Here is a 144,179-nt window from a genome sequence, read left to right as displayed (position 1 = left end):
GTTAGTTAGTAGAGGTGAGGTTTCACCATGTTGGCCAGGCTGGTCTCCAACTCCTGACCTCAAGTGATCCACCTACCTTGGCCTCCAAAAGTGCTGGGATTACAGGTGTGAGCCACCACGCCTGGCCTCTCTTCTCTCTTAATTGCCTTCTCCTTTATGGATCATTCCTATCGACCTAAAAACAAGCCATGACCTCTCTCATCTCAGAACAAACTCTCCCTTGACCCTATGTTCCTTCTCTTTAGCTGCACTCCCATGTGTATGACCTCTTTTACAGCACAAGTCTCTGGGAGAGGGGCCCATGCCCCACCCATGCCCACTGGACCCACCGCAGTCCACTGGCCCTCGCCACTGAAACCCTCAGGTTAAGAGCATCAGTGACCTTGGTTCTTCCTAATTCCATTCTCAGCCCTCAGCTCACCTCTCAGCAGCATTTGAGAGTTGAACGTTCCTTCCTTCTTGCAACATTTCTTCTCTTAGTTTCTGTGACTCTGTCTCTTCTCTATCCATTGTCACTTCCCAGCTGTCTCACTGGCCCAGGGACTGTAAAGTCCACCCAATGCCAATCACTCCCACGTGTGTCTCTCTCATCCTCATCTCTCCCTGGGAACCAGCTTCTTGGATCTGGCCCCAGCTGGAGGTCTAATAGGCTGCTCAAACTTAACTTGAACTCTTGATTTTCATCCCACCTAACCTGCTTACCCCCACAGTGTGCCTGTCTGTGTAATGGCAGTTCTGGCTCCAAATCCTGAAGTTACCCTTGACTCCTCTCTGCCTTACACCCCACATCTGATTCTGCAGCAAATTCTCTGGGTCCAACTTTTAGAATCTGTGTGAACCTGACTGCTCTCACCACCTCCACCACAACCAGCCTACTCCACGCCCCCTTATCTTTGCCAGGAGTGGCATAAGTGGCATAGCCTCCTCCTTGGTCCTGCCACATTCTCTCTCTTTTGCATGCACCACATTCACCTGCTTAGAATAAAGTTCAAGTCCTGACACCACAAGCCTTGACGGGAGCAGTGGGGACCCTTCTCCCGCCTCATCTCCTTACACCTCCCTCTCACTCACTCTGCTCACCCACTCAGGCCTCCTTGCCTTTTTTATATTATTATTATTATTATTTTGGTACAGTCTCCATTCTAGCCTTGGAACTTGCTGTTTCAATGCCTGTAACTCCGACCCAGCCAACTGCACAGCCCCTCCCTCTTCCCTTCAAGTCTCTGCTCCTCAGAGAAGCCTCCCTGACCCTTCCACCTAAAGTAGCCCTGCCCTCTACCATTCACTATCCCCTCATCCTGTTTCATTTCTCTTCACAGCACCGATGCTTCCACTTCATTTCATTATTTCTTTACGTGTTTTTTATGCCATCTTCTCCCATCTGGAAGCTAAGTTGCACACGGGTGTGTTCTCACCCATCTTGTTCACCATGTCTCACCTGTGTCTGGAACAGTGCCAGGAAGACTAGGACCTCACACTCTTATTAAGTAGATGGATGGATGGATGAATAGATGCATAGATGGATGGATGGATGATGGATGGATGCATGGATGGATGGATGGATGGATGCATGAATGGATGGATGGATGCATGGATGGATAAGTGGATATATGGATGGATGGATGGATGCATGGATGGATAAGTGGATACATGGATGGATGGATGGATGCATAGATGGATGGATAGATGGATGGATGAGTGCATGCACAGATGAATGGATGGATGGATGATGCATGGATGCATGGATGAATGAATAGATGGATGCATGGATGTATAAATGGATTTATGGATAGATGAATACATGACTGGATGGATGGATGAATGATAGATGGATGAATGGATGGATGGATGATGCATGGATGAATGGATGGATGGGTGATGCTTGGATGCATGGATGAATAAATGGATGGATGCATGGATGGTTAAATGGATTCATGGATGGATGGATGGAGGGATGGATGGAGGGATGGATGGATGGTGCATGGATGGATGGGTGAATGGTTGGATGGCTAGATGGATGGATGGATGGATACATGGATGGATAAATGGATGCATGGATGAATGGATGGATGAATGGTTGGATGGATAGATATATGGATGTATGTATGATGGATGCATGGATGATTAAATGGATGAATGGTTGGATAGATAGATGGATGAATGGATGGATCTATGGATGGATGGATGCATGGATGGATGGATGGATGAATGGTTGGATGGATAGATGGATGGATGGATGGATCCATGAATGGATGCATGCATAAATGGATGGATGGATGATGGATGGATGATGGATAGATGAATGCATGGATGGATGGATGGATAAATAGATGCATGCATAAATGGATGCATGGGTGGATGGATATCCACAATCTCACAAGACAGTACCCATAGGGCAAACAGAACACACCAGAATCTCTTGCTTTTGAATAAAACATTGTTTTCCCTAAAGTACACTCATATCTGTACTTCCAAACACTTCTGAGGGGATAAGGGTGGACATTTCCACCTCTAATTTGCTGGCTCTGGGAGGAGACAGATGAGTAACACATTGACCTGAGGGCCCTTCTGGCTTCCATGGGTGCCATCTGCAGTTCACCCCTGCTCCTAAGATGTCTGAGGGAGAAGTCGCTTCAGCCCAAGGGTGCTGGAAGATTCCTTCTAGCCTTGACTGAGCTGAGGAGGCAGCGGCAAGATTGGTAGGGCTAACTCTAGCAGATGGGGAGGATTGTTTGCAGAGGCTGTAGTTCAGAGAACTCCCTCAGCAGGTGAAGTTTATAAAGGGGACAGGATGGAGGTGGTCTTGGCCTCCAGGGCCCACTGCCCTCCCCGCACTGCAGGGATGTGGCTGTTCAATCGATTGTGTATCTACCTTCCTCTCTGTCAATGTCCATTCTTGTAGGACACATTCTCTTTCTGATCTCAGAGCTCCCCAAATACTGGTTTTGAAGTTTTAAAGTGCAGTAGCATCTGCTGGGAGACATGTAGTAGCATCTGCTCTATTTTAGGGTTGTCCAGATCCATACTTCATTCATCCACCTTCCAACCTGGGGGCTTCTCAAGGCCAAGGTGAGTTCTGAGGCATACCCTGTGCCTGGCCCATTGGCTATGGCCAGATGCTGTGTGTGCTTTCTGAGGACAGCCAGACCATGGGGCAGGGGCAGCCTCTGAGGGTCAGCACCAGCTAGAGGCAGGTCCCCGGACTGATGTTCAGCAAGGATTTGTATTATCTGCGTGAACCCTCTCAACAACCCTGTGAGGGAGATACTCACACCATCCTCACTTCATAGGTGGAGAAACTGAGGCTCTGACCACACTGCTAGTATGTGGCAGAGCCTGGATTGATTCCAGGTCTGTCTGACTCCAAGAGCCAGAACTCTCACCACTAGAGCAGGCACCTATAATTCATCCAAACCCTTTTCTAGAACGGCGCAGGGGCCACTAATCGAATGAAATGAAAGATGAAGGAATTTGCAGGCATAGCCTACAGGTACTTGTTGGCATACTCCAAGTGTTTCAGCCCTACCCCAACCTACTCTAGAGGGTTAGGGGCAGGGAGGGTGGGGTTGGCTGCCCAGAACAGCCAGCTTGGGCTTCAGGGCCACTAGGGGAGAAAAATGAACCTTAAGATTTGCCTCATCGATTCAGAAGCACCCAGACCTTTGCTTCCTTCATGTTACTCTCCCCTCCCACGGCCCCCAGCTTTCCCCAGGTGGGTGCGCCAAGGTGTCCAGAGCCCCTCCATTTCAGCCGTGTTCCGGGGCTAACGTGCTGTCCCCAGGAGATGCCTGTGAAAAGCTGGTGCCAGTCAAGGGGTGGTATAGAGCCCTTTCCACCACTTCGAGTGGCGAACCCTAGGTGGACAGAAAGGGATGCTGGGGAAGGGCCGTGAGGGAGCCCGAGCTGCTGGGGAAGGGACACCCGAGGAGGAAGTGGGAAGCCGTTTTCAAGGGGTCAGAGCCAAGTGGGGGCTTGAGGGGGCAGGGGCTGCCTGATTCTGCCCCAGCAAAAATATCTACTCATCGGAGCTGTCAGAGCTACCCAGGTACTCTTGGACTTACCTGGGGAGGGGCTGTGATGGGTCAACCCCATAGGCAGAGGTCAGTATCAGCCAGACACACTAGGCTCTGCTGGGACCAAAGAGGGTATTCCTAGGCTGAGGACCCTGAAGCTCAGCCACCAGCTCCCCTTGCCAAGCTCAGATCCTGGTAAGAGTCCGGCGACGCCCTCTCTCCCATCTTCCTGCCCCAGACACCAGAGCTGGGGGCCCGTGGTGTGGTAGATAATGGCAGGCAGGAAGCCACTGAAGCTGGAGCTCATGGAGGACATGTAGGCACCCACGGAGGGGAAGACCAGATGCGGGAAGTCGAAACATTCCTTTTTAAAGTTTCCTTTCTTGTTAAAGCATAAGTATGCTAATAACTGTTTGTTAAGCCCTATCCTATGTAGCTGCTAAACATGCTTACAGGCATGTAGTACACTCTATGTCCTTGTATTTTAACCAAGATATCTGTACTGGACGTGCTCACAGGCATGTCCCAGCTCTCCATTGCTTTTACCTGTTTAGAAAAGTTTTCAGCGTTAGCCAGTTGGGTTTTAGTTTAGATTGTGAGGTCTGACTTCCAGCCAATAGAGATCAGACACAGCAGTAAGGGTGACCCCAAATGCATAAGGAATAAATTTGTATATATTCCCTTTATTCTTTGTACTCTCACGGCATGATGGCTAGTGAGAGTACCCTTCCTGCAGTCCAGGAAGTAAAAATTGCATTGCTAAAAGATCCTTTGTCTCATTGCTAATTTTTCTTTTTGGCACCAAGCATCTATCCAATACCAGACAGTCGCCTCTGTTCAGCTCAGGTGGCTGTACTTCTTTCAAGAAGAGCCTGTCAAAGGCATTGCAATGGGCCATAGAGGGTCAAGGAAAGAGGGGTGGCTCAGAGCAGAACTCCTGCGGAGCCCCACTCCCTGGGCACAAGTGGGGAAACAGCAGTGAGAATGCCATGATTCACCATAGTAACCAACTATCAAGTGGCTACTACATGCCAGGCCCAGCTCTTGGCATTTGGGATATGCACTGAACTAAGGAAAGACCCTGCCCTCATGGAGCTTATATTCTAGGACACAGTCCAGCCTGACCAGTTCACAAATGCAGACACACAAGGGATTTCTGTTTTCCCATCTATAAAATGGGAAGATTTTATTCAATAATCACTCAGAACACTAAGTCTCAAAGTTAGCTGCACACTGGAATCACCCAGGGAGTTTTAACAAAGGACCGATACAGAGTCTCAACCCCTGAGAAATTCTGACTTAAATGGTCTGGGGCATGGCCTGGGCATTGTGGGGGCTTTCAGAGCTTCCCAGGTGATTCCAGTGTGAAGCAGTTTGGGAATCTCTGCTTTCACAGTCTCCTGCATCTCCAACATTCAAGGATTCTGGAAACACAAACACATACATGGTGTGTACAGAGAGACGCATGTGGAAGCACCCACAGCCAAACAGGCACGTGCACAGCCTCACAGCTCCACCGACCTGTATACCCCGCTACTGCACAGGCATGAATCGACGACCCGCACATAGAGGAGCATGTGCGACCCGCTGTACCTACTCAGCAGGGACCATTGTGCCTGCACAGGCATGAATCATTAGTTGGGCATGGTGGTGGACACCTGTGCACCTCTGTGCATGTGAAATCCTTCTTCTCTCTACTTGGCAGCATAGATCATCTGAGAGCTTTTGCCTCTCCCTGACTCTCAGGACAGGGATCTCAGGGTCTGGGAGGTGCTGGGGCCACACAAGGGCCCCCTTACCTTCACCAGCAGGGGCACCCTGGAGACAGGCTCCCTGAGGATGACGTGGAAGGTGCCATAGTAGCCCACGCTGAGGTTGGGCTAACACCAGCTTCTGATGGCCCCCTGGGAGCAGAAAGAGGGCAGGACTGATACATGGCTGGCCAGGTCTCACCACTGACCCTTAACCCTCTGGTCCTTGAGAGAGGCCCAGAACCTCTGCCTAGCACTGGATAACTCCTGTTACCTGCTCCCTTGACAGAGCAGTAATAATAATAATAATACATGAGGAGCTCCAATGCAGGCATCCTTCAAAGCCCTCCACGTGAATGAAGGTATGTAATCCTCTGAAGTATTCTCTGAATGGGTACAATGATCCTGCTTTACAGTTTATCCCAAACCTACCCAGCCTGCTTACCCTGCCTTGCCCATTCCTTCCCTCAATGAGGGAAAACCCACAATGAGGCCAAGTGTAGTGGCTCATGCCTGTAATCCCAGCACTTTGGGAGGCCGAGGTGGGAGGATCGCCTGAGGTCAGGAGTTCGAGACCAGCCTGACCAACATGGTGAAACCCCATCTCTACTAAAAATACAGAAATTAGTCGGGCATGGTGGCGGGCACCTGTAATCTCAGCTACTCAGGAGGCTGAGGCAAGAAAATTGCTTGAAGCCAGGAGGTGGAGATTGCAGTGAGCCAAGATCACGCCACTGAACTCGGCCTGGGCGACAGAGTGAGACTTCATCTCAAAAAAACAAACGAAACCAAAACAAAAAACCCACAATGAAGCTCTGGCCCACACGTTCCCCTCTCCTCCTGCCTCCTGACGGACCTGGTGCTTCTCCACGTGGTCCTGCGTGGCATGCCATGCCTCCTGTGTCTAGGGAACTGTAAGTATAAACTTGTTCCTTCATGACAATCATTTCTGTGTCTGCATGTCTTACCATACTTGATTAAAGCAAGTCCTGAGTCCATTTTAAAACAGTGCCCAACTCTGTCAAGCAGAGTCCTGCCACGAGTCTCACCTCCCTCCATCTAAACGCTGTGCCTCTATTGATGTTGCTGAAGTGTGTGTTGGCTTTCTCCCTAGTTCCATCATACTCCAGAAGCATATTGAGCTCACGGTCCCTTAGGACCCCTAGATCCTTTGGACAGGACATACTACCAAGTCAGTTTCTTCACAACCACTCTTAGTCGGGCCTCAGAACATTGAACTCAACTTGGGATTTTACACTGATTTCTGTTAGCATTCAGAGCATTTTGGCTACCACTTAGATGCCCAGATCGTTCTGAATATTGAGTTTTCTCCCCCGCCGTCTTGCCCCACCAACTCCTCCCTGGCATTGGTCCTCCCTTCCCCTCCCCTCTCTCCCAGTGGCTGTCACTGAGCCTCTCTCCTGCATCCCAACCCAAGTCATCCCGAATCAGCGCTGGATAGAGTCAGTCATGTCAGCCCTGAGGCTGAGAGCTCAGCTCGGCTTGGCGTGTGGTAAAAACACAAGTTCGTCAGAGTTTGAGTCGGATGGCCCTGGGCCAGCTGTGCTGCTGAGTAGCTGTGCTGCCTTGGACAAGTCACATGCACTCTCTGAGCCTCAATATCTTCAGCTGCTAAATGCAGATGACCCCAAACCACTTCACAGGATTGCTGAGCAGAAATGCGATGAGATACATACTTCACACACAACTGATGCTTTATAATTGGCAGCTCTTGTGGTGGACATAAAAATAATGAGGCCTGGCGCAGTGGCTCACACCTGTAATTCCAGCACTTTGGGAGGCTGAGGTGGGTGGATTGCTTGAGGTCAGGAGTTCAAGACCAGCCTGGCCAACATGGTGAAACTCTGTCTCTACTAAAAATACAAAAATTAACCGGGTGTAGTGGTGCACACCTGTAGTTTCAGTTACTTGGGAGGCTGAGGCAGGAGAATTGCTTGAACCCAGGAGGCAGAGGCAGAGGCTGAGGTGAGCCGAGATTGTGCCACTGCACACCAGCCCGACAACAGAGTGAGACTCCGTTCCATTTCAAAAAAAAAAAAAAATTGGTCATATGATCACAACTTCTGAGGTTCCAGCAAGAGTCCTAGCATCTAGCAGCTCTACCACCAGGACAGGCCCCTAAAACTAATCCCAGCAAGCACCTGTAAAGTCTTCTCTTTCCCAGGTGAAATCTACCTTCCCAAATAGTCCAACAGCCAACTCACCAGTTCCCAGGGGCATTTGCATGACCTGTGGAAAACATCGGCTCCTTATACACCAGATGTTCTTGACCACTCATCCCATCGTCCCCCCGCCGCCCAAAAGCTGCTGTACCAGGGGACAACCTTGGCAACTACTGAGCTTCTTTTCGTTGTCAAGTAGATGTAATATCACTGCCAGCAAAACGGCGCAGAAAGTGTCTCTTCACAGTATCACTATCAACTGGGACCAAGCTAGGAAAATCAGCTTGCCTAGATGAGGACGCCTTCTCTTCTTGGGTCACCAGGATTTGAAGGAGATACTCTGATCTGTGCCACTGGTAAGTGACTCACACTTTTACACCCTTAACTGGTTCTGGAAACTGAGGTGTCTTCTTTGTAAGTGAAGAATATAGAACATAATTTTGAAGAACTGCACAGTGGTGTGGGCCATAAGCATACTTTAATGGACTGAAAGAAAAATTAGACCGGGCGCGGTGCTCACGCCTGTAATCCCCACACTTTGGGAGGCCAAGGTGGGCAGATCACTTGAGGTCACGAGTTGGAGAACAACCATGGCCAACATGGTGAAACCCTGTCTCTACTAAAATTATAAAATTAGCCGGGCATGGTGGTGTATGCCTGTAACCCCAGCTACTCGGGAGGCTGAGGCAGGAAAATCACTTGAATTTGGGAGATGGAAGTTGCAGTGAGCTGAGATCATCACTGACTCCAGTCTGGGCAACAGAGTAAGACTCTGTCTCAAAAAAAAAAAAAAGACAATCTTGGTGAAAGGATTGTTGTTCTTTTTTTTTTTTTTTTTGAGACACAGTCTCACTCTATTACCCAAGCTGGAGTGCAGTGGCACGATCTTGGCTCACTGCAACCTCTGCCTCCCAGCTTCAAGCGATTCTCTTGCCTCAGCCTCCTGAGTAGCTGGGACTACAGGTGCGTGCCACCATGCCCAGCTAATTTTTTATATTTTAGTAGAGACGGGGTTTCACCATGTTGCCCAGGGTGGTCTCGAACTCCTGAGCTCAGGGTATCCACCCACCACGGCGTCCCAAAGTGTTGGGATTACAGGCGTGAGCCACAGCACCTGGCCCAGGATTTTTCATTTCATATTTCTATTTGCTAGTGTTGGTCAGCGTTCTGCTGGCTTATATTATTACCTTTTCCTGGTTCCTTACTCTGTTTTATTCTGACGGGTCCAAGAAATCTCTCTCCTGACCCCTTGTCAGAATCAGAAAATGAGAGAGAAGAAAACATTCGCTACCTAAATCAGAATCTGGGGAACAGTGGGATTCCTTTGAAGAAGAGGACCCCATGGTACCCATCTTAACACCTCTTGAAAGTCTCGCCTGTCAGGTTAAGTGCCTTTTAAAATATTCTACAACTTGGAAACCCTTAAATCCTAATTCTTGGTTATCTCACGCTAAACTCTTGCATCTAAGCACACCAGTCCATATACTTTGCGAGATGGGGCTAAGATTTTCCCATTGTTCCCACTGTGTTCCCAAACTAGAACCAGTTCCCGAATGTCCCCTTCTGGCCTCTTGTGGATTCCCACCTTTTCCAAACCCCCTTGCAGGTCCCAGCCGGCCCTCTAGAGATCGTGCCACTGTAAATGGAGCACCGCAATTTGCCACCAAACAGCTAAGCCGAACTTTGAGTAGAGCCACCCCCATACCTGAATACTTAAAACAGATCCCGAATTCATGTGTTTCTGGGTGTTGCTGTGGCTGGCTGACTAAAACAGTTAAGGAAACAACTCGAACTGATCCCATCAACGCTACTTATTCTTACACTGACTTCCAAAAGGCAGTTCACAAACTGCTAACTGCATCACTATAAAGACCTACCATTTGCAGCCAGGCGTGGTGGCTCACACCTGCAATCCCAGCACTTTGGGAGTCTGAGGTGGGCAGATCACTTGAGGTCAGGAGTTCAAGACAAGCCTGGTCAACATGGCAAAACCCTCTACTAAAAATACAAAAAATTACCTAGGCGTGGTGGCACACGCCTGTAATCCCAGCTACTCCGGAGGCGGAGGCAGGAGAATCGCTTGAACCCAGGAGGCAGAGGTTGCAGCAAGTCGAGATCACGTCACTGCACTCCAGCCTGAGCAACAGGGGGTGTCTGCATCTCAAAAATAAAATAAAATAAAATAACAAAAAAATAAAGATCTACCATTTGCTCTGATATCTCTGATGTTGCTAATTGAGAAAGGGGTACAAAGTTAGTCATTACACAGCCCACTTATGCCTTCTTTTTTTTTTTTTTTTTTTTGAGACGGAGTTTCGCTCTTGTTACCCAGGCTGGAGTGCAATGGCGCGATCTCGGATCACCGCAACCTCCGCCTCCTGGGTTCAGGCAATTCTCCTGCCTCAGCCTCCTGAGTAGCTGAGATTACAGGCACGCACCACCATGCCCAGCTAATTTTTTGTATTTTTAGTAGAGACAGGGTTTCACCATGTTGACCAGGATGGTCTCGATCTATTGATCTCATGATCCACCCGCCTCGGCCTCCCAAAGTGCTGGGATTACAGGCGTGAGCCACCGCGCCCGGCCACTAATGCCTTCTTAACCAAATTGTCCTATGCCCTGGCAAACGAAAGTATGACCAAGTGCCGAATATACCCCCAAAGGTCCTAGAACTCAACTATCGGAAATGTGCCTTATGAGGATACCTTTTGACAAACCCTGTGGATAAAATGATGTCAATGAAGAATTAGTCGAGAGGACCATATTACAAAAGATAGTTGAATATTCTCCACACCCAGTTGTCACCCTCCTCACCCCAACTTTATCTGCCTGTCTGAATGGTTTTAATGAAATATCTGATTATTAATGGGGAAAAAAAGTAGACCACCACCTCTTTTTTTATCTGACCTTTAGAAGAGCCATTGTTAAAAGCAAGAAGTTGGCTACCCACAATAATACCCTTCTGAGCACACTCTGACATGCATTTCCGTGGAGGTACTTGAATTAAATTGAATAAATACACAAAGGAAAATGGCACAAATATGAATTTCTTTCCCAGTTTTTATGTAGATGTGCCTGCATATGACACTTTGTAGGGGCTCTTTTCTTTTTTTCTCTTTCTTCCTTTCCTTTCTTTCTCTTTCTTTCATCTTTATTTCTTTTTTTCTGAAGAAATGCAGTTTTAAACCTAGCCTACACTACTCCAAACATATTACGGTACCTACAATTACAGTGTGAATATTCTATATCAGAGTCTTACACCAGGCTGTCTCTAGCTAAATCAGCCTATAATATCATCCCTTGGGATTAAAAACACCTGTTCTGTAGGAAATATGTTTCCTGAATCTTGGCACTCAGACTTTTTTCAAGAGTAAATTAATACCTTTCTTTTCTTTTTTTTCTTTCCTTTCTTTCTCTTTCTTTCTTCTTTCTTCTTCCTTCCTTCCTTTCTTTTTCTTTTTTCTTTTTTTTGACGAAGTCTTGCTCTGTCACCTAGGCTGGAGTGCAGTGGTGAAATCTTGGCTCACAGCAACCTCTGCCTCCCAGGTTCAAGCAATTCTCCTGCCTCAGCCTCCTAAGTAGCTAGGATTACAGGCACGTGCCACCATACCCAGCTACTTTTTGTCTTTTTAGTAGAGACGGGGTTTCACCATCAAGTGATCTGCCTGCCTTGGCATTCCAGAGTGCTGGGATTGCAGGTGTGAGCCACCACACCTGGCAATAAAATACATTTCAAAAGATGAATGGAGAAGGATTAAGAGCTCATTTATGCTTTCAGTATTAACTGCTAATAGATTAAAATTTTCATCTGTATAACATTTCCTGGAGCAAAAGTTCATATACTTCCCACATCCGCTGCAAACTTTTCAGGAACTCTTCTAATTTTAAAGAACCTTCTCATTAGAAAATCTCAGCTTAATGCAATCTGAAGTTAAGAGTTTTAGCAGCATTGTTTTTCTAAGTAGATTTAGCTTTAGATTTTCTTCTCACCAAACAAGGAAGAGTATGTACCCTTGTAAATGACTTTTTCTTTGTTAATTTAAATAGGTCAAAACATAGAAATCAATATATGTGAAATAAATACATGAGACTATCAAATCTTTTCATATACTCTACAAAAAAAAACTCACGAAAGTACAGATGAATGAAATAGAAGAAATAAATAAAAGTTCAAGCCTGAGACTTTTTTTAGTAGATTCAGCAGACATGAATTGAATTACATAAAAAGAAACTCTCAATTCCTGTATGTATCTCCTTGAGGAGTACCAAACAGTTCACAGACTAGCAGTGTCCTGAATTATAGTGTCATTTTATTATTATTGTCACAATTTCCCTAAAATCCAAGGATTAGAAGAGGTCTTGTGTATAAGTTTTCTATTTTCCGTTGTAACAAATTACCACAAATTTAGTGGCTTAACACAACAGAAATTTATTATTTTGGGGGTTACAAGTGAGAAGACTGATGGGGTCACACGGGGCTAAAATCGAGGTGTTGGCAGAGCTGTGTTCCTTTCTGATATACCACATTTTCCTTATCCATTCATCTGTCAATAGATACTAGGTTGTTTCTGTAGTGTGGCTATTGTGAATAATGCTGCAATGAACGTGGGAATGTACAGATCTCTTCAAGACACTGATTTCATGTCCTTAAGACATACACAGTCCTGGAATATCTGGATCATACGGTAGGCCTATTTTAAATTTTTTGAGCCACTTCCACACTACTTTCCATCCTGGCTGCACCAATTTGCATTCCCATCAATGGTACACAAGGGTTCTCTCTTCTCCATCCTCACTGACACTTGTAATCTCTTGTCTTTTTGGTAATAGTCATCCTAACAGATGTGAGGGTATATCTTGATCACCTATTGGCTCTCTGTATGTCGTATTTGGAAAAATGTCTATTGAGGACATTTGCCAACTTTAAAATCAGATTTCTTTTTCTATTAAGTTTTTAATATATTTTGGATACTAACCCTTTATCAAATACGTGGTTTACGAAGACGTTCCCTCATCGCATGTGACCTTTTAATTTCCTTACATTGTTTCTCTGGCCACGCAGAAGGTTTTTGTTTGGTATAGTCCCACTCGTTTCTTTTCACTTTCGTTACTTGTACTTTTGGTGTCATATCCTAAAGATCGTTGCCAAGAGTAATGTCAAGGAAAGTTTTCCCTATGTTTTCTTCTACACGTTTCACAGTTGCAGCCTGACACTTAGGTCCTTAATCCATTCTGAGTCAATGTTTGTGAGTGGCATAAGATAGGGGTCCATTTTCATTCTTTTGCATGGGGATATCCAGTTTTCTCAACAGCATTTATTGAATAAACCATGCTTTCCCCTTTGTGTATTCTTGCCACACTTGTCAAATATTAGCTGACCATACACGCATGGGTTTCTTCTGCTTCAGATTCTGTTACGTTGGTCTATGTATCTATTTTTATGCCAGTACCATCCAGTATTTACTACCATAGCTTTGTAATATAGTTTGAAATCAGAAAGTGTAATGCCTCCAACTTTGTTCTTTCTCAAGATTGTTTTGGCGATTCAGAATCTTTTGTGGTTCTATATGAATTTTAGAATTTTTTTCTATTTCTGTGAAAAATGTCACTATGATTTTGGTTGAGATTGCACTGAATCTTTACATCCCTTTGGGTAGCATGGACATTTTACCAATATTAATTCTTCCAATCCATGAACACAGAATATCTTTCCATTTATTTGTGTCTTCTTTCATTTCTTTCCTCAATGTTTTAAAGTTTTCAGTGTACAGATCTTTCACCTCCGTGGTTAAAAATTTTGCACTTAAAATGGGCAAAACAGCCAGGTGCGGTGGCTCACTCCTGTAATCCCAGCACTTTGGGAGGCTGAGGCGGGTGGATTGCCTGATCTCAGGAGTTCAAGACCAGCCTGGGCAACACGGTGAAACCCCATCTCTACTAAAATACAAAACAAACAAACAAACAAAAAACAAAGAAAAAGGCAAAGCGAGTGTTCATTTAAAGAGACGCCACCATATCACTCACCTACAAAGTGGATCTATGTGGCTCAGCCCAGCCCTGAGTGAAGCACATGTCTGAACGTGAATTAAATCCAGAAATCTAGAAAGTTACTTTTCTTCTCTAAACCTCAGGATTCTCATCCATAGAAGGTATGAAACTAAGTACCTGCCAGGTAAATTCTTAAATACATAGACACTTAGATTGCCAGAACTTTTGAACCAAAGCATTTTAGACCTGAAAGGATGCCTGATATAACTTCCGTTTCCCACTGTAGAAATCCCCTTTTCAACTTCCCAAGCAGACAGCCATCCCAATGGCTCACTTGCACACCACCTGGAACAGGGAACTCACCCCATCTCCTGAGACAAGCAGCTCTGCTCTTAGACAGCTCTGACCGATGGCAAAGTCTTTCTTTAGGGGCGAACTTGGTATCTTTCTGACTGCCCCAGTTATGGGTCCTGTCCCTTTCCTTTCAGGCCCCACAGAACCCCTTCAGTGACCTGAGGATTATACCAATATGTTCTTGAGAATGTCCTTTTCTGGGTCAAAAACCCTCCCACTCTGATTTTTGTCTCGTCCAATCCCCTGGTTTTCCCAATGCAGAAGCAAAGACCCAGAGAGATTTCCTACGTGCAACACAGTGAGTTGGTGGCCTAGCCCACGTCCCTACCCAGAGCTCCCATGATAGACAGCAGAACATGGGTCTCCAGAGTCAGCCCCAGTTCTTCCCTGGGGCTCTGACTAATATCCATGTGTTGGCTCCTGGCTTGGGGATGAGTGCAGGATTTATCCAAGAGGCATCTCCCCAAGCACAGCACTAGCCCTGAGGACACCTCACCAGGCAGAGCCTCCACTTCCCTGAGCCTGCCTTGTAGGGCTGTGTCCTGAGGCATGGCTAGAATGAGTCACCAATAGCCAACAATTATTCCAGGTGCACAACACGATGTTCTCATACACATATATTGTGAAACGATTACCACTGTCAAGTTAGTTAACATATCCATCACCTCACATGCTTAGCTTTTGTTGTGCATGGTAAGAACGTTTCAGCTCTACTCTCTTAGCAAATTTCAAGTGTACAATACAGCGTTGTTAACCCTAGTTGCCGAGCTATACAGTAGCTCTTTATGGCTTATCCTGCATAGCTGAAAGAGTGTGCCCTTTGATCAACATCTCCCCATTTCCCCTACTCCCACCATTCTACTCTTGCTTCTATGAGTTCAACTTTGTTTAGATTCTACTTATATGATCATGCAAAATCTGTCTGTCAGAGAAAGAAAAATCTGAAAGAAAAAGTTCTGAAAGCTGCCCAAGGCAGTTGCAGGTTGAATATGTAAGTAATAGAAACTAGGTCTGTAAACTAAAACTGAAGTCTCGCCTGCAAGGCTGGCATCTGTCAATACTTCCCTGGCATTACTGGTTGTAACCTTGAAGCGCAGAAGCAGTATAGAATCAAATATCCTTCTCCAGACCTTAAGACAACTATGTAATGATTAACTTTTTACCCTATATACGTTAAGTGCACCTTTGCTTTATCTTATGTTTAATGTCACCAAACACCAATCATGATTCCAAGAACACCAACTTTGCTTCACCGCCCCTTCTCCCATTTTCTGTATAGCAAAACATAGAAATCCTGTGCCGCATGGAACCCACCGCAGGATGCATTCTCGGTTTTACTGCGTCTGTGTTCCTGGGCTATAGTCCTCAAACTTGTCTCAGAATAAAATTAACTTTGATTTAAGTTTATAGTGCCGGTTTTTTTTTTTTTTACCTTTCGGGACAACAGATAGCACAGATGGCAGAATTCCAGCAGGATCCACAGACACCCAGAACTGTTCTTGGCACTCGGTGTTTGGTATCTGCGCAAACTCATTGCATTCAAACAAACTCCAGAGGAGCCACTGGGTACATGGTGTGAGTTACCTGGAATCTGGAGCTCCCTCTCTTCGGTAGAGGTCCAGATCCACTTTATTCAGAGCTGTTTCCAGGACCATGAAAAGGAAAACTAATTTTTTTTTTTTTTTAAATAAAGTCTGACTCTCTTGCCCAAGCTGGAGTGCAGTGGCACAATCTCGGCTCACTGCAACCTCCACCTCCCGGGTTCAAGCGATTCTCCTACCTCAGCTTCCGGAGTAGCTGGAACTACAGGCATGCGCCACCATGCCTGGCTAATTTTTGTGTTTTTAGTGGAGACGGGGTTTCACTATGTTGGCCATGCTGTTCTTGAACTCCTGACCTCATGATCCGCCTGCCTCGGCCTCCCAAAGTGTTGGGATTACAGGCATGAGCCATTGCGCCCGGCCAGAAGAAGGAAATTCTGAGTTTACTAGATTCTTCCTATGGTTGTTATTGCTTGTTACTCTCAACTGGTAAGAAGAAAGGAAAAGGTCGACCAAGCATTGCCATGGTTAGAGCTGTGGTTTCTTTGATCAGCTAAGTGTTTCTCTTTTTAAAAGCTTTTTTGTCTGCAGCAACCCTTTACATTCTATATGAGGGCAATTGAGATGGATTTGCTCCCTCTAGCCCAAATCTCAAGTATTCTTGGGCGACTAAGAACCTTGGGGAGGTGTTGGAGGAGATCCCTCATGACTTACAGCAGTCCCAAAGGGCGTCACCATCAATAGAACACTCAAATTGCGATGGTTCCTCTGGGAACCTCTCGTAAATGTTAGTCACCTAGTGTTTGGAATACCACACTGCTTCAGCAGGAGACCTTCTCCAGAGACATGCAAGACAGCAGACCACCTGAGGGGTAACAGCCTGAGGAGTGCAGCTCATATGCAGCACCCTTTTATTTTTGAGACAGGGTCTCACTCTGTCACTCAGGCTGGAGTGCAGTGGTGGGATCATGGCTCACTCCAGCCTCAACCTCCTGGGCTCAAGTGATCCTTCCACCTCAGGCTCCTGAGTAGCTGGAACTGTAGGCACACACCATCATGCCTGGCTCATTTCTTTTTTCTTTTTTGTAGAGATGGGTCTTTTTGTATGTCTTCTTTCAGACTGGCCTTGAACTCCCAGGCTCAAGCAATTCTCTCGGCTCAAGCAATTCTCTTGACTCAGCCTCACGATGTGCTGGGATTACAGGCATGAACCACTGCATCCGAGCCTGCAGCACGCTTTTGACCCTGGATACACCCTTAGTTTAGTTCAGACAAGGGAGAAATGGGAAGAAACAAAGAAAACAAGACAGCTAAAGTTGAGGCTATTGACAGAGGGTCACCACCTTCCAAGACACCACCTGGATTTACATGACTAAAAGTTATGGTGCCTTATTTTGTAAATTTTTGACTCATTAGACAAACATCACTAAAAATGAAATTAGCTTAACTTGGCCGAGATGGGGTTCATTCAAGATTCTGAAATTGGTTTATTTATATGCACAGTTGGAAGGAGCCAGCTCAAAAATTGAACAGAAAGAATGAGCTATTTATTTCAAATGGGATTTAGATGCTTTTAAAAGAGGAAATGATCGCTTCTTGGCCTTTTGGCTAAGATCAAATGTAAAAGAAGAAATGATAAAATTGCTTCCTCCCAGGAGGTGAACCACAAGAGCTTGGAAACTTTCTTGACTGGAAACATCGTCTAAAGTCTCCACCGTCTCACCTCCACCCATCATTCCTTCTTCTCTACCCCAGAACCCTCATACCCTTTGCTTTCAGAACTGCCTTTCCCAGATCTTCCTTTACTCCCTTCTCCACCATACACAGAAGTTTTGACAGCATCTTTTTTTAAATAAAAAGTCTAACTAGAAATACCATTTGACTCAGCAATTCCATTACTGGGTATATGCCCAAAGGATTATAAATCACCCTACTATAAAGACACATGCACACGTATGTTTATTGCAGCACTGTTCACAATAGCAAAGACTTGGAACCAACCCAAATGCCCACCAATGATAAAATGGATAAAGAAAATATGGCACATATACACCACAGAATACTATGCAGCCACAAAAAAGGGTGAATTCATGTCCTTTGCAGGGACATGGATGAAGCTGGAAAACATCATTCTCAGCAAACTGACACAAGAAGAGAAACCAAACACCACATGTTCTCACTCATAGGTGGGAGTTGAACAATGAGAACTCATGGACACAGGGAGAGGAATATCACACACTGGGGCCCGTCAGGGGCAGGGGGAGGGACAGCATTAGGAGAAATACCTAATGTCGATGACGGGTTGATGGGTGCCGCAAACCACCATGGCACATGTATACCTGTGTAACAAGCCTGCACGTTCTGCACCTGTACCCCAGAACTTAAAGTATCATTTTAAAAAAATCATTATAAAGTCAAGAAAAAAAGCCTAACCCAAGGGGAGAACCTTTAGTAGCTTATACTCCTGGACCAAGGCAGAACTTACAGCTCTTACTAAGAAATTTCCAGATCCTACCAGGATCCTACAGGTGTTACTGAGGGGTTTCGCCTAATTGTAAGGACTCATGAACCTGGCTACTCGGATGTGTATCAGCTGGTTCATGTGTTAGTATCTGGAAAAACAAAAGTGAGGGAATCACTATCAAAGGATGACTGGAAAGCTTCATTAAGCAATTTTCATAAAGAAAAAGGGGAAGATCAAGAAAGAACTTGGGAACTAGCAAATGGTTTAGCACAAGTAATTTCCCAGGTATTTCCTAAGACCACTGACTCGTCTAAAGTCCAGCAACGTAAACAAAGAGCAAATTAGACTGTGCTGGACTACTTTGAAATATTGGAGATGGATTTTAAACAATATTTGGGAATGAATAAAGAAAGTCTAAGGAATCATCAGAATGATTCTTTATTAAATTCAATCTTCTTTCATGGACTGGATGAGCAATTGGCCGAAGTGGTCCAATTGCACCAAATAATTGGGATTCTGTGCACACTTCAGAACTAGTGAATCTTGCTGATAAATTGGCCAGAGTCATAGAGCAGAAGGAAGATTAAAAACCACTAAAATCATGAATTTACAACATCAGCAACTTACTGGTCAATTTATCTGATCTAAACAGAAGTCTCCCTTTCAAAAGGGGGTCCCAGAAACATCTAAAGATGTTTATTATTATTGCAAGAAAATAAGACATCTAAAGAAAAATTGCAGAAAGTTGAAATGGGTACAGAAACGAAAAGAAAAAGAGAAAAGGGAAGAGGAATGAGGGACTCTAAGGAGATGAAGAGGGCTTTCCCCTGTCTTTTAAGCAACGCTCTTGGGGAAGTGGAGCTATATATAAATGGAGGAAAAAAATGAAGGCATTAGTTGACACAGGATCTACCCTTTCTGTTCTCAACCCTTCCTTGTTAAAGAAGCTGCTTCCTTGGAGTAATCAAATAGTTCAAATGACAGGGGTATCTAGTCAACCAATGACTGTATCCAAAGAAACACTTCTGCCTTTCCAATTAGGACATTTAGATGGACATTCTTTCTTTTCTTTCTTTCTTCCTTTCTTTTTTTTTTTTTTGAGACAGAGTTTCACTCTGTCACTCAGGCTGGAGTGCAGTGGCACTATCTCGGCTCACTGCAACCTCTGCCTCCCAGGTTCAAGTGATTCTTCTGGCTCAGCCTCCTGAGTAGCAGAGACTACAGGCACACAACACCACACCTGGATAATTTTTGTACTTTTAGTAGAGACAGGTTTTCACCATATTGGCTAGGCTGGTCTCGAACTCCTGACCTCGTGATCCGCCTGCCTCCACCTCCCAAAGTGCTGGGATTACAGGCATGAGCCACCGTGCCTGGCTGGACATTCTTTTCTTTTGGTGCCTTTTGCACCAGTACACTTTATAGGAAGTGATTTTCTGGAGCTTTATAATGTTCATATTTTCTTCTCAAAAAGAGGAGAAATGTTTTTTGAAAATGACTGAAAGAGCGTTGACTGAAAATGATAAATCAGGAAGTTCAGATCAAATGATCATCAAAATTCAATAAAGTAGTAAGACAAAAAAGAACTTGATGCTGTATTACCCCAAATCCCTGACTGTTTATGGCTCCAATTGTCTACTGGCATAGGGAACATTTTAACAGCCACTCCGATACAGGTGGATCCAGATAAACCACTTTCCAGTATTAAATAATATTCATTAAAACAGGAAGCCATAATAGGAATAAAACCAATAATCAAAAATTTCATTGATTAAAAAATGATTATTCCTTGCACCTGTCCTTATAATACTTCCATCCTTCTAGTACCAAAACCTAATGGGAGAGGATGGAGATTCATACAAGATTTGAGAGCCATTAAAAATATTATCATTCCCTGTCACCCAGTAGTTCCAAACCCTCACACTAGTTTATCTAATATACATGTAAGCAGTAAATATTTAACTGCAATTGATTTATGCGGTGCTTTTTTTTTTTTGGAGACAGAGTTTGGCTCTGTTGCCCAGGATGGAGCACAGTGGCACAATCGTGGCTTACTGCAAACACCGCCTCTGGGGTTCAAGCAATTCTTCTGCCTTCTGAGTAGCTGGGATTACAGGCACGTGCCACCATGTCCAGTTAATTTTTGTATATGTAGTAGAGACGGGGTTTTACCATGTTGGTCAGGTTGGTTTCAAACTCCTGACCTCGTGATCCACCCGCCTTGGCCTCCCAAAGTGCTGGGATTACAGACGTGAGCCACCGCGCCCAGCTATGCAGTGCTTTTTTAAATATAAGTTGATCCTGACAGTCAATATTTGGTTGCCTTTACCTGGGACACCAGTACATCTAGACTGTTACTCCTCAAGGTGACACCGAAAGCCTAACTTATTTTCCACAAACGTTAAGTGCTGGCCTGGATGAGCTAAATTTTTAAGGAAATTCCACTCTACTTCAGTATATGGATAATCTCTTGTTATGCTCCTTTAGTCTGCATGATTGTAAAAATGACTCCCTTAGCTGGTACCATTCCTGTTGAAACTATTCCAAACAGTACAAAAAGAGGGAATCCTCCCTAACTCTTTCTATAACAATATCATCCTGATACCAAAATCTGGCAGAGACACAACTAAAAAAGAAAACTACAGGCCAATATCCATGATGAACATTGATGCAAAAATCTTCAATAAAATACTGGCAAACAGAATCCAACAGCACATCAAAAAGCTTATCCATCATGATCAAGTAGGCTTCAGCCCGGAGATGCAAGGCTGGTTCAATATACGCAAATCTATAAATGTAATTCACCACATAAACAGAACCAAAGACAAAAACCACATGATTATCTCAATAGATGCAGAGAAGGCCTTTGATAGAATTCAACATCTTTATGCTAAAAACTCTCAATAAACTAGGTATTGATGGAACGTATCTCAAAACAATAAAAGCTACTTACAACAAACCCATGGCCAATATCATACTGAATGAGCAAAAATTAGAAGTACTCCCTTTAAAAACTGGCACTAGACAAGGATGCCCTCTCTCACCACTCCTATTCCATATAGTATTGGAAGTTCTAGCAAGAGCAATTAGGCAAGAAAAAGGAATAAAGGGCACTCAATTAGGAAAAGAAGAAGTCAAATTGTCTCTATTTGCAGACGACATGATCATATATTTAGAAGACCATATTGTCTCAGCACAAAACCTCCTTAAGCTGATAAGCAACTTCAGCAAAGTCTCAGGATACAAAATCAATGTGCAGAAATCATAAGCATTCCTATACACCAATAACAGACAGAGAGCCAAATCATGCGCAAACTCCCATTTACCTTGCTACAAAAAGAATAAAATACCTAGGAATACAACTAACAAAGGAGGTAAAAGATCTCTTCAGGGAGAACTACAAACCACTGATCAAGGAAATAAGAGAGGACACAAACAGATGGAAAAACATTCCATGCTCATGGTTAGGAAGAATCAGTATTGTGGAAATGGCCATACTGCCCAAAGTAATTTATAGATTCAATGCTATCCCCATCAAGCTGCCATTGACCTTCTTCACAGAACCGGAAAAAAAAACCACCTTAAACTTCATTTGGAACCAAAAGAGAGCCCACATAGCCAAGACAATCCTAAGCAAAAAGAACAAAGCCGATGCATCACACTACCTGACTTCAAAGTATACTACAAGGCTACAGTAATCAAAACAGCATGGTACTAGTACCAATACAGAGATATAGACCAATGAAACAGAACAGAGGCCTCGGAAGCAACACCACACATCTACAGCCATCTGATCTTTGATTAACCAGACAAAAACAAGCAATGGGGAAAGGATTCCCTGTTTAATAAATGGCGTTGGGAAAACTGGCTAGCCATATGCAGCAAGCTGGAACTGGACCCCTTCCTTACACCTTATACAAAAATTAACTCCAGATGGATTAAAGATTCAAACATCAGAACTAACACCATAAAAACCCTAGAAGAAAACCTAGGAAAAACCATTCAGGACATAGGCATAGGCAAGGACTTAATGACTGAAACATCAAAAGCATTGGCAACAAAAGCCAAAATAGACTAATGGGACCTAATTAAACTTAAGAGCTTCTGCACAGCAAAAGAAACAATCATTAGAGTGAACTGACAACCAACAGAACGGGAAAAAATGTTCGCAATCTACCCATCAGACAAAGGGCTAATATCCAGAATCTACAAAGAACTAAAGCAGATTTACAAGAAAAAAACAAACCAATTCAAAAGTGGGCAAAGGATATGAACAGACACTTTTCAAAAGAAGACAAATATGTGGCCAACAAACGTATGAAAAAATGCTCATCATCACTGGTCATTAGAGAAATGCAAATCAAAACCACATTGAGATATCATCTCACACCAGTTAGAATGGCGATCATCAAAAAATCTGGAGACAACAGATGCTGGAGAGGATGTGGAGAAAAAGAAACACTTTTATACTGTTGGTGGGAGTGTAAATTAGTTCAACCATTATGGAAGACAGTGTGGTGATTCCTCAAGGATCTAGAAATAGAAATTCCATTTGACCCAGCAATCCCATTACTGGGTATATTCCCAGAGGATTATAAATCATTCTGTCATAAAGATACATGCACACGTATGTTCATTGTGGCACTGTTTACAATAGCTAAGACCTGGAACCAACCCAAATGCCCATCTATGATAGACTAGACAAAAAAAATGTGGCACATATACACCATGGACTACTATGCAGCCATAAAAAACGATGAGTTCATGTCCTTTGTAGAGACATGGATGAACCTAGAAACCATCATTCTCGGCAAACTGACACAAGAACAGAAAACCACACACTGCATGTTTTCACTCATAGGTGGGTGATGAACAATGAGAACACTTGGGCACAGGGAAGGGAACAACACTCACAGGGCTAGATGGTGGGGGTGGAGGGGATGGGAGGGGAGGGACAGCGGTTGGGGGGTGGGGAGGATGGGGAGAGATAACACCGGGAGAAATGCCTGACGTAGGTGACGGGGGTGGGGGGATGGAGACAGCAAACCACCATGGCATGTATGTACCTATGTAAAAATGCAGGACATGTACATGTACCCCAGAGCCCAAATAACAATTAAAAAGAAAAAAAAGACTCCCTTTACCTGCTGGGACAATTAGCAAACAGAGAACACAGGTGTGTGCAGAAAAAAACCAATTTTGCTTAATGGAAGTAAAATATTTGGGACATTTAATTTCTAAAGAGAGACAATATATAAATCTGGATTGAGTTACTGAAATTCTTGCATACCTCACTCCAAAAACTGAAAGGCAGCTCTGGAATTTTTTTGTCCAGGCTGCAGTGCAGTGACACAATCTTGGGTGACAGCGACCTCTGCCTCCCGGGTTCAAGCGATTCTCCTGCCTCAGCCTCCTGAGTAGCTGGGATTACAGGCATGCACCACCATGCCCAGCTAATTTTTGTATTTTTAGTAGAGACAGGGTTTCACCATGTTGATCAGGCTGGTCTTGAACTTTTGACCTCATGATCCGCACCCCCTCGGCCTTCCAAAGTGCTGTGATTATAGGCCTGAGTCACTGCACCTGGCCAGCTCTGGGATTCTTAAGCTTAACTGGCTACAGCTGTAGGTGGATTCCCAAATTTTCTCTCATGGTACAGCCTTTATATACATTATTAAGAGAAGACCAACTTGATTCTATACAGTGGACATCAGAAGGACAGATAGCAATTCAAGAAATAAAGGAAAATTTTACAAGAGCCCCTGCTTTGGGCCATCCAAATTATCAGCTGTCATTTTTCCTTTGTGTTTATAAAAAACATATTCTGACCCAAAAACACAAGAGACAAGATAGACCTATTGGCCATCATAGTCAGCAGTGACGCCCCATAGTGCATGTACCTCCCCCTTGTCTGAGACCTATTTCCACAGCTGCAAGCTCCTTACAGCCACTCAGGCAAGTGTAATGCAGGCTGCTTTGACTGTCTATGTACCTCATTCTGTAGAAGCTCTTCTAAATTCACAATGTATGCAACACTTTTCTGTTAACAGGTTGGCTTCTTTTTTTTTTTTTTTTTTGAGACGGAGTTTCGCTCTTGATACCCAGGCTGGAGTGCAATGGCGCGATCTCGGCTCACCGCAACCTCCGCCTCCTGGGTTCAGGCAATTCTCCTGCCTCAGCCTCCTGAGTAGCTGGGATTACAGGCACGCGCCACCGTGCCCAGCTAATTTTTTTTTGTATTAGTAGAGACGGGGTTTCACCATGTTGACCAGGATGGTCTCGATCTCTAGACCTCGTGATCCACCCGCCTCGGCCTCCCAAAGTGCTGGGATTACAGGCTTGAGCCACCGCGCCCGGCCGGTTGGCTTCTTATAAAATACTTTTACTCTCTGCTCCACATATTATCCTCCCTCACTGTAATACTCTTAATCCCACAACATTACTTCCTGAAACAACTGATGAGATGCCTCATGACTGTACTTCACTAACAGAACAGCTTTTGATGCCCAGACAGGATTTACAGGAGACACTGCTGTAAAATGCCGATGTTATCTGGTTCACAGATGGATTGTATCTAGAGGGTGAATTTGAAAAATGCTGAGCAGGCCGGGCTATTGTGTCTCTTGTGGACGTTATAGAGAGCAATCCCTTGCCTAAAGTAGAATTAGCACAGTGAGCTGAGTTAATAGTGCTAGCCAGAGCTTGTCAATTGGCCAAAATCAAATGGCTAATGTTTACATTGACAGCTATTCTGCTTTGGGGGTAGCTCATGATTTTGGAATGTTGTGGAAACAGCAAGGCTATTTCACCTCCTCCGGCATGTTATTAACATGGCTGTCAAGTTTCTGATCTTTTAGAAGCCATCCAATTAACAATGACAAAAATAATAATGGGCTATTAATAAGCCCATTAATAATAGTCCTGGAAATTTCCAACTTTGCTCTCTGGAGAGTAAAAGAAATCATTTTGCTAATAAAATAGAAAAAAAGTCTGCATTAACACTGATATCAAATAAAACTAGACAGGTGGCTATATTTGAAATGAGCTCCATTGAAAAGGAACTCCAAGGGGCTCAAGAAGAGGCTTCAGAGAGGGAAAAGCAGATATGGCTAACAAAAATGGAGGTGCTTTTTCTTCACTTGAAAATTATGGTGGCCAGGCATGGTGGCTCAAGCCTGTAATCCCAGCACTTTGGAGGCCAAGGCAGGAGGATCACCTGAGGTCAGAGTTCAAGACCAGCCTGACCAACATGGTGAAACCCCATTTTAAAAAAAAAAAGTAAGAAAATTATGGTATGGACCCAACGACAGACCAGTTCTGCCTTTGGAATTTCAACTTTCTATGTCACAACATGTCTATGAGCTCACTCACTGGGGATCTAAGAAAATGAATGCCTGAGGAAAACAATATTATTGGAAATTCTCACCCACAATTGCTCATAGACTTTATGCTAAATGTCCAATTTGTCCTAAACGTAATCCAGGAAAGTGTCTTCACAGATTTCAAAGGCATTTCCCTTTGCCTGCTGGACCTTTCAATAAATGGCAAGTGAATTTTATCCAACTACCTCCAGCCCAGGGTTATAAATATGTGCTGGTTACAATTTGTATGTTCACTCATCGGAGTGAAGCATTTCCTTGCAGAAGAGCCACGGCACGTGCAGTAGAAAAACATTTGTTGCAGTGGATCATTCCCTCTTGGGGAATTCCTTCCAAATTACATCACAATAGGGGAACTTATTTTCCTGGAGAGATAGTCCACTCAGTTAGTAAAATCTGGCCCATTTTCCAACATTTTCATCTTACATATCCTCCACAGTCTTCTGAATTGGTGGAATGAAGAAACGAAATAATAATAACCCAGCTGGCAAAATTAATGAAAGCTTTTTATATTATATGGCCCAAGGCCCTTCCGCTGGTGTCACTCAACCTAAGAGCAACTCCTTTCAGAAAACATCAGTTATCTCATGAAATAACTGCAGGGTGACCTATGAAATCGGATGTTGGTTTATATAAACCAACTATACTAAAGGGAGATGTACCCCATTATTGTCAAGACTTAACTAAACATCTTTTCCAAAAAAAATTGATTAAGACTTACTTTAACAGTGTGCTCCTAGGAGATGAAGATCTCAAATACCACAGTCTCCAGCCAGGTGACTCTGTTTATTGGAAACAGATATCTAAAGGCTCGCTTCAACCTCATTGGAAAGAGCTTATCAGGTATTGTTGACTAATCACCGTGAAGCTAAACTTGAAGGAGTTGACTCCTGGATTCACATTTCTCACTTAAGAAAACCTCCAATAGCCATCATTGATGGGCATTTGGGTTGGTTCCAAGTCTTTGCTATTGTGAACAGTGCTGCAATAAACAAACATGTGCATGTCTTTATAGTAGAGTGATTTATAATCCTTTGGGTATATACTCAGTAATGGGATTGCTGGATAAAGAAAATGTGGCACATATACACCATGGAATACTATGTAGCCATAAAAAAGGATGAGTTGATGTCTTTGCAGGGACGTGGATGAAGCTGGAAACCATCATTCTCAGCAAACAAACACAAGAACAGAAAACCAAACATTGCAGGTTCTCACTCATAGGTGGGAGTTGAACAGTGAGAACACATGGACACAGGAAGGGGAACATCACACAATGGGGCCTGTCGGGGCAGGAGAGGGAGGAGAGCTAGCATTAGGAGAAATACCTAATGTAGATGATGGGTTGATGGATGCAGCAACCACCATGGCACGTGTATACCTATGTAACAATCCTGCACATTCTGCACATGTACCCCGGAACTTAAAGTATAAACAAACAAACAAACATATCCTTTGCAACTATTAAAACTTATGAGGAAAAAAAAGAAAAGAAAAGAAAAGAAAAGCTCCAACACCTAAATTGACTTTTTTAATTTTTTTGAGACGGTGTCTCACTCTGTCACCAGGCCGGAGTGTAGTGGCGCGATCTCGGCTCACTGCAACCTCCGCTTCCCCAGTTCAAGTGATTCTCCTGCCTCAGCCTCCCGAGTAGCTGAGACTACAGGCATGCGCCACCACAACTGGCTAATTTTTGTATTTTAGTAGAGACGAGGTTTCACCATGTTGGCCAAGATGGTCTTGAGGCCATCTCCTGACCTCGTGCCCTGCCCACCTAGGCCTCCCAAAGTGCTGGGATTACAGGTGTGAGCCACTGCACCCAGCCACCTAAATGGACTTCTAAGTCCACCAGAGAACTGAAGATCTCTAAGATTTCCATCTCCTCCGAGGATGGGAAGGAGACGACATCTGAGTAGACAGCATTTCCCAAGATACCAGACCAGGTCTGTACTCACGTTGAATTTCTTCTGCATATACCTTTTGTTTTTGCATTTTTCCGTCATGATGATGAGTAGCTAGTAACATCTTCTCCTTTGTTTTGATCCCCATTCCTCTTATTGGGAAATCACTCGTCTAACTTATATGGAAGTAGAACAAACCTTTTTATTTTTTTCAATATCAGGAGGATATTGGAACCCTGATGTTGACTTCTTGGAAATAATTTGATGTTCCTATAGCCTATGGCACCTTCTTTTCATGCATAATATACTATTAGGAGCCCAATTTAAAGAAATACATACAGAAAATTCTTCTCAATTCCATGCCTGGTTGGACAGTTTTTAATACTTCACTAATAGCTCACTGTATGACTGTGAATCTAGATGATCAATTACTACCCGAAGTCCTTGAGATAACTGAAAACAGTCGCAGCTTGTGTGCCTTGCCACAGCATCTCTAGCCCTAGAGGTCAGGGGCTTTGTTTTTGTGGCTGTAGGTCTATGAAACATTCTAATGAAACTGGGAATCAGACAATGGGAATTACCGATATGGTTTTGCCCGTGTCCCCACCCAAGTCTCATCTTGAATTGTAATCCCCACCCGCGGAGGGAGGGACCTGATGGGAGGCGATTAGATCATGGGGGTGGTTTCCCCCATGCTGTTCTCGTGATAGTGAGGGAGTTCTCAAAAGAGCTAATGGTTTCAAGTGTGGCACTTCCTCACTCTTTCTCTCTCTCTCTTCTGCCACCATGTAAGATGTGCCTTTCTTCCCCTTCGCCTTCCATCATGATTGTAAGTTTCCTGAGGCCTCACCAGTCATGCAGAACCATGAGTCAATTAAACCTCTTTTCTTTATACATTACCCAGTCTCAGGTATTCTTTTTTTTTTGAGACAGAGTTTCGCTCTTGTTACCCAGGCTGGAGTGCAATGGTGCGATCTCGGCTCACCGCAACCTCCGCCTCCTGAGTTCAAGCAATTCTCCTGCCTCAGCCTCCCGAGTAGCTGGGACTATAGGCGCGCACCACCATGCCCAGCTAATTTTTTGTATTTTTAGTAGAGACGGGGTTTCACCATGTTGACCAGGATGGTCTCGATCTCTTGACCTCATGATCCACCCGCCTTGGCCTCCCAAAGTGCTGGGATTACAGGCGTGAGCCACCGCGCCCGGCCCCCCAGTCTCAGATATTCTTTATAGCAGTGTGAAAATGATATTCTCCAGGGTATTCTCATCCAGTTGGTGGATAAGAATACCACGGGAGGATAATTTGGAATTTCAACCAGGGAGAATGTGAAAAGCCCTATGATATATCCAAACTAAACTATATCTAGGGGTAACTACCACCTATCTCACCCTAACTTGGAACACCCAACATATTTGTGTTCATAACCTGTACCTAAATTGCACTTCTGTGCAATTGTTCAATGGCAACAACGTTTGATGGATAAAACAGCACTGGCCAACTAAGGTAAAAAGAAATTTAGATGCAATAGGGGAACGACTTGTGACATTAGGACAAGTTAAAAATGTATTTTATGAAAGAAGACATTCACAAGAAAAGTTGATACTTACCTATCAAAATAGATGAGAAGAAATACTCTTTCAGAAGGAAAGTGAGGATCAGGAAGCTGCATGGAAAATAGTGACACTATTGTTAAGTGGGTAAGTCAAACTGCTCGACCAATGAGGGACCACACCAAAACCTAGCAGTGTGAAAGAGCACGCGTCCAAACTCAACAAGGTTTATTGACCATGCTAATCCAAATGGAAACAAAAGCCTCTAAAACATGGCCAACCAGTTTGGATACAGAAGCACAGGGTATGCATTCATGGAAAAAAACAAACCCTCTTGTTCCTGGAAAATTACTACCAGGGTGTGTCGCCTAATTTGCTGCATTCTACAGCTCTAGCACCTGATAAGGTTTGGCTGTGTCCTCACCCAAACCTCATCTTGAATTTAGTTCCCATAATCCCCACAGGTTGTAAGAGGGAGCCAGTGGGAGGTAACTGAATCACAAGGGCAGGTTTCCCCAATACTGTTCTCGTGATAGTGAATAAGTCTCATGAGATCAGAATGGGAGTTCCTCTGCACAAGCCCTCTTGCCTGCCACCATGTAAGATGTCACTTTGCACTTCCTTCACCTTCCGCCATGATTGTGAGGTCTCCCCAGCCATGTGAAACTGTGTGTCCATTAAACCTCTTTTTCTTTATAAACTACCCAGTCTTGGGTATGTCTTTATTAGCAGTGTGAGAGAGAACAGACTAACACAGCACCCCATATATATAGTCACCAGACATATTACATAGTAAGCTAGTAGAAATAGGGATTATTATAACAATATGTACATTCTCCCAATGGGCAGTTGATGGATCATATTAAATAATAATACTTGGAATCCAATTTCAGTTCTAGATTGTAAACACATTCAGGGAGAATAGTACTGTCCCTGTTAGGTTTGGAATTCTGAAATCATGGAAGCATGACCTCTACGTTCTTGATCTGAACTAACAGCTGTAGCATGTATGTCAGAGTGGTCTTCTGATGACTGTTTTGTCCAACGTATTCTTCCCTGTTTCTGATCAACTGAGGAAGTGCTTTCTATTTAAATTTTTTGTTTTTTGTTTTTTTGTTTTTTGAGACAGTGTTGCCCAGGCTGGAGTGCAGTGGTGCTATTTCAGCTCACTGCAACTCTGTCTCCCAGGTTCAAGCAATTCTCCTGCCTCAGCCTCCTGAGTAGTTGGGATTACAGACACCTGCCACCATGCCCAGCTAATTTTTGTATTTTTAGTAGAGACAGGGTTTCACTATGTTGGCCAGGCTGGTCTCGAACTCCTGACCTCAGGAGATCTACCTGCCTTGGCTTCCCAAAGTGCTGGGATTACAGGTGTTAACCACTGCGCATAGCCTTACTTTAAATTGTTTCAATCCTAAAGTCCCAAGGTTTATAAAACACATCAAATTGTATATTCTTCTTCCCAACTCCTCAAGGCTCTTCAGCAATATGGTTGACCATCATCGCATCTGAGGAACAGCTCCTAAGGAAATGATTCTCATTGCAATGAGCACGCCTTTTCTCCATAACATGAGGAGATACTAGCATGACAGGAGAGCCTCTGGCATTCTGAAAGGAAATACAGGATTTTCACATCCTCGCTGACAAATCAAATGACAGAACTTCATATAGGAGTGAAAAATAGAAGAAAGGCATTTCAAAATCCCAATTAGATCCCCATATGCCCTGTAATTCCAAGCAAAGGGGACCTGTCCTCTTCAAATCCTTCAGATACATTATTTGGTTTTCAAAGTCCTTCGTTGGAGAATTTTGACCAAAAGGGAAAAATTGTCAGATTAAAAAAAAATCTGAAAGAAAAAGCTTTAAAACACAGCCCACAGCCCAAGATGGCTGCAGATTGGACAAATGGGTCCTGCTATAAGGCCTATGAACTAAAGCCGAAGTCTCGCCTGCTAGGGTGGAGTCTGTCAAATATTTCTCTGGCATTAGTCATTGTAACCTTGGCTATCAGATGAAGCACAAAGGCAGGATAGAATCCATCATCCCTCTCCAGACCCTATGACCCCTACATACGCAGTAACTTTTTACCCTGCAGATGTTAACTGCACATTTCTTTATGCATAATGTCAGCAAGCACCAATCAGAATCGTAAATGTCACCTTTCCTCCACCGCCCCTGCGGAGACAGGAAGTGACTCCATCTTGGATGTGAACGTGCCATGTTGTGTTCTGATGAGCCCCAGTCCTGCAAATGCCTTCTGATTCTTACTTAATTTCCTATTCCTAGTGTAAGAACATGGCAATCTCGATGTCATCACACAAATCATAGGCTGTGGCGCATATAACATTCTTGCCTGTTCTGGAGGCTGCCTTTCACTGTCTTGCTGGACACACACGCCCTTTCCCTACGGTACGTAAGCCCTGGGTCAGAGGAGGAACAGTGCGGAGATCTATCTACTGTCTTGCAGCTAAAATCCCGAGACCACATTTCTATCTGTAAGTTCTTCCCCCACTAAAACACACTAAACCAACAAACTGAATTTGTCTGCCTCCTTTTCTGGTTTCCAGCAACTTTGGCATCTGGGGGTCGTTTTGCATATAAGGCCCTTTCATGGAACAACCCCCTTCTCCCATTTTCTTTCTTTTTTATTTTTGTTTGTTTTGAGACAGGGTCTCACTCTGTCACCCAGGCTGGAGTGCAGTGTCTCGATCTCAGCTCACTGCAACCTCGGCCTCTTGGGTTCAAGCCATTCTCCTGCCTCAGCCTCCTGAGTAGCCAGGACTACGGGCGCATGTCACCATGCCCAACTAATTTTTGTATTTTTAGTAGAGACGGGATTTCACCATCTTGGCCAGGCTGGTCTCAAACCCCTGGCCTCAGGTGATCCACCCACCCTGGCCTCCTAAAGTGCGGGGATTATAGGCGTGAGCCACTGCCCCCGGCCCCTTCTCCCATTTTCTATATGGCAAAATGTATACTGACTGTGCCTCATGTAACTCTCTGGGACCATTCTCGGTTTGTGCTGAGTCTGTGATCCTATGCTATAGTCCTCCTACTTGGCTCAGAATAAAATTAACTTTGATTTCTTTAAGTATGATAGTGTCTGTGATTTTGGCAGTTGGGTCAGCATGCCCTCCTGTGCCTGGCTTACTTTACTTAGCGCAATGTTCTCCAGGTTCATCCATGTTGTAAATGACAGGACATCCCTCTCTTTTTTAAGGCTAAATTAATATTACATTCGATATGGTATACCACACTTTGTTTATTCATTTAGGGACATTTAGGTTGATTCCATATTTTGGCTATTGTGAATCATGCCGCGATGAACGTGGGAGTGCCAGTATCCTTCAGAATGCTGACTGCATTTCCCTTGGATATACACCCAGAATTAAGCTTGCTGAACCATATGGTAGCTCTGTTTTTAGTTTTTTGAGGTACTTCCAAACGGCTGTACTAATTTACATTCCCACCAACCGTGTACCAGTGTTCCCATTTCTCCACATCCTCACCAACACCTGTCTTTTGTTTTTTGCTTATTTATTTGTTTTTGAGGCAAGGTTTTGTTCCGTCGCCCAGGCTGGAGTGCAGTGTTGTGATCAGAGCTCACTGTAGCTTCAAACCTCAGTTCAAGCAATCGTCCCTCAGCCTTCCAAGTAGCCGAGACTACAGGCCTGCACCACCACACCCAACTAATTATTTTTATTTTTTGTAGAGATGAGGGCTCGCTTTTTTGCCATGCTGGTCTGGTATGCCCTGCTTCAAGTGATCCTCTTGCCTTGGCCTCCCAAAGTGCTAGGATTAAATGTATGAGCCACCACACCTGGCCTTGTCTTTTTTTTTTTTTTTTTTTTTGAGACAGAGTCTTGCTCTGTCACCCAGACTGGAGTGCAGTGACCTGATCCCAGCTCACTACAACCTCCGCCTCCAGGGTTCAAGCTATTCTCCTGCCTCAGCCTCCCAAGTAACTGGGACTACAGGCATGCACCACCACTAATTTTTGTATTCTTAGTAGAGACGGGGAATCTCATCATGTTGGCCAGGCTGGTCTTGAACTCCTCCCAATGTGCTGAGGTTATAGGTGTGAGCCGCCGCACTTGGCCACAGCCTTGTCTTTTAAATAATAGCCATTCTAATAGGTGTGAGGTAATATTTCATTGTGGTGGTAATTTGCATTTCCCTGATGATCAGCGATATTGAACATTTTTTCATACACCAGACAGCCATCTGTATGCCTTCTTTTGAAAACTGTCTATTTGTGCCTGTGATATTGCAACATATATCTTTGGTCTTAGATCCATTTCCTGGCATACAACTTCCAAAATCCTTGGAACCTCCAAAGTGGTAACTTCTTACGTGCTAATGGTTGAGGGCTGGAAGCCCCTAGGTAGCTCAGGATGGGAGCAGGTCACCAGAAAGGCAGGACTAGAGCAATGCAACTTTCAACTCCACCTCCAACCTCTGGGGAGGGGAGAGGGCCTGAAGCTTAAGTTGATCATCAATCATGTCTATCTAACAAAGCTTCCATAAAAACCCAAAAGGACAGAGTTCGGAAAGCTTCCAAGTAGCCACACACATGGAGATTCCTGGAGCCTGGTGCACCCAGAGAGGGCATGGAAGCTCGGAGCCCTTCCCACATACTTTGCCCTATCCATCTCTTCATCTGTATCATTTGCGATATCCCTGGTTTTATTTATATATTTATTTTAGACAATGTTTCACTCTCGTCCAGGTGAAGTGCAGAGGTGCAATCTCAGTTCACTGCAAACTCTGCCTCCCGGGTTTAAGTGATTCTCCTGCCCCAGCCTTCTGAGTAGCTGGGATTACAGGTGTCTGCCACCATGGTTGGCTAATTTTTGTATTTTTAGTAGAGGCAAGGTTTCACCATGTTGGCCAGGCTGGTCTTGAACTCCACCTCAGGTGACTCCACCTGACTCAGCCTTCCAAAGTGCTGGAATTACAGGCATGAGCCACCATGCCTAGCTTGTAATATTCTTTATAATGAACTGGCAAGCATAAGTGCTTCCCTGAGTTCAAATTAATCTAACCCAGGAAGAGGATCATGGGAAATCCAATTTATAACTAGTCGGGCAGAAGTGTGGGTAACACAACCAGGGGCTTGTGATTGGCATCTGAAGTGGGGAGTGGGGCAGTCTTGTGGAACTGAGCCCTCATCCTGTGGGATCCACCACTATATCTAGGTAGATAGTGTCAGAATTGAATTAAATTGGGGACACCCAGGCTGGGCACGATGGTTCACACCTGTAATCCCAGCACTTTGGGAGGCTGAGGTGGGTGGATCACTTGAGGTGAGGAGTTCAAGACCAGCCTTGGCAACATGGCAAAACCCTGTCTCAACCAAAAATACAAAAATTAGCCAGGCATGGTGGCGTATGCCTGTATCCTGCAGTCCCAGCTACTCGGGAGGCTGGGGCAAGAAAATTGCTTGAACCAGGGAGTCTGAGGTTGCAGTGAGCTGAGATGGCACTACTGTACTCCAGCCTGGGTGACAGAGCAAGACTCCATCTCAAAAAAAAAAAAATATATATATATATATAATATGTACATATATATGCACACACATATATACATATACATACATTTACATATATACACGTATATATACACACATACACACACATATACACATATATATATACACATATATATATCTCTGGGCCGGGAATGGTGGCTCACGCCTGTAATCCCAACACTGTAGGAGGCCTAGGTGGGAGGAGCACTTGAGTCCAGAAGTTTGAGACCAGCCTGGCCAACATAGTAAGGCCCAGTCTCTAAAAACAAAAAATTTTTAATTTTAATTATTTTTATTTTATTTTTTATTTTTTATTTTTATTTTTGAGATGGAATCTGGCTCTGTCACTCAGGCTGGAGTGCAGTGGCGTGATATTGGCTCACTGCAACCTCTGCCTCCTGATTCAAGCGATTCTCCTGCCTCAGCCTCCTGAGTAGCTGGGATTACAGGTGCATGCCAACTAGCCCAGCTAATTTTTGTATTTTTATATGGACGGGGTTTCACCATGTAGGCCAGGCTGGTCTTGAACTCCTGACCTCAGATGATCCGCCCACCTCAGCCTCTCAAAGTGCTGGGATTACAGGCGTGAGCCACCGTGCCCAACCTGAACTTTTAAAATATATATTGAGAGAACTGAAAAAGGAAGGGAGATATAACAGAAGCAAGGACCATCCGTCATATAGAAAGTCAATACATGACGTTTGGAGCAAAGGTTGTGAAATCACATCACAAGCTTGTCATTGAGATAAATGCCAGGAGAAAATGCCTGACAGAATTCAAAGTATTGGCCTTAAAAGTCGGGAGTCCAGGAGCTGGAGCCGGGAGCTGAGAAGGCGCACTTGTGAGTCCGTTTTTGGTAAACCTCAACTGTACCATGCATCCTTTACATTTGAAATTTTTGAAAAGTTAAAGGTTAAAACAAATCATAAGAGCCTTGCAGAGCCGTGTTCTCCTCACCAGTCCCCTGCCCCACGACAGCCCCTTGGCAATCCACAGACAGGGCTCCCACTACCGAGGTTATCTCAGGCCACAAGCCCCAGTGCCTCCTCCGTCTCCTGTGGGAGGTTATGTAACCCATTTAGGGTCACAAAGGCAGCAGGTGTCAGTCCACAGTCACGGCTCAGGGCTTCTTTGACCGACAGCAGAACAGGGACCTCCTCGGGGTGGAGCCTGTGAGTGCCCTTGTGCTGTAACTCAACCCAGTTCCCTGTTGTGACTCCACAGGGAGCGCAGAGAAAGTCAGCCCACACCCACGTTCACCTGAGGACACCCCAGTGGGGCAGAGCGGGCCCTCCCTGCTCCACCGCACGCAGGACACATGCCCTGGCCTTTCTGGCACACATTGCTGCATATTTCAAAATGAGCAAATAAGTACATTCATGAACATGGCCAGTGGGGAAGAAAGGATATTATTGCCCTCATTTTGTGGATGAGAAAATTGAAATTAAAAGAGGGTAGTGGTCTGGGCATGGTGACTCATGCCTGTAATCCTAGTGCTTTGGGAGGCAGAGGCAGGTGGATGACCTGAGCTCAGGAGTTCAACACCAGCCTGGGCAACATAGTGAAACCCTGTCTCTACTAAAACACAAAAATTAGCCAGGCATGGTGGCAGGCACCTATAGTCCCAGCTAGTAGGGAGGCTGAGGCAGGAGAATTGCTTGAACCTGGGAGAGGAAGGTTGCTATACGCTGAGATTGCACCATTACACTTCAGCCTGGCCAACAGAGTGAAAACTCTGTCTCCAAAAAAAAAAAAAAAAAGAGAGAGAGAGGATAGTGACTTGTTCAGGGCACACCACTGATCCCACCCTGATTTGGATGCAGGCCTGACCTTAGCACCTGGGTTCTTGGGTCACTGGGGTAAAGCACACTGACTTGGGTTTGTAAAATGTGGGCCAAATAGTAGCTCAGTCACTGGGTTGCTGCGAAGGTCAGATGAGGTCAGGTAGATATGGAACTCTTGGGAGGGTTGTTGGCACATCCCAACCACAGCACACATTTCAGCCGCTAATGGTGATGATGATGTCAGAGCTGGGAGGGCTAGAGAGATGCCCCAAACCTGGGGTTCAGGCATAGTCTGTTGAGTCTCCCTTGAGAATCCAATGAAAGCAGATGACCCTCTGTTGTGCAGGCAGCCGTAAGACAGTGTCTTGCACGTTAAGGCCCTCCTAGGTGCTCTAACATCTTTCATTTCCACAGGTGATAAAATGAAGCCTCTGGCTGATATTTCCTTGGGTCTGTTTCCCAGCTCAGGAAAGTATTCTTGAATTCTGAAGTAGACATCGGGAGCCTGCGGCTGAGCAGCTGCCCCGCTAGGAAAGGGGAAAGACCTCTGGTTACCTTCCAGAAAGAAGAGAGAAGGTGCCTGTCTCCTCCACGACCTAACGGTACACAGCAAGATAAAATTACCTCCACAAGCCACTGAAGAAGCAGAGAGTAAACTGGACATCCATCTGTCCTAAGGCATGAAAATATTTGCAGGCACAAAAATATCTGCAGGCACCTCCCCTGTCCAGATTCAGGCTGGGCCCCTCCATCACACCAGGCCCCACAGCCAACTGGAAGCCTGCAGGTCAGGAAGGAGGAGCGCTGGCTGCTTTCAACACTTTCATGGTGAAACCATGCAGAGAAGCACTTCTCATATTAATCCATCTAACACACATTCCAAGAGCACCTACTATGTGTAAGGCACACAGTGGGACAGGCAGATGAGCAAACAGAATCTCCACAGGGAGGGGTGAGTGATGTTTCAGCAGTTCTCATACAATGCTGCGGGACAGAAGACACACTCTAGCTGGGGGACCTGAGCAGGAAGGAACACTGGGGCTTGTTAAAACAGGTGATATTGGAAGCGGCTATATCAACGTGCCCCAAAGTCAACTCATGATCCTTACCACCAACCTGACCTTTCTCTGCTCAGTGAAAGTTGCCATCATCCATTTCAGTTACATGTCACACCTACCACACTCTCTCTCCATACACGTCTTGGGTCTTGTTGACTTTTCCTCCTCGATGTCCCCACTGTCCACTTCTCACCATCTTTAACATCTACTTCGGCAACTTCTCCTTTGGTCCACCCTCCAATCCAATTTCACACTGCAGTCCAAATGACCTCATCTAAGAACAGATGTGATCATGGTTAATCCCTTTTGAAAATATTTCAGTGGGCTGGGCATGGTGGCTCATGCCTGTAATCCCAGCACTTTGCGAAGCCGAGATGGGTGGATCGCCTGAGGTCAGGAGTTCAAGACCGACCTAGTCAACACGGTGAAACCCTGTCTCTACAAAAATACAAACATTAGCTGGGAGTGTTGGCATGCACCTGTAATCCCAGCTACTCAGAGACTGACGCAGGAGAATTGCTTGAACCTGGGAGGCGGAGGTTGCTGTGAGCTGAGACCATTCCATTTTACTCCAGCCTGGGAGAGTAAGACTCCATCTCATAATATATATATATATTTTGAGACGTGGTCTGGGGGAGCTGGGGGGAAATATATATTTCTCCCCAGCTCCCTCATAGGATGTGTTCTCTTTCTCGCAGTATTTCATGAGAACTTTTCAAGAACAGGGCTTAGGAGGCCCCGCTTGGTCTGGCCCAGACCTTTCTTTCTGCCTCGCCTTGCATAGAAACCCTCCTCATTATCCCCCCTCCGCAGGGACACCCTGCGTGTGATAAGTCATAGTCCCCAGGCTCCTTCTCATCTCACCTCTTTGCACACGTTCTTCCCTCTCTCTAGCCAAGTCCATTTCTCTTCCCCTCTTTGCCTGGATGATGCCCTTCATTATTTATTTTTTGGCTGCCCAGACACTCATTCATAAGAGGTGCTAAAACCTGAGAAAATAAACTGTTGGAAGGATTGTTTGATAAGCTGCTCGGAACTGATGCGTTCTCTAAGAGGCATGCCTCAATCACAATGGCTGGGAGTCGACTGCTTCCCTAGAATATTGCGTCTGGGTAAATACTAGGCTTTCACATTGCTAGTAATTAGGGTGAGCAAATGTGGGCCACAGATGAATTGTTCAGGCCAGGAAAGAGAAGCCAAGGACTGTCAAAAGAAACCTTCCTTTTTCTAAATCTCCCTCCATGTAATGCTGTTCCTCCTCCAAATAAATGTTAAACTAGTTTTAGTTGAAATTGAGAGCAAAACCCACAAACAGAAAAAAGGAAGTCAGGAGAAGCAGAAAAAAAATGCACAGAATAGAAGAATGTGCCATTAAAAGTTAAATATCATCAGAAAAATAAGAGATGATTGGATGCAGAGAACAAGAACTCTATCCTATGGAAAAGAAACAATCAGAGAACAAGAAAGAGCTCATAGAAATTAAAAATGTAGGCTGGGTGCAGTGGCTCACGCCTGTAATCCCAACACTTTAGGAGTCCAAGACAGGTGGATCACAGGAGTTCAAGACCAGCCTGGACAACATGGTGAAACCCTGTCTCTACTAAAAATACAAAAAATTAGTCAGGCTTGGTGGTGGGTGCCTGTAATTCCAGTTACTTGGGAGGCTGAGGCAGGAGAATAGCTTGAACCTGGGAAGTGGAGGTTGCAATAAGCTGAGATCACACCATTGCACTCCAGCCTGGGCAACAAGAGCAAAACTCTGTCTCAAAAAAACTAAAAAAAAAAAAAGAAAGAAATTGAAAATGTAATAGCTGTTTGGTCTGGATCGGGTCAATGCTGTAACAAACCATCACACCCTCAGTGGATTGTGACTATGAAAGCTTATTTTCATGTTCCCATCACAGTCCCATTCTTCCTCAAGTCACAGGAAGGAATCGGCTCCATATAGTCATTCAGGAACCCAGGTAACCTCCTTAATGAGGTCTTGCCATCTCCTAGGATATTGAAGTACCCTGCTTCTAGCCAGCAGGTGAAAGAGAGCAGGAAAAGAAAAGAAGGTACAGAAAGAAAATAAAAGCTATTGGGCACCACTGGGGAAATTAGGGCACCAACTCATTTCTCTGAAAATTGTTAATTAAAGGAAAAGAATTAAGCATGTTTTATGCCTAACTGCATTTTCTGTTCACTAAATAGCCAAAGTGAATGAAGGAAAGCTCTTCTATACAGAAGAATTTCAGCTACTAAATGCAGAAAAAATATAGAATTAGAAAATCATCATTTTTAAGCCCCTAATAAAGTAACTGATTCAAGCAATGGTTTTCAATGGATGGCAAAATCACTCAGTGAAAGATTGATGGAGAACTTTTCAGTGAAGGGTAAGGTTGCCACTGCCTGAACCTAAAGATAGATCTTGGCGTCATTAAAAGCAAGACCACCAGACATCATATGCCTCCAGATGTGCTGCACTGGAGACATACAAGGTACCCCATGAAGCATAAAGAAGCAAGTGACTGTATCCCTAGTGTAAAAACTCTACATGAGAATTGACCTCGTTTCTTCAGGAAGTCAACAGCACTGAGAAAAAATATAGGGAGAGATATTAATTTATGTTAAAATAGAGTTAGAGGCTGGGCACAGTGGCTCATCCCTGTAATCCCAGCACTTCGGGAGGCCAGGGCAGGCAGATCACTTGAGATCAGGAGTTTGAGACCAGCTTGGCTAATGTGGTGAAACCCCATCTCTATTAAAACTACAAAATTTAGCTGGGCGTGGTGGCCCACACCTGCAGTCCCAGCTACTCAGGAGGATAAGGCATGAGAATCGCTTGAACTGGGGAGATGGAGGTTGCAGTAAGCCAAGATCACGCCAGTGCACTTCAGTCTGGGTGACAGAGTGAGACTCCATCTCAAATAATCATAATAATAATTTTTTTAAAGTCAACTAATAACATAAGATGATGAATCTGGAAAGGATGGCAAGAAAGCACACTTCATAAATATGAAGGAAAATGAAGAAACCACTTGTATTAGGGTTCTCTAGAAGGACAGAACTAATAGGATAGATACAAAGGGGAGTTTATTAAGTATTAACTCACACGATCACAAGGTCCCACAATAGGCTGTCTGCAAGCTTGAGGAGCAAGCAGAGCCAGTTCGAGTCTCAAAACTGAAGGACTTGGAGTCTGATGTTCAAGGGCAGGAAGCATCCAGCAAGGGAGAAAGATGCGGGCTGGGAGGCTCGGCCAGTCTTGCCTCTTCACGTTTTCTTTCCTGCTTTATATTCGCTGGCAGCTAATTAGATGGTGCCCACCAGATTGAGGGAGGGTCTGCCTTTCCCAGCCCACTGACTCAAATGCTAATCTCCTTTGGCAACACCCTCACAGACACACCCAGGATCTGTACTTTGCATCTTTAATCCAATCAAGGTGACACCCAGTATTAACCATCATAATTCCACCCCTTGTCAACTTGAACCCATACACCTCTCCTGAGATCACACGTCATCTTCAAATTAAGACAATAATATGGTCATAACTATGCCTCAAATAATACAATTATCCTCCATACAACTGGAAACCCAGCAATCCCCAACCCAAATATTATTACATAAAGTTAACAATACTTAAATGCTGATAATGAAGTCACATGATAAAGGAAAAAGAAATAAAATGAAGGTATTTTCTTAGTCCAAATGTATACATGCACAAACATCTTTTTAACAAAAAAGGAAAGACTACTGACAGTTACGCTCCTTGTTTCTGCAGCAGGTCACGTGGTCGTAGCTGTATTGATGACTACCTTCTTCTGCCCATTCCGTCTTCCCTTTGCCTTCAGACAGCACCTCAGCAGGTCGTGGTCTTTTTTTCTCGATGGAGTGACTCAAGCCTTCATTCCTGGGGGTTCTGGACCATTTGTAGTCTTGCCTGGATTGGGCTGTTGTAGTTTCCCATTGACCTTAATCAAAGGGCATGGTAATAAGAGATGCCCTAATGGATGTCCTGTATTCCACGCATACTCTTCCTTACCTCTGTTAACGGCGTAGACTGATTTCAACTTGATAGTCCACTTTCCCACTCCATCTTGAGAACTACTTCCACTCAAGGAAAACTTGCACTCATTCTCTAAGTCCTGTGTGATCTGATTCTTCCAATACACCAAGGCAAGAACCCTGGGATACAGAAAGCCCTCTGTCCTTGTGATATGGCAGAGGGTCTAATCAAGCTGATTAACACCAGCTGCCCACAACTGCAAAACTAAAAGAGTGCTCTATCACACCCATTAGGTCTTCAGGTGCTGTAAGCATTCACCCCTGGATGTAGCTGTGGGGTTGAAGCCCCACAACCTGCCCATCTGCATGCTTCCCCTGGAGGTTTGAGCAGCGAGGTACCAAAGAAGCCAGCCACACCTCCATTGCAGGCCCTGCGATGGGGATAAGGGAATTTTTCCCATTTCATTTGTGCTGTGATTCAGTTCCCTGGGTGACCCCGCAGGGAGGCTGGAGGGAGAGAGTTCTCCCGGAGGGATCATCCATACCTACTTCCACCTAAGAACACCCCGTGGGGCAGAGCAGGCCCTCCCTGCTCCACCCCAAGCAGGGCTTGTGCCCTGGCCTTTTTGGGGTGTGCTCCTGCATACTTCAAGCTTTGCCAACATGAGATACTCTGACTCAGGGGTAGGGTCAGGTGGGGAGAAATGAATGGGACCGGGTCAAGCCTACCCAAGCCTATGCACCAAGTTAAGGATATACACATTTACTGGGCAATGGGGCAGAGTATTATTGCCCCCATTTTATGGATGAGGATATTAAAGTTTAGATGGCTCGCCTATGGTCTCACAATAGCTGTGGAGTGTGGTAGTGAAGTTCCTGGACTCTGCAGCCAGACTGCCAACCTTTGAGCCTGTTCTGCTGCGGATCTGGGCAAGCACTTGACCTTTCTGTGCTTCCACTTTCCTCTGCCAGTTGGTGAGGCTAACACACACTACTTTTTTTTTTTTTTTTTTGAGACAGAGTTTCACTCTTGTTGCCCAGACTGGAAAGCAATGGTGCGATCTCGGCTCACCGCAACCTCCGCCATCTGGGTTCAAGTGATTCTCCTGCCTCAGCCTCCCGAGTAGCTGGGATTACAGGCATGTGCCACCATGCCTAGCTAATTTTTTTTGTATTTTTTAGTAGAGACGGGGTTTCTCCATGTTGGTCAATCTGGTCTCGAACTCCTGACCTTGTGATCCGCCCACCTCAGCCTTCCAAAATGCTGGGATTACAGGTGTGAGCCGTGGCAACCAGCCAACGTGTGCTACTTCTTAGGGTTATTATGAGGACTGAATAAGCCAATACCCATGAAAGGCTGAGGACAGAGCCTGGCTTCCCTGCTATCTCCCTGTAACTCACATCCCAGTGTGGGGATGCCTCCGAAATGGGTGTTCAGAGAGAGCTATGAACTGCTCCAGAAATCAGGAGGAAGGGGACTCCCTGGTTTACATTCTAGAAAGAACAGAGAAGGCTCCTGCTTCCTGCATGACCTCCCCACACACAACGAGATAAAATTAACTCTGTAAGTCACAGCAAAGGCAGAAGATAAATCCCAGATCATTCTGTCCTAAGGCTGAAACCAATTTCTGAAGACTTCTCTGATCCAGACTCTGACGCAGGGCAGCCTGCAGGTGAGGACCTTTCAGTTGGACAAGAATCATATCTGACCACAAAAGGCAAAGTCAGCGTTTAAACCCAGGTCTGTCTGACTCAGAACTTACACTGCTGGGAGGCAGAGGGCAGAAGAGTGATACAGCCTGGACTTAAAAATAAATTAATGAGGCCAGGTACAGTGGCTCACGCCTGTAATCCCAGCACTTTGGGAGGCCAAGGCAGGTGGATCATGAGGTCAGGAGATCGAGACCAGCCTGGCTAACATGGTGAAACCCCATCTCTACTAAAAATACAAAAATTAGCTGGGCATGGTGGCAGGCACCTGTAGTCCCAGCTACTCAGAGGCTGAGGCAAGAGAATCAGTTGAACCTGGGAGGTGAAGGTTGCAGTGAGCCGAGATCGTGCCACTGCACTCCAGTCCAGGCAACAGAGCAAGACTCCATCTCAAAAAAATAAATAAATAAAATAAATTAGTGAAGTAATTTAATTCAATTTTTTAAAAAAGTAAGTTGAAATTACTCCTTGATCCATGGGCTGTAGATGGATGCTGTGTTCATAGGCGTGAAAACAACATTCATCTCCTATACATCTCCATCAGAGCTCTTGGGTGACCAGGTGCATTGTCAATCAACAGTAATATTTTAAAAGGCAACTTTTTTTTTTTCTATTCAATAGATTTCAGTAAGGTGGGCTTAAAATATTCAGGGCCAGCCACAGTGGTTCACGCCTGTAATCCCAGCACTTTGGGAGGCTGAGGTGGGCAGATCATCTGAGGTCAGGAGTTCAAGACCAGTCTAGCCAAGATGGTGAAACCCTGTCTCTACTAAAAATATAAAAATTAGCTGGGTGTGGTGGCACACACCTACAATCCCAGATACTCAGGAGGTTGAGGCAGGAGAATTGCTTGAACCCAGGAGATGGAGGTTGCAGTGAGCCAAGGCCATGCCATGCCATTGTACTCCAGCCTGGGTGACACTGAGACTTTGTCTCAAAAAAAAAACTTCAGTAAACCATGCTGTAAATAGATGTGCTGCCATTCAGGCTTTGTGGTTCCATTTATAGAGCACAGGCAGAGTAGATTTAGTATAATTCTTAAGAGTCCTAGAATTTTCAGAATGGTCAGTGACCATTGGCTTCTGCTTCAAGTCACAGCTGCATTATCCCCTAACAAGAGAGTCAGCCTGTCCTTTGATGCTTGGAAGCCCGGCATTGACTTCTCCTCTCTAACTATCAAAGTCCTAGATGGTGTCTTCTTTCAATAGAAGGCAGTTTTGTCAGGCTAAGCATGTAATCCCAGCACTTTGGGAGGCCAAGGCAGGCAAATCACGAGGTCAGGGGTTCAAGACCAGCCTGGGCAACGTGGTGAAACCCCATCTCTACTAAACAAAAAATTAGCCAGGCATGGTGGCATGCACCTGTAATTCCAGCTACTTGGGAAGCTGAGGCAGGAGAATCACTTGAACCCAGGAGGCGGAGTTGCAGTGAGTCGAGATCATACCATTGCCTGGGCGACAGGGCAGGACTTGGTCTCAAAAAAAGGCAGTTTTGTCTACATGGAAAATCCATTGTTTAGTGTAGCCACCTTCATCAATGATCTTAGCTAGAGCTTCTGGATAACTTGCTGCAACTTCTAAATCAGCGCTTGCTGCTTCACCTTGCACTTTTATGTTATGGAGACAGCTTTTTGCACAAACCCTATGAACTAACCTCTGCTAGCTTCTAACTTTTCTCCTGTATCTTCCTCACCTCTCTCAGTCTTCATAGAATTAGGGCCTTGCTCTGGATTAAGCTTTGGTTTAAAGAAATGTTATAGCTAGTTTGATTTTCTATCTGGACCACTAAAACTTTTTCCAGCCGGGCACAGTGGCTCACGCCTATAATCCTGGCACTTTGGGAGGCCGAGGTGGGTGGATCACGTAAGGTCAGGAGTTAAAGACCAGCCTGGCCATCATGGTGAAACCCCATCTTACAAAAAAAAAGAAAAAAAAATATATATAAATATATAAATTTTAAAAACAATAAATAAATAAAACTTTTTCCATATCAGTAATAAGACTTGGAGGCCATAAGGGCCAAAGGGCGACCTGGGGTGGGAGTGGGGGGTGGGGGTGAAGGTTGGAGTTAAATCGTGCCCCCACAAAGTTTGTGTCCACTGGAACCTCAGAACATGACTTTATTCAGAAATAGAGTATTTACAGTTGTGATGAGTAAAGGATCTTGAGAGTAAATCATCCGGGATTTAGCACAGGCTCTAAGTCCAAAGACTGGTGTCCTTATAAGAAGATGAGAGGTCGCAGAGACACAGAGAAGAACATTGTGAGGCAGAGACTGGAGTTATGCTGCTGGAAGCCAGAAAGGGCCTGGGGCTACTGGAAGATTGAAGGGGCAATGAAACATTCTTCCCTGGAGGCTTCAGAGGGAGCATGACCTTGCCAACCCCTTGACTTCAGACTTCTAACCTCCAAAACTATGAGAGAATAAATTTCTGTCATTTTTTTTTTTATTTTTAAAAATAAGATAAGGTCTTGCTATGTTCCCCAGGCTGGCCTCAAACTCCTGGGTTCAAGCAATTCTCCCACCTCGGCCTCCCAAAGTGCTGGGATTGCAGGCAGGAGTCTGTCACTTTTAAGCCACCAGTTTGTGGCAGATTTTTACAGAAGCCTTTGAAAACTAGCACAGGGTACTTGAAGCTGCAGGTCTCTACCTACAAAATGTACAAGATGTTCTTCCAGTGCTCTGTTTGCCATGCCACTGTGACACACAACCCTGACCAAGCAACCCTCACCTCTCCACTGCAATGAAGCAGTAACCTCCCCAGCACACAGACCAAGCCAGCTTTTCAGTTATTCCTTTTTACCATACTCTGTGCTTCTCCTTCAGTGCAATTAAATTACTGATTTTTATCCATTCTATTATGTAAGGGTTTGCTCAAGGTTGAGCCTGCTGTATCTGCTGTCATTTGCATTGCATTGTTTCTGTGCACTTCGTAATTTGGGATTGTGAGTTCATCTTTATCTGTGGATTCAGGGTGTGACTACGCAAAGCAGATCTCATTTGCTTCTACCAGGCATCCCTGGGATATTACCAGCCACAGACCACTTTGGAGACTAATTTCTCAGCTTCAAGGTTTCTCAGACTACAAAGAAAGTGTAAGTGCAAATTCTAAACCCTTGGGAGGGTTGGCCTATAGTGGTAAATTCTCAAGGCAGAATTTTCTTTCTTTTCCAATCCAGAGTACAAGTCAAGACAAACAATCTTCACTGTTGTCTTTCTATGCCCATGGGCAAAGGGGTGGATGTTTTTTCTAGTCCATTCTTTTATGGCAGGTGTAACTCTATAATGGTTTAGGATTTGTGTGCATTTGGTGGGGTTAGATCCAAACACCTATTTCTCTCTTGCCAGGCCTCTCATACCTTGTCCCTAGATGGCTATTTAAAGCTAACTCCTTTGGTTACCCCCAGGACGGCCCAAAGGTCAGCTCTACACTTACTGTTCCTCTTTGGCTTGGGTTCTTAAGTATTTCTTTTTCTTTTCCTTTTTTTTTTTTTTTTTTTTTTTGAGACAGAGTCTCACTCTCTTACCCAAGCTGGAGTGCAGTGGCACAATCTTGGCTCTGCCTCCAGGTTCAAGTGATTCTCCTACCTCAGCCTCCTAAGTAGCTGGGATTATGGGCATGTGCCACCATGCCCGGCTAATTTTTATATTTTTAGTAGAAATGGGCTTTCACCATGTTGGCCAGGCTAGTCTTGAACTCCTGGCCGCAGGTGATCTGCTCACCTTGGCCTCCCAAAGTGTTGGGATTACAGGTACGTGCCACCACACCCAGCCTATTTCTCTTTCTTATGAGTCCAGCAATGCATCTAACGGGAATTTGGTTACATATTATCTGGCAAATCTAGGTTTTGTTGTTGAGAAGGTTTTCAGGTTATCTTCTCTGTCATTGTACAGAAACTGTTACCAAAACACCAGGAGTTCTGTCTAGGTCTTTCTGCTTGATGCACAGAAGCCAAACACTGAGACAAGTATTGCCATGGAAGGCTTTAATTGGGTGCTGCGTGATCAGTCTCAAATCCAATAAAATCAGAAGTTTATATAGCAAGGAAGAAATGTAACCATGTTTAAAAAACAGGAATTAGAAAGGGGTAAGGAAGAGAAGCTGATCAACAGAAGTAGCTGGTCAGTTAGGTCATCAACAGGTGAGAGGTCTGGTGAGTTTCACCTCCTTGATACTATCTGGGAGCCTGGATGGTTGGTTTCCTGAGAAAGGAACTCAGATTAGACAAATGTAATGTTCTCATTTCAAGACTGGGAGGGTCAGTTTCTATGTTTATTCAAAATAAACCAAAAACATCAGTTCTATGGGACAATTGGGCCAGTTTAAAAACTATGAATCCTAATTACTTCTTTCTCTCCCATCTCCCTCTGCCAGACATAGTCTATTGTATTGAGCCCCATACTCACTCTTGCTTGCCTTTCCATATCCTCCTCTGTGCCACCAGGCTGGAAGCCTACAAACTACATTTCCTAGATTCCCTTGTCAGTTGAGTTTCCATGACATTCTGCTAATGGGAGGTACTCATGCCAGTAAAGAAGATGGGAGGAAGGCAGCAGCCATTTAGCTCCCGGCAGTGCTTCCTACAGTGGCCATGGAGGGGCTCCTGCAAAGGAGCAGTGGTGGTAGGGGGTGACCCTGGGCTCCTGCCTGGGAACTGGTGGTTCATGCAGAGGCAGCAAAGGGGCCAGGCAGCCAGCCATTCTGACAGTGTCAGTGTCAGCATCAGGGAAGTGTATCTTCCCACAAGGTGGTGGCCTTAGGAACACCTGGAGGGGCCTGGAGGACACAGTTAGGAGATGGGGGCTGAGGGAGGCCTTTGTGGCACCTGGAGCTGCAGTGGTCCAGCAGCCGAGGACGGGCAGAGGTGGGAGATGACAACAGACGTGTGACACCACTCCAGATTCCCAGTGTTTTCTAGTTGTTTGTTTGCCCCATGATTCAAGTGATGGAGGCTTCTTCTTATTGATCATAAACCGCAAACATCATCTTGTTCATGGTCTGTCACTGGTTGGTTAGACCTGGAGACCTGCGATTTACATACCCAGACCCACTTACCGTCTCCCACTCTCAAGGGGCAAAGAAAACTAACTTGAATGTCTTCCATCTGAATATAGTTCACATTTCCCAAAGCCTGCTCATGCTCCTAAGTATCCCACCCATAATCTGTGCTTCTTATTTCCTGAGCATTTGGGTATAACCAAGACCATTTTGCAGGCAGGGAATTTGATATTCTGGGATGCCCTAATAAGATACACCTGATTGGATGAGCTGTTGAGCTTCTCTAGCTTCTCTGAGTGGCCTCTGTTACCCCAATCTGCCCTTTGCTTCCCAGGTGTCAGAGGAAATTCCTCTTCAGCTCCAGGGACTCTGGGAACACTGAAGACCTGGCTGAGTTGAGTGGTAGCAGAGAGGGTGGGAGACGTCCTGCTGAAGGGAGGGGAGGCACCTTCCCTGAGTTAGAAGCTGAGAAATCAGTAGCTGAACTCACTTGCTGCAGGAATGTGGCCTTGGGATGTGATGGGCCCTGCCTCTCCTCCTCCCCTCCCTCCCCAAACATCTGGTTTGCCTGAGACTCAGGAGTTTCCTAGGACTCAGGCCTTACAGCACTAGCACCAGAAATATTCCAGACAAATCCAGGCAAACTAGTCACCTGTGTCCCTAGGCTCTGTAATCTCTGTTTCTCATCTCCAATCCTGGCCACTCACTGTTCTCTGAGCAGAGGCTCATTCCCATGCCTGAGCCAAGTTGTTCCCACAGCTGAGCCACGCTTCCTGCCCGCTTTTACCTACTGATTCTGCTCTCCCTCCAGGTCCCCTGACTCTCCCTCCAGGAAGCCACCCACTCTTCCAAATGGATGGCTTTCCCTGAACTGTCCTCAAAGTATGTCCCATGTTCCTCCCTGTGCTGCAGCCAGCTGCACCTGCCTTTAGCTTTCCACGGGCCTCAGGACTTCTCGAGAACTGGATCTGCACCTGCCTCACCTGTCCCCATAGCATCGGGTACACATCTTGGCTTGGCCTGAATGGGACACCCTACAAACACTCTATGAAAAGGCCCAGGACTCAGGGTGGGGTCTCTTCGACATCTGAACTCCAGGAGGAGAGCCAGCAAGAACAAGGTGGCTGAAGGAAAAGCTGACTCTAGGCTGTGCACAGTGGGTCAAGCCTGTAATCCCGGCACTTTGGGAAGCCAAGGTGGGTGGATCACCTGAGGTCAGGAGTTCAAGACCAGCCTGACCAAGATGGTGAAACCCTGTCTCTACTAAAAATGCAAAAATTAGCCAGGCGTGGTTGTGCACGCCTGTAATCCCAGCTACTCAGGAGGCTGAGGCAGGAGGATTGCCTGAACCCAGGAGGTGGAGGTTGCAGTGAGCTGAGATGGCGCCATTGCACTCCAAGTGGGGCAACAAGAGTGAAACTCCATCTCAGGTGGGGGGAAACTGACCCTAAATGACACGTTCATCCCTCTCTTAATCCCAACAACACTGTAGGGAAGTTGTTATTCTTACCACCATTTTACAAGGAAAACTAGAGTTCAACTAAGTTAGTTAACCTGCCCAAGTTCACAGCTAGTAGCAGTGGTGCCTAAATTTGAGCCCAGTTTTCACTTATTCCAATGACATGCTCTTAACCACTATGATATGTTGATGCATTTTATAGAAACCCTTTCTGGGACAAGGCAAGGGCATGAGTAGGAAGTGGGAGGAGTGGTGGGATGAATTTAAGGATGTAAACTGATACCAGTTAGGTGTGAATTGAGCAGGTATGTAGGCTGTATTATTTGACATAAAAGATCAATAGTCCATTTTTTTGTTGTCACTCTGCAAGGAAGTAGCTTCTAATGTGTCCCCTTCAACCACTGCTCAAGAGGGTGGGAAAAGAGGATGGGAAAGAAAATAAGAAGGGTGGGCAGGGCAAGCCACTGCTGAGAAAACTCAGTGTAAGATCTGACCAAAGACACAGGCATGCGGTGGCTCATGCCTGTAATCCCAGCACTTTGGGAGACTGAGGCAGGCGGATCACTTGAGCCCAGAAGTTTGAGACAAGCCTGGGCAAAGTGGTGAAACTTCATCTCTACCAAAAATACAAAAATTAGCTGGGTGTGGTGGTGCATACCTATAGTCCCAGCTACTCAGGAGGCACCTGAACCCTGGGAGGTTGAGGCTGCAGTGAGCCGAGATTGTGCCACTGCACTCCAGCCTGGGTGACAGAGTGAGACTTTGTCTGAAAAATAAAGAGAAAGAGAAAGAGAAAAGGAAGAAAAGAAAGGAGGGAAGGAAGGAGGGAAGGAAGGAAGGAAGGAGGGAAGGAAGGAGGGAAGGAGGGAAGGAAGGAGGGAAGGAAGGAGGGAAGGAAGGAGGGAAGGAAGGAAGGAAGGCAGGCAGGCAGAAGAGAGAAAAGGAAAGAACTGACCCAAAATGACAGCAAGATGTTTTTGGAAGTTCCACATAGGATTTCAGAGTTACCCAAACCTCTGCCTCCTCCCTGACATCCCAACTCCCAACAGTTCCCAGGGGTCTACCTACCAGAGTGTCTGAAAGCCCTCCAGCCTGGCCGGCTCTGGGTTAAAGCTCTGCCTCCAGAAGGCTCCTGGGGAAAGGGCATGGGATGCAGGGTGGGTGTCAAGGCCCTTTGTCTACAGCCCTGAGGCTGCACACAGCAGCAGAGCTGGGGCCTGGAGGCAGAGCTGGGGCAGTGGACACCTGAAGCAAGACTGAGGCCAGCCACTGGGTAGAGGGCCCAGGGGTCTCCTGCCACCAATTCTGCTTGAATAGAGGCTTCGGCTTTGCAAATCTCCACCTCCCTGGGAGGGGGCCCAGAGGCAGATCAGAGTCTAAAGGTCAGATGGACACTTTGACTTCAGTGAGTCAATGGGAAGGGAGAGTCCTTGGGACCAGTTTCCACCCCAGGCTCCAGTGAATGTGAGGTTCCCTGCTTCCTCTTCAACCCCAACCCCTAGGCACTTGAGCTGGGGGCCAATGGCATAGAAGATGGTGGTGGGCAGGAAGCCATTGAAGCTGGAGCTCAGGGAAGACGTGTAGGCACCCATGGAGGGGAAGAACAGCCAATCACCTACGTCCAGCTCAGGCAGCCGCACATCCTCCAAGAAGAGCCTGTCAAAGGTGTCACACGTGGGGCCATAGAGGGTGCAGGGGAAGAGGGGGGGCTCTGAGCAGAACTCCTGTGTGACATAGGAAAGGGGGTCAGAAAAGACAGCAGGCTGGCCTATCCCATCCCCTTACCTGGAAGCCATTGAAAGACCGGGAAGGGCACTCCCAGGGACACATGGGTGTACACTGGCTGGGATCCATCCCTCCGTGGCCCCTGCCCAGTCTGGCCGGGTCTGATGTGCCTATAAATAAGGCCTCAGTTTCCTCCTCTGTAAATGGGGCTATCGTCTTCAATAATTGCTATAAGGGAGCAGTTGAAAACTCAATTACCTAGGGGTCAAGCAGGTAGAACAAAGGAGTGAAATGGGCCAGGTAAGTCTTACGACAAACTGGAAAGTCAATGACTGTCCAAAGGAAAAGACATTGGGTGGGGAGGCCTCTGTCTAGTGGAAGTCCCATTCCAGCAGATGGCATTACGTGCCCGACATGCTAGACTAATTTGTAGAAATAGCTATTAAAGGTCTTCTTTATGTTAAATATCTGAACTTCATGAACCTTAAAGGAGATATTTCACATAAAGATGATGCCAATATTATTTTGCCTTAAATATATAAAAACTATCATCTATTTTGCAACAAGAATCAGAAGAAAGATAACCCAGGCCCAACATTTCTATAATTCTCATGTTGGATTAATGAATATGGAATCTTTATAAATTATGCATTGCATAATTTCACTATTTCTTATAATCCTCATAACAACCATATGAAGCACTAATCATCATCTCCATTTTACAGATGAGGAATCAGAGGCTTACAGATGTTTAAAATGATGAATTTCCAAGGTTCTCAGTAAGTGGCAGAGCCAGGATTCAAATGTGGCTCTGTCTGATTCCAGAGCCCGGGCTTTTCCACCAGTGCTTAACTCATCCAACAGTCTTCACGACAACATTGAGAAGCGAATATTATTATGTCTGCTTACAGAGGCATCTGTAAGGTCAGAGAGGGGCCAGACGTCATCCAAATCAAGTTACTACCAGAACTGACAAAAGTCATCTCAAAGGTGACCTTAGATCTGGGACTGATGTAGGCCAAACCTAACAGTCAATCTCAAGAGAACAGATGGCATCTGTCCCTGCCAGTCTATCCCTCCTGCCGTACACCCAATCCACCCCCTCACCGCATCCTTCTCTTTTCCAAACCTCTGCAGTCATGCTTCCTTCCTGAAACGCTTTCCCTCCAGCCTAGCCCGCTGCTGTTCTCTCAAGTTTTGAATTCCAGTGGCACTATGTGGTCGTCATGCGTGCTACCCATCAGCCATTTCCAAGTCTTTTCTTGAGCACGGGATAAAATTATACTTCCCCACTGAGACCGTCAGTGTAAGTTAAGTTATACTGTAGTAACCAACCTCCAAATCATAGGCGCTTATAACTACAAAGATTTCTTTCTCACTCATGCATTTTTCCCATGTGGGTCAATTTCACTCTGTTCTGTCATCTCCAGGATTCAGACTAAAGGAGCAGTGAGTCCCTCATGGCACATTTCTACTCAAAGACCAGTAGCCAGGGCCGGGTGCAGTGGCTAACGCCTGTAATCTCAGTAGTTTCGGAGGCTGAGGTGGGTCGATCACGAGGTCAAGAGATCGAGACCATCCTGGCCAACATGGTGAAATTCTGTCACTACTAAAAATACAAAAATTAGCTGGGCATGGTGGCACATGCCTGTAGTCCCAGCTGCTTGGGAGGCTGAGACAGGAGAATCGCTTGAACCCGGGAGGCGGAGGTTGCAGTGAGCCAAGATTGTGCCACTGCATGCTAGCCTGGCAACAGAGCAAGACTCTGTCTCAAAAAAAAGAAAAAAAAAAAAAAAAAGACCAGTAGCCAAAGCAAGTCATGTGGCTAGGCCAGATATTAATGAGGAGAGAATTATAATCCTTCCACAGGTGGGAACAGCAAACATTTTGGTAATAATAAGGTCTATCATACTCCTTCCCTTGAAATGGGATATGGCCGTGTGGCTTGCTTTGGCTAATGAAAAGTGAGTGAAGCGATGTGTTACCACCGTAGAAAGCTTTAAGAGCCAGTGTTAATTCACCACACACTCTGCCCCTCTGCAGGCGCAGTCAGCAGACGGTGGCTACTCTATCAGCCCAGTTCCAAGCGTGAGGACAGCATAGAGCAGGGCCCCCAGCTCTCCCTTCATAGGGATATAGTTTGAGGCGATCACAACCTTATTAAAGTATTGAAATGTGAGGTTTGTTACTGCAGCATAGTGAACCCATTCAGCTTAACACACACTTCCTTTGGAAAAGTTCACTGTACTTACAGGGGACAGTGGGAGGTGATCAGAGCTAGACTCGGTAGCTGGTGGTGCACACCTGTAATCCCAGCTACTCTGGAGGATGAGGCAGGAGAATCACTTGAACCTGGGAGGTGGAGATTGCAGTGAGCCAAGATCATGCCACTGTACTCCAGCCTGGGCAACAGAGTGAGACTCCATCTCAAAAAAAAAAAAAAAAAAAACTGGATCCAGGCATTGGTCAGTCAGAAAGCTTCCCTGAGCACTGAGCTTTAAGGAGGATTAAAACATCATAGGATGGGGGAAATCTGCAGGATATTGTTCTGGGCAAAAGTTTCTTGAGCAATACCCCACAAGCACAGGCAACCAAAGCAAAAATGGACAAACGGGATAACAAGTTAAAAAGCTTCTGCACAGCGAAGGATACAGTCAGCAAAGTGAAGAGATAACCCACAGAATGGAAAGAAATATTTGCAAACTATCTAACTGATAAGGGATTAATAACCAGAATATATAAGGAGCTCAAACAACTCTGTAGGAAAAAAAATCAAATAATCCAATCAAAAAGGGAAAAATCTAAATAGACATTTCTCAAAAAGACAACATACAAATTGCAAGCAGACATATGAAAAGGTGATCCACCTGCCTCAGCCTCCCAAAGTGCAGGGATTACAGGTGTGAACCATCGCGCCCACCAAAACGTGATTTTAAAACACTTGCATTTCTAATAACACGAATTATTTGGAGTCGTTTTGGATTGTCCTAATTGGGAACCATAAATCAGCCCAGGGCACACAGAGGCACCACATTCAGCTTTGCCAAGGAGTAGTCATGTTTCAAGATGAAGTCCATCACCACCCATGAAATATTTATTCTTGCCAAGGCTGTTCTGCTTAAATCAAATCAAGCTTACAAACATTTATCTCAGTTTATAGAAGATATGGAAGATAAAGTGACATCAAGTGGAAAGAATTAGACCAATTCAGAAAGTGGGATGTTATGCAATTTAACCCTCCCAGCCTCATAGAAACAAGCAAACCGGGAAACCATTCCAGAGAATTCAGACACATCACAATTAACTACAATGCGTGGTTAGTAATTAGAGCATAGTTTGAAAACATCAACGAGGCCAGGCGGCGGTGGCTCATACCTGTAATCCCAGCACTTTGGGAAGCCGGGATGAGCGGATCACCTGAGGTCAGGAGTTCGAGACCAGCCTGACCAACATGGTGAAACCCCATCTCTACTAAAAATATGAAATTATCGGGGCATGGTGATGCATGCCTGTAATCCCAGCTTCTTGGGAGGCTGAGGCAGGAGAATTGCTTGAACCTGGGAGGTGGAGGTTGCAGTGAGCCGTGATCGTGTCATTGCACTCCAGCCTGGGCAACAAGAGCAAAACCCCATCTCCAAAAGATAAAAAAGTCAGCTATACAAGACATTTCGGGGGAAATTGAGGAAATTTGCGTTAGAACTGTGTACATGACATTAGGGAATTGCTGTTACTTTTCTAGGTGGGATAATAACCATGTGGTTATGTAGGACAGTGTCCTTTTTTTTTTTTTTTGAGATGCTTGCTGAAATAATTAGAGGTTATGTGACAGGATGTCCTTACTGTGAAATGTTCTTTTCATTTATTTATTTATTTATTTATAGACAGAGCCTCACTCTGTTGCCCAGGCCGGAGGGCAGTGGAGCAATCTTGGCTCACTGCAACCTCTGCCTCCCAGGTTCAAGGAATTCTCCTGCCTCATCCTCCCAAGTAGCTGAGATTACAGGCGCCCGCCAGTACGCCTGGTTCATTTTTGTATTTTTTAGTAGAGACTGAGTTTCACCACTTTAGCGAGGCTGGTCTCGAACTCATGACTTCAAGTGATGCACCTGCCTCAGCCTCCCAAAGTGCTGGGATAGCAGGCATGAGCCATTGCACCCAGCCCTGAAATATTCTAAGAAAAAAATTCAGGCTGGGCGCAGTGGCCTCTCAGCACTTTGGGAAGCTGAGGCAGGTGGATCACAAGGTCAGGAATCCAAGCCCAGCCTCACCAACATGATGAAACCCCATCTCTACTAAAAAATACAAAAATTAGCCAGGCATGGTGGCATGTACCTGTAATCCCAGCTACTCGGGAGGCTAAGGCAGGAGAATCGCTTGAACCCGGGAGACGGAGATTGCAGTGAGCCAAAGTCATGCCATTGCACTCTACCCTGGGCGACAGAGCTAGACACTGTCTCAAAAAAAAAAAAAAAAAAAAAAGCAGATAGTAAGATAGATGATTAACTATGGCAAAATGTTGACTAAATTTTACTACAACATTGGGCCTGTTCTTTTTGCTTTTCTGTCTGCTTGAAATTTTTCATAATAAAAAGTAAAAATTTAAAAGTCTCATAGTCAGCAATGACAATACTACAGGATCCAACTAAATATCTTTTTTCTTTTTTTTTTCTGAGATAGGATCTCACTGTCACCTGGGCTGGAGTGCAGTGGCACAATCTCGGCTCACTGCTTACTACAACCTCCGCATCTCAGGCTCAAGTGATCCCACCTCGGCCTCTAAAGAATAGCTGGGACCACAGGTGCATGCCACCATGCCTGGCTAATTTTTTTACATTTTGGTAGAGATGAGCATTTGCTATGCTGCACAGGCTGGTCTTGAACTCCTGAGCTCAAACGATCCGCCTGCCTCAGCCTCCCAAAGTGCTGGGATAACAGGTGTGGGCCACTGCACCCAGCCTCCAAACTAAATATCTTGAATAATTCATGGCTGGGCATGGTGGCCCACACCTGTAATCCCAGCACTTTGGGAGGTCAAGGTGGGCAGATCACTTGAGAACACAAGTTTGAGACTAGAATATCCAACATGACCAAACCAGGTCTCTACTAAAAATACAAAAAAAAAAATTAGCTAGATGTGGTTACCATGCTCATAATTTCAGGAACTCGGGTCACTGAGACATGAGAATCACTTGAACCCAGGAAGTGGAGGTTGCAGTGAGCCGAGATGGTGCCACTGCACTCCAGCTTGGGCGATAGAGCAAGACTCAGTCTCAAAAAAATACCAATTTGCCCAAGAGATGAGTTACCATTTTACTAAGCAAATGAGCATTCAGAACACCTTGCACAGATAATTCTCATTCTGTTGACATCAGTCACAGTGTTTCTATATCCAGGAACTTTACTCGGAAGATAGAGTCACTCTACCATGAGACAATGTACATTTTAAAACAGTTACTCACATTTTAAAACCTCAACTCACGACGGGTGTGGCTCTTCCAGGTTGTTCAGAATGTTAAAACAACATTTTTTAAAGGCACCCTCTTCTTTCAGCCAAAATATTCCTCAGCTTCCCTGTAATTTCTTTGCCTCCAAGACCTTCAGCATTTTTCAAATTTCTCTTGCTAAATCAAGAATTTGTATTTTTTAAAAAATCATTTTAGACCGAACATTGTTTTTACATTGACATGTGGGAAGATAGTTTGCCGGATCATGGGACATGGGGGGTTCTTTTGAGATTTGGAGATAGTTTCTATCCCTCCATGACCAGTCAGTCCTCCCTAGGGGAAGTAATCAGAAACCAAGACAGAGTCCCCCCCGTGCCAGCCTCCCTACTCCTCATCCAGGGATCCATGCCAATTGTCCTCTGGCTACAGCCAGGTTTATTGCGCTTTCAGAAGTACCTGTCCATAGTTTAAAAGCCTGATCCACACAATGAGACGTCACTTCACACCCTTTAGGATGGCTATTATCTAAAAAGCAAACACACAAAACAAAACAGAAAATAGCTAATGTTGAGGAGGATATGGAGAGACTGGAGTCCACATTCATTGCTGGTGGGAATGCAAAATGGTATAGCCCTATGGAAAGCATTATGGCAGCTCCTTGAAATATTAAGCATGGAATTACCATATGACTCAGCAACTCCACTCCTTGGTATATTCCTGAAAGAACTAAAAGCAGGGACTCAAACAGCTATTTATATACCAATGTTCATAGCAGCATTATTCACAATAGCCAAAAGAAATACCCCAAATTTCCATCAATAGATGAACAAATAAATAAAAGGTGATACATAAATATTAATACAAGGAAGTATTATTCAGCCTTAAAAAGAAACAGAAGAGGCAAACCTGGTAGCTCTTTTGTGAAGCCAAAGATAAGGAGAGACTCTGGTGTTGGCCATGCTGAAGAAAAGCTCAAAGAAGGAGTCAAGATGTAACAACAATTATATTAATTTGAAAATGGTGGGTAAGGATGGTTCCATGGCGCAGTTTAAAATTAAGAGGCATACACCACTTAGCAACCTAATGGAAATCTGTTGTGAATGGCAGGGTTTGCCACGAGGCAGATGGGACTCCAATTTGACAGGCAGCCAATCAATGAAACAGCCACACCTGCACAGGTGTAAATGGAGTCTGAAGATACAATTAACACGTGCCAGTATCAGAGAGGCGGTGTCTATTACAAAGGAAACCTGCTACTTTACTCCAGAGCTCTGTTCCTACAGACCAAGAATACGCTCTCAATTAGATACCACAATTTGCAGCTGGGCATGGTGGTTCACACCTGTAATCCCAGCACTTTGGGAGGTGGAGGCGAGTGGATTGCTTGAGCTCAGGAGTTCGAGACCAGCCTGAGCAACATGGCAAAACCCCAACCCTACAAAAATAATTTTAAAATTAGTCAGGTTTGGTGGCCCGCACCTGTGTTCCCAGCTACTCGGGAGGCTGAGGTGGGAGGTTGAGGCTGCAGTAAGCTGTGATTGCACAACTGCTCTCTAGCCTGGGTGACAGAGTAAGACCTGTCTTGAAAAAAAAAAAGAAAAAGAAAACCACAATTTGGTTACACCACACCCTGACCACTACAGTATCATGTTCTCTATCCTTTCATTTCCCTTTCCCTGTTTCTCTGTTTTACATAAAGTAATCGGTATGTGTGCAAGTATATTGTTTTCTGGTTTTGTTTTTGCTAAATGGCCAGTGATATGTTTTGATTGACATCCGATGGAGACGGGATGGAGAAAAACATTTTGTGAAAATACTACATTTTTCCATGAGTGGCATGCTGGTTCAGCTCTCATCTTTATATTCCAGTAAGTGATTTTGCTCTATTTAACCAAAACACACACGCACACATAAAAATCCTTGCATACCTTGCTTGCTTGGAGAATTTCTATCTTTTTATCATTGTAAGATCAAGGACAATTTTATAACTTTACTGTTAAAGGTCAATCTGTCTTTAAGTAGGGATAAATTACTCTAGAAAAAAAATTAGAGAGTTTTCCCTTCAAGTCAAGCATCTTGTTGTTTAAATAAACTGCTTGTTTAAGAAAAAAAAAAAGGAATAAAGTCTTGATTTGTGCTACAAGATGCGTGAATCTTGAATGCATCATGCTAAGTGAAATAAGCCAGATACCAAAGGACAAATACAGTATGATTGCACTTATATGAGATCCCTGGAATAGTCAAATTCATAAAGAGAGAAAGTAGAAAGAGTAGTGGTTACCAGGGACTGGAGGGAGGAAAGAATGAGGAGTCACTCAATGTGCACAGTTTCAGTCTGGGATGATGAAAAAAATCTGTTGATGGGTGGTGATGATGGGCGCACAACAACATGAATGTATTTAATACCACCTAAGAATACACTCAAAAAGGGTTAAAATGGCAAATTTTATGTTATGTATATTTTACCACAATAAAAAACAAATATCCACTTGGGGCTGCTGGGCAGAGACAAGACCTTACTGAGGACAGCCTCTCGTGAGCCAGTGACTTGCCGCCTCTGCCTGCCTCCTGCCTGCTGGACTCTTGTGCTCTTCTTCTCCAACACCAGCCTCAGCTGTTGGTGGCAGCAGAAAAAGGTTGGGGGAGCCCCATTTCCATGGTCTTTCGTTCATTTCATAGATGGGACGACTGAGGTCCAGAGCTCAAGCCCAGCATGCCATCAGGAATCTGCCTTGGGAGGCTTCCCACCCCATGGTTCAAGATCTCTTGGATCCCAGATCCAGCAAATGCAATTGCAAATGTTTTGGGGTTAACCAAATAGGGACTGACTCCTCCTCAGTACCAGACCTTACTTTGTTTTCAATTCCAAAGAACCAGAAATCATGAGGCACTTGGAGCCTTTTATTCCCTACTAATTACAACGCAGACTGCTACCCACATTTTCTTGCTTTTGTCTGAGGGTGGGATCCATCCGTTATCAGAGCCGATGTGTAGTCAGTCTGTTTGGCAATAGGAGCCAACGGGGACTCATTCACCCACCACCCACAGCCAACCCCCCACACTGCAACAACCAGGCAGCTGGGGAAGATGAGAGTACGGTCACTTTTAGCCTTTTCATTGTTCCACTCAGAGTAGAAGAAATTCAGGGCCTATGGGGATATTGCAAATTCCTTTAACCTGAATGGGGATGCTGATGTGCAAGTTCCTAGAAAGCAGCATGGACATTAACAGAACATTAAGCAAGCATGATGACTAAACCAAAGGGAGTTGACGGAGAACATTTCAACACCACATAATTAATTGCCCAGCAGAAAGACATTTCAGCAAAGGGCCTGGATACCACGTGATTCTGCTTTCTCATCATAGATCTGCAACTTGCTTCACAGATGGTGTGCAGCAGCCATTGCATGAAGTGCTTAAGAACAATCACAGTGTTTTAATTCCATTTGCTTACCCTGGGGAGAGAAATTCTTAATTGACAGGGAAGCCACATAGTACAAGGCAGTTGTGAAGGTTGACACTGAGTCAGCCATTCACCAGGGTAAATATCTTTAGTTTGTTTCACAGATGGGAGGACTGAGGTCCAGAGATTGTGGGTTGTGCCCAGTATCACAAGCTCAAATTCACACGTGACAGACAGCAGAGCAAGGGTTCCCTTGGACTCTGATTAACGCCCTGCAGCTACTCCCAACTGGGGTGAGGGAATCTCCCCACACTCAGTACCCAGCCCTGATGAGGCTTAGAGCCATATACGTGGTCCTATTGAAGAGGGAAATTAAATAATAACAATAGTAGTCTGTGATTGCTGCATAATAAAATTTACTGTATTGTGTTCAGTATAAAACCTAACCCCCAGCTCTGCTTAAAATTAACTAACTCCCTGTAAAACCTACCTTATCTGTTCTCCCCACATTCTCAGCAAATTTCCCCGGCATCTCAAGACTCCTGTTTTTCTTGCTGACCAGCTGCAAGGTCACAGGGCAAGGTAACACCCAAAGAATGTCTGCTGTGTTTCTCAAAATCCTATTTTTCAAATGTAACATACATCACAAAACGTGTTACAAATTAATTAACTGTTCTTTGTTCTGGCTTCTGTAAACCTGTTAGCTGCTACACCATCCTGGATGTAAAAAAAAAGTTCCCCATTTTCTTGTCCTTTGCTCAGCCTTACAATGCTAATCTGCTGAGCCGGTGACCACCTTAATAAAATCCTCCTGTTTCATCCATTGGTCTCTCCGGTCTCCTGAATGTTCTGCAACACAATGGGCAGGACCCCTTCCTTTCTCCCATATTCTCCACAGGAAAAATGTTTAATTGGTGAGTATCATTACCATGCATGGGTTTGTACTTCTACCACCGATGTATATATCCATGGACAATACAAAGTATTATTTCGTGTGTTTTAAAAAATTTAAAATAAATGGTATCATATCATATCATTTTGCAACCTGATTTTTTTAGTCTTTAGTGTGTTTTAAGTTTATCCTTATTGGTTCATGTAATTCTACTTAAATTATTTCAAATACTATAAAGTAGTCCACTGTTTGAATAAACCTCAGGTTATCTACCCATTCTTTTTTTGTGTGTGTGTTATATGTATTGTACAGTGAATTCTTACAATAACATAAGCTAGAGAAAAGAAAATGTTATTAAGAAAATCACAAGGAAGAGAATATATATTTACTGTTTATTAAGAGGAAGTGGGTCATGATAAAGGCCTTCATCCTCGTTGTGTTCATGCTGAGTAGGCTGAGGAGGAGGAAGAAGAGGGAGAAAGAAAGAAGGGTTGGTATTGGCATCTCAGGGGTAGCAGAGGCAACAGAAAAGTAGCATATAAGCGAACCAATAGACTTCAAACACAAACCCGTGTTGTTCAAAGGTCAATATTTTCTTCTTTTCTTGTATAATTTATTGGGTGCAGTGTTCTAAAGATGACTTTTGGGTCTAGTTGGTTTATAGTGTTCTTCAAGTCTTCTACTTCATTGTTAATCTTCTGCCAAGATATTGTATTCATTATTGAAAGTATTCAACTATTATTGTTGAATTGCCTAGTTCTCCCTTCATTTGTCAGTTTTTGCTTCATGTACTCTTGGGCTCTGTTGTTAAGTGCAAATATGTTTATGATTGTTTTATCGTCCTGATAGATTGACCCTTTTATAATTTTAAGATGTCTCTCTTGGCCAGGCATGGTGGCTCACGCCTGTAATCCCAGCACTTCGGGAGGCCGAGGCTGGCGGATCACCTGAGGTCCGGAGTTTGAGACCAGCCTGACCAACATGGAGAAACCTCGTCGACTCCCACACAATAATAGTGGGAGACTTTAACACTCCACTGTCAATATTAGACAGATCAATGAGACAGAAAATTAACAAGGATGTCCAGGACTTGAACTCAGATCTGGACCAAGCAGATCGAATAGACATCTACAGAAATCTCCAGCCCAAATCCACAGAATATACATTCTTGTCAGCACCGCACTGCACCTACTCTAAAATTGACCGCATAATTGGAAGTAAATGACTCCTCAGCAAATGCAAAAGAATGGAAATCATAACAAACAGTCTCTCAGACCACAGGGCAATCAAATTAGAACTCAGAATTAAGAAACTAACTCAGAACCACACAGCTTCATGGAAACTGAACAACTGGCTCCTGAATGTCAACTGGACAAACAACGAAATGAAGGCAGAAATAAAGATGTTATTTGAAACCCACGAGAACGAAGACACAATGTACCAGAATCTCTGGGACACATTTAAAGCAGTGTCTAGAGGGAAATTTATAGCAATAAATGACCACATGAGAAACGAGGAAAGATCCAAAATCGACACCCTATCATCCAAATTGAAAGAGCTAGAGGAGCAAGATAAAAAAAACTCAAAAGCTAGCAGAAGACAAGAAGTAACTAAGATCAGAGCAGAACTGAAGGAGATGGAGACGCAAAAAAACCCTTCAAAAAATCAATAAATTCAGTAGCTGGTTTTTTGAAAAGATCAACAAAATAGACTGCTAGCCAGATTAATAAAAAAGAAAATGGAGAAGAATCAAGTAGAAGCAATAAAAAATGATAAAGAGGATATCACCACTGATTCCACAGAAATTCAAATTACAATCAGAGATTACTACAAATGACTCTATGCACATAAACCAGTAAACCTGGAAGAAATGGACAAATTCCTGGACACTTGCACCCTCCCAAGCCTAAACCAGGAAGAAGTTGAAACCTTGAATAGACCAATAACAAGGGCTGAAGTTGAGGCAGCAATTGATAGCCTACCAACCAAAAAAAGTCCAGGTCCAGACGGGCTCAACAGCTGAATTCTACTGGATGTACAAAGAGGAGCTGGTACTATTCCTTCTGAAACTATTCCAAACAATCCAAAAAGAGGGAATCCTTCCCAAATCATTTTTTGAGGCCAACATCATCCTGATACCAAAACCTGGCAGAGACTCAACAAAAAAAGAAAACTTCAGGCCAATATCCATGATGAACATAGATGCAAAAATCTTCAATAAAATACTGGCAAACCGATTGCAACAGCACATAAAAAGCTTATCCATCACAATCAAGTAGGCTTCATTCCAGGGATGCAAGGCTGGTTCAACATATGCAAGTCTATAAATGTAATCCACCACATAAACAGAACCAAAGACAAAAATCACATGATTATCTCAATAGATGCAGAGAAGGCCTTTAACAAAATTCAACAGCCCTTTATGCTAAAAACTCTCAATAAACTAGGTATTGATGGAACATATCTCAAAACAATAAAAGCTATTTACAACAAACCCACAGCCAATATCATACTGAATGGGCAAAAATTAGAAGCATTCCCTTTAACAACTAGCACTAGAGAAGGATGCCCTTTCTCACCACTCCTATTCAATATAGTATTGGAAGTTCTAGCAAATGCAATTAGGCAAGAAAAAAAATAAAGGTATTCAATTAGGAAAAGAGGAAGTCAAATTGTCTTGATTTGCAGACAACATGATTGTATATTTGGAAAACCCTATCATCTCAGCCCAAAATTTTCTTAAACTGATAAGCAACTTCAGCAAAGTCTCAGGATACAAAATCTATGTGCAGAAATCACAAGCATTTCTATACACAAATAACAGACTAACAGAGAGCCAAATCATGAGCAAACTCCCATTCACAATTGCTACAAAGAGAATAAAATACTTAGGAATACAACTAACAAAGGATGTAAAGGACCTCTTCAAGGAGAACTATGAACCACTGCTCAAGGAAATAAGAGAGGACACAAACAGATGGAGAAACATTCCATGCCCATTGTTAGGAAGAGTCAATATCCTGAAAATGGCCATACTGCCCAAAGTAATTTATAGATTCAACCCTATCCCCATCAAGCTACCAATGACCTTCTTCACAGAACTGGAAAAAAACCACCTTAAACTTCATATGGAACCAAAAGAGAGCCCACATAGCCAAGACAATCCTAAGCAAAAAGAACAAAGCTGGAGGCATCATGCTACCTGATTTCAAACTATACTACAAGGCTACAGTAATCAAAACAGCATTGTACTGGTACCAAAACAGAGATATAGACCAATGGAACAGAACAGAGGCCCTGGAGGCAACGCCACACATCTACAACCATCTGATCTTTGACAAACCTGACAAAAACAAGCAATGGGGAAAGGATTCCCTGTTTAATAAATGGTGTTGGGAAAACTGGCTGGCAGTGTGCAGAAAGCAGAAACTGAACCCCTTCCTGACACCTTACACTAAAATTAACTCCAGATGGATTACAGACTTAAACATAAAACCTAACACCATAAAAACCCTAGAAGAAAACCTAGGCAAAACCATTCAGGACATAGGCATAGGCAAGGACTTCATGACTAAAACACCAAAAGCACTGGCAACAAAAGCCAAAATAACCCAGCAATAATGGGATTGCTGGGTCAAATGGAATTTCTATTTCTAGGTCCTTGAGGAAGTGCCACACTGTCTTCCACAATGGTTTATAAATCATTGTATTATAAAGACACATGCACACGTATGTTCATAGCGGCACTGTTTACAATAGCAAAGACCTGGAACCAACCCAAATGCCCATCAACGATAGACTGGACAAGGAAAATGTGGCATATATACACCATGGAATACTATCCAGCCATAAAAATTGATGAGTTTGTGTCCTTTTTTTTTTTGAGACAGAGTCTTGTTCCATTGCCAGGCACCAGGCTGGAGTGGTGCAGTGGTGCAATCTCGGCTCACTGCAACTTCTGCCTCCCAGGTTCAAGCAATTCTCCTGCCTCAATCTCCTGAGTAGCTGGGACTACAGGCTCAAGCCACCACACACAGTTAATTTTTGATTTTTAGTAGAGACGGAGTTTCACCATGTTGGCCAGGATGGTCTCGATCTCTTGACTTTGTGATCCATGTGCCTCAGCCTCGCAAAGTGCTGGGATTACAGGCATGAGCCACCGCGCCTGGCTGAGTTTGTGTCCTTTGTAGGGACATGGATGAATCTGGAAACAATAATTCTCAGCAAACTGACACAAGAACAGAAAATCAAACACCGAATGTTCTCCCTCATAGGTGGGTGTTGAACAATGAGAACACATGGACGCAGGGAGGGAAGCATCACATACTGGGGTCTGTTGCAGGGGGCCAAGGGAGGGAAAGTGGGGGGGGTAGGTTGGGGAGGGATAACATGGGGAGAAATGCGAAATGTGGGTGACGGGGGCATGGAGGCAGCAAACCACATCACCATGTGTGTACCTATGCAACAATCCTGCATGATCTGCACATGTACACCAGAACCTAAAGTACAACTTAAAAATAATAAATAAATAAATAAAGATGTCTCCCTTTTTTGTTTTCAAGTCTATTCTGTAATATTAGTAGAGGATCACCAGCTTTCTTGTGATTGCTGTTTACTTGATATATTTTTCCATTCTTTTACTTCTTTTTCTCCTCTTCCTCCTCTTCTTCTCCTTCGTCCTCTCTCTCTTTTCTTTCTTCTCCTCCTTCTCTTTCTCCTTCTTCTTCTTCATCTCACTATATCACTCAGGCTGGTCTCAAACTCCTGGGCTCAAGGAATTCTCCTGCCTCAGCCTCTTGAGTAGCCGGGACTACAAGTGCACACCACTGCACCCGGCTCAAACTACCCATCCTTAATTGAGCACTGATCAGGTTTTTGTACTTTTTACTATTATGAACAGAGCTGCAATGTCTCCTTGTGCACATGGGTGAGTTTTCTCTGCTATAAACATTTATCAGTGGAATTGCTGACTCATAGATGTGCTCATCTTAAAATTTCCCAGATATTGCCACATTTCTTTTCAAAATAATAGCACTAGATATATATGAATTCCTGTTTTCCCAGAATATCATTCAAATTTCTCTGTCTTTACCCATTTTCATCTGTTTGATATCATTTACTGAGAGAGGCATGTCTAAATTTCCCATTCAAATTGTAGATTTGTTGACTTCTCCTTGTGCATCTGTCCATTTTTGCTCTATGTAACTTATCACCAGGGTAAGTGAGAGTTCATGTGGATGAAGCAAAATTCATGAACTCGTGGATGCCCAGAGATCACAAAGAAGCCTATACGACTAGGGAGATGAACTTTGCTGGTTTGCTGAAAACAGATGGGTTTCCCAGGATGGGGACTTTCAGGGCTAAAACAAAGGAAGTACAAATGACTGATTCTAACACTTTCATAAATGACCCACAGAAGTGGAATGTGGGGGAGGGACCCTGCTTTGGGGCCTCCCCAGCATCCATCCTCCACGTTATCTTTTCTTCTCATACCAGAATTTTCCAGCCATTAGAAGTTGGGTAACACTGATCCCATCTCTGGGTAGGCTGGTGATGAATGACTTATATTCTTGACCTGTGGACCACAGGCAGAATTCAAGGGGGTCCGTGAACTCATATAGGAAAGTAATTGCATCTTTATTTTCACCAGGCTCCCACTGAAATTTGTCATTTTCTTTTATTACGAATACAGGAAGCACACCACAGTCACATTAGCAATACATGTGTGTTTGTGACCTAGTGGAAATCATAGATATTCATATTACATGACAGTTGTTGCAGACATTTGAAAAGTAAGGTAATTATTACATTTGCTGCTGCATACAGGTGATCAAAATCTTTTCAGCTGATGCCCCTGCAGCACTGCTAGCCAATATCAGACAACTCTTTGCCACACGACAATGATGTCTCACGTTCTCACGTTGGTGACCCAGACATTGCTAGCCAATATCAGACAGCTCTTTGCCACACGACAATGATGTCTCACGTTCTCACGTTGGTGACCTTGACATTGCTAGCCAATATCAGACAGCTCTTTGCCACACGACAATGATGTCTCACGTTCTCACGTTGGTGACCCAGACATTGCTAGCCAATATCAGACAACTCTTTGCCACACGACAATGATGTCTCTCATTCTCACGTTGGTGACCCAGGCATGTTAATTGCTTTCCAGGATCTCCTATTCACATTAGTTTATCAGTCAGGGGAAGGAGGTAAGTCAAAGAGCACTTCACAGATTAACACTCTCATTAAAGCTTAGCAACAACCACCCTCACTGATGTGTCATTTTAAAACAAAATTAAAACTTTGTATTTCCCATATTTATAATAGATTATCTTATTAAGAAATGAATAATTCAAAAATGTATATTACTCTATTGGAAGTTTGTTTATTCATTATTTTGGTAGCTGCATTTTAATATATTTTGTTTCCTCTGTGATTTTTTTCTGAGACAGAGTCTCTCTCTGTCACCCAGGCTGGAGTGCAGTGGCATGATCTCGGCTCGCTGCAACCTCCACCTCCTGGGTTCAAGCAATTCTCCTGCTTCAGCCTCCCAAGTAGCTGGGACTATAGGTGTGTGCCACCATGCTTGGCTAATTTTTGTATCTTTGATAGAGACAAGGTTTTGCCATGTTGGCCAGGCTGGTCTTGAACTCCTGGCCTCAAGTGATTCACCCACCTCAGCCTCCCAAAGTGCTGGGATTACGGGCATGAGCCACCATGCCCAACCTTCTGTGGTCTTATACATTTTACTTTGTGCATTTAAAAACATTCTGAGGTCAGGCGTGATGGCTCACACCTGGAATCCCAATACTTTGAGAGGCCAAGATGGGAGGATCACTTGAGACCAGAGGTTCAAGACCAGCCTGGGCAATATAGTGAGAACCCTTCTCTAAAAATAATAATAATAAATTTTAATTTAATTTAATTCTAATATAAAAACACTCTGAGAAGGGCTTCCCCAGCTGGTCAGAAGCCTATGGCACAGAAAAGATGAAGAATCACTGGCTAGCTCCATCCCCCAGCTTGTTTTATTTTTATTATTTTTATTTTATTATTTCTTATTTTATTCTGTTTTGTTTCTATTTCATAGTGTTTCTCGTCTTTTAATATACTATATAGTCTACATTTTAAAATGATCTGTGCATCTTTACTAGAAAAATGAAATAAATGAAAACAGAAATTTTGGTCTGTTCTGTTCACTGTCGTACTCCCTCGGACATGGGAAAATGATACATCAGTATTTAAGAAGTACCTCTCAGTTTTCGAGACCATCATGGTGGATGGGAGGCAGGACCAGACTACTGCAGCTCCCACTTGGACAGACAGAACAGTGTGTAAAGACTCGCATCATGAACTTTTGCTCCAGAAGTACTGCAGGAATAAACCAGGAAAGCCGAGATAACCCACAGACCCTTTGAAGAAAGCAGATTGCTCCTGCAGGACCTGGGAGACACCCCAAATACTGTGAGTGCCCAAGCTGTGGAAGTGGGAACAGGGGATCACCTGACCCAAACACACATCCTCACTGGGGAACCTGAAGGTCTAGATCATGGGAGAAGATTCTGACCTTACCCAAGGCTAAGTTAATTTGGAGAACCAGGGGAAAAGCCCTGTGGGCTCTCTGGGTCCCCTGGGAAGCCATTTCTGCATTGTCTCACAGGGGTCCTTGGGGAAGGCTGCCAGATGTACTAGGAAAAGACCACAGGAAGAAGGAAGCCTCCAGCCGAACTTTGTAACAACTCCAACCAAATGCAAAGTCTCCTGGTCAGAATTTACCGGAGGGCGTGAATCCAGTGTGCAGACTCCACAGGTGGGGGGAGCGTGAAAGCCCTGTTTACGTTCCCAGCTGGGAGGCTGGTAGCCTGGGGCAAGTTCTCAGCCTTGCTCATCCACTGTATGGAAATAGACACAGTGCTGTTGGGGGTGAGGCATGGTGTGAGTGAGACTGGCCTTTTGGGTTGTGTGGAAGCTGGGCGAGGCCTATAACTGCTGGCTTTCCCTCACTTCCCTGAAAACCTGCATGACACAGCAGAGGCAGCCATAATCCTCCTGGAAACATAACTCCATTGACCTGGGAACCAGACTCCCAGACCCCACAGCAGCCAGAGCAAGACCCACCCAGGGAGAGCCTGAGCCCAGACACGCCTGTCCCTGTCCCTACCTTTGGGTCCTTCCCTACCCACCCTGGCAGCTAAAGACAAAGGGTGTATACTCGGGAATTCTAGGGCCCTGCCCACCACCTGATCCTCCCTATACTACCACATCTGATGTTCTCTTGAAAGTGCCACCTCCTGGCAGGAGGCCAAATAGCACAAAAATAGTGCATTAAAAACCTCAAACTAAAGAATTTCAAAGTCCATTTCACACCCTGCCACCTCCACTGGAGCAGGTGCTGGTGTCCACAGCTGAGAGAACTGCAGATGTTCACATCACAGGACTCTGTGCAGACAACCCCCAGTACCAGCTCGGAGCCTGGTAGACCTGCTGATGGCTAAATCCAGAAGAGAGACAACAATCACTACATCTCAGCTCTCAGGAAGGCACATCCCTAGAAAGAGGGGGAGAGTACACCCTCTAGGACAAAAAAATCTGAATAGCCCTTGAGCCCCAGATCTTTCCTCTGAATAGCCTACCCAAATGAGAAGGAACCAGAAAAACAATTCTGGTAATATGACGAAGCAAGGTTCATCCCCAAAAAATCACACTAGCTCACCAGCAATGGATCCAAACCAAGAAGAAATCCCTGATTTACCTGAAAAAGAATTCAGAAGGTCTGTTATTATGCTAATCAAGGAGGTTGTGGGAAAAGCCCAGGAAAAGGTGAAATCCAATTTAAATAAGCAACAAAAAAAAAAAGATACAAAAAATGAAGATTGAAATCTTCAGTGAAATAGATAGCATAAATAAAAAGCAACCAAAACTTCAGGAAATAATAAATGCAGTTAGAGAAATGCAAAATGATCTGGAAGGTCTCAGCAATAGAATCAAACAAGCAGAAGAGAAAACTTCAGAACTCCAAGACAAGGTTTTCAAATTAACCCAATCCAACAAAGACAAAAAAAAAGAATAAGAAAAAATAAGCAAAGCATCCGAGAGTTTGGGATTATCTTAAACAACCAAACCTAAGAATAATTAGCGTTCCTGAGGAAGAAGATAAATCTAAAAGTTTGAAAAATATATTTGGGGGAATAATCAAGGAAAACTTCCCCAGTCTTGCTAGAGACCTAGACATCCGAATACAAGAAGCTCAAAGAACACCTGGGAAATTAATCACAGAAAGATCATTGCCTAGGCATATTGTCGTCAGGTTATCTAAAGTCAAGATGAAGGAAAGAATCCTAAGGGCTGTGAAGCAAAAGCACCAGATAACCTGTGAAGGAAAACCTATCAGATTAACAGCATATTTCTCAGCAGAAACCCTACAATCTATAAGGGATTGGGTGCCTATATTCAGCCACCTTAAACAAAATAATTATTGGCCAAGAATTTTGTATCTAGCAAAACTGAGCTTCATAAATAAAGGAAAGATACAATCTTTTTCAGACAAACAAATGCTGAGAGAATTCACCACAACCAAGCCAGCACTACAAGAACTGCTAAAAGGAGCTCTTGATCTTGAAACAAATCCTGGAAACACATCAAAGCAGAACCCCTTTAAAGCATGAACCTCACAAGATCTATAAAATGAAAATACCATTTTAAAAAAAGACAAAGTATACAGACAACAAATAGCATGATGAAGAGAATAGTGCTTCACATCTCAATACTGACATTGAATGTAAATGGCCTGAATACTTCACTTAAAAGATACAGAATTGCAGAATGGATAAGAATTCACCTACCAACTATCTGCTGCCTTCAAGAGACTCACCTAACACATAAGGACTCACATAAACTGAAGGTAAAAGGGTGGGAAAAGGCATTCCATGCAAATGGACACCAAAAGCAAGCCAGAGTATCTATTCTTATATCAGACAAAACGAACTTTAAAACAACAGCAGTTAAAAGACAAAGAGGGACATTATATAATGATAAAAGGTCTTGTCCAAAAGGAAAATATTACAATCCTAAATATATATGCACTTAGCACTGGAGCTCCCAAATTTATAAAACAATTACTACTATATCTAAGAAATCAGATAGACAGCAACATAATAATAGCGGGGGACTTCAATACTCCACTGACAGCACTAGATAGGTCATCAAGACAGAAAGTCAACAAAGAAACAATGGATTTAAACTATACCCTGGAACAAATAGACTTAACAGATATTTACAGGACATTCTACCCAACAACTGCAGAATATACATTCTATTCATCAGTGCAGGGAACTTTTTCCAAGATAGACCATATGACAGGCCACAAAATAAGTCTCAATAAATTTAAAGAAAATTGAAATTATATCAAGTGCTCTCTCGGACCACAGTAGAATGAAACTGGAAACCAGCTCCAAAAGGAACCTTCAAAACCACGCGAATACGTAGAAATTAATGAATAATCATTGGGTCAATAATGAAATCAAGATGGAAATTTAAAAATTCTTCAAACTGAACAATAACAGTGACACAACTTATCAAAACCTCTGGGATACAGCAAAGGCAGTTGATATGGTTTGGCTGTGACCTCACCCAAATCTCAAGTTGAATTGTATCTCCTAGAATTCTCACTTGTTTTGGGAGGGACCCAGGGGGAGGTAATCAAATCATGGAGGCCAGTCTTTCCCATGCTATTCTCGTGATAGTGAATAAGTCTCACAAGATCTGATGGGTTTATCAGCGGTTTCTGCGTTTGCTTATTCCTCATTTTTCTCTTGCTGCCACTATGTAATAAGCGCCTTTCACATCCCACCATGATTCTGAGGCTTCCCCAGCCATGTGGAACTATAAGTCAAATTAAACATTTTGTTGTTCCCAGTTTCAAGTGTGTCTTTATCAGCAGCATGAAAACAAACTAATACAGTAAATTGGTACCAGTAGAGTCGGGCATTGCTGAAAAGACACCTGAAAATGTGGAAGCAACTTTGGAATTGGGTAACAGGCAGAGGTTGGAACAGTTTTGAGAGCTCAGAAGACAGGAAAATGTGGGAAAGTTTGGAATTTCCCAGAGACTTGTTGAATGGTTTTGCCCAAAACGCTGATAGCGATATGGACAATAAAATCCATGCTGAGGTAATCTCAGATGGAGATGAAAAACTTGTTGGGAACTAGAGTAAAGGCGACTATACTATGTTTTGACAAAAAGACTGGTGGTATTTTTCGCCTGCCCTAGAGATTTGTGGAACTTTGAACTTGAGAAAGATCATTTAGGGTATCTGGCAGAAGAAACTTCTAAGGAGCAAAACATTAAAGAGGTAACTTGGGTACTGTTAAAAGCATTCAGTTTTATAAGGGAAGCAGTTTGGAAAATGTGCAGCCTGACTATGCAATAGAAAAGAAAAACCCATTTTCTAGGGAGAAATTCAAGCTGGCTGCAGAAATTTGCATAAGTAGCAAGGAGCATAATGTTAATTCCTAAGACTGTGGGGAAAACGTCTCCAGGCCATGTCAGAGACGTTTCACAGCCACCCCTCCCAACACAGGCCTGGAGGCCCAGGAGGAAAAAAAGTGGTTTTGTAGGCCAGGCCCAGGGGTCCTTGTGCTGTGTGCAGCCTAGGGACTTGGTGCCCTGTGTCCCAGCCACTCCAGCCATGGGTGAAAGGGGCCAATGTAGAGCTCAGGCTGTGACTTCAGAGGGTGGAAACCCCAAGTCTTGGCAGCTTCCACGTGGTGTTGAGCCTGCAGGTGCACAGAAGTCAAAAAAAATTGAGGTTTGGTGGCTCATGCCTGTAATTCCAGCACTTTGGGAGGCTGAGATGGGTGGATCACTCGAGGCCAGGAGTTCAAGACCAGCTTGGCCAACATGGCAAAACCCTGCAGTGAGCTGTGATTGTGCCACTGTGCCCTGAGCAGCAGAGTGAGACCCTGCCCCCACCCCCACAAAAAAAATTGAGGTTTGGGAACCTCTGCCTAGATTTCAGAAGATGTAAGGTAACGCCTGGATGCCCAGGCAAAAGTTTGCTTGAGGGCAGGGCTCTCACAGAAAACCTCCTCCAGGGCAGTGTGAAAGGGAAATTTGGGGTTGGAGTCCCCACACAGAGTCCCTACTGAGACACTGCCTAGTGGAGCTGTGAGAAAAAGGCCACCATCCTCCAGACCCCAGAATGGTAGATCCACCAACAGCTTGCACCACGTGCCTGGAAAAGCTGTAGACATTCAACACCAGCCCATGAAAGCAGCTGGGAGGGAGGCTGTACCCTGCAAAGCCACGGGGCCTGAGCTGTCCAAGACCATGGGAACCCACCTCTTGCAGCAGTATGACCTGGATGTGAGACCTAGAGTCAAAAGAGATTATTTTGGAGCTTTACAATTTAACTGCCCCCCTTGGTTTTCCAACTTGCATGGGCCCTGTAACCCCTTTATTTTGGCCAATTTCTCCCATCTGGAACAGCTGTCTTTACCCAATACCTGTACTCCCATTGTGTCTAGGAAGTAACTAGCTTGTTTTTTTGTTTTACAGGCTCATAGGCAGAAGGGACTTGCCTTGTCTCAGATGAGACTTTGGACCATGGACTTTTGGGTTAATGCTGAAGTGAGTTAAGACTCTGAGGGACTGTTGGGAAGGCATGATTGATTCTGAAATGTGAGGACATGAGATTTGGAGGGGCCAGGGGTGGAATGATATGGTTTGGCTGTGACCCTACCCAAATCTCAACTTGAATTGCATCTCCCAGAATTCTCATGTGTTTTGAGAGGGACTCAGGGGGGTAATAGAATCATGGCAGCCAGTCTCTCCCATGCTATTCTTGTGATACAAATAAGTCTCATGAGATCTGATGAATTTATCAGGGTTTCTGCTTTTGCTTCTTCCTCATTTTTCTCTTGCCACCACCATGTCAGACGTGCCTTTTCCCACCCTGCATGATTCTGAGGCTTCCTCAGCCACGTAGAACTGTGTAAGTCCAATTAATTCTCTTTTCGTTCCCAGTTTCAGATGTGTCTTTATCAGCAGCATGAAAATAAACTAATACAGCAGTGCTAAGATAAAAGTTCATAGCCCTAAATGCCTACATCAAAGAGCCTGAAAAAGCACAAATAGACAATCTGGGGTCACACCTCAAGGAACGAGAGAAACAAGAACAAACCAAACCCAAATCCAGCAGAAGAAAGGAAATAACCAAGATCAGAGCAGAACTAAATGAAACTGAAACAATAACAACAACAAAATACAAAAGATAAATGAAACAAAAAGCTGGTTCTTTGAAAAGATACATAAAATTAATAGACCATTAGCAAGGTTAGTCAAGAAAAAAAGAGAGAAAATCTAAGTAAGTTCAATTAGAAACAGAACGAGAGATATCACAACCAACACCACAGAAACACAAAAGATCATTCAGGGCTACTATGAACACCTTTATACACATAAACTAGAAAACCTAGCGGAGATGGATAAATTCCTGGAAAGATACGACCCTCCTAGCTTAAAGCAGGAAGAACTAGATACTCTGAACAGACCAATAACAAGCAACAGGATTGAAATGGTAATAAAAATTACCTACAGAAAAAAGTCCAGGACCAAATGGATTCATAGCTGAATTCTACCAGACTTTCAAAGAAGAATTGGTACCAATCCTATTGACACTATTCCACAAGATAGAGAAAGAAGGAATCCTCCTTAAATCATTCTGTGAAGCCAGTATCACCCTAATACTAAAACCAGGGAAGGACACTACTGCCACCCTCATCCAGGCCACCAACATCTCCACCTGGACTGCCAATATTCTCCTACACATTCTCCTGGATCCACTCTGCCACCAATCCATTGTCCACGATGCATCCAGAGTGAGCATTTCTGAAGGAAAATCTGATCCTTGTTTAAAACCCTCCAATAACCAGAACAGAGCCCAGACACAGTAATACATATAGACCACGTGATCTATGACAGTTCCCCTGTGGGAGGGAAGGGATTGTCTTTTCAACAAACAGTGTTGGGTCGGTTGGATTTCCATATGGAAAAATATGAACTTTGACTTCTACTTCACACTATAACAAAAAGTAATGAGATAGAACATAATCATATCCCTAAATGTAAACAGCAAAACAGCGAAGATTCCAGGAAAAAAAAAAAAATATCTGACCTTGGAGGGAGGCAAAATTTTCTCAATAAGGGTAAAATTAGCCTTGTAAAAGATTTAAAAATTAGACCTCATTAAATTAAAAATCACTGTTCATCAGAAGACAACATTAAAAGGGTGAAAGGATAAGACGGACTAGGAGAAGATATCTGCAAAATATATCCATGAAGGACTCACTTCCCAAGTATTCGCTACAAATCAACAGGGAAAAAACCTCCCAATTTAAAAATGGGCAAAAGAGTTAAACCGGCACTTTACACACAGCGAAAATGAATATCCAAAAGTCCAATAAGCATATGAAACAATGTCCAGCGTCAGTGGTCATGAAGGAGATGCAAATTGAAGTCACAATATACTTCTACACCCCTGCTCTGGACCCCAGCTCACCCCTTACAGAAGTGTGTAACATTGCCTGTCTTTCTATCATGGCCCTTGACACATTTACAACGTGTGTGGCTATTGGGTTGATGTCCATCTCCATCACCAGATCTCAGCCCCCTAATGGCAGCCATGACATCTGCTGCTGACCCTTGTGTAAACAAGGCCTGCTATAGAATAGGTGTGTGACACACAGCTGGTGGATGAATGAATGAAGGAAGGAATGAAGGAATGAAAAAGGCGCTATCATTGCCATTTTACAGGTCAGGAAACTGAGTCTCCTTTGTTTGAGAAATTTGCCCAAAGTCACACTGCTTGCCTGTAGTTACTAATGCACATGAGGGTTCAGGTCCTACTAGGGAGTAGATTAGTTGTCCTGCCTTAGTTACTGACAGTTCTGAAGAGTCTCAGCTGGGTGGAGGCATCTTTTTCAGATGTTTCTAGGTGATCTGAACAGAAAAGCCTTGTAAGTATAGTAAGATGAGGTCATGGCTCAGGCTGATCTGACCCAGGCACAAGCCAAGTTAAGATTCTGTTGTTGTGGTCCAGTTCAGGGAAGAGACCTTCCTACTGCACATTCTGGTTCCCTGCTCAGGGGCGAATCAGGGTGAAGGAGGTCACAGTGTCCTCCCTTGCACCTTTCTGAGCAGCCAGTGGCATGGTGTAGCCTGATTTCCACGTGAGACATCCACACATTCACGAACACAGTTTTAGGTACCACTCCTAGGTGTATACCCAAGAGATATGAAAACAGATGTTCAAATAAACACCTGTGCATGCCTGTTTACAGTAGCATTTTTTTTTTTTGAGACAGAGTCTCGCATTGTTGTCCAGGCTGGAGTGCAGTGGCACGATCTTGGCTCACTGCAATCTCCACCTCCTGGGATCAAGCAGTTCTCCTGCCCTAGCCTCCCAAGTAGCTGGGACTACAGACGTGCGCCACCACGCCCAGCTAATTTTTTTTTTTTTCATTTTTAGTAGAGACGGGGTTTCACCACGTTGGCCAGGATGGTCTCAATCCCCTGACCTCATGATCTGCCCACCTCGGCCTCCAAAAGTGCTGGGATTACAGGCGTTGAGCCACCGCGCCCAGCCTACAGCAGCAATTTTGTAACAGTGAAAAAGTGGAAACAACCCAATAATCTATCAATGAATAATGAGTGGATAAACAAAATGTGAATATTCATACAATGGAATATTACACAGCCATAGAAAGGAATGAAGTAGTGCTAACAAGCTATAATATGGATGAACCTCAAAACCATGATGCGAAGTGAAAGGAGTCAGCCCCAAAAGGTCACAGAGTGTACAATTCCATTCATATAAAATATTCAGAATAGGCACACCCACAGAAACAGGAAGCAGATTAGTGGTTGCAAAGGCTGAGGGGAGGGGGAGTGGGGAGTGATTGCCTAATGGATATGAGATTTCCTTCTGGGGTGATGAGAATGTTTTGGAACTGGATAGAAGTGATGGTTGCTTAACATTGTGAATGTACTCAACACCACTGAATTCTGTCTTTCAAATGGTTCGTGTTGTTATGTGAGGGGAACCCTGGCTCTAACTCAGAACCCCTGCAGCATAAGGTGAAGGCACAGAAAAGCGGGGTGAATGGGTGTTCAACATCAGTTCGTCAAATGCATCGCTGTGTGCAGGCATGCGCATCTGTGTGTATACATGCTATGTGCATGTGTGTGCATATGTGCATGAATCCGTGTGTGTGTGTGTGTGTGTGGTGGGAGGGCACTTGGACAGTAATAGGCCATTGAGACCAGAGGGAAGGAGGCATTCTCAAAAAGATCACCACAGACGACTCTTCTGTGAGGACCTGGACCAGAGCTAAGGGCCGTTGGGCCAAGACAGGAAACAGATATTATCTGTCAAATTGCCTAAAACTATCCCTTATTTTCCTAATGAGAAAAGCCAGGCCAGAAGAGTTTTACCCCTTGCGCAGGGCCACACTGCAAGTCAGTGGCACTGACTTAAACCCCAGTCAGGTCTCCAGGAGTGGGGCCCATGTTTTCCACTTGAGGTGTGACCTGGGTCCAGGGTCCCAGGTTTTACCTTGGGCGGGGCGGGGGGTCCTCCCACATTGGGCACCCAGCCCTGAGGACACCACTGCCCTCTGGCTGCTCAACAGGTCCTGGATCCCAGTGGTTCGGGGGCATGTTCCAATGCAGTTCAACAACAGCAAACATTTACAGACGTCTGCTCTCTGCCAGGCCCCGGGGAGTGGAAGGTGACAGAATGCATCAATTAGGATTCTTTCCCCCTCCCCACTTGAGCAATCCCTAGGCTTGTGGGGGCATTAGGTAAACAATCTCAACAGAATCGGGAGGCCAACAAGGAGGGAAGGGCCCCTGAGAGGACATCTCGACTGCTATCAAAGAGGAAACTGATACTCAGAGGATCCCTGACCTGGCCGAGGCCACACAACCCGGATGCAGCTGAGCCTAGAATCTGAAGCTGATAACTTATGGGTTGTATTTGGCAGGTTTCCAAATCCACCGCCGGGGAAGGTCTTATGATTCACGGCAATATCCTGTCCCTGAGCTTATCACAAGTCCTTCAGATCTTACGTGACTTCCTCCAACTGCTGACATCCTGATTAATATGTAACCTACTGACACGGAAAAGGACACTGATTTGTGTCTGTATCGTTACTGCTTACATGTAGAATTTCATCCGTATGATATAACCTGTGAATGACTGTAACGTCTGTATTGTGCCCTCCTACGAGAAAGGACAAATCTGAAATGAGGCGCCTGCCTTTCTCCTAAACTTTCCTACAAAAGCATTCCCAGTTGTTACAGACTCGGGAAGATGCCTGATTATGTTGGTGTGTCTTCCAGGTTCATCCTCACATTTGGTTTCCGACACACTTTTACCAAATTACTTCTGCCTCGACAGCCTTAATTTTAGTTAACAAACCAACATATCTGAGTTCAAACCCATGCTTTTAGAATATAGAAGGTAGCAGAGCAGAGAGTGTGACTTAGGTGTCACCTAGACTTGTATCCAAATCCTAGGCTCAGCACCTTACTGGCTGTGTGCCTTGGGTGACACCTCCTTGCCTCAGTTTTCTCACACATGAAATAGAACTATAAATATGTCTACTTCAGGGAGTGGGTGGGAGAGTTAGTTCAGATAATGCATGGAAACGGTTGAACCACTGTCTGGCACATAACAAGTGCTCAGTAAGTATGAATCATTTACCTTATGCCCTCAACCTGCCAGCCCCAGACTTTTCAGGCTGTAAGAGAGGGTTGAGGCCAGGCGGCTCCTCTGGGATCTTCCAAGGGGCACAAGTCAGGTCCCTTTTCCATGCCGACCTTGTGTACAGGAAAGACTTTAAGTTGCCAAAAAGAGGTCTGGCCTCTGCCAGATAATCTCTGTTTGCCTGGTCTTGGGCTAGCCAGAAAGCAACCCTTTGATGCAGGGTGGGAAGACCAACCACATGATTTAGGGTAGGAGCCCTGGGTCACACCATCTCAGTTGACCTGGAGACTGAAATCAACCACATGGGCAATCGATCAGTGATGCCTGCGTAATGGAGACCCAGTAGAAATTCTGAACTCCAGGGCTCAGGCAAGCCTCCACGGTTGACGATACTCCATGCACATCATAATATATGGACACTGGGAAGTAACACCTCCCGGCTTCAGGGAGAGAGGACCGTGGGAGCTCTGCATCTGATACTTCCCTAGACTTGACTCTATACATGTCTTCCCTTAACTAATCTTAATCTTTGTCCTTTCCCTGTAATAAACCATCACCATAAGCCCAATAGTTTTCAGCTTTCCATTGAAAAGGTGTTCCTGGAGGGAGAGGCAAGGCTAAGGTGACCTCATCTGTCAGCCTAGCCTTCTCCTTTAGTACCTTCTAATGAGTCCTTCTAGTGAATAATAAAACTTCAGGGTGGTTTCGGAAACTCCTGGACTTGCAGTTGGTGTCAGAAGTGAGGGTGGTTGGCTGGGCATGGTGGCTCATGCCTGTAATCCTAGCATTTTGGGAGGCCAAGTCGGGCCAGCCTGGGCAACATGGCAGAACCTCATCTCTAGCTTAAAAAAAAAAAAAAAAGAAGTGAGGGTGATCTTATAGACTGTGTTCCCTCTCAGCTACAGTTGGCCAAACCCTCACGCCCTGGCAATGTTAAACAAACAAGAAAGTGAGCGGGTTGTCCAGAACAGCTCATAGTCAAAGAAGATTTATCCCAAACCCCGCACAGAGCGCTTGCAGTGCAGTGTGTCTCTGCATTTCTCCAGCAGCCCTGTGGGGTAGGAGCTCAGCATTCCTTTTACAGGCAAGGACGCTGGGGCTCAAGGAGGTGAGGTAAGGGGAGGAGGCAGATGCGAGCCCTGGCCTGCCTGACTCCACACTCAGGATCTGACCACCGCATGGTAATGCCCCTCCTGAGGGCCCTTCTATGCTCACAAGCTAAGATGCCACCAGTCTGGGACCTCTTAGGAAGCCAAACGGAGAAAGGCTGAGGCTTTTCAGAGCAGGGTGGTATCAGGCCTCCCTGGTGACCCCATGACCACATCTTCATCACTCTCAAGAGCCTGACCACAGTACTTGGCCCTGCATTGGGGCTTGCAAATGCAAATGTCTTCATGGGCCAGACAGGTCCCTTAAAGGATGAAATACCAGATGGATGCTGAGGAGGAGCAGTGGGAAGTGGGGCAGGTGGAGAAGGCACTCCGTAACCAGGCATCACAGTCTGTGTTCAAGTTCTTGTTTTTTTTTTTTTCGGAAGCAGAGTCTGTTGTGCAGGCTGGAGTGCAGTGGCACAATCATAGCTCACTGCAGCCTTGAACTCCTGGGCTCAAGCTACCCTTCCACCTCAGCCTCGAAAGTAACTGGGACTACAGGCACACGCCACCATGCCCGCATATTTGTATTTTTTGTAGAGATGGGGTTTTGCTATGTTGCCCAGGCTGGTCTCAAGCTCCTGGCCTCAAACAACCCTCCCACCTTTGCCGCCACAAGTGTTGGGATTACAGGCTTGAGCCACTGTACCCTGCCTGTTCTTGTTTTTTTGTTTGTTTTTGCTTTTTTGAGATGGAATCTCACTCTGTCACCGAGGCTAGAGTGCAGTGGCGCGATCTCGGCTCACTGCAACCTCCGCCTTCCGGGTTCAAGAGACTCTCCTGCCTCACTCAGCTGAGTAGCTGGGATTACAGGCACCTGCCATCATGCCCAGCTAATTTTTTTTGTATTTTTGTAGAGACAGGGTTTCACCATGTTGGCCAGGCTGGTCTCAATCTCCTGACTTCAGGTGATCCACCTGCCTTGGCCTCCCAAAGTGCTGACTGCAGGTGTGAGTGAGCCACCATGCCCAGCTTGTTCTTGTTTTTTTATACACAGTGAGGGCCAAATCAGACAAGCCTTTGGGTCCCCAGACTGCAACCTCTGAACCACAGAGCCCTTCTCCCTTCTGCAGCTTCATCCCTAACTGCGGAGCTCCAGCCCCTACACCTCGCACCAGCCGTGTCCTCTCCCTGCAGAGCCTCCGCAGATGCTGTTCCCTGCCCGCACTCTCCAGTGCTCTGTGCCTCTCTGGGCTCTCATCATTTCTGCGCATCTCAGCTTCACAGTCATTGTCCTCTAACCCTGCGCACCTCTGTAAATAGAGCTCAGGCCTCAGCCAGCCCAGGGCTCCTCCTCTCCCAGCTCCTTTATAAACTCGCCACTCCTGCCCCAGGCTTTCCGGTGGCTGCTGCAGACTCAACTAATGCTCATTCAGACGGTCAGCCAGTCAATGAACCTAGCTCTTGCTGAATACCTTCTCTTTATCGGGTTCTGTTCTAGGCACTGGGAAACTATAATCAGCAAACATAGATTCTCACTCTCATTGACCATAGGAGGAGTCACACAATATACTCACAATCACAGAAATGGATACATAATTACACCCAGTAACAAAGGCCATGCAGACCTGGGCAATATAGTGAGACCTCATCTCTACTTAAAAAAAAAAAAAAAGGGCCGGGCGCGGTGGCTCACGCCTATAATCCCAGCACTTTGGGAGGCCGAGGCGGGTAGATCACGAGGTCAAGAGATCGAGACCATCCTGGTCAACATGGTGAAACCCCGTCTCTACTAAAAATACAAAACTTAGTTGGGCATGGTGGCGCACGCCTGTAGTCCCAGCTGAACCCAGGAGACGGAGGTTGCAATGAGCCGAGATCGCGCCATTGCACTCCAGCCTGGGTAAAAAGAGCGAAACTCCATCTCAAATAAATAAATAAATAAATAAACAAACAAACAGCAGGGCGTGGTGGTGTGTGCCTGTAGTCCTAGCTACTCAGGAGCCCGAGGCGACAGGATCACTTGAGCCTGGGAGGTTGAGGCTGCAACGAGCTATGGAACTACCACTGCACTCCAGCCTGGGTGACAGGAAGATTCTATCTCAAAAAAAAAAAAAAAAGAAAGCAAAAAGGTCATGCAGAGAATGCAGGGTGGGCTAATTAGACTAGAGGTCACAGTCTCCATCTTCCTCGATTTCAAATTTCTTTCTCTGTGCACCAGCAGGTTTGCTATAGCGATTAAAGCTTCTTGCTCCAAGGGCAGGCACACAGGAACTGTTGCATAAACACTGGCTCCTGTTATCATTTTTCCCCCGAATCCTGCCACGTCATTCATAGCCACCTCCAGAGGGACAAAAGGCAGGTGTCCCTGGAGGGAGAGGGAAGGCTAAAGCCACCTCATCTGTCAGGCTAGCTAGCCTTCTCTCAGTACCTGAGGGCTGACTGCCAGGGAAAGGAAGGGGCTATGTCTTCTCCCCAGCATGGTGCTAGGCCCGTTACAGATGTGCTCTCAATGACCCAGGCAGCATCCCACGGGGTGGATGCTACTACAATCTCCATTCTGCAGATGGGGAAACTGAGACCCAGAGAGTCCCTAGCAGCTGGGGGGCAAAGCTGAGATGAGAACCTGGAGGATCTTGGCTCTGAAGCCCATGTTCGTCCTGGTGCCTGGCAAGCTGTCAGAATCACCACAGCCACAGAGGTAGCAATAACAAAACAAAAAACAACCAAAACACTCAAGGCAACATAGGTGCCCATCAATTGAGGATTAGTTACATAAATGATGCAATATTCATTCCACAGAATTCTATGCTGCTGCCTGAGAAAACTCAAGTAGATAAAATACTTTTCAAACTCCTATACTGTTTAAGTGGGGCTTTACTTAAAAACCATAAACTTGCGGCTGGGCATGGTGGCTCACACCTATAATCCCAACACTCTGGGAGGCCGAGACGGGCAGATCACTTGAGGTCAGAAGTTTGAGACCCATAAACTTGCATTGTATCTAAAATTATTTTAAAGTGGATATGAGGCCGGGCTCAGTGGCTCATGCTGTAATCCCAGCACTTTGGGAGGCTGATGTGGGTGGATCAGTTGAGGTCAGGAGTTCAAGACCAGCCTAACTAACATGGTGAAACCCGGTCTCTATGAAAAAAAAAAATAATAATAATACAAACATTAGCCAGCCATGATGGCGCACACCTGTAGTCCCAGCTACTCAGGAGGCTGAGGCATAAGAATCGCTTGAACCTGGGAGGCAGAGGTTGCAGTGAGCAGAGATTGTACCACTGTACTTTAGCATGGGCGACAGAGTGAGACTCTGTCTAGAAATAAAATTAAATTACAAATAAATAAAGTGGATATGACACTCAATTCACAGGTGTACAAGAAACAGCATCATTCATTTGCTTTATATCAATTTTTTCCTCTCTTCTTTCGGAAACAGGGTTTCACTCTAACGCTCAGGCCAGAGTGCAGTGGCACAAACTCAGCTCACTGCAGCTTCGACCTCCTGGGCTCAAAGGACCCTCCCACCTCAGCCTCCCAAGTAGCTGGGTTACAGGCGCATGCCACTACACTTGGCTGATTCTTTTGTATTTAATAGAGATGAAGTCTCGCTCTGTTGCCCAAGCTGGTCTCAAGCTCCTGGGCTCAAGTGATCCTCCTGCCCGTGCCTCCCAAAGTGCTGGGATTACTGGCATAAGCCACTGCACCTGGCCCATTTGCTTTGCATCAACTTTCTATCCAAATTTTCCATCCCACAATGCTGGGGGGAAATTCAACCTCAGCCATTCATCATTCTCTCTGACCCACACACATCCCTCACCAGGACACAGCAAAAGTCCTGGGGTCACCTGTAGCAAGGCAGTGGGCAGAGCAGGAAGAACCTAGCGTCATTGGACACCAATCCACACTGGTTACTGCCAAAATACCCACTGTCCCAGCCCGCCAGGGAGCACTGCAGGGTTGGGCTGGAGACTATGCTTCTCTCTCTCGACCACTTGCCAGCTCCCCTAGGCTCTGCCTGGCTCCCCAGATCAGCAGGAACTGGCTCCCTGCAACCCTCTGCGTCCTCTTCCAGACAGAGAACTTCTTTGGGGCTTAGGAGAAAACACTCCTCTCCCTTTTGATCAAGCTCCAGCTGTGGCTCACCCTCTCCCTCCAGGAAGCCCCTGTGTTGCCTCCATCACTGAAGAAGGGAAATAAATAATAACAATAATAGTAAAAACAAAACCTTATAATTTGTAGTTGCCATATAATAAAGTAAGTTTTGCTGTGTCGTATGCTGCTTAATATAAAACTTAACCCCCAGCTCTGCTTAAAATTAATTAACTCCCTGTAAAACCTACCTTATCTATTCTCCCCACATTTTCAGCAAAGTTCCCAGGCATCTCAAGACTCCTGTTTTTCTTGTTGACCAGCTGCAAGGTCACAGGGCAATGTAACACCCAAAGAATAAACAATGCATTTCTGGCTTCTGTTAGCTGCTACGTCATCCTGGATGTATAAAAAGTACCCCATTTTCTTTCTCAGGGCTCAGCCTTGGGCTGTTAATCTGCTGAGCCGGTGCCACCTTAATAAAATCCTCCTGTTTCACCCATTGGTCGCTCCAGTCTCCTGGATATTCTGTAACATCACTGCCCTCTCCCTCACTACCCCGGAGCTCCTCAGTGAACTCAGGCCTCTGGAAACCAGAGTTAGGAGACGAATTATATCTTGCAGGTAAGTCTCTCCTGCTTGCTGCGCCTCCACAAACGTCCCCCAAACAAGGAGGGCTAAAACCTTCAAAACACTATCTTCTCAGCTGGGCACAGTGGCTCACATCTGTAATCCCAGCACTTTGGGAGGCTGAGGCGGGTGGATCACGAGGTCAGGAGTTCGAGACCAGCCTGACCAACATGGTGAAACCCCGTCTCTACTAAAAATACAAAAATTAGCCAGGTGTGGTGATGCCTGCCTGTAATTCCAGGTACTCAGGAGGCTGAGGCAGGAGAATTGCTTGAACCCAGGAGACGGAGGTTACAGTGAGCCAAGATCGTGCCACTGCACTCCAGCCTAGGTGACAGAGTGAGACTCCATCTCAAAAAAAAAAAAAAAGAAGACTATCTTGTCATAATTTATCCTACTGGTAAACATATCTGTATACTATACAAACATATATAATACACATTTGTAAATATTTACATTGATATGGGGAGGTTGTGCACACACAGTACACTATTGGCAGCCAATGTCCTGGAGTAATGGAGACAGGTTTCTCCTGTTTATTTTTATTTTCACTAAAATTAATGACCGTCTCACATGTCATATCAGTTAGCAATACAATCAGTTTCAAGGAACGTAATACCCAACTAACAGGGGCTTACATGTATTGGGGTTTGTTTTCCTCACATAACAGGCATCTGGAGTCAAGGACAGCAGAGTTGATGTAACGGCTTAAAGATCCAGACTCTTCACTTTTTTTTTTTTTTTGAGACAGGGTCTAGCTCTGTTGCCCAGGCTGGAGTGTGGTGGCACAATCACAGCTTACTGCAGCCTCGGCCTGCTAGGTTCAAGCGATTCTCTCACCTCAGCCTCCCAAGTATAGCTGGGACTATAGGCACATGCCACCCACCATGCCTGGCTTTTTTTTTTTTTTTTTTTTTTTTTTTTGAGACAGAGTCTCACTCTGTCACCCAGGCAGGAGTGCAGTAGTGCGATCTCAGCTCACTGCAAATTCCGCTTCCTGGGTGCAAGTGATTCTCTTGCCTCAGCCTCCTGAGTACCTGGGATTCCAGGCGCATGCCACCATGCCTGGCTAATTTTTGTATTTTTAGTAGAGATGGGGTTTCACCATATTGGTCAGGCTGGTCTCGAACTCCTGACCTTGTGATCCACTCACCTCAGCCTCCCAAAGTGCTGGAATTACAGGCATGACCCACCACACCTGGCTCAAATTTTTTATTTTCTGTAAAAATGGGGTCTCATTGTTGCCCCGTCTGGTCTTGAACTCCTGAACTCAGGTGATCCTGCCTCTGCCCCCCAAAGTGCTAGAGTTACAGGCGTGAGCCACCATGCCCAGTCAACCTCCTATTTTTCTGAACACCAGCTTCTCCAGGTTGGTTTCTTATCCTCAGACTTGCTGCCTCATTATCCCAAGACAGCTGTTGCAGCCCCAGGGACTGTGGTTGTGTCAAAAGAGAAGAAGGAACAAGCAGTGCCTTGTCTAACAGGAAAGCAAAAATGTCCATGAACATTTCCACTTAGATCTAATCAGCCTGCAGGCTTCTAACTCTCAGGGAAGATGCAAAGTGACCAGCCAGCTTTTCCAGCCTTGGTGATGGAAGCAGGAAAGGGTATGGGGTCAGGAATGGCAGGCTCCTCGCAGTGCACCACACTGCCTTGTTCCTGACAGGATCTATGGGCTTTGCACTCACCCTGCTCAGATACTCATTCCACAGCCTGGGTCTAAAGATGCACCAGGACAGGCAGGGCTGAGGCTGTCACTGGTATCTCTGCAGAGACAACAGCCCAGGCCTGGGGACTGCAGCACAGTGTCCAGGGACAGAGCATGGGCCCTCAGGGCTGAGGGCAGCGTTTTCCCCATTACGAGTCCAGCAGGGAAACCCAATCTGTCAGGGGTTGGCAGACAAAAAGAGTGAGGTCCTCTGGGCCTCTCCCACAGACTGACAAAGGAGGGGAGGTGACAAAGGAGAGTGAGAGGAAAGAGAAGTGACAGAGAGGATGATGGAGAAGAGGAGGTGACTGAGAAAGACAAGGTGATGGAGAACGGGAGGTGGAGGAAAGAGGGGGGTGAGGGAGGAGAAGGGAAGACAGGAGGGTGTGTGGAAGCCACGATGCTAGAGACAAGGGGGCACCCAGCAGATAGGCCAGGTGGACGTCCCAGGTCCTGGGTGGGCAGCTGGTCAGGCCTGACATCGACCACCAGGTTCATGAGCTTAGCCAATGCCTTACTGGAGGGAAGAAAAGGGGCTGAGGAGACACAGAGGGAAACCCTACCTGCGGGATTAGAGGTGGCCTTCCAAAGGTGGTGACCTCCACACGGGGACCTGCTGCTCCCTAGCCAGGCATTCCGGCTCTTCAGCCTGGCCCCCGCTCCTTCCCAGCCAGTCCCGCTGCAGCCCAGCCCAGCAAAGAACATGTGCTCGGTACGTCTGTTAAATGGAAAAACCTATAGAGCAACAAGGCTACAAAAGCTGGACAAAACTGCCCACTTAGGCCGGGCACAGTGGCTCACACCTGTAATCCTAGCACTTTGGGAGGCCAAGGAAGGTGGTTCACCTGAGGTTAGGAGTTCAAGACCAGCCTGGCCAACATGGTAAAACCCTGTTTCTACTAAATATTAAAAAAATTAGGCAGGTGTGGTGTGCCTGTAATCTCAGCTACCTGGGAGGCTGAGGCAGGAGAATCACTGGAACCTGGGAGGCAGAAGTTGCAGTGAGCTGAGATCGTGCCACTGCACTCCAGCCTGGGTGACAGAGTCAGACTGTCTCAAAAAAAAAAAAAAAAAAAATTGCCCACTTGCACAAATACAAGAAAAGATTATCAAGAGCACAACATGGGCTTTTTCTCCCCAGGGTGAAATATGAAAAGAAGTGAAATCTGTGGTTGTGGGAAGGAGGTTTAGGCTACTCTGAAGAGAGGGGTCTCTGTTAGCTGAAAGGCACCAGGGACAAGAGCATCTGCAAGATCCATGCCAGCGGCAAGAGGAGCCCTCCTCGGCCCCTGCCCCCGCAGGCCCCCACTCCTTCTCCCTGGGCCTTGGCACCTGGCCCCAGCTGCTACACTCCCTCCATCTCATCCAGGGAAACCTTTCTAAAATGACAATCTGAACATGCCCCTGCTGTACTCGAAATCACGCAGGGCCTTCCCATGATCAGCCCATGTGTTCGCCACTTCTCCCCTGCTCTAAAACCCTCCATGGCTCCCCTCTACCAGCAGGATTATGTCTGGTCTCCCTACCATGATCCTTAAGGGCCTGTGTGATTTGGCCTGGCCCATGTCTCCAAGCTCATACTTACCTCACCGCCCCCTGCCTCTGTGCCCCAGCCACCTTGGCTTCTCACTGGTCACTGAACCCTGCACCCTCCAGCTCCAGTGCTGTCCCCCTGTCCTCAGCGCTGTGGCTCCTCTTGGCCCAGCTGACTCCTACACACCCTCCAGATGCCTGTCCTGCCTCCTTGGTGACCCCACAGGTCCCTGAGTGGCCCCCACCAGTGCACTCACCCCAGAACCCAGGAGAGCCTTAGAAGCAGGCTGTGTCCCCAGCACCCATCCCCAGCATCTTCATACCTATTTGTTATCCCCACAACGGAAGGGATGAATGGCCTGCAGTCCATCATTGTGACAAGACTAGGCCCTGGGGCCCCAGCCAGGAGCCTGTCAGTCCCCCTCACATCTCTCTGCCCTTGCAAGGTGGGTGCTGATGTTATTTCTCAAGAACCTGCTGTACCAGGCAGGTTGCATGGGCTGCTTCCTCTGATGCTCACAACGGCCTGGGAGTGGGTGGCATTGAGGAACTAGAGCCCAGGGAAGAGAAGGACCCTTCTGGAGCCAGACAGTAGCCCCACGGCTTCCGTGGTACAGAGGGATCCAGGCCAGCCTGGCTGACTCCAGAGCACATGCTCCTCCCCACAGTACCCCAAGGCCTGGGGCTTGACTGGTCAGGACAGGTACCAAGGGTGGTAAGGATTCCAGGCAGGTCAGAGGTGGGCGGGACCTTGAGGCAGGCCCTGGTGAGAGGGGCCCTGAAGACTGTCTTCCGGCCAAGTCATCGCCCCCCCTCCTCCTCACTGTGGCTCTGCCCTCACCACCCTCCATCGGATGGTGGGGCAGCCTCCTGCTGACCCCACTGCCTCCAGGCTCTCCTTTTCTGAGTGGTAGACCCACCCCCTTTCCCAAATCTCTGGTCTGCCCCTCCTTCCTGGTTGGCCCCCACCCCTCAGGCTCTGACCCCCTTCCCCTCTGACCCAGAAGACAGAGCCCAGGCCATTCTGTCTGCCTTTGAGGCCCTTCCTGGTCTGGCCCTGATGTCCCAGCCTCCTCAGCCCTAACATTCCATTCCCAAGCCCCACACTAGCCCCATGCAGTGGGGCCCTGTGCTGAGGGTGAGGGGCACGGAAGATGGTACATGAGTTGGCTTGTTTATTAGCAAAGTCTTAGAGACACAGTAAGGCACAGAGTCCAGGATGGGGGCAGGGTGCCCTGGGGGACATGATCCCCAGGGCCTCAGTGCTGGATGCCCCATCATGGTGGGAGCTCCCCGCTCTTGAACGGCTCTAAGCAGCTCTCTCCAGCAGCCCCGCTCCCGTGGAGCCTGAGGACAAGGGAGCCCTTTCATCCCAAGATGCTGAGTATGGGCAACAGGGAGGAGGGGAAGGAAGAGGCAGCTCCACCCTGTGGGTGGTGGGAGGGTGGGGCTCAGCGGGAGCCTGATGCTCTGCAGACCCTGAAGGCACTAAGACTAGCAGGCCGGCTCAGAGACAGGTCCTGGAGCTGGGGCAGGGGTGGAGGCTCAGCCTGGCTGATGGGTATGGGGAGGGGGCAGGTTGGCTATCTCTGAGCCCAGAGGCACCAGGCGGCAGAAGGCACCAGGTGGCAGGCTGTAGGGGCTGCCTCAGCTGAAGTCACGGTTGGGCAGGAGAAGCGGGGCTACCAGGGTCCACAGGTAGAGGAGCAGCCCTGCCCAGCTGGCGCAGATCTTCACCCACACAGCGGTCCACGTGCTAATCATCTTCCGGGTCTCGCCGGGCCTGGAACACACCATCTTCCCCATGAGCCTGGTTCCCAGTCTTGTGACTTCCATCTTGGCTGCTGGCCTTATGACCCAGTGTGACCCCTGACTTCAACTCTGGCTCTTCCCCTGTAACTCCAGTCCCTGTCTCTGACATTTTAACACCTGGCCTTCTGACTTGGACATAACTTCCGATGTCAGTTCCCATCTTGAGCCCAGTGTTAGTCCATGAGATCGTGACCTGACTCCTGGTCTCCAACCTTGTGATCTGAATTCCGGGACCTCAATCCTGGCCTCTGAACTTGGGACCCTGGAGCTCCTGGCCTTAGTCCTGACCGCTACCCTTGACTCTGACCCTTGATCCTGTAGCTCAGGGGTGCGCCCTGACCTTATTACAGTCATTTAGCTCCCTGACCTTGCCACTTCAATCCTGGCTTTATGGCCTCCTACCCTAAATTTTAACTTTAACCAAATGACCGCATTTGTGACTCTAAATGACCACAGTCCCAGCCCCAGACCTCATGACTTCTATCCTTGACCTTGTGACTTTGGTTCAGATCTCCACACCCTAATTCTAACCCTCCAACCATGAAGCCCAAATCTGACCCCATGACCCCTGATTTGTAAACCCCGCCTTCCCCGCACAAGCCCAGCCCCAGCTGCTGTGCTTCCTCCGTCTCAGCCTCCTAGTGAAGGCGCGGGAGGTGAGCAGATGAAGGCGGTGGTGGGGAAACTGGGGCAGGGAAGGGGCAGGCTCCGTGGAGGGTCCTCAATAGACACCCCCACCCCCAAGCCTTCAGCAGACACCAGGAAAAGCCAGTGAGGGACCGCAGGAGAGACGTATGAACCTGCACCCCGTGCCCGGGCTCTGTCCACGCCCCGCTGGGCTACATACTTGTACCAGTTGGTGAGCGTCATCATGATGTGCAGTGAGGCCAGCACCAGGCAGAAGTGGAAGAAGGAGTAGCTGTAGGTGACACCATCCTGCTCGTTGTCAAAGGCCCGGCCCTCGCAGGCTGCCAGCTGCTGCTGCTGCTGCTGCTGCTGCGTGGCCTGTAGCATGGGTGGGCACTCCTCGGTCTGCATCAGGCTGTTCACCTGCCGGTGGTCCGAGGAGCGCAGACTGCAGGGGAGGGAGGAAGGCGGGCAAATGGATAGACCTGGCGTTGGTCATAACACTGGACACAAGTGGTCCCAGAGCCTCGTAGGCCAGTGACCCGGTTACTGGGCCCAGGGGTTAACAAACGGCTTTGCCTCTCAACTCCATCCCTACCCGACTCCCATTTTCTGTGTGACCTTGAGCAAGACACTTAACCTCTTTGAGCCTTTGATTCCTTGTTTGTGAAATCAGGGATAATCGTATCTCCTTTAGAGGGCTGCTGGGAGGACTGGATGGAATAATTATGTAAAGTCTCCAGCATAGTGCTTGGCACAGAATATAAATTCAGTAAATAGCCACTATGGTTATGATAGTTCCTTCACCATTTCCATAAACACGTGTTGAGTACCTAATGCTACAAAGCACTGTACCAGGTCCTACATCCACTAAGAATGTTAATAATTAATTGTGCTCGTTTGTCATTAATTTTCAGTTTCCATTTTATTAGTGTCAGGTGGTTTTACCAATGGCCGCCCTTTCCTTCATGCTTACACTAAAAAAAGGACAACAGTAATGATTGTATGCCATTGCTTTTCTGTGATGAGCTTTGATGTTTTTAACAGAATTTGATAGTTTGAGACATAGTTTTTTGAAAAACCAGCTTGCATTTCAAAAAAAAAAATAAAGGAGAGCTGGATTTCAGCCCCCTCCCAGCAAATTGAGAAATCACTCCTTGCTGTGCTCCCATGGGCCCTAACCACCGAATATCATATGGATATCTCTGCATGTGAGCCCACACTGGGCTCACGTGCAGAGGGCCCAGCCCTCATGGGTTGTATATGCTTCTTTGCTGCCTGTGCTGAGAACCGTGCTAAGAACAGACCTGTGCCTCTGGGCTCTCAGCAGTGCAGGTGCCAGGGAGCTGTGGGTGTGGAACCAGCAGGAAGCACAGCTGTGCCAGATCAGGGAGGGGAAGGGATAGAGAACCAGGGGCAGGGAAAGTGCCAAGCTCCTTGGCCACCAGCCACCATGAGCTCATGGCCTCCTCCTTGGGTCTCGGTTTCCCTATCTGTAAAATGAAGGTAATCAGGCCAGGAGTGATGTACCCCTGTAATCCAAACACTTTGGCAGGCTGAGGCAGGAGAATTGCTTGGGCCCAGGAGTTCAAGGCCAGCCTGGGCAATATAGTGCCTTTACAGGAAAAAAAAAAAAAAAAAGGTTTTTTAAGTAGCTGCGCATGGTGGCGTGCATCTGTAATCCCAGTGACTCAGGAGGCTGAGGTGGGAGGATCGCTTGAGCCCAGAAGTTTAAGGCTACAGTGAGAGGGGAAGGGAGGGGAAGGGAGGGAAGGGGAGGGGAGGGAAAGGGGAGAGGAGGGGGAGGGGAGAGGAGGGGGAGGGGAGAGGAGGGGGAGGGGAGGGGAGGGGGAGGGGACGGAAGGGAAAAAGAAAAGAGAGAAGAAAAGAAAAGACAGCAGTAATTCAAGCCTTTCCAGCTTGAAAAGGAATCAAACGTGATAAAGAAGACAGATGTTTATGAACTGTACAGAATTGAATTGGAGAAAATGTTTTGAAAAACGCCAAAACAGAACAAAATGTGAAAGAGCCTTAAAATGTTCTAGCCCAGGGGCCCAGAGGCAGGAGTGCTGTTGGAACTGGGATGGATGGTTGGGGAGACCAGAGAAGCAGAGCCAAGATTTCCTCTAGAGTTAAAAGCAGATGGAAAGTGGTACTTAGAGAAATGCAGGGCCACAGGGAGGCAAACTCAGGGTCTGCCGGATTCAGTGTAAACAATAATTAAACCTAATATTATAATCTAGTGACTCATAAGAACAGACACTTACAGCTACCTAGTTGTGCAAATGTTCACAATACCACGTTCATACTAATATACAAATATGCAAGTGTTCACAATAATATGCAACTTAATTGGCAAGCTCCCGGACTCAAGCGATCCTCCCACCTCAGCCTCCTGAATCACTGGGACAGCAGGTGCATACCACCATGCCTGGCTAATTAAAAAACCTTTTTTTTTGTAGAGACACTATGTTGCCCAGGCTGGCCTTGATCTCCTGGGCCCAAGCAATCCTCCTGCCTCAGCCTGCCAAAGTGTTTGGATGACAAATAACTTACTAATTGCCAAGTTCCTAACTGTTTTTCTTTTGGTTTGTTAATTTTTAAAAAGAGATAGGGTCTCACTATGTTGCCCAGGCTGGTCTCAAACTCCTGGGCCCAAGAGATCCTCCCACCTTGACCTCCCAAAGTGCTGGGATTACAGATGTGAGCCACCACACCTGGCCCCTTTCTAAGTGTTTTACACATATGGATTCATCTATGGCTTTTCCAACAATCCAATGAGGAAGGTACTATTTTATCTCTATTTTGCAGAAAAGGAATTTGAGGCTTAGAGAGGTTTTTGTGTTTCGTTGTTTTTTTTTTTTTTTTTTTTTGAGGTTTTTTTTTTTGCCCAAGATCACACAGTGAGGAAGTAGCAAGGCCAGGCTCAAATGCAGGCAGTCTGGCTGCAGAGACCACATGGATAAGCACCTATTAAGATGCCCCTTTGAAAAGCGCCACTATGCGACCTTCAGCATGAGTTGCCTTGTCTCAGGGGAGAGTGTGGGGTCACAGCCACATCCACTACAATGGAGGCTGTCATCCTCTTGTTATTGAGGACAAAACAGGAGCTCAGAAAGGTTAGGCCACTTATCCCAAGACACACAGCAGGTGAAAAACAGAGCCTGGACCCACTGACTCCAGTCCATGCTCCTTCTCTGACCCCACAGCTGTCTGCACCCAACTGAGCCGGCCCAGTATGCAGAAAAGGGCTGTGAGCCAGGAAGCAAGGTCATGCCTGCCTCTGCTGCCCACTCATGCCATGCCCTCTGAGGAACTCAGTTTCCCCTCCCGCACAATACAAGAGCTGGACACACTGCATGCTAAGAGCACCTTCCAGCTTGGTATCCTGGCTCCCACATCCTCCCCTCACTTCTGGCTCAGGGCCCCCAGTCATGATAGATCCCTCCCCAGAATCCAGACCCAGCTATACCTGATGAAGAGGGTGCACAGAAGGAAGATGATGAGGCCCACAATGCTCGGGGCATCCCACCACTGGGTCTGATAGCCTTCGGGGCCAGCCGGGCCTGTCTCATTGACCAGCTGGGTTGGCAAGTGGGGGTTGCATTTCTGTTCTGGGGATGGAAGCACAATCATCCTTAGCCCATGCAGGCCAGGCCGAGGTAGCCAAGTGGCCCTGAGGATGGCCAGAGAGCCAGTCCAAATAGACAGACACACAACCAACCACCCAAGTCCCAGCAACTGAGCACTCAGCAGTCACAAGAGCAAAGAGACAACTCCAGAACAGACAGGGCCCTCCCATCTCATGGGAGGACTGAGTCTCAGAATGGGCTGGAGCTGGGATGTCCCTGTCACCTGTGAGGGTCCCCAGCCCCACAGCAGGCCGATGCTGGCCCAGGAACGAGGCCAGGCCTCCTCAAGCCTGGGCCCATACTCACCAGGGACACTGGATAGGGCCAACCAGGTGACAAACATGGTGTAGAGCGTGACAACCGAGGCCTGCAGCAGACCCGAGTTGGGCTGGGCGTTCTGCAAGAGCCGTTCACTGGTAAGACCCCTGCCCAACCAGAGACACCCCACCCACCCAGCCCACTCACACCAGCCAAGGGACCTCAGAAACTCCCACCCACCTAGGATGCCCCACCACACCCCACTTAAGGAAAACACCAACCAGGCCACCTACCACCCACCTCACTAAACAAAGGCTGAGTGCTAATTCTTTTTCTTAACACACCTCAGCTTACCCGACCTCTTCTCCTGCTGAAAACCCATCTCATCACACTCTGAATTCAAGCCCCCCTGGTTGCCCCTGTCTTCATCTCCACCTGGCCCACTGCCCCCCTCCTTCCTGCTCTCTATCGGGAGAGCCTGCCCAGCCTCTCCCACACCCTGACATGTTCCTTCCCAGCATCTCTGCACAGGCAGCCCCTCTTTAGTATTCAGACAGGACTCCCACCGAGCCCTGGGAACCCTGACTATGACAGCCTTGCACCTGCCAGTCACCCACCTTTCAGCCCGCACCCTCCCTCATGGTCCACATCGCACAATTTACCTAAAATGACCCCACTGGGCCTAGTCCCCTATTGCCTGTCCTTCCCCACCCCTCAACCACACGAGCACTTGAAGACATGGCTCTCTGTGATTAAGAGCACAGGCGGCTGGGGATAGCAGCTTATGCCTATAATCTCAGCACTTTGGCAGGCTGAGGCAGGCAGATCGTTTCAAGTCAGAAGTTCAAGACCAGCCTGGCCAATATGGCAAAACCCTGTCTCTACTAAAAATAAAAAAATTAGCTGGGTGTGGTGGTGGGAGCCTGTAATCCCAACTACTGGAGAAACTGAGGCATGAGAATCGCTTGAGCCTGGGAGGAGGACGTTGGTTGCAGTGAGCTGAGATCACACCACTGCACCCTAGCCTAGGTGACAGAGCAAGACTCTGTCTCAAAAAACAAAAACAAAAACAAATTTGGGCTAGGCGTGGTGGCTCACGCCTATAATCCCAGTACTTTGGGAGGCCAAGGTGGGTAAACCACTGACTACTTGGGAGACTGAAGCACAAGAATTGCTTGAACCCGGGAAGTGGGGGTTGCAGTGAGTCAAGATTGTGTTACTGCACTCCAGCCTGGGCAACAGAGCCAGACCCTGTCTCAAAAAAAAAAAACACACACACAGAGCGCAGGCTCTGGAGCCAGCCTGCCTGGGTTCAAAATCCAGCTCCCCATGTGACCCTGGCTAGGCCTCTTCTCTAAGCCTTCGTTTACTCCTCTGTAAAGTGAGGATGAGGATGGTGTGAGGATCAAATAACATGTCAGAGGCCACTAACTGGCTATCATCATTACTCCTCCTCCCCTTCCTCACAGCCATGTCCCCAACATCTAGAAGAGGGCCTCGTACACAGGAGGTGCTGAATAAATACTGATTGCTGTGTGACCTGGGACACAGACATCACTTTCTCTGAGGTTCAACTTTTCTTACTGGGAAATGAGGCTCTGACCAGAAGGGAGGTTCCCAGCTTTTCTGCTAAAGACCCCCAAAGACTACCTAAGCCCCCTGAAGCCACTGGTGTGCTGAGATCTCAAACCGCAAAGCACCACAGGACTCACAGGGGGCTCCAATGGTACTCTGAAGAACCAACAATTCCTCTGGGAGCTCCCGCCCATTATTCCAGATGGTCTTGGATTGGAATGTGAAATTGTACCTTCCTACACTACTTCTGGAGGTGTCGAGGAATCACCACTCCTGGACTCCCCCTAATGTTCCCCTGATTTGCATAGAAACAAAAAGGACAACATAATAACTATAATAATAGCTAATGTCTGCGGGAAACCTACAGGCCAGGCATGGAGTGTTTACAAATAGGATCTCAGTCCTGAGAATAACTCCAGCAGGAGGTCTTATTATCTTCATTTGATATTTGAGAGGCAGAGAGAGGTTAGGGTACTTCCTTAAGACACCCAGCATGCAGCCGTGAGAGCCATGACTCACCTGGGGAGGCTGACCTGGGAGCCCACATTCACGAGGGGGTGGAGGGATGGACAAGGAAGCTAGCCCCAGGACCCGGGTTCCTACAAGAAGTCCCACCCACCAAGGGGCCAGGGAGGGACAGGCAGGCTCACCTGGACCTTGGGCAGCACAGCAGCAATGGACACGCAGACGCAGAGGGTGAGGTTGAGGCTGATGAAGATCTTGCCCTCGTGGCAGGTGCTGGGCTCGGTGTAGTAGATGAACATCAGCGCCACGGCCGTGATCGACAGCGAGTAGAAGAGGACGGTGAAGAAGAAGAGGCCTGGGCCAGAGGGGTGGTGAGAGAGTAGGCAGGGGGCAGGAGGCACAGGGACCCCCGCTCCCTCGAGAGGCCTTGTTGGCAGCTCTCCCCTCTCCAGGTCTCAGTTTCTCCATCTAAGGAATGACGTCACTGCCTTTCGCCAACACCTTTATGAGTCATTGCCCCACCCCGAGCTAAGATGCTTCACTTGCTACCTTGTATTAAGGGAACAGTAACAATAAATACAGTGAACTCAAAACAGCCTTGCAAAAACTGAATGAGGCAGAAAGGCAGCACCCAGGTGAGCCTTTCTTCTCGATGTGTTCAGAACTGAAAGAGAACCAGGGACTCACCCTGCTACTGGGGTTTCAGGGACCAGGTGTCACTTGAAGTTCAGCCTGGGCACCACCAAAAGGGCTTCACACACTGCTGGCTGTGCGTGGCCCACCCTGCAGGAACCCCCAAACAAGACCCCCCAAGGCCTCTCCAGGTCAGCTCTCCTCGGATCCCCGGGAAGTCACCCCAGGATCAGCAGCCACCCCCCCCCATCTGCCTGGGACAGTTGGAATCTTGCCCTAAGGCAGTGGCTGCTCAAGATGCCTCCCCAATTTTATCTAGCTTCAGGGACCCTCAATTCCTCAGATAGCCCCAGCCCTGCCCGAGCTGGAGTCCCCGCATGGAGGCAGGGTGGCAGCACTGACCTGCGTACCAGGCACGAGAGTCACACTCCTCAGCCTTGCCCAGCCACAACTGGTTCCAGGAGTGCGCGAAGTCAATGAGCAGCACCAGCTGGATGAGGATGAAGAGGAAGGAGCCCACGACGCCAAAGTAGAACCAGACTAGGTGGGGAGAGGAGAGTGAGGGGAGGGGGGTCCCTCTCTCACATCTACTCGCTACTCATTCAACCAGCATTTCTGCTACACCCTGCACTGGGGACACTGAGAAGAACAGAGTCCCTGCCCTCAGGGAGCCCCTAGCTATGCAGAGACACACACAGAGGGCAGGATATGGGTCAGGCAAGGTGGGCTCCCCCTACTCCTGGGTTGCATAAAGGCCGTGTAGCCAAGCACCACAGTGCTGTCTCACAGGTGGGGAATGACACTGGACCCAGCCAGAAGCCTGGGCTCTGTGTGCCCCAGCAGAGAGCAGCCCCACCATATTCCTCCAACCTGACGCCCCACCTCCCTCCCCACAGCCCCCCATGCCTCCTGCCAAACCCGCCTACTGTTGGAGAAGGAGCCATCAGGGATGTAGAAGGCACCCACGGTGATGCCCACGAGGATCAGGAACTTAAAGAACCAAAACCTATGGAGGGGGTGGGGAATGGACAAGGAAGCTGAGTACAGGCAGGGAAACTGGAAGCCAGACTGGGCCTGGCCCCAGAGCCCCCACCCACAAAGAGCAGATGCTGGGAATGACGAGGGTGGGCTTTCTGATGCTCTCATGGACACAGGTCTCTCCTGGCCCTGGGAAAAGCCCTAAGGGGCAGGAGGGAGGACCACACAGCAGTGCAGGTGGTCGCCCAGGTCCAGCCCCAGCTGTGTCACTGGAGTGCTGTGGGGCCTGAGGCTTACTGCTGACCTTTCTGAGCCTTACTCTCCATCTGAGAAATGGATATAACTCAAAGAGCCATTCTCCATGCTGTGCCCTCCCGTGGCTCCTGAGCCTGAGGGTAGGGTCTGCAGATCCCTGGACAGGCAGAGGAGTGGGGAAGGCACTGGGGGAAGGTCCCAGGGTGCCAGCAGGTACCCCTCGCTCACCCGTTCTGGATGGCAGCCCGGGGATCCCGGCTGCTGCTCACACAGAGCATGAGCAGGGTGAAAAAGAAGAAAAAGGCTGCCGTGGCGAAGCACATGCGGTAGACCGCGCGGTAGCCAAGCAGAGAGCTGCAGTCGATGTAGCCCTGCAAGGCGGTGGGGATCCCGGCCCCCTCCTCACATACCCAGGGCAGCTGTGGAGACAGACAGAACAGCGTCAAGGGCCCACCCCTCACAGAACCCTGGCAGCTCCCTTTATAAACCAGAGCCCTGCTCTGCCAAGGCTGTCCAGGAAAGAGGTTCTCCCAGCAGGGGCTGCGCCAGGCAGGGAGGGGAGCTGGAACCCCCCACCTGTGCCTCCACCGCCTCCACCTCCACTCCTAGCTTTCTCTGGGGCTTGAGCCCTGGGAGGGAGCTGCCCAGTTACATCTTGTTACTATCTGTTTATTTCCCACAGCCTCAGTAACTATTAAAGCAGGGTTTCCCAAAGTGTTCTCCACCCACCACCTACATCAGAACCACCTGAAATGCTTAGGGAAACAGAGGTTCTGAGGCCCCTCTCCCATGGTGTGGACTGAGAATCTGCATTTCTACAAGCTCCCCAGGGAGTCTTAGCTTTATACACACTAAAATGTGTATAAGGCACCATGGTGATGCCCACGCCCCCCTGGGTCTGTGCCAGGTGGTAAGACACTAGATGAAGGGGAGAGTTAGGAGCCCCAACTTGGGCTTGTGCACTAAAGGGGAGAAGAGCACCCCCTAGGCCGGTGTCTAGGGGGGCAATCATGATTAGTAAGATTTTCCAAGGAGATTGTGGCCTAAGAGAAAGAATCCCCCTGTGAGGTTCAAGCCCTCCTCCCCTCATTTCCAACCTCAGATCATCAGTGCACCCAAACACCTCTGCCTCCTCTTCTGGATGAGCTGTGACCCCAAGCCTGGGCCCTCTAGCCTGGAGCAGCTGAGGCTCCTCACTGGAGGCTGCCCTGCCTGGGGTGCTCACCTTGTAGAGCTGACTCTCCACGCCCGGGCTCAGCATAATGATGGACACCAGCACCCCCAGGAAGAGGAAGAACGTGAAGATGAGGCGGCTCACGGTGGAGTTGCGGCTGGCGGGGCAGCAGCTGCACAGGATGCAGGGGGCAGAGCCACAGAGGCAGGACGCCTGTGGGACAGGACCATTATTCTCCCCTCTCCCCTTCCCGGCCCAAGCTCGCGGCTCCTACCACCTACCAGTGCATCCGTACTGTGCTAAGCAGGAGCACACTGTTACCCAGACACCAGCCCATTGAACTTTCAGGCCCAAGAGGGAGGCTGGGTCATGGTACCAGTCACATGTTAAGACCACAGAAAACAGCATAATAGTGCATAACAAACATCAGCTGGACGAACGGAATGATTTTTCGGTTCTGAGGCTATGCCAGCACTAGACAGCAGGTGGCGGTCTAACCTTTTCCCTCTCCAGAGTCCTCTGCCCCAGTTGCGGTCAGTCCTTCCCCTGGGCTGGCTGAAATCATTCAGAGGTTGGTGATGCCACACTATGCCCCACCTGAAAAGGAAACTCACCCTCCTGGGAGCCCAGTCCACAGCCCAGCCTTTGAGGAAACAGGCCCCACATCTAAATACCTCTGATAAACTGTCTTCGCCCAAACAGCCCCTATTCCTCACCCCGGCATTTAAGAGCCCAGAGAGCAAAAGACATAGGCCCCGCCCTCCTGGAGCTTACACAAACAGGAAAAACACTAAACAAATCATTACTGATTCATGACAAGCGCTAAGAAGGACACGCACTCACTGCCAGAAGAGTGCCAACGTGGACTAGGTTTGATTGAGGGTGGCATGTCAGGGAAGCCGTCCTTGAAGAAATGACTTTTAAGCTGAGAGCAGGCCAGGCATGGTGGCTCACACCTATAATCCCAGAATTTTGGGATGCCAAGGCAGGAGGATCGCTTAGGTCCAGGAGTTGGACAACAGCCTGGGCAACATAGTGAGACTGTGTCTTTTAAAAAGGATTTTTCTTTTTTTCTGAGACAGGGTCTTGCCCTGTCACCCAGGCTGGAGTGCAGTGGCACAATCTCAGCTCACTACAACCTCTGCCTCCTTGGCTCAAGCCATCCTCCCACCTCAGCCTCCTGAGTAGCTGGGACTACAAGCACATACCACCATGCCTGGCTAATTTTTTTTTTTTTTTTTTGTAGAGATGGAGTTTCACCATGGTCCCCAGACTGGTCCCAAACTTCTAGGCTCAAGCAATCCACCCGCCTCGGCCTCCCAAAGTGCTGGAATTACAGGTATGAGCCACTGCACTTGGCCTTTCAAAAAGAAATACTTTAAAATAAAATAATAAGCTCAGAGCAGAGGGATGAGGAGACACTGCCAGACCAAAGGGAGGAAAGAAAGTTCTAGGCAGGTGGCTCTGGGGCAGGTAAGGGCTGGGCATTTGAGGAATAGAAAGAAGGGCCTTGTGGCCAAAACTTGGTGAGCAGGCAGTCAGCAGTGAGTGTGAGGTCAGACATGCTGGCAAGGCAGGACCACATAGGCACCAGCAGCCAGAAACAGGACCTTGGTTTTCATCCTAAGAGCAGTGAGCACCCACTCGAGGGGCTGGAGCCAAGGGTCAGGAATTGAAAGATCAGCTTTGCAGAGAGCAGACTGGCAGGGGCCCATTGATCCTGAGACCTCCTCTGCCCTTCTTTCTGGACTAGTCACAGGGCACACAGCACACCCTGCTGGGGGCAGCTGCCTCCTCCCTTACTCTCCCCCAGACTAGAAATGCTCCTTGTCGCCTATCTATCTCTCGCTCACACAGATGCTAAACAAAATACTTCAGAAACAAAACTATTCCTCGTGGTCTAAATTAAAACAGTCCACCTGTCCAGCAACTTCTGGTTACATCTTGCAGCTGCTACCCCAAGAGCTGCCTCCTATCCATGGCTGTTGGTGGGTGAGGAGATACGAAAAGCCTGAAAAATGTTTCATAGGCCATAATGCAGTGGTCCCAAACCTTTCTGGCACCAGAAACCAGTTTCAGAGAAGACACTTTTCCCACAGATGGCAGCAGGGTGGTGGCAGGGGGCAGATATGGTTTGGGATGAAACTGTTCCACCTCAGATCATCAGGCATTAGATTCTCGTAAGGAGCACACAACTTGGATCCCTGGCATGCACAGTTCACGATAGGGTTTGCACTCCTATGAGAATCTAATGCTGCCGCTGATCTGATTGAGACGGAGCTCAGGCTGTCATGCTTGGTCACCCGCTGCTTGCCTCCTGTTGTGTGGCCCAGTTCTTTTTATTTTTTATTTTTTATTTTTATTTTTAGAGATGAGATTTCACTATGTTGGCCAGGATGGTCTCGATCTCCTGACCTTGTGATCCGCCCACCTTGGCTTCCCAAAGTGCTGGGATTATAGGCATGAGCCTCCGCACCCGGCATGGCCCAGTTCTTAATAGTCCATGGATAGGTACTGGCCCATGGCCAAGGCATTGGGGACCCCTGCCATAAAGAACATTCTGGTTATCAGATAGAGCAGGTTATTTAGTCCCATTTTACAGATGTGGAAATTGAGACCAGAGGGGTTAAGAAACTTACCAAAGGTCACACAGCAAGTTGATAACAGCAATCAGATTCAAGTAGTATTAGTGACAGCTACCATTTATGAAGGGTTACTCAATCCCAGGCACTGTGATAAGCACTTTATCTACATTAAGCTCCACTGATGCTATAAATTGTGTTGTAATTTTCCACTTGCAAATGGGAAAACTGAGACAGAGAGGTGGCATGACCAAGGTCACACAGTAAGTAAGCTGAGGAGCTGGGATGCAAATTCAGATGTGTGCGCATCAAGGGTCAGGCTGCCCACAGGACCACACTAGCTCCCAGCTCACTAATTCTCTAATGGTCCTCTCATTTAATTTAAATACATCCCAGTGATGAAAACAAAAATCCCTCCAAGACCAGAAAACCAAGGGAGGCCAGTGGGTACTGATCTCAGGAGCCAGGTGCCCAGGTGCTCCTTCAGGTCCTAACTCTGGCTTGTTACCAATTAATTTCAATCTGAGATACAAGAAAGCTGTTCCGCTTTCAGGGAGCTTGGCCTTTCAGTTCACTCTGGTTCCTAAAACTCAAAATCCAGGTGTTCCTGATGCCTGAAACCTCAGGATTTCCAAGGGCTTGATCAGCAGCGAGAGACCAGGTCAAAGAGAAAAACACACACTGCTTCCAGATCATCCTTGGAAATGGTCATCCACCTTGCTCCATTTACCCCACCCCAGAATGGCTCCAGCTCCTACAAGACCTCTTCCATTTAACCAAAACATCATTTTTTTTATATATATATATATATATATCTTCCTACAGAAATGCCAGACCACGGGAGTAAGGGCAGATATGTACACATAGACACAAACACACAGAAATTAATTGTGCCACTGATATAATAGGAAAATAATAGGGGAAGAGAAATTTTGTTTTGAGACAGGGTCTCGTTCTGTCACCCAGGCTAGAGTGCAGTGGTGCCATCTCAGCTCACTGCAACCTCTACCTCCGGGGCTCAAGCAATCCTCCCACCTCAGCTTCCTGAGTAGCTGGGACCACAGGTACCAGCTAATTTTTGTTTTTAGTTTTCTGAATTTTTTGTTTGTTTGTTTGTTTTTTCTGAAAAAGAGTCTGGCTCTGTCACCCAGGCTGGAGTGCAGTGGTGTGACCTCAGCTCACTGCAGCCTCAACCTCCCGGCCTCAAGCGATCCTCCTACCTCAGCCTCCCAAGTAGCTGGGACCACAGGTGCATACCAACACACCCAGCTAATTTTTGTATTTTTTGATAGAGACAGTGTTTTCTCATGTTGGCAGGGCTGGTCTTGAACTCCTGGGCTCAAGGGATCCTCCATCTTGGCCTCCCAAAGTGCTGGGATTATAGGCATGAGCCACCATCCCCAGCCACTGGGGGAAAATTGAAAATAACAAAACACCCATCAATATATCATGGTACTCCATAAAAGGGATTTCTCTGCTGAATGGGGCAAACATGTAGGTAACACTTAACTTGGGTATATTTAATTGTATATAAATAATACTTCAATTAAGTTGAATTTATAAATATAAAAATAAAGATTTTATATAAAGAAAAAACTTAAATGAGCTTTAGGTTTTGTGAGCCTATTGGAGGCTTAAGAAACTACAAATAACCTAAATGTCTAACACCTGGGGACAGCCATGGCCGTTTCACTCCACGGAATGCTACAGAGGCAGAAAGATGAAGCGCCTGGCTCCAGAGCAACATGGAATAACGCTCGTGACCCATGCGAAAGGAAGGCTGACTGTAAGGCTGCTCCCACACTACAGTTACAACCACTCCTCTCTCCCTGCAGATGCACTCAAGGGCAGCATCGGAAAAGCCCCAGAACACTTACGGTGGCTGAATCTTGGCACCAGCCCAGGTTCTCGGAATGGAGAAGTCAGGATTTAAGAAGCCCTGAGCCTTAGAGTCCTACAGCTACAAGGTTCCTTGGCATTCAACCAATCCATTCTCTTTCCAGTGAAGAACCACCTAGAAGCATCTAGCCATCCTCTGCTGCTTGCACACTGCCAATGACAAGGAGCTCACTACCTCTCAAGGCAAGGCAGATGGCTCTGGAGGTGTGAGTGGTTTGGCCTTATGTGAACAGGCTGTCACTGAGTCAGTCATTCACATTGTCTCCTGGTTGTCCTTAGAGCCAGGGACAGAAGTTCTTAGAACCACTTAAGGGGTGCTAGGTGGGTAGGGGAGGCAGCTGAGGGCTGGGTGACAGTTTTGAATTTTTCTGTTTAAAACAAACTGGCCATCTGGGTGTGGTGCCTCATGCCTGTAATCATAGAACTTTGAGAGGCCGACACTGGCGGATTACTTGAGATCAGGAGTTTGAGACCACCCTACCAACATGGTGAAACCCGTTTCTACTAAAAATACAAAAATTAGCTGGGCGTGGTGGTGGGCACTTTTAATCCCAGCTACTCAGGAGGTTGAAGCAGGAGACTCGCTTGAACCTGAGAGGCAGAAGTTGCAGTGAGCCAAATAGCGCCATTGCACTCCAGCCTGGGTGACAGAGCCAGACTTCTTCTCAAATAAAATAAAATAAAAGTGGCCCTTCACTTCTGATATATATCCAAAAGAAATAAAGCAGGGACTCAGATATTTAAACACCCATGTTCATAGCAGAATTATTCACGGTAGTCATCAGGTGAAAACAAGCTAAATGTCCATTGGTGGATGAGATGAATGGACAAACAAAATGTAGCATATACATAGCCATACAATGGAATATTATTCGTTCTTAAAAAGGAATGAGGCTGAGTGTGGGGGCTTACATCTGTAATACCAGCACTTTGGGAGGCCAAGGAAGGAGGATCACCTGAGGTCAGGAGTTCAAGACCAGCCTGACCAACATGGTGAAAGCCTGTCTCTACTAAAAATACAGAAAAATTAGTCGGGTGTGGTGGTGTGTGCCTGTAGTCCCAGCTACTCGGGAGGCTGAGGCAAGAGAATTGCTTGAACCCCAGAGGTGGAGATTGCAGTGAGCAGAGATTGTGCTACTGCATTCCAGCCTGGGTGACAGAGCAGGACTCCATCTCAAAAAAAGGGGGGGACAGGGATGAAATCCTAACACAAGGATGAACCTTCAGGGCATTACGCAAAGTGAAATAAGCCAGATACCAAAGAACAAATATTGTATGACTCCACTTAGATGGAGAGAGTAGCCAAACTCATAAAAAAAGGTGGCGGAATGGTGGTTGCGAGGGGCTGGGGAGTTACTGTTTAGTGGGAGTTTCAGTCTGGGAAGATGAAACTCCCAGAAGGATGGTGGTGATGACTGCATAACAATGTCAATGTACTTAACGCTACACTTAAACATTTTTAAAACGGTACATTTTAGGTTATGCATCTTTTTCCTCGATGTTTTTAAAAAGGAGGAGCCATGGAGTTTTTAAAGAAGAGCAGGAAGTCAGCCAGGTGAAGAGGGGAGAAGGGTATTTCCAGCAAAGAGAATGACACACGCAGAGCTACAGGGACACTGTATTTTCAGGGTAGCTGAAAGGGTGAGAGAAGCTGGAGAGGTCATGGAGGTGGCGGCTAACGTCCTGTACACCATGCCAGGGAGTCTGGACTTCAACCTGAAAGCAACGGGGAATGATTGCGAAAGAAGAGGAATGACAGCAGATTTGCATTTTAGAAACATCACTTTGACCACAAAATGACAGGTCAAGGGGGTGATGCGTGGTATCTTTCAGGGAAGAGAGAAGAGAGGAGAGTCAGGGGCTGTTTTCAGTAATCCAGATGAGGGCTGACATAAGACCTTCTAGAGTTACTGTTTGCCTTAGCTGGCACTACTCCTTCTGACAATGCCATTCATTTGGGATTAATTTTTATTATGCATTTATTTGAGCTCCATTTTATTTTATTTTTATTTTTTTAAGACAAAGTTTCAGTCTTTTTGCCCAGGCTGGAGTGCAATGACATGACCTTGGCTCACTGCAATCTCCGCCTCTCAGGTTCAAGTGATGCTCCTGTCTCAGCCTCCCAAGTAGCTGGGACTACAGGCGTGTGCCACCATGCCCAGCTATGTTTGTATTTTTAGTAGAGAAGGAGTTACTTCATGTTGGTCAGGCTGGTTTCCAACTCCCGACCTCAGGTGATCCACCCACCTCAGCCTCCCAAAGTGCTCGGATTACAGGCGTGAGCCACTGCACCCGGCTTTTATTATTATTTTTGACAGAGACTCATTCTGTTACCCGAGCTGGAGTACAGTGGAACAGTCTCGGCTCACTGCAACCTCCGCCTCCCAGGCTCAAGCGATTCTCCTGCCTCAGCTTCCCAAGTAGCTGAGATTACAGGCACCCGCCACCATGCCTGGCTAACTTTTGTATTTTTATTAGAGATAGGGTTTCACCATGTTAGCCAGGCTGGTCTTGAACTCCTGACCTCAGGTGATCCACCCGCCTCGGTCTCCCAAAATGCTGAGATTACACATGTGAACCACTGTACCTGGCCTAGATCTCCATTTTAATATACATGTCCTCTAAAATAAATTACAGGCCCAGCACAAAGGCTTACGCCTGTAATCCTAACACTTTGAGAGGCCTAGGTGGGCAGATAACTTGAGGTCAGGAGTTCAAGACCAGCCTGGCCAATATGGTGAAACTCCATCTCTACTAAAAATACAATATTTTGATGGGCATGGTGGCACACGCCAGTAATCCCAGCTACTCGGGAGGCTGAGGCGAGAGAATCACTTGAACCCGGAAGCCAGAGGTTGCAGTGAGCCAGGATGGTGCCACTGCACTCCAGTCTGGGCAACAGAGCAAGACTTCGTCTCATAAAAATATATAAAGTAAAATAAAATAAATTACAGACTCCTTAAAGACTAAAATAAAAGGTTAAAAGGGTAAACTTTTTAACATATATTTCGTCACAATTAAAAAAATACAAAACTGGCCCCAGTAAGAATGCAGCTTGCCGCCTTCATGAACAACTCTATAACTGGCTGAGCCACCCAGGAACAGTCAAAACACAGCAGAGGTCAGCCAGAAATGTCCCAAGTTACTTCCCGCATGCAGTGCCAAGAATGCAGGTCCTAATGCTGGCTTGTTCACAACTTGTAGTCTGACCTCAGGCAAGTCTCTCCTCCCCTTCCTGGGACTCAGTTTCCTCATCTGTAAAATGGTCTTCTGGGGCAGCAGAGTATAGTGGCTCAGAGCCCAGGCTCTACATTTAGGCAGCCCTGGGTCTCACGGGCTTCAGCACTTCCTTGCATGTGGTCTTGAGTCTTGTACCACTGTGGGGTGTTTTTGGACTGGCCGCTGCATGCCAGCTTCATGCTAAATATGCAGCTGTGCTAAGCTCAGTCCATTTAATCCTCACAACGGGCTAAGGGATAGACACCATTGTTCTCTCTACCTTACAGACAAGTGGATGGCCACGTGACTGCCCACAGTCACAGAGATGAGAAGAGTTTGCAAAGCTAGGATCTGAGTGCAGTGGTCTGACCCACACGCATTTCACACTCCCTAGGATATACGAGACCCTCCCAAAATATTTGCAGACTGGCTGAGTCATCATGTGCGGGCTTGGTGACTCCATCCCCTGTGTACCCATCTTACTTCCCCATGCAAGGCAGGACCCACCTTTAGCCCAGTTCACCTTCAGCCCAGTTCCAATGCTGAGAGGCACAATCAACAGATGAGTCACAGCTGGGAGGGTACAAAAGTCTTCCCCCACTGACCCATCCAAGCAAAAAAATCCCCCTAAAGTTGCCCAGAAACCCCTCATAGAACTTCACTCCTGCATAGCAACTCTTCACTACAACAGGATGGTACTGGTGTCCGGTAGTGCCCAACTGCACCACTTAATGCTGTGTGGCTATGGAGAAGTCACCTTCACTCTCTGAGCCAGTTTCCTCTTCTGTAAAATGGGAACAATTATTAACTACCCCAGTGGGGTGTTTGTGAGGATTAAATGAAAGGAGATTTTATATACACACATACACACACACACACACACCCCAGTGCTCACTACAATGTGGGGCTTGGGCCACTGCTGGACAGCTCCATGCTGCGTGTTGGGATAGTTATCCGTAAAATGGGCTAACATGTCACAGGGAGGAGGAGGTGGGGAAAACCAATGAGATGGCATGTGAGGGGCTTGGAACAGTACCTGGCTCAGTAAATGTTAGAGGCCAGAAAGTCAGTAAATGTCGGAGGCCAGAACCCCACGGGGATGGCATTGAAGGGAGGGGCAGGTCCCTTGCTGATATTACTCACTAAGTTACCACCCAATTCTACCCTGGACCAACCCTGTGCCTCAAGTAGCCAGGATGTGGGGAAGGGAGAGAAGGTGTGGGCAGAGGCCTGGACCAGGAATCAGACGTTGATCCTAACTATGCAGTTCTCTGTCCTTTCCCTGTGCAACCTTAGGCAAGTCAGCGAACTTCTCTGGGTGCAGTCTTCTCATCTGTAAACAGACGGTTAGAGCAGACCTGTCTGCTCTCAGCATTGTAGAATGCTGTGACTCAGGGACCGACACTTGGCTTTGCATTGTCTCCAAATGGAATTCTCCACCCACCTTTCCTTGATGTTAGCAATAATTCCCACAGGGAGCACTCACGATGTGCCAAGAGCTGTTTCATCTTCCAACAGCATTGTGAGAAAGGCCCTGTGACCGTCCTCAACTGACAGATGGGGAGACCAAGGCATACACGGCTGGCTGGCAGGCTGCCCCTCAACACCCCCAGGCCAGCCCAGGAGGGCCTGTGTCCCACCTGGTGTAACCAGATGGAAATCAGGTCCACTGTGAAAGCTCTGCCTCCCTCACCAGGAAGCAAACCCTGCAGGCAGAGATCTGGCCTAAACCTTGAATCATTTGGGCTGGGAGGGATTTCAGGCACCAGCTTGATTCCTCCTCCTGCACACGCACCCGCATACACACACACACATAGACACACACACACACACACACACACACACACACACACACACACACACACGGGAAATGGACGCCCAGTGAGGCAAGAGGCTCTCTCGTCTCTCTGTGCTGTCTATGCTGATCTCATTCTCAGAAAATGGCTGTGAAGTAAATCTCTAGACCCCAAGCTCTCCCCTCCACCCCCTCCTCTCTCTCTCTCTCTCTCTCTCTCTCTCTCTCTCTCTCTCTCTCTCTCACACACACACACACACACACACACACACACACACACCCGTCAGGGACAAAGGAAAGCGAGCTCTGAGATTCAGCAGCCGCTGGAGCCCCTTCTCCCTCTCAGGGCCTCTTTGTGTGGGGCCAGAGGGGGAGGGGGCTGCCTGAATGAACCTCAGATTTAATGAGGGAAAGAGGGAAGGAGAGGGGGCTGGGGAAAGGGAAGGGAGAACCGGCGTCCCAGCCGGGGTCTGGCTGGAGCCCCTCCTTTCTGCGGCTGCGGCCACAGAACAGAGGCTGGCCGCTCCCCCGGGTCCCGAACCCGCGACCGGTCACTCCCCGCGCACACCCGCACCTCCCTCGATTCCGTTTTCCCAACCCAGAGTCCGCCCGGTGGTCCGTGACGACCCGCACCCGCCTCACTCGCGGGCGGCTAAGAAAGTCCGGGGCTCCCTCCCCTCCCATCCCAGTCTCCGCGCGGGGCCCAGAGGGTCCCGGGCGAGCTGGGGAAGTGGCTGAGAGGCAGCGCGAGCCAGACTGAGGACGCCGACGGGGCCGCAGAGAGACTGACGGACGGACGGACAGCCGGATGGAAGACAGCAGAGGGACAAAGACAGTCGGACGAACGACGGACGGAGACACGCACCAGACAAATACGAACTGACAGGCCGGGCCCGAGCGACAAAAACAGACAGACTGACGGGCAAGCGGCCAGAGGGGCCGGGCGGGGCACTCGCCAGGAGCGACCGGCGCGGCCGACCGCGCGCGGCACCAGGGCGTCCGGGACGGGGACAGAGGCCACCCCGAGGACCGCCCCAGGTGGGCGACCAGGGCCCGCACAGCTGCCCCGACCCCAGGCTCCAAGCTCAGTCTCCCCAGGTCCCGGAGGGCGCCTGCCGAGGGCACTCCCCTCCTGCCCGCGCGCCCCGCCCTCCCCCGCGGAAACCCGAGCCGGGACCGCAGCTGCCCGGAGCTCGCCGGCCGGGGAGGGGCAGGGGGACAGGGGCAGCGGGATCGAGGTGCCGAGAGAGGGCCCAGGAGGGCGAGCAGGCGGGGCGCCGGCCCAGAAAGACAAGTTCGCAGAAGGGAAAAAGAAGAAACTACTCGGAACAGAACAGAAGAAAGTGCGAGCCCGCAGCAGGAACGGGCGGCGCGCGCGCGGGCGGGACTCACGCAGCTGAGCAGGGAGCAGGCTCCCAGGCAGGCCCCCATGGCGGCGGCTTCGGGCGCCCGGCGTGGAGCGCGGGGCGCGGGGCGCGGACCTCGGGATCCGGGTGCGGGGCCTGGCCCCTCCCCGGCCCCGGCCCCGGCCCCGCCCCGCCCCGGCCCCGCCCCACCTGCCGAAGCTACTCGACGCTTTCCGTAGGCGCTCGGGGCCTCCCCGGACTCACCTGGGGCAGGTGCGTGGGGCGGAACCCTAGGGGAAAAGAGCGGTCGGAAATTCTGGCGGCCACGCGAGCTGCGCCATCTGACCCAACCCTGGCCCGGGCTCACATCCTGCTCCAAAGCGAGCGTTCGGAAATCGACCTCGGTTTAAGCCCGTGCGACCTCAGGACACGTGTCACCCTTGAGGACAGAAGCCAAGAGGTGGTCACCGCTAACTCCTCAGTGCTTGGCGCAGAGCCTTTGCTCAATATGTAGGTGCTGAAGTTGAATGCTGAATGATTGGATAAAGAAACTTCGGCAAGTCACTGCACCTCTCTGAGCCTCAGTTTCCCAGTGTGTAAAGTGAGGATACATACCTCATAGGGTGGTTACAACACATGGTAGGTGCTTGACAAATGTAAGCTCCTATCGTTCACTGTTTTCCTCTTTTTTAAGAGACTGTCACCCCCCCTGGAGTGCAGTGGTGCAATCGTAGCTCACTGCAGCCTTGACCTCCTGGGCTCAAGTGATCCTCCTGCTTCAGGCTCCTGAGTAGCTGGGACTACAGGTGCATGCCACCAGGCCCACCTACTGCTTCTTCTAAGACCCCAGCCTCTCCCTCTAAACGCATCCTCCCTTCTCTCCATCTGTTCTTCAAACTCCACTGACTCCCAGCAGCCTGCTGGGAGCCACACACTCCCCACAGCCACCCGCGCTTGGTGGCTTATCACTCCCTAGGGATGCCCAAACTCTGGTCCCTCGCTAAGGAGGTCAGAAGGCAGGGAGAGGCGGCCACATTCCTGGCAGATGGCTCTCCAGGAGTAGGTGTGAGAGACCCAGAAGTAGGGCTCTGTAATTACTCTCCCTTCAGCCCTGTCCTCAGCCACCTCTGGACAAGATAATGTTAGGGAAAGAAGGCTCTATGCCTTGAAGCTGGCCTCAGGGCCAAAGAGCTGGGTTCACTGCATTCTTGGGTGATTCACTGGGCGCCAGGCTTAGCCATTAATTGCATGAGGACTGTTCCACAAACACACCCTACACTTTCCCTCCTCCGCACTTTTGCCCACACAATGCCCCCCTCTTTTTTATTTTATTTATTTTTTGAGACAGGGTCTCGCTGTCACCCAAGCTGGAACACAGTGGCCCAATCATGGGCAGCTTCAACCTCCTGGACCTCAGGTGATCCTTCCCTCTCAGCCTCTCAAGTAGCTGGGACCACCAGTGTGTACTACTATGCCTGGCTACTTTTTAAAAAAATTTTTTGTAGAGATGAGGTCTCCTTATGTTGCCCAGGCTGGTCTCAAACTCCTGGGCTTAAGCAATCCTCCTGCCTTGGCCTCCCAAAGTGCTGGGATTCCAGATGTGAGGCACTGCACCTGGCAGATGCCCTCCTCTTGAAGGTCCTTCTCCTTATCCCTCTTTCTCCCCTTTGAAGCTTGCTCACATGCCATACCTCTCAGTGAAGAGAGCCACCACCATCACCCCCAACCCACTACCTGCCTCCATTAGAAATAAACATCCTTGTGATTCCCCCAAGCTTCCAAACAACATGGGCCTCCCTTATGGCCTCACAAACAACCCGAGCACATGCCCGACTTTCCCGCATTGTACCATTTCAGCCCCACAACAGCCCTGAGAAGTTGATTAATTCCACACTCACTCCAGTTTACAGATGAGGAAACTGAGGCACAATGAAGTAATGACACGCTAAACCTAAACCTTGACATTGAATAAACATTGACTATGATCACTGTGGTTGCTGTTACTGTTGCTTGAGGCTACACAGCTCAGAAGAAGCAGAGCTGGAGGGCCACCTGGCCTGGCTTTCACCCTGATGTCCTACTGCTTCCTTTGGAAAAGTGCAGGTGACAATATCTAGTCTTCCTATTCTTCTGTCCAGTAATATTTCAGTCGTTGCCTAGCCCGAGGCCTTTAGGAGACTGTGACCCACCCAAGAATGGTCTGCTCTCTGGCCACCCCCTCTCCTGCCCGGAGCACAGTACAGGGCCTGGCACAGTCATGCAGTGAATGCTTGCTGGATGAATGTCTGAACTTTTACCATAAGTCCACTTTCCTCCTTTTGCTGTGACTGACATTCTGATCCAAAAGCAACCCCTACATGGTCATCTTCTGCACAGAAACCTTTACACCGAAATACCACTAAGCAGTCTGAAGTGAGCCCTCCTCACATGCTCCCATCCCAGGGCCAGCTCCCTTGGACACTTCTGCTCCAAGAGCTGAATTTTTCATTCTACATCCCCTCCCTATCCATGACCTGGAACAGGAGAAAGCACCCAAGACCAAGAGGAGTGACCCCTGGGATTCCTGTTCTGCCACAGAACATGCCCTATGCCCCATGCCCTATGCCATCCTTGGGGGGCGACTTCACCCCACAAAGGGTGTCCGTCCATCCCCTTCCCTGAAATAGGGAGGGCTATTCTGTTCAATCTCACAGAGCCAGCATGAGCATCTGAAAAAGTATTCTAAGAAATAAGCAGTTATCTGCAAGGAACGAGGGATTAAGCTGACTGCACGTGTAAAGGGACAGGCACTCTGGCTTCAGGCTAACATTTTTCAGAGCAAGGTAATGTGCTGCCACTGTCCTGGCCTCCTGCCTGCCCAAGACCAAGGCCAGCTGGGCTCTCACATGCTGGGCATGGAGGGCATAACTCACTGTGTGGCTGGGTCCTGGTGACTCCTCCTCTCTCAGCCTCATGCTTCTCATCTGTAAAATAGAGATAAGATATTTTGCCCCAGATATCTCGGGGGACTACTGAGGAGATGAAATGAGGACATAGATAAAGAGTTTCATTTCTTGGTACCCTGGCCAGCCCATCAGCCTTTACTCCCAGCCTTGAATCTCCTGCATGGGGCCAGAATAGCTCTGTCTCTCACACCCCCAAAATCAAGATCAAAGTCAGCAGCTATGTGATACTGGCAAGTCACCCAACCACTGTAAGCCTCACTGGAGGGTTGGAATTAGGATTCTGCTCCTCCACCCAATGCCATGTAAACCATGTCCCTTGAAAGAAACATGTAGGGGTCATTTGGTCCATTGCCCTATGTCCATCACCCAGCCCAGACAGATGCTCAACTGTCTAGTTCCCAAAGAAAGCAGGCTCTGACTTCTTGGACCACCCACCTCAACGTTCTCTAATCTGATCTCATTGGGCCTGAGTTTTCAAATCTGCAACATAGGAACAAACACCTGCCCCAGCCCCAATGCCCCCAATCCATTCTCACCCCATCCCTTCTTACCATCCTCCCATCCATGAGGACTCAGATGTGTGCTGGCTTTGAGTCTCCTATCCCTTGGGCTTTGCTGCCTGCACTGGCCTCTATTTCCTGCTTCTGACCCATTTACAGAGCAGGGCTGAGGCCATCCCTTATGAATATGCATATAGGATAATAAGAGCTTGGGATTGGAGGAGCATCTGGGGAGAGGTATTCACATATGCACCATCCTCTCTGCTCTCCCCATAAACACCCCCCAACCAAGGCTGTCCTTCCTCGCAAAGAGTGCATGGGATTTTGGAGCAAAGGCTAAAGTAACGATAATCGTATTCACAGCAAGAATTTTTAAGAGCTTACAACATGCCAGGCATTCTGCTGAGATTATCTCCTTTAAGATGTATCTAAGGTAGGAACTATTGGCTCATTTAGAAGATAAGGAAATTGATGTTGCAAGAGATTAGGTAACTTTACATAAATCATATGGGGAACATGCATAGTGATCATGTGCAGAGCCAGAATGGAACCCAGGTTTCCTCAGAAGAATGGAATTCCAAAGCTGTTCTCTAAACCCCTGCTGCCCAGATGTTCAGGGCCAAGCCAGGAGCCCTGGGTGGTCATGGAGCCACACCTGGATCTCACGTGCCAGCAGGTGAGCCCACAGTGATCTTAGGTGATTTTATGAAAGGACCCAGGTCCTGGCAAGGACTCTATCTGGAAAGTATGAAGACAGGCAGACACAATGCGTGTTCACACGTGTGCAGGCACACAGTGAGGCAAGCTTAGCATACACAAACACAGGGTGTTCTGCGTGCATGGATCTAACTGTGTGGGGTAGGGGTACTCCTGTGGCTGCCCAGTGTATGTGCCTCTAGTCTGCTCTGGTGACTTTTTTCCAATCAACACTTAGAGAGGGCCACAGTGGGCAAGGAGCTGGGAATGCAGTGTGAACAGGGCAGACACAGTCCCAGCCTGTGTAGAGTGGATGGTCTGTGGGCTTTGCTTCCCATATGCAGTAACACTCTGGAAGGAATCCGTTTCCTTTGTGGGAAGCGACCAGATGGATAAGAGTGGAAAAGGTAGGACAGCTGAGGTGGGTCGCTCAAGGGAGCCTCTGGAACTTGCCAGAAATGTGGTGGAGGAGAGAGCCAGGACCTGGCACCGGCTCCATGAGAGCCACAGGTCTGAGGGTTCCCAAAGGTCTCCAGATGCTTTCCTTACAGATGTCCAGAGTCTTGAATGCACACGTGGGCAGTGTGTGATGTTAGTGGTGGGGGGGGGGCGCTGTTTAGGTACATGTGCACAATGAGCGTGTGTGGTTAGGTGGATATGAGCATGGAGTATTCATGTATAAATGTGGGGACATGGGTAAGTCATATGTGGTATGTACACATATGAGGTTTACATGTAGAGGTAGGGGTGTGCCTGTGTGTGTAGCGGGGCCTGTTACTGCAAAGGAGAGAAGAGAGTGTCATTTGGCCCAGGCCTCACATTCAGAAGCCTCAAAAATGCATCCAAAAATGAGATGGAATGAAAGGAGGGAGAGAGGGATGGATGGCTAGGTAGATGGATAGGCAGAGGGCTGGCTGTGCGGAGAGATGGCTAGAGGGTTGGACAGAGGGATGGATATATGATAAGGCAGATAATGCAAAATGTTCATTGTAGCCCCTAGGTGCTGCATATACAGGTGCTCACTGTGCCTGAACCCCTCCGGATGCTTGACACTTTTCATAATACAATATGCACACAAAGTGGGCTGGATGTCTAGCCCCAGAGAATCATGGATGAGATGGAAAGAATAGAATGCTCTTCATACCATTTGAAACTTACATCCCATCACTGGACCACACAGCAATGTGAAATCACATTTTTTATAATTTTTTTGATGATCTTGTGAGTCTCTCAATTACATCGTATTGGATGTGTGTGGGTGCATGTGTGTATTTTTTTTTTTTTAGACGGAGTTTCGCTCTTGTTACCCAGGCTGGAGTGCAATGGCGCGATCTCGGCTCACCGCAACCTCCGCCTCCTGGGTTCAGGCAATTCTCCTGCCTCAGCCTCCTGAGTAGCTGGGATTACAGGCACGCGCCACCATGCCCAGCTAATTTTTGTATTTTTAGTAAAGACGGGGTTTCACCGTGTTGACCAGGATGGTCTTGATCTCTTGACCTCGTGATCCACCTGCCTCGGCCTCCCAAAGTGCTGGGATTACAGGCTTGAGCCACCGCGCCCAGCGCATGTGTGTATTTTTAAAAAAGCATTAATTTGGCCGGGTGCAGTGGCTCACGCTTGTAATCCCAGCACTTTGGGAGGCCGAGGCAGGTGAATCACGAGGTCAGGAGTTCAAGACCAGCCTGGCCAACACAGCAAAACTCCGTCTCTACTAAAAACACAAAAATTAGCTGGGCGTGATGGCAGGAGCCTATAATCCCAGCTACTCAGGAAGCTGAGGCAGGAGAATCGCTTGAACCCGAGAGGGAGAGCTTGCAGTGAGCCGAGATCGCACCACTGCACTCCAGCCTAGGCAACAGAGCTAGACTCCGTCCCAAATAATAATAATAATAATTAATTTGTTAGATAAAAACATACCACAGTTGTGAACACCCTATTTAGGCCTTCTTCATTTTTAAATTACCAGGAGCTTTAAAAGACAGAAGTGGCCTGGCTCGGCCAGGCGCAATGGCTCATGCCTGTAATCCCAACATTTTGGGAGGCCAAGGCGGGCAGATCACCTGAGGTTGGGAGTTCAAGACTAGCCTGACCGACATGGAGAAACCCTGTCTCTTCTAAAAAATACAAAATTAGCCAGGTGTGGTGGCACATGCCTGTAATCTTAGCTACTTGGAAGGCTGAGGAAGGAGAATCACTTGAACCTGGGTGGCAAAGGTTGCAGTGAGCCGAGATCACACCATTGCACTCCAGCCTGGGCAACAAGAGCAAAACTCCATCACAAAAAAAAAAAAATAAGAAGAAGAAGAAGTGGCCTGGCTCTCTCCATCTATGAGCGCCTGATATGGGTGTGCATATGGGTTTGCATGTATGTGCACCTGTCAGGGATGTGAGCACACATAGGTGGGTTAGGCTGATACCCATGTGAGTGCCCACACAAAGAGCTCAGCCTCCTCCAAGCCCCGCTGGGGCCAGCACCACTCTGAGGTGAGACGGACATCTTAGGACTGAGGAAGGGCAGCCACTAGCCTCAGGGCAGCATAGAGGACCAGGAACTCTGTCATCTGAGGCTTGGACACGCTCAGGCCAAGCGGCGTCCTTTGGCCAGCAGTGAGGTGTGGGAGGCTGTTTCCTGGAGGAGGATGGGGCAAAGGCTGTCCAGAGCCCTCCTGGGCCTAGTGGCTCCTTTCTTCCTCCCCATACATTTATATCTCCCATCAGGACCTTTCATCCTCCCCTGCTCAGTGCCTGTGGGCCCAAGCTGTCAATACCCCATCATTGGACAGATGGAGAAATGGAGCCCTAGAGAGAATGGAGTCACTCAGGCCACATAACAAGTCAGCCCAGAGCCAGTCTGAGATCCAGCCTAGGTTCTGCTCTCTGCCCCTATTGCCTACCATCTCTGCACCTCCCTCCCTCAGTCATTTGTCCACCAGCCAAGGTCTGCAGGGGTCCTACAGAATGGGCTCCAGGCCCAGTAGACCCAGCAGGGAAGGCCCCAGAGTGCCCTCCTGACTGGGCAGGTCACATATAAAATCCAGGAAGACAGGTGGGCACCAGAAACAGCAGGTGGCTGAGAGGCAGGGCCTGGCTCAGCCACTGACCCTGTTTGAGTGACCCTGAACAGCTCCCTGCCCCTCTCTGGGCCTCAGTTTCTTCATCTGTAAAATAAATGGGTTGAGTCCGGGAGCAGTGGCTCACACCTGAAATCCTAGTACTTTGGGAGTCCTAGGCAGATGGATCACTTGAGCTCAGGAGTTTGAGACCAGCCTGGGCGAGACCCCATCTCTACTAAAAACACAAAAAAATAGCCAGGCGTGGTGGTGCTCACCTGTAGTCTCACCTACTTGGTAGGCTGAGGTGGGAGGATCCCTTGAGCCTGGGGGTAGTGGTTGCAATAAGCCAAGATCGCACCACTGCACTCCAGCCTGGGCAACAGAGTGAGACCCTATCTAAAAAAAAAAAATAAAATAGATAAATAAATTAAAATTAATGGTTGAACTATTAACAGTGGCTTTCAAATAATGTTTTGAAGCAGAATCCCTAAGCACCTATAAGAGGAGCTCCCCTGTCCCATGTAGAGAAGGCAGGGATCTTGGCCCCTTACCCACTCTCCACTAAGAAGCTGGCCAAAGAATGTCCCACTGCACAGAAGCAGTGGATAAGAAACCAGCCTTCAGCACATAACTGGGGCCCAATTCCAGTTGGGCCATTTACCAACTGCACAGACCCAGGAAAGGCTCTCCAAGCCTCAGCTTGCTCATCTGTAAAATCAGGGCAATGATACCAACCTCCTACAGCTGTATGACAATTAACTGAGATAATTCATGTCCAGTGTTTGGTATGTGGTGAACATATTAAAATTTGAAGCAACAGTGACTGTTACTACTAGTTAGCCCTCAGATGAGAACCGGCATGAACTCGCTGGCTTCACCATGAGTTATATCTCTTGTGCCAGACCCCAAAGCCAGTGCATTTTGGCAGCTGCTATCCCAAATTCCTCAGCCCCACCTACCTCTGCAGCTGCTCCAGAATAGCTGGGCATACAGGGGCTACAGCACGGCCAGGCTGGGGCCCCAGGGAGGGCAAGCACAGGGCTTCCTGTAATCAGGCCAGGCCTCAGAGCAAGGCCCATTTCATCTGGACAGCCAAGCCCCTGCAGGCCATCATTACCTCCCCCACCCTTGCTCAGCACCCAAACCTGACCCAGCTGCTGAAGCCTCAGAGAGAAGGCAGCAGGTGTTTAGCCAAAGGCTTTCATTCCCAGGATCCCTCCCCAGGGTCTCCTAGGCCGACTGGGCTCAGGGAAGTTTCTAGTGACATAAGCAGGAAAGAAAGTCTGTCTGAAGCCAGGCAACAGTCTACCCTGAGGAACAACAGAAACCTGGCATTTAGACTTCTACAACCCAAAAGTTGAAGGAAGCTCTATAGCCATCTCATGTATATACATGCAATACAATACCATTCAACCTTAAAAGACAGGAAATTCTGACACATGCTACGACATGACTGAACTTTGAGAATGTTATGCTAAGTAAATAAGCCAGACACAAAAGGACAAAAACTGTATGATTTCACTTATACGAGGTACCCAGAGTAGTCTACTTTGTAGAGCCACAAAGCACAATGATAGTTTCCAGGGGGTGGGAAGAGAGCAGAATGGGGAGTTATTAAAAACACAAGATGGGCCGGGCATAGTGTGTAATCCCTGAGGCAGGAGAATCGCTTGAACCTGGGAGGCAGAGGTTGCAGTGAGCCGAGATCTCACCATTGCATTTCAGCCTGGGCAACAAGAGTAAAACTCTGTCTCAAAAAAAAAACCCCATAAGATGAAAGACAAGTCTTGGCTGGGTGCAGTGGCTCTTGCCTGTAACTCCAGCACTTTGGGAGGCCAAGGCAGGAAGACTGCTTGAGCCCAGAAGTTCAAGATCAGCCTGGGCAACATGGTGAGGCCTCTATCTCTAAAAAACATTATATATATATTATATATAATATATAATTATATAAAATTATAATATATAATTACAATATATAATATATAATTTTATATATAATATAAAATTATATAAAACATATATATATGTTTTCTTGTTTGTTCTTTGAGACCAAGTATTGCTCTTGTTGCCCAGGCTGTAGTACAATAGCACTATCTCAGCTCACTACAACCTCCATCTCCCAGGTTCAAGCAATTCTCCTGTCTCAGCCTTTCAAGTAGCTGGGACTACATGCGCCCGCCACCACACTCGGCTAATTTTTGTATTTTTAGTAGACACTGGGTTTCATTATGTTGGCTGGGCTGGTCTCAAACTCCTGACCTCAGGTGATCTGCCTGCCTCGGCCTCCCAAAGTGCTGGGATTACAGGTGTGAGCCACCATGCCCAGCCTCATAAAAAATAATTTAAAAAAATTTTTAAAAAGAAAGACAAGTGTTGACGAGGATGCAGAGAAACAAGAACATTTGAACACTGCTGGTGGGAATGTAAACTGGTACAGCCATTATAGAAAACAGTATGGAGGCTCCTGAAAAAATAAAAATAGAACTACCACATGATCCAGCAATCCCGCTGTTGGTTACGTATCCAAAAGAAATTAAATCAGTAAGTCAAAGAGATGTCTGCACTCCCATGTTCACTGCAGTATCATCCACAATAGCCAAGCTATGGAAGCAATCTAAGTGTCCATCAATGAATGAATGGATAAAGAAATTGTGATGGCCAGGCGTGGTGGCTCATATGGTGAAACCCCATCTCTACTAACAATACAAAAATTAGCCAGGCGTGGTGGCGGCCGTCTGTAATCCCAGCTACTTGGGAGGCTGAGGCAGAACGATTGCTTGAACCCTGGAAGTGGAGGTTGCAGTGAGCTGAGATTGTGCAATAGCACTCAAGCTTGGGGAACAAGAGCAAAACTCCATCTCAAAAAAAAAAATTGTGATACATACACAATAGAATACTATACAACCTTTAAAAGGTTGTCCTGTCATTTGTGACAACATGATGAACCTGGAGAGCATTATATTAAGTGAAGTAAGCCAGACACAGAAAGATTAATACTGCATGATCTTACTTATATGAAATTTTAAAAGCTGGACTCATAGAAGCAGAGAGCAGAACGGTGGTTACCAGGGGCTGGGGCAGGGTCCAAGGGATTGAGGAGATGTTGGTCAACAGATACAAAATCTCAGTTAGACAAGAGGAATAAATTCAAGAGACTTATTGTACCACGTAGTCACTATAGTTATTAACAATGTATTGTATACTTCTAAATCACTGAGAGTAAATTTTAACTGTTCTCATTGCAAAAAAAAAAAAAAAAAAATAGCATGTGGGCTGGGCGCAGTGGCTCATGCCTATAATCCCAGCACTTTGGGAGGCCCAGGCGGGTGGATCACCTGAGGTCAGGAGTTCAAGACCAGCCTGACCAATATGGTGAAACACCATCTCTTAAAAATAAATAAATAAATAAATAAAAAATAGTATGCGAGGTGATGCATACTTAGCCCAATTAGCCATTCCACAATATATACATATTTATTTTTATTTTATTTTATTTTTTGACAGGGTCTTATTATGTCACCCAGGCTAGAGTGCAATGGTGCCAACCCAGCTCACTTCAACCTCCACCTCCCAGGCTGAAGCCATCCTCCCACCTCAGTCTCCCAAATAGCTGGAACTATAGGCATGTGCCACCACAGCCAGCTAATTTTTGTATTTTTTGTAGAGATGGGGTCTTATCACGTTGCCCAGGCTGATCTCGAACTCCTGGGCTCAAGTGATCCATCCACCCATCTCAGCCTCACAAAGTGCTGGGATTACAGGCATGCACTGCCGTGCCTGGCCAATATATACATATTTCAAAGCATTACATTGCACACCATAAATGTATAAATTTGTATTTGTCAATTTTTTTTAAGTTCTCTGATTTGAATAATAAAGAGATAAGCACACACATCTAGTGCCTTCTCTCAGTTAACAGATGGAACAACTGAGGCCAAGACAGGAGAAAGGACTTACCAGAGTACACACAATGAGTGTGTGTTGAGAGGCATTCTCTGGCTTCCTGCTTCTTCCTAAACAAGCCCTCACCCCTACACCCCAGTTTCCCCTGCTGCTGGAACAGTCCCCTAACTACAAGCTTCCAGCTGGTTCTTCAGCACATCCAGAATTTCATCAGTCTTTTTAAAAATTAACTTTGCTCCTTTACTCTGGGTTTCATTCCCTCCAATTATAAAATCCTACCTGTTCCACGATAGCAGGGAGCTTGTCTGCCTGGTTCACCACAGGATCTTAACTCCCAGAGTTGCATCTAGCTGGGCATTGCAGAGGCTGAATAAAAAATGAATTTTAGGCTACGTGTGGTAGCTCATACCTGTAATCCCAGCACTTTGACAGGCCAAAGTGGGTGAATCACTTGAAGTCAGGAGTTCCAGACCAGCTTGGCCAACATGGTGAAACCCTGCCTCTACTAAAAATGCAAAAATTAGATGGGGCACGGTGGCTCACACCTGTAAACTTTGGGAGGCTGAGGCAGGCGGATCACAAGGTCAGGAGATCGAGACCATCCTGGCTAACACAGTGAAAACCATCTCTACTAAAAATACAGTAAATTAGCTGGACATGGTAGTGGGTGTCTGTAGTCCCAGCTACTCAGAAGCCTGAGGCATGAGAATCACTTGAACCAGGGAAGCAGAGGTTGCAGTGAGTCAAGATTGTGCCACTGCACTCTAGCCTGGGTGACAGAGCAAGACTCCGTCTAAAAAAAAAAATTTAGCCAGGCCTGGTGGTACACACCTGTAATCCCAGTTCCTTGGGAGGCTGAGGTGGGAGAATTGCTCGAACCCAAGGTTGCAGTGAGCTGAGAATTGCACTCCAGGCTGAGTGACAAAGCATTTTTTTGCATCTCAAAAAAAAAAAAAAGAATTCACCAATGGATTCCCATCTTTGACATACTTTAATATGTCCTATTTTCATCTATTCTAATGCTTAAACACTTTTTTTAAATTAATTTTTTTTTTAATTTTGAGACAGGCCGGGCGTGGTGGCTCACACCTGTAATTCTAGCACTTTGGGAGGCCGAGGTGGGTGGATCACCTGAGGTCAGGAGTTCAAGACCAGCCTGGCCATCATGGTGAAACCCCATATTTATTTAAAAAAAAAAAAAAATTGAGACAAGATCTCGCTCTGTCATTCAGGCCAGAGTACAGTGACACGATCTAGACTCATTGCAACCTCTGTCTCCCAGGGTTCAAGCAATTCTCATGTTCAGCCTCCTGAGTAGCTGGGATTACAGGTGTGCACCACCACACCAAGCTACTTTTTGTATTTTTAGTAGAAACAGGGTTTCACCATGTTGGCCAGGCTAGTCTTGAACTCCTGACCTCAAGTAATCCTCCCACTTTGGCCTCCTAAAGTGCTAGGATTACTGGCATGAGCCACCATGCCTGGCCATATAAACACTATACAAACAATCTGGACTCACACTACCTAAATAAGTTTGTGTCCTGTCTTTTTCTTTTTCTTTTTTTAAGAGATGGGGTCTTGCTATGTTGCCCCGGCTAGAGTGCAGTGGCTATTCACAGGCGTAATCCCACTAGTGATCACCACAGGAGTTTTGACCTGCTCCATTCAAATAACCGACCTGGGCCAGTTTACTCCTCCTTAGGCAACCTGGTGGTCTCCCGCTCCCGGGAGATCACTATATTGATGCCGAACTTAGTGCAGACACCCGATTGGCATAGCACACTAAAGCCCAGAACTCCTGGGCTCAAGCGATCCTCCAGCCTCAGCCTCCCGAGTAGCTAGGACTACAGGCACTCACCACCGTGCCTGGCGTGTCCTATCTTTTTCACATAACATTCCATCATGAGCATTTTTCCTTGCTGTTACTACTAATTAGCCCTCAGATGAGAACCAACATGAACTTGCTGGCTTCACCATGAGTTATATCTCTTGTGCCAGACTCCAAAGCCAGTGCATTTTGGCAGCTGCTATCCCAAATTCCTCAGCCCCGCCTACCTCTGCAGCTGCTCCAGAACAGCTGGGCATAAAGGGGCTGCAGCACGGCCAGGCCGGGGCCCCAGGGAGGGCAAGCACAGGGCTCCCTGTAATCAGGCCAGGCCTCAGAGCAAGGCCCATTTCATCTGGACAGCCAAGCCCCTGCAGGCCATCATTACTTTCCCCTCCCTTGCTCAGCACCCAAACCTGACCCAGCTGCTTTTCTTTTCGAGACAGATTCCCACTGTGTCTCCCAGCCTGGGGTGCAGTATCATAATCTCAGCTGACTGCAATCTCCGACTCCCAGGTTCAAGCAATTCTCCTGCCTCAGCCTCCCAAGTAGCTGGGACTACAGGTGCCCACGACCATGCCTGGCCAATTTTTGTATTTTTAGTAGAGACGGGGTTTCACTAATGTTGGCCAGGATAGTCTTGAACTCCTGACCTCATGATCCACCCACCTCAGCCTCCCTAAGTGCCGGGACTACAGGCTTAAGCCACTGAGCCCGGCCTAAAATATTTTCTTAACAGCACTGAGATGGCTCCACACTCGCTGTCAGTGGATGTCCTCCACCCGAAGCTCCCTTCTTAGCCAGACTTCTGGGACCATTCAGGAGGGGGCAGTAGAGAACATTGTACTGCTGGCTCCCAGCACCCGGTCCCCCTCAACAAACATCTACAGAGCGTCTGATGTGCTGAGCACAATTCTAGGTCCCGGGAGGATGGCAGTGAAACAAACAAACAAAAGCCCTTTCTTTTTTTTTTCCTAGGTGGAGTCTTGCTCTGTCAGCCAGACTGGAGTGCAGTGGCGTGACGGCTCACTGAAACCACCACCTCCCAGGTTCAAGCAATTCTCCTGCCTCAGCCTCCCAGATAACTGAGTTTACAGGCGTATGCCACCACACCCAGCTAATTTTTTGTATTTTTAGTAGAGACGGGGTTTCACCATGTTGGCCAGGCTAGTCTTGAACTTCTGACCTCATGATCCACCCGCCTCGGTCTCCCAAATTGCTGGGATTACAGGCGTGAGCCACCACACCCAGCCAAGCCCTTGCTTTCACAGAGCTTGCATTTTAATGGGGAGTGAATGAATGAATGAACCAACGAAACTACTTCCTCTGGTTGGACATTGATGTCAGTGCTCCTTAAACGTTCCCTCTGCAGTAGCACTAGTGAACTGCAAGCAGGAAATCCCTTTTAAGTCTCATATGTTATTATTAATATGAATGTAAAGTCTGCATTCTACATGGGGTGGCCAACTTGTCCTGCTTTGCCTGGGACTTTTCCGGTTTGAGTACTGAAAGTTTCAAGTCCTGGGAAAACTATTTTTTTTTTTTTAGTTGGAGCTTCACTCTTGTTGCCCAGGCTGGAGTGCAATGGCACCATCTCAGCTCACTGCAACCTCCATCTCCTGGGTTCAGGTGATTCTCCTGCCTCAGCTTCCCAAGTAGCTGGGACTACAGGCGTGCACCACCATGCCCGGCTAATTTTGTATTTTTAGTAGAGATGGGGTTTCGCCACGTTGGCCAGGTGATCCGCACACCTTGGCCTCCCAAAGTGGTGGGATTACAGGCATGAGCCACTGCGCCCGGCCCCTGGGAAAAGTTTTAGTCCTGGGCAAACTAGAACAATTGGTAACCCTAGTCCTATGCCTATTGTATCCATATTAAAAATAATAATAAAATAAAATCAGCTAGCCAGGCATGGTTGTGCATGCCTGTAATCCCAGCTACTTGGGAGGCTGAGGCAGAAGAATTGCTTGAACTCAGGAGTCAGAGGTTGCAGTGAACTGAGATCGCACCGCTGCACTCCAGCCTGGGAGACAGAGCAAGACTCCATCTCAAAAAAAAAAAAAGACAAAAAACAAAAAACAGCCTTATTGACTTATGTTAAGAAACCATTCAGTGGTTTGTAGTACATTCACAAGGTTGTGCAATCACCACCACTGTCTAATTCCAGAACATTTTCCTCACCCCAGAAGGAAACCCCCATGCTGGTTTAGCAGTCACCCCTCATTCACACTCCTCCTAGGTCCCGGCAACCACTCATCTACTTCCTGTCTCTACTGATTTGCCTATTCTAGCCGTTTCTTTTACGACTGTCTTCTTTCACTTAACATAATGTTTTCAAGGCTCATCCATGTTGTAGCAGGTATCACTGTATCAGTGCCTTATTCTTTTGACTTGCCAAACGAGAGTCCATTGTACAAATATATACCATGCTTTGTTTATCCACTCATCAATTGTTAGACATTTAGGTTGCTTCTACGTTTTGACTCTTATGAATAATGCTGCCATGAACATACATATGCAAGTTTTTCTGTTTTTGTTTTTGAGATGGAGTCTCACTCTGTGACCCAGGCTGGAGTGCAGTGGCATGATCTCAGCTCACTGCAAGTTCCACCTACTGGGTTCAAGGGATTCTCCTGCCTCAGCCTCCTGAGTAGGTGGGATTACAGACACATGCCACCATGCCTGACTAATTTTTGTATTTTTAGTAGAGATGAGGGTTTCACCATGTTGGTCAGGCTAGTCTCGAACTCCTGACCTCATGATCTGCCCGCCTCGGCCTCCCAAAATGCTGGGATCACAGGTGTGAGCCACTGCGCCCGGCCCATAGTCAAGTTTTTATATGAACATATGTTTTCATTTATCTTCTGTATATACCTTGGCGTTGAATTATTGGGTCATGTGGTAACTCAATGTTTAACTTTTTGAGGAACTGTCAAACTGTTTTCCAAAGTTGCTGCACCATTTTACATCCCTACCAGCAATGTAAGAGGGCTCCAGTTTCTCCACATCCTTAGCTATACTTGTTATCATCTATCTTTTTGATTTTAGTCATCCTAGTGATGTGATGTGCTAGATTGGTCTAATATAAAGTTTTTCTTCTAAACTAATACGCCCTTTGAATGTGTACCACGTCTACCATATTGCTTAGAGCACCCTAACACACGACCCAGTACCTCTGAGGGCAAGGATACCAGCCTGAAGCATGTGGACTGAAGTAATTTGTAATGTTTTGATATTATAAATAACACTGTGATAACCAGCCTTGTAAAGACTTGTGTACCTCTATCATTTCTTTCCAGAAAAATTCTTAGGGATGGAATGGTTTGGTTAAGGGATACACGCTGAAAATGTAAACACATGGCACAAAATTTCAAAGGGTATACAGAGAAAAGTGAAGTTTCTTCCTTCCCCTGCCCTCAGACCCCTCCCCAGAAACAACCACAGGCACCAGTTTCTTACGTATCCTTCCCAAAACATCTTAGGGTGCACACTTTTGAGATTTTCAAAACAAATTGGCACCAGAAATTTGCACTAACTGATAGACCCATTGCTACTGGGAAAGTTTTCTTTTCGCCATTTTGCCTACATTGTTCTTTTTTTTTTTTTTCTTTTGAGACAGAGTCTCTCTCTGTCGTTCAGACTGGAGTACAGTGGCATGATCACAGCTCACTACAACTTCCACCTCTTAGGTTCAAGCGATTCTCCTGCCTCAGCCTCCCGAGTAGCTGGGATTATAGGTGTGCACCACATGCCCAGCTAATTTTTGCATTTTTAGTAGAGGTGGGCCACTGCACCTGGCCTTGCTTACATTGTCCCTATGTTTCTCTTTTTGCCACAATATTGTCTTTAATTTTTTTACTTGCTAATGAAATTGAACTTCTTTCCATTGTATTTTATTTGTTGTATTATTCATATGTATTATTTGTATTTTCCATGTTTATTATTTGTATTTCGTATCTGGTGCCAGAATTATCTTTAAAAAAAAAAAAAAAAAAACTCTGGCTGGGCCTGATGGCTTATGCTTGTAATCCCAGCACTCTGGGAGGCTGAGATGGGCAGATCTCTTGAGGTCAGGAGTTTGAGACCAGCCTGGCCAACATGGTGAAACCCGTCTCTATTAAAAATACAAAAATTAGCCAGACTCGGGAGGCTGAGGCAGGAGAATTGCTTGAACCCGGGAGGCGGAGGTCGCAGTGAGCCCAGATCTCACCACTGCACTCCAGCCCAGGCAACAGAGCGAGACTCCATCTCAAGGAAAAAAAAAATTAGCCGGGCATGGTGGCACATGCCTATAGTCCCAGCTACTCAGGAGGCTGAGGCAGGAGAATTGCTTGAATCCGAGAGGCGGAGGTTGCAATGAACTTAAATTGCTCTACCACACTCCAGCCTGGGCAACAGAGGAGACACCAACTCAAATAAATAAATAAATAAATTTTTAAAATCTAATCATGCTCTTGGTTAACACTTTTGGAGCTTCCCCACTACTTAGCAATAAAGACCCAGCTCCCTAACTGGCCCACAAAGCCCCACACAGTCTGACTCCAGCTGCTCCTGGCCCTTTTGTTTGGACAACTCGCAGTTTTCCAGAAACAGCCGTGTGGCTTCTTTCCTCCTGGCTCTGGCAGTTATAAACATCACCTCCTCTCTGATGACTTTCAGGCTTACCTCCACCACATGTCTCTCATGAACTCACTTGCTTACAGGGCCAGCTTTGTGGGCGTATGACTGCTGCAGAAGGACCCCATAGTTAAGAGGGCCCCTGGACTGGTTTGATGGTCTGCTGTCACTGTTTTGAAATTCATATTAAATTCTGGACAAGGGGTTCTGCATTTCATCTGCACTGGGACCTGCCAATTAGGTAGCAGGTCCTGCTGGTTTACCTTCTGTCTCTCACAGAGGATGAGATATCCTTTGACCCCAGGGTCAGTCCCAGCCCCTCTTGCATCCCCAGTGCCTGGCAGAAAACAAATGAATGCCTAAATTTTATGAATGAAATGAATGAATGGATGAAAACAAAGAAAGAATGATGGCATGAATTAAAGGAAGGAATCTGTTATTCCTTGAAGAGTAAGGTAGGTGGAATTGTCAATGTAAATGAAAGTCAAAAAGGCATTCCAGGCCGGGCGCGGTGGCTCACGCCTATAATCCAAGCACTTTGGGAGGCCAAGGCAGGTGGATTACGAGGTCAAGAGATCGAGACCATCCTGGTCAACATGGTGAAACCCCGTCTCTACTAAAAAATACAAAAATTAGCTGGGTATGGTGGCGCACGCCTGTAGTCCCAGCCACTCGGGAGGCTGAGGCAGGAGAATTGCTTGAATCCAGGAGGCGGAGGTTGCAGTGAGCCGGGATCGCGCCATTGCACTCCAGCCTGGGTAACAAGAGCGAAACTCTGTCTCAAAAAAAAAAAAGGCATTCCAAGTAGAGGGAAGGAACCCGTGGGCAAGAATTCACTGTGGACAGGGCTAGGAGGCCCTGGGATTGTGGTGGCACCAGCCTCAGTGGAATCGCCAGGACCAGGAGGAAGTGCGAGGGGTGGGTCCATAGCTGCTCTCTGGAAAGAGCTGTTTCTCTGACCTCAGTCAGGGAGAAAGCTCTGGAATCTAGAAGAGGAAGTTCTAATTAGTGCCCTCAAAAGGACTTCTCCTGTCACTGGAGGTAGCAAGCAGTCAGGCCAGGAAGTTGAGGGGGGTCAACGGGATGGCTTGACTCAGGGTTGGGCCATCAAAGCTTGGTGATCTTAATAACTCCAATTAAAGTGCCTTTGCACCTCCTGCCCACCCCACATTTAGTTTAAAGGGTTTCTCTGGGCCTTAAGCTCTCCCTTGGCGTCCTCTCTGACATCCCAGAAACTGGATGGTCATCAGGGTCCCAGGACCAGTGGGACCAGTGGGATGTTAGAGGCAGCCCCTCAATGGCTGCCCTAGCCACCCATGGGGATAGAGAGATAATGATCCCTTGGGGTTTATGGGCATAGGGCTTGGCCCTGCCCCAGCAAGAGAAGAAGCCCAATGGCTGCAAACCCCTTAGGGGGTTTTATATTGCCAACCTGGGTCCACCCACTCTGCCCCTCACCTCCTTCCGCCTGGGTCCACCCACTCTGCCCCTCACCTCCTTCCGCCTGGGTCCACCCACTCTGCCCCTCACCTCCTTCCGCCTGGGTCCACCCACTCTGCCCCTCACCTCCTTCCGCCTGGGTCCACCCACTCTGTCCCTCACCTCCTTCCGCCTGGGTCCACCCACTCTGCCCCTCACCTCCTTCCGCCTGGGTCCACCCACTCTGCCCCTCACCTCCTTCCGCCTGGGTCCACCCACTCTGTCCCTCACCTCCTTCCGCCTGGGTCCACCCACTCTGCCCCTCACCTCCTTCCGCCTGGGTCCACCCACTCTGCCCCTCACCTCCTTCCGCCTGGGTCCACCCACTCTGCCCCTCACCTCCTTCCGCCTGGGTCCACCCACTCTGCCCCTCACCTCCTTCCGCCTGGGTCCACCCACTCTGCCCCTCACCTCCTTCCGCCTGGGTCCACCCACTCTGCCCCTCACCTCCTTCCGCCTGGGTCCACCCACTCTGCCCCTCACCTCCTTCCGCCTGGGTCCACCCACTCTGCCCCTCACCTCCTTCCGCCTGGGTCCACCCACTCTGCCCCTCACCTCCTTCCGCCTGGGTCCACCCACTCTGCCCCTCACCTCCTTCCGCCTGGGTCCACCCACTCTGCCCCTCACCTCCTTCCGCCTGGGTCCACCCACTCTGCCCCTCACCTCCTTCCGCCTGGGTCCACCCACTCTGCCCCTCACCTCCTTCCGCCTGGGTCCACCCACTCTGCCCCTCACCTCCTTCCGCCTGGGTCCACCCACTCTGCCCCTCACCTCCTTCCGCCTGGGTCCACCCACTCTGCCCCTCACCTCCTTCCGCCTGGGTCCACCCACTCTGCCCCTCACCTCCTTCCGCCTGGGTCCACCCACTCTGCCCCTCACCTCCTTCCGCCTGGGTCCACCCACTCTGCCCCTCACCTCCTTCCGCCTGGGTCCACCCACTCTGCCCCTCACCTCCTTCCGCCTGGGTCCACCCACTCTGCCCCTCACCTCCTTCCGCCTGGGTCCACCCACTCTGCCCCTCACCTCCTTCCGCCTGGGTCCACCCACTCTGCCCCTCACCTCCTTCCGCCTGGGTCCACCCACTCTGTCCCTCACCTCCTTCCGCCTGGGTCCACCCACTCTGCCCCTCACCTCCTTCCGCCTGGGTCCACCCACTCTGTCCCTCACCTCCTTCCGCCTGGGTCCACCCACTCTGCCCCTCACCTCCTTCCGCCTGGGTCCACCCACTCTGCCCCTCACCTCCTTCCGCCTGGGTCCACCCACTCTGTCCCTCACCTCCTTCCGCCTGGGTCCACCCACTCTGCCCCTCACCTCCTTCCGCCTGGGTCCACCCACTCTGTCCCTCACCTCCTTCCGCTCTCTCCTCTTCATTCCTGCCCTCGTAGCCATAGCGGCTTCCTTTCCAGCTCCTGACCACATCAAGTTCATTCTTGTCTCAACCTTTGCCCTTGCTGTTCTCACTGCTTGCAACACTTATCCCTCAGATCTAGGCACTGCTGCTTCTCATTAGGCAAGACTCAGCTAGAAGACCACCTCCTCCCTGAGGAAGTCAACCCTTCTGCACCCCATGGCCTTGCTTAATTTTCAGACTGTCTGAATTGAAATCCTACCTCTATTAGCTGCTATCTTGGGCAAGTTACAGAGCCTCCCAGTGCCTCTGTTTCCTCACCTATACAATGAAGATAACAGCAGCACTTATATCATTATGCTGTTGGAGTAGTAAATGAGATGACACAGGGCCTAGCACATAGTAGGGCTCCATGCATGGTAACCATTGTGACTTTCACTGTCTGGCCCCTGGAGGTCACTTTGAGAGAAGAGACTGTGTCAGCCTGCACAGAGCTGTAACCCTGGGGCCTAAAACAGTGCTACATAAAAGGCACTCCAGAAATAGGTATTGGAATCATTGATTCATTTGTTTCTCTCTGGGTATTTTCCCTTTTGCTACTCTCCCTCTCCCAATTCAAGCAGATCATCTGTTAGGCAGACAAGAGGCTTCCCAGGCTGGCTCTGCGGATGGTGGCCAGAGCCCAGAGTGACCCAATGACCCCAAGCCGCACTGTGAACCCAACTTCGCAGAACAATTCTTGCCTTTCTAGTAACACCCAGAAGAAACAGAGAGAGATGTCAGCCCCAGAAGGGTCACTCAGAACAAAAAGGACAATGGGCTTTGCAAGGTGACCCATTTAAAAAACATACTGGGAACACATATGGACCTACCAAGGCTTAGCTGCACATAAACTTACCTCCCGTCTCGGCCAGGGGCAGTGGCTCATGCCTGTAATCCCAGCACTTTGTGGGGCCAAGGCGGGTGGATCACGAGGTCAGGAGTTCAAGAACAGCCTGACCAAACTGGTGAAACCCTATCTCTACTAAAAATACAAAAATTAGCTGGGCGTGGTTGCGCCTGCCTGTAGTCCCACCTACTGGGGAGGCTGAGGCAGGAGAATCGCGTAAACCTGGAAAGCGGAGGTTGCAGTGAGCCAAGATCACGCCACTGCACTCCAGCCTGGATGATAGCGAGACTCTGTCTCAAAAAAAAAAAAAAAAAATTATATCCCATCTCAACTTAGACACAGCTCCAGATTGAAGAAAAAGAAAGTTCTACTTTTTATACCTGAGTCATGGCCAATCACACCTGCCACTCAAATAGAAAGTTCTCCTATGACTCCTCACTGAGCACCTCTCGGAGCCTCAGTTCTGCCATTGTAAGGTGAAGGCATTTCCATCTCTCTCCTATGTTGTTTGTGCAGATTTCAGTCATGATAAAAAGTTCCCAGGGACCGGGCAAGGTGGTGACCTGTAATCCCAGCACTTTGGGAGGCCGAGACGGGAAGATCACTTGAGCCTGAGAGTTGAAGACCAGCCCGGGCAACAAAGTAAAACCCTGCCTCCACAAAACAATAAAAAATTAGCCATGGTGGAGCCACAGTAGCCCCAGCTACATGGAGGCTGAGGCAGGATTGCTTGGGGCCAGGAGATGGAGGCTGCAGTGAGCCACCATTGCCACACTGCACTTCAGCCTGGAGTACACAGCAAGACCTGCTCTCAAAACTAAAAGTTCCCAAGGACTTGCTGTGCTACCTCTTTTTTTTGAGACGGAGTCTTGCTCTGTTGCCAGGCTGGAGTACAATGGCGTGATCTCAGCTCACTGCAACCTCTGCCTCCCAGGTTCAAGTGATTCTTCTGCCTCAGCCTCCTGAGTAGCTGGGATGACAGGAGCCCACCACCAAGCCCGGCTAATTTTTTTTTTTATCTTTAGTAGCGATAGGGTTTCACCCTCTTGGCCAGGCTGGTCTTGAACTCCTGACCTTGTGATCCACCCAACTTAGCCTCCCAAAGTGCTGGGATTACAGGCGTTAGCCACCATGCCTGGCCTGTGCTACCTCTTTTAATCCTCTCAACAACCCTGTGAGATAAGAACTATCATCTCTGCTTTAAAATAAGGAAACCAAGGCACAAACTGATTGTGTAACCAGGTGAGGGTTTTTTTGTGGGGTTTTTTTTGTGGTTTTTTTTTTTTTTTTTTTTAAAGACGGGGTTTCACCATGTTGGTCAGGCTGGTCTTAAACTCCTGACCTCAGGTGATCTGCCTGCCTTGGCCTCCAAAGTGCTTGGATTACAGGTGTGAGCCACTACGCCCGGCCACCAGGTGAGTTTGAGCAGCTGGTCCAAGACTGAAGCTCAGGTCTAACCCCAGCCCCTGCCACCCTTCCTCTCCACGCAGAAAAAGAAGGTAATCAGAGGGTGTGATGGATATTTGGTAAACGGCAAAGACTTGTGCTGATATGGGTTGGTACAAGGTGGGGCTGGCGGTTGGGGAGGTGGAGGGCGCCGGGTACAGTGGCTCACACCTGTAATCCCAGCAGAGACGGGTGGATCACCTGAGGTCAGGGGTTCAAGACCAGCCTAGCCAACATGGTGAAACCCCATCTCTACTAAAAATACAAAAATCAGCCACGTGTGGTGACGCGCGCCTGTAATCCCAGCTACTCTTGGGAGGCTGAGGCAGGAGAATCGCTTGAACAGCCTGGAAGACAGAGTGAGACTCCGTCTCAAAAAAAAAAAAAAAAAAAAAAGAAAGAAAGAAAGAAAGTTGGAGGGAGGGGGCAGGCCTGGACACAGCGGGAATGAAGCCTGTGTGGCTCAGCACCGGCCACTGTGCAGCGGTGGTGCAATGCCACGCCAGACAGCGCTGTGGCTCTGCAGAGCGTGTCCCAGGAGGGCCTTCGCTGACCCCTGTTGACGGGAAAAGAAGGAGCAGTCCGGCCCGGCCGCCAGAGGTGGGGGAGGGGCGCGCTCAGACGCCCAGAGAGTGCACCTGACTAGTGTCAGGTGGCCCGTGTCAAGTGCCAGCTCTGTCTCTAGTTCTCAGGGTCACTTCCGGCTAGTTCCTCTCCTCTCGGGACACTCGTTTTCCCGTCTGGCTCAAGTGCGGAAGAATCCGAGCTGTGAGGCTCCGGGAACCCGCGCGCTCTCCTAGCTCGGCTCCGTAGTGCCCCCCAGTGGACAAACTGATAAGTGCCAACCTCAGCTTCGAGAAGACCCGCAGGAATCGCACCTTCTGTCTTCACTCACCGCCCTGGATGCCCGGAGGAGGTGCGCACATCCCTCATTTCCAGGGCCCAAGAGGAAGGCGAAGGTTCCGAGGAGATCTGGGCAGGCGAGGAAAATCCCCAGGCTCTGGTTCTGAGGCTTGTTTGCTGTGTGAATTTGCACTCCTCATCTTCCTCTTGCTTCCCTATCCCTAAGAAGGGAGTTAATAGGACGAGTCCTGGCCTGGGAGCCTAAGACTTGGTTTTCAATGTTAATGAGCTTAAGCAAGTCCCTGCCCTTCCCTGGGCCTCAGTTTCCCCATCTTCACAAGCTGAAGGCACCAAATGGTCTCAGGACCCTTCTGGCTCTGACATTCAGTAGTCTAAATGGGAATGATGTGTTTAGGGGAATTAAGAGGAGGTATAAGGGCCCTTAAACATCCACAGATAGATGCATAAGAAACCAGCCTTCAGCTGAGGCAGGAGAATATGAGCCCTTGCTATGGTATCCTGGCCAGCCCATCAGCCTTTACTCCCAGAGGTCTGGGAGATGATTTTGACTGGAACAACAATTATTAACATTTATAACTATAAACATTATATCATGGGGCCTCTTTTGTTGACAGTGTCCCATGGGATGTTTTTGGCTGGGGACAAGTCCATCAGTGCATAAGAGCCAGCTCACACCAGCTAGCAAGAGCAAATTACTAAAGTTTCAGGCATTTTGCAAGCTGGTTGTTGAACAGTCACTGTTAAAAATTAAATTGTATGCTGGGCACAGAGGCTCACACCAGTAATCCCAGCACTTTGGGAAGCTGAGGTAAGAGGAGGATCACCTGAGGCCAGGAGTTCCAGACCAGCCTAGGCAAAATAGCAAGACATACACCTCTATTTAAAAATTGTAATACCAGCTTTGCACAGTGGCAGTATCGTAGCCAGTGAAGTTTATCTGAGGCACGATTATTGCTAATTGAAAACTTTTTTCTTTCTTTCTTTCTTTCTTTTTTTTTAAAATAGAAATGGGGTGTCACCATGTCGGCCAGGCTGGTCTCGAACTCCTGACCCCAGGTGATCCACCCATCTTGGCCTCCCAAAGTGAAAACTTTTTTGAATACCCCACCATGACAACTTGAAATATAGTCGGCATTGGCAATTTTTGACAGTCTCTATGGAGACTGAAAGAAAAAAAAATCGTAATATTAGACTGGGCAACATAGTGAGATCCTGTCTCTACAAAAAACTTTAAACATTAGCTGGGTGTGGTGGTGCATGTCTGTATTCTCAGCTACTCAGGAGGCTGAGGTGAAAGGATTGCTTGAGCCCAGGTGGTCAAGGCTGCAGTGAGTGAGCCGTGATCATGCCACTGCACTCCAGCCTGGATGACAGAGTGGGACCCTGTTGTGGTCCGTGAGACCGGCACATCTGCCGGGGGTCTCTTGACCAGCAAGAGGGTCCCAATACCTGGAAGAGAGAGTGTGCGGAAGAAAAGAATGACAGAAAGAATGAGGTCTGGAGGGCTAAATCAGGCCAGGCCCAAGACAGCAGTTTATTTCTGGTGCACAGGAGCTTATATATGTTTTTACATACAGTGACTGACGTAGGTCCCATTACAGAAGTTTTATCAGGAGGGAACAGAAAATTACAAAGTAAGCAGGGGAGGGGGTAGCATACAGGTTTATCTAAAGGTCACTGAACACAAAACAAAAGATTCTTATCCTATAAAGATTCTTATCCTCTTATCAATAACTACAGTTACGGTAAGTAACATCAAGGCAAGCAATAATTTGAGGGGCAGCAATTTTCTAGTAACATGTGAGCGATCACAGGATTTAGTGAATGCAGGTAAACAGAGTCATAAAACCAGCCCAGAATGGGAACTTCAAGGGAGACAATAGTCTCGTAAATAGTCACGCAGCCCTCACCCAGACGTGCCATTAGCTCAGTGGATCAAGAATAGGCTTCTGCAAACTCAGGCCTCTATCACTTTCTTCTTTTTCCTCAGCTCGACTGCCCTCGGCGGCGGGAGAATATGTCTGGGCTCTAACTCCGTAATGGCGGAGATACTGAGGGGTCTCTACGCTGGGTCCCCATAGGACCCTATCTCCCCCGGCCCCACCAAAAAAAAAAAATCATAATAAAAATTTTTTAATTAAATTGTATACACTTACAATTAAGTAAATTATGTTAAAACAAAGATAATATTAAAATCAATCACTTCCTGATTATTTTACTATATTTCAGTATTTTCTATTCTCTTAAGGTTACCTACATCTATTTATTTTTATTTATTTATTTATTTGTTTGTTTATTTATTTTTGAGACAGAGTCTTGCACTATCACCCAGGCTGGAGTGTAGTGGCACCATCGTGGCTCACTGCAACCTCTGCCTCCCTCAAGCAATTCTCCTACCTCAGCCTCCCAAGTAGCTGGGATTACAGGCGCATGCCACTATGCCAGGCTAATTTTTGTATTTTCAGTAGAGACGGGGTTTCACCATGTTGGCCAGGCTGGTCTCAAACTCCCGACCTCAAGTGATTCACCCACCTCGGTCTCCTAAAGTGCTGGGATTACAGGTGTGAGCTCCTGAGCCCAGCCCTACATCTGTTATTACCTGTATAGTGGAACTATGATATAATGGTGTGCTTCTGCACACCTCTTCCTAACTCTTGGCTCTGTGACATCATGACAGCAGTTTGCATCAGCCCAGTAGTTCAAGGCTGCAGTGAGCCATGATCACCCCACTGCATTCCAGCCTAGGTGACAGAGTGAGACCTTGTCTCAAAAAAAAAGGAGTTTGTATAGTGTGTCATTTGTAAGTTAAGTTGTGTGCTACACAGCCTTTATTTATTTTTTTGAGACAGAGTCTCACTCTGTCACCTAGGCTGGAGTGCAGTGGTGCAATCTCAGCTCACTGCAACCTCCATCTCCCAGGTTCAAGAGATTCTCTCCTGCTTCAGCTCCTGAGTAGCTGGGATTACAGGTGTGTATCACAATGCCCAGCTGATTTTTGTATTTTTAGTAAAGATGGGGTTTTACCATGTTGGCCAGGCTGGTCTTGAACTCTTGACTTCAAGCCATCTGCCTGCCTTGGCCTCTCAAAGTGCTGGGATTACAGGCATGAGGTACCTTGCCCATACTACACAGCCTTTATTATATCAGTAAAATTTATAATAAATATATGTCCATATATAACCTACATATTTGGATTTTTGAGAAACCAGTTGTCAAATATTATTGTCCAGAAAACCACTGGGCAAATTCAAGTTTAATAAAGTCTTTTCAAAGCACATTTCTTATCAGGGAAGCCATCTCCAGTAGGGGATGTATTTTCAGGATAGAGAGACAAACAACCTCAAGCTTCCACTGGGGACACTCCAGGACACATGTAGCTCCATGGCTTTGTAGTCTGTCTTATTCAAAAATGACAATAAAACCAACACATTCAGGAGGTTTGTGGCACTCTCTTAACTTTGATGTTTTCTAATTCAAGTGCCTTACATAAGGCGATTTGACTACAAGTAACAGAAACTGTCTCAGGCTTACGGAAAGAAAAAGCAGGCATTATCATAAGGATTGGGGGAGCAGTTGTGGCCCTCTGTGGAGCTGGATGGCTTCTGGAGCTCAGCACTTGCCCCTCTTCACTGCTTCCTTCTTCTCTATCCCTGTGTATAGCTTTCCGCTTCTTTTCTTCTTTGCAAACAGCAGTGAATGTAAAGGCAGCTGCTTTACAGTTCCCAAGATTACCTGTTCACAGTTCAGGGACCAGCCCCACCCGGTGGAATGCAGATCTCCAGGCCCCAGACAAAGGACCTGATGGGCCTGCTTGGATCATGTAGGCATTTCTGGATCAGGCAGTCATGGCCGGGAAGCTGGAGGGGCAAGAGTCAAAGCATACAAACACGGCCTCAGGGGCCACACCTAGTGGGGAGCAGCAACTCTCTGAGAAGGAGGGTGTGGGGCATGGGCTGGGCAAGGCTCCTGAAGGTTTTTTTGCTTTTTTGTTTGTTTGTTTTTTTAAACCAGAGTATTCCTGAGTTTATTTGGGGCACACCCTGGTGAGGGCCATGTTCCTAGAAGAAGGCGTTGGGCCTCTTGGTGAAGCATGGCTTATGCTGATGGAGCAGGACCCAGTGGGGCAGCAGGAACTTGATCTTGGAGTCGTGAAACTGCTTGACCACAGGCCGGCAGCACTTGCTGGCCTCGATCTCCTCCACCTTCGTGATCTGGATGGAGTGGGCCCGGGTGAGGTGCAGGGTGGTCAGGTCCGGTATTCCCGGTACACGTTGTGGGTTCCGCTGCAGGAGTCATAGCGCAGCCAGATGCTGAAGTACTTCACCCGCAAGGGGAACTTCTCAAAACACCTGCCCACAGCAGACAATCTCCCCTGAAGACATCTCCATCTTCTTTTTTTTTTTTTTTTCCCCCCTAAATGGGGTTTTACCATGATGGCCAGGCTGGTCTTGAACTCCTGACCTCAGGTGATCCACCCACCTCAGCCTCCCAAAGTGCTAGGATTACAGGCATGAAGCCACCACACCCGGCCCATCTTCATCTTCTTTAACTGAGATACGAAGTGCCAGAAGCGGGACTTGGCAACGACATGATTAGTCACAAAGATTCTCATGCAGTAGAGGGGTGGTGTGTGGTATTTGGGTGTACTCTGGTAGTGTGCCCGAGGCCTTCATGGAGTCCTCTCCGCACACTCGCCGCCACACCAGGCCACTCACAAAAGGAGAAGGTTTGTAATATTGAACTAAGTCATGAATGAGGCCTGCTGCCTGCCCAGAACACACTGGCAGAGCAGGTTTCCTTGCATTCCCACCATTAAGAAAGCCCTCTAGCCTGGGTAATCAGCCACCGTGTGGACTGCCCTTTATCTGATCACGTACGCTGTCAGTGAAAATGCCTTTATTACATAGTTGACAATTTTGTCTGTAAAAAAGTAAAAAGGACTATGTCTCTCATGCCGACATCTTCCAAATATTGTGATTGCAGTAAAAGAAACTCATCTCTGTTCCTCCAGCCAAGTGACTATCCTGGGGACACCCGGGACTGACCATGGACCCCAGTCAAAAACTGCTACATCATAATCATCATTTTTCATCATTCCACAGAGGACCTGAGCTCCTCAGGGGCAGACCCTGGAACCACTGGATCCCCCACAGAGCCTGACATGCCTGGGACAGACACAACAGCAGCAGACAGAGCATGCTGTCTGCAGCAGATTAAAATCTCAGCTTCCTCTCCTACTAGCTGTGATCTTGGTCAAGTGACTTAACTTTTCTGTGCCTCAGTTTCCTTACCTATAAAATGGGGATAAAAAATATTACCTACTTCTCTGGTAATACGACAAAGCAAGAAAAAAAAATTACCTACTTCATAGGTGCAAGGTCTTTTAGGCTGACTGACGGCCCCATGGATGCCATGTTAACCTCTGTGACCTGCAATGACACTCCAGATGAGTTCCTGGAAAATCTAAAGTAACTGGAAGACCAGGAGAAGAGGAAGAAATGATCAACCCCTGCGGTGCCTGCTTAACTTTAAGATATTCTCTATTGTTACTTGTTCCAGCCTCAACCGACAAGGCCACTGGACTTTGAAACCGACATTGGCCAACCTCCTGACTCCACACCCTAGGACCCCCTCCCAGCTTGCAAAAAACCGCCCTAAAGTTACTTCTATAACTTTCCACTGCTTACCCTAAACCTATAAAACCAACTCCTATCCCTCCGCCCGCGGCTAACGCCCTTTTCGGCCCTAGCCTGCCTGCACCTGGGGGGAATAAACAGTCATGTTTCTCATACAAAGCCTGTTTGGGGGTCTCTTCATTCAGAGCGTGCATTTTAACAATAGGGTTGTGAGGATTAAATGAGTTAGTATTTATAAAGTGTTGGAACAGTGCCTGGCACATGGTAAATTCTCAAGGGTTAGGGATTATTATTATTATTGGCATCTTATCCTCAGCTGGGTCCCTGTAGGCTGGCTGCAGAGTGGGTGGAAAAGCTAGCATTGCCCTCTCTGCTATCCTCCACCACCAGCCCAACAGGTAGGCTGGGGGGGAACTGTGTGGAACAAGAGAGTGGAGGAGACCCTGGCAGCCCGAGGGAGAGGTGAGTATAATGGCCTTGTACCCTGGTGGGATGCCTGGACCCACCCAGCTGGGAGGAACTCTGGCTCTAGGTGAGGTTCCATGGTACTGGGGCTGACGTGACTGTATGTATCTGGGGTGGAGAGATGGGTGTGCCCTCAGTGGTGATGGGTCTAGGGATGTGAATGTTTGTTCCTGGTTGAGTGTGTCTCTCTAGCAGGATGGTGTCTGTGGGATTGTGAGTCCTCAAGGGAATGGTTGGAATGTGTTAGGAGCAGGGTGTGAAACCAGCCTGTGCAGTCAGAGACCTCAGAAGGGCCTCGCTTTTGGTTTAATGATCTGCTGTCATCATCTTGAAATTCTGTTTTTTGAAACGGAGTCTCACTCTGTCTCCCAGGCATTCCTGGATCAGTTAGTGCAACGGCACAATCTCAGCTCACTGCAACCTCCACCTCCTGGGTTCAAACAATTCTCCTGCCTCAGCTTCCTGATGAATAGCTGTGATTACAGCACACCACCGTGCCCCATCTAATTTTTGTATTTTTAGTAGAGACGGGGTTTCACCATGTTGGCCAGGCTGGTCTCAAACGCCTGACCTCAAGTGATCCACCTGCCTCAGCCTCCCGGAGTTCTGGGATTACAGGTGTGAGCCACCACCCCCAGCCTTATCTTGAAATTCTTAAGAAGACGACATCACCCACACACCCAGGCACAAGGGGTTCACATTTTCACTTTGTACTGGATCCTGCCAATTTTGCACCCAGTTCTTCTTTTTTTTAAGATGAGTTTCTCTTTTGTGGCCCAAGCTGGAGTGCAATAGCATGATCTTGGCTCACTGCAGCCTCTGCCTCCTGGGTTCAAGTGATTCTCCTGCCTCAGCCTCCCAAAGTACTGGGATTACAGGCATGAACCACCATGCCCAGCTAATTTTGTATTTTTAGTAGAGGAGGGGTTTTACCATGTTGGTCAGGCTGGTCTCGAACTCCCGACCTCAGGTAATCCTCCCACCTCAGCCTCCCAAAGTGCTGGGATTACAGGCGTGAGCCACCACGCCCGGCCTTGTAGCCAGTTCTATGTAGGGGCTGTGTGTGGATGTGCCTGGGTGTGGGTGAGGTCCTCTGTGGTTGATGTGTCTGTGCATGTGCATGTCTCGAATGTCTCTTCTTGGGAAGGACTTGGGAACCAGAAAACCATGGTCTCTGAAGGGGTTCCAGGAACTAAGAGACAAACCTTACCTTGTCCCCACCCCAGACACAGGGGGAAGCTCTGTCATCAGTTCCTCCCTGCATGTCCCAGCCCAATCTCATGCCCCTACACCTGGACCTCTTTGTCACTGCAAAATCCCAACCCCCTTATCTGCTGCTCCTGTCCGACTGCACCCCCATCCTGTCCTGTGGGAAAGATGAGATGCTTAACTGGAGACTTCTGAGATTAACAAGTCCTGAGGAGCGTGCAGGACAGGCAGAGGGAGAAAAGGAAAGGGAACACGGGCGGCTGAGCTCCCACTGTGTTCTATTTCCCCACCTTGCAGGGAGAGGGAGGGAGAGGGGCCATCTCCCTGCTCCCCAGGCAAGGCTACTCCCTGTACCTTCTATCAGAGCTTCCTGTGAGGAGAAGCTGGAAGAGACGGTCAGCAGTCCCTGACTCTGTCCCCTAACCCATTCTGGGACCCTGGACAACTGGTCTCCCCACCTCCGGCCTATTTCCCCATCTATAAACCAAAAACGTTGGAAGTTATGACCCCTAAAGTCCCTTAAGCACTCCCACCTGACTATTGGTTTTCTATGCTATCTTTGACAACCACTCCTGGCTCTGCACAGTGGGACTGTGGCCCTCACCCTGAGCCAGACACAGGCCTCTGCCCCAGTCTCTGATGCCAGGTGCAGTCACCAGCTCCCGGGTCCAGGCACATCTAGTCCCATTAGACAGATGGAGAAAGTGTGGCCCTGGGAGGGGACAACACACACTAACTTACTGGCAGAGCCCAGGCTCAACCAAGTCTTCCTATCAATGCTCCCTCCAAGGCTCGGTTGCTGCGGCCACCATCGCTGGCTCTGAACTGTAAGCAAGACGTTCTCTCGGGAAACTCAGCACCCACAGCCCAGTCTCTGCCCTATCCCCAGTCCTATAATTCTACCAGTCACAAATGAGAAAGGGCGTTCATCCCTCATTGTACTGATGGAGAAACTGAGACCCAGAGAGATGCAGTGAGTACTCTAGATCATTTAGCCAGGAGCGTCCGGGCTCCAATCTTGTGGTTCCCCCAAAACACATTTCTTCTCTTCCCAACCCCCTCCTAAAGACCCCAATCCCTGCTAAGCATCCAGAGGCTCTAGAATCTCAGGGCTCTCTCTGGGCCCCTGTCCAGCCCAAGAAACCCAGAGCAAGACCACTGTGTCTGTGTGCGGTAGGGCTGGGTGAGGGGTGCTAGTTCCCAGGGACTGAAAGACAGTGCCAAGAGGGGCGCTGCTTGCTCTTTGCAAGTTGCCTGGACCCCCACCCCCACCCCTTCCCACCCAGGCTGCAGAAAGGACACGCGAAGTGGGGTAGTAGGGATGGGATAGCAGGCAGGGGTAGAATAGTCAGGCCTGCTGGAGGCCCAGAGAGCAGAGCTTCCTTTCTTAAAACTGGCCTCTCCAGACCCTCCAGGACCATATAAGTGTGTTCCAAGACCCTTCCTGGCTTCCACCAGTGAAGCTCCCTTTTATCTCTTGCACTTCCACTTAAGATACTGTGTTCTTTTGAGACAGTCTCACTCTGCTGCCCAGGCAGGAGTGCAGTGGCATAATCATGGCTCACTGCAACCTCAACCTGGGCTCAAGTGATTATTTCTCTCAGCCTCCCAAGTAGCTGCGACTACAGGCACATGCACCATGCCTAGCTAATTATTTAACTTTTTTGTAGAGATGAGGGTTCTTACTTTGTTGCCCAGGCTGGTCTCAAACTCCTGGGCTCAAGCGATCCTCCCACCTCAGTCTCACAAAGTGTTGGAATTACAGGCATAAGCCACCACACCTAGCCTAAGAATTTGTTTGAAGATAGGATTTTATGTAGTAAAAACAGCTCTCAAACCACAGCCATAGACTCACATTACTCAGATGGGAAAAGAGCTTTAGAGGATAAGAGGTTTGTCCCTGGTAGCACACAAGGCACTGAGGGAGCCCTAGCGAGACCCACACTCCTATCTCCCAGCTGCCCTTCCTTATTCTCAAGGCTGCCTTTCGGATCCTCCCCTAAGCAGGGCCTGGGCGGGGAGGCTTCATGAAGGCTCAGTGTGGGGCCAAGTCTGGGGTTCAATTGACAAACTGACGGCAGACCTGTTTTTGGTGGAGGCTTATGCTGTGCCCTGGGAAGAGGAAAGAGAGATGAATGAGGCACAGCACCTACCCTCTGCAAGCTCCCCATCTGTGCCTGAATATGAGAGAGTGGGTTCCCACAGAGCTAATTCTAGACACCTCCCACTTCACTGAGTTCTCATTTTCCTCTGCTACGATCCCTCAGTCTTACTATTCTGCCTTTCTTCTGATGTTGCTATCCTCCTCCCTCGTTTCCTTCCACCTGTCCTCTCCCTCAAACATTACTCTCAAATTTTATTTATTTATTTTTTTGTAAAGACAGGGTTTCACCATGTTGGTCAGGCTGGTCTTGAACTCCCGACCTCAGATGATCCGCCCGCCTTGGCTTCCAAAGTGCTTGGATTACAGGCATGAGCCACCACACCCGGCCCTCACACATTACTCTCTTATCCCACCCTATTTTACAACTCGTAGCCTGGGGAAAAGAGCATAGCTCACATGAGGAAGAAGGCAGGACAGGCAGTCGTGGCTTAGCTGGACTGAGCGGCAATGCTTCTCCTTCCAGGGAAGGGGTACAGTGGTATCTGCTGCTGACACATGCCTCCAAGGCATTCAACCCTGCCGGTGTAGCAGGACGCACCGCAGACAAAGCCTCTCGGACACCAGGTTTGTGAAGGAAATGGCTTTTTATTCAGCCGGGAGTCTCGGCAGACTCATGTCTCAAGAACCAAGCTTGCTGACTAGAAAATCCTGGCCTCTTTTAAGCCTCACAGTCTTAGACGGTACATGTGAGAGGGTCGGGATCGATGAGGTAAGCGAAGGGTACCTTAGGTGGGGTCTAATCGTGATTAAGCAAGAACAATGCCTTCCAGGTAGGATTCCTCCACACCGTGCCTGTGAGCTATAGACAGGACAGGAACTGGCCGGGGAGCAGAGTTGGGGGGTTGTTCATCTGTAACCTCCCGGTTCCTCTAGTGACACCGGTTTTTTCTCCTTCGCTGACCTTGTGCCTTCTATTTTCTTTCTTTTTTTTTTTTTTGAG

General features: G+C 47.3%; 1 protein-coding gene, 1 long non-coding RNA gene and 2 pseudogenes across 8 annotated transcripts; 2 read left to right on the top strand and 2 right to left on the bottom strand.

Moving 5' to 3' along the window:
• Window positions 1-3,872: 3,872 nt before the first annotated feature.
• LOC105708324 (DDB1- and CUL4-associated factor 16-like) lies at window positions 3,873-9,816 on the top strand (annotated as a pseudogene).
• A 25,704-nt stretch (window positions 9,817-35,520) lies between these two features.
• Window positions 35,521-41,120, bottom strand: LOC105708416 (uncharacterized). The gene is made up of 3 exons (XR_001105299.2): window positions 40,592-41,120; window positions 38,362-38,486; window positions 35,521-37,771 (listed from the first exon to the last, which is right to left on the bottom strand). It is a non-coding gene; the product is annotated as an uncharacterized LOC105708416 (long non-coding RNA).
• Window positions 41,121-89,110: 47,990 nt separating this feature from the next.
• SERINC2 (serine incorporator 2) lies at window positions 89,111-121,402 on the bottom strand. Of its 7 annotated transcripts, XM_012440156.3 has the most exons (11): window positions 121,352-121,402; window positions 113,113-113,163; window positions 99,411-99,572; window positions 98,414-98,604; window positions 97,879-97,958; window positions 97,355-97,492; window positions 96,505-96,674; window positions 94,328-94,418; window positions 93,862-94,003; window positions 90,610-90,837; window positions 89,111-89,733 (listed from the first exon to the last, which is right to left on the bottom strand). In XM_012440156.3, the coding sequence occupies exons 2-11, from the start codon at window positions 113,161-113,163 to the stop codon at window positions 89,598-89,600; spliced, it is 1,389 nt and encodes a 462-aa protein (XP_012295579.2). In that variant the 5' UTR covers window positions 121,352-121,402; the 3' UTR covers window positions 89,111-89,597. The 7 variants fall into 7 exon arrangements, with proteins under 7 accessions (XP_012295579.2, XP_012295584.2, XP_012295583.2 ...); XM_012440161.3 differs by lacking the exon at window positions 113,113-113,163 and having other exon boundaries at window positions 121,352-121,366; XM_012440160.3 differs by lacking the exons at window positions 113,113-113,163; window positions 121,352-121,402 and adding an exon at window positions 110,465-110,540.
• A 13,260-nt stretch (window positions 121,403-134,662) lies between these two features.
• LOC135269590 (U4 spliceosomal RNA) lies at window positions 134,663-134,928 on the top strand (annotated as a pseudogene).
• Window positions 134,929-144,179: the final 9,251 nt, after the last annotated feature.

Source organism: Aotus nancymaae, unplaced genomic scaffold (genome assembly GCF_030222135.1).
Source record: "Aotus nancymaae isolate 86718 unplaced genomic scaffold, 86718_ANA_hifiasm-v0.15.2.pri h1tg000053l, whole genome shotgun sequence".
NCBI classification, from domain to species: Eukaryota; Metazoa; Chordata; class Mammalia; order Primates; family Aotidae; genus Aotus; species Aotus nancymaae.
This window is presented reverse-complemented; position numbering and strand designations above follow the sequence as displayed.

What these genes read in the sequence shown, in the direction of transcription:
- SERINC2 (XM_012440156.3), bottom strand. Translation starts at nt 113,163, where the DNA reads ATGAGAAGCATGAGGCTGAGAGAGGAGGAGTCACCAGGACCCAGCCAC. An exon ending in TGATGGCTCCTTCTCCAACA is followed by an intron (nt 97,493 to 97,878) that starts GTAGGCGGGTTT and finishes CTCCCCACCTAG; the next exon opens with TCTGGTTCTACTTTGGCGTC. An exon ending in GGCCCTATCCAGTGTCCCTG is followed by an intron (nt 94,004 to 94,327) that starts GTGAGTATGGGC and finishes TTCCATCCCCAG; the next exon opens with AACAGAAATGCAACCCCCAC.